Here is a 144179-nt window from a genome sequence, read left to right on the forward strand (position 1 = left end):
GTGACAGAAGATAGCAACGGCATACTAAGTGTGATATTTGCTTATTAGTCATTGACCCATTCAGAAGAACATCACAAGGGCCATTAGGTGCAGTGGCACCATAGTTTGTCATAAACTGAAGACCAAACCTAATTTCTCTCCAATAGAGTTCAATTGTCCTTGAAACCTGGGCGGCTACTGTGACATATTCCTACTTTGATACAAAAGATGTCTCATAGAGGAAAGTCATAAAAAAATAAAATAAAAAAAAAGCAACAGACTTAAAGATTCTGATGTGCTACACATAAGGTCCAAAATGAATGAATGAATGAATGTCAGAGTCGAACGAAGTGAGAAAATATACAGGTCATACTTATTCATCTCCACATCATTTTTATAAAAGTATATATATATATATATATATATATATATATATATATATATATATATATATATATATATATATATATATATATATATATATATATACTTTTGTTGATATGTCAATTATTTAACATTATTTTTTTAATCCCCTTATATCTTACTGGATAATGTTTTTATAACACTTTGGCTAAACTTGAATGGACAGTGGTTCTACATGATGTAAAATATTATCTCTACTCAGATATTTCATGTAGGATGAACTAAAGCAAACTGAGTAAACTGAACTAAAAGTAGACATGTCCTCATAACTTGATTTATTCATGTCCAAATAACATGGTACAAACATGTGGAACCACTGTCCATGAAAGAATCATGTTCAGCCAAAGAGTCATTTTTTTTGACTGAAGGGCACCTGTGGCAAAAATTTTGAGATTTTATTAGTTTATATATATATATATATATATATATATATATATATATATATATATATATATATATATATATATATATATATTAGTGCTGTCAATCGATTAAAAAAAATTAACTAATTAATCGCACAATTTTTTACAATTAATCGCGATTAATCGCGATTAATCGCAATTAAAAGACTGAAACTTTTTGGATATGTAAATGTAAAATGTAAATAATTAATGTAAACTCAAGACAAAGAAACTATTTAAATTCAAAATATGATTGTTTATTGGAATTTTTGTTTAACTTGTAACACAGATTTTCTCATGTAAACAACATACCTGCAATAAACCATCAATATCCTCCAAATTAACTGTTGGCTTGAAAGCCATATTTATTACAGAAATAAAAACACAGGCATGTAAGTACTATTTGAATTTCAAAACAATCAATGCCAATAATAGACAAAAATGATTTCCATGTTGAATTCTAAGTGGACTGCAAAAAATTCCAAAGTATAGTCATTGCCAGTGCTTTAAGTGGGCTGGTATGCACCGGTACCGCCACTTCCAAATATAGCTCTTGAGCGTACCGCCACCTCTCCGTGCGCCCAGAACGTGCTTGTAGCGTACCGGTACGCTCATTTGGACATCTGTTTTAATAGAGGTTTTAATCTTTCACCTGCACTGCCGATTTTCAGAGCGCCCTTCACAATGCAAGCTTCCTAATTCATCCCACCCAGAGCAGAAACTACATTACCCATTCACCCTTAAGTTATACAAGTGAATAGCGCATGTGTCGCTTTTCCCGCTGTTAAGTGTCAACAACTCAACGTGGCCGGAGAAGGTGTGTGAAACTCGTTGTGAGTTATACTAAAGCAAAATCTTGAGTATTTATTGTCTGATAAACATTAAAAACTGTCTGCGGAGGTTGAGTCGTCCTGCAGCCCCCGCTGGCTGCTCATTGGCTGCAGCATCTTTTTTCTAAGTTCTAAAAAAATACCGTAGACGGCAAGGCACAAATTTAGATATTCATTTATCTAATTAATCTATAGCCTATGCACAAAAACAATATGATCTTTTTGTCCCCTTTTTGTTTTAAAGCTTGATGAAGAGAGAGAGCGCAAGTTGCTGCAGCTGTGAGGAGGACAGTGATGCGCGCGCACAGGAGTGATTGACAGTTCGCGGCACTGTGTACAAAAAATACTCCGCTACACAATTATTTCGTTTATTTTCGTTTAAGCTTATTAACGTTAGCGTTACAGAAAGGTCTGATTTACGCACTGTTACAGTCATTGTTTTTTTTTTTTTTTTTTTTTTAAACAATGACATTTGAGTTCATGATTTTAATGTTGCTGTTTCTTGTGGCAGACTGAATGAAGAGTAATGTTTCTTGTGGCAGACTGAAGAGTAATCCGGCAGAGTTTTATACTGAAACTTTCCGTCTAAAAGTCCTTCCTTGGTCTTATCCATATTTCTTTGCACGTTGAACACACATAGGCCACAACTGGAAATAAAAAAAACTGCACCCGCTTTAATTGCGTTATTTTTTTTTAACGCGTTAAATATTTCAAATTAATCGAATGCGTTAACGCGCTAATTTTGACAGCACTAATATATATATATATATATATATATATATATATATATATATATATATATATATATATATATATATATATATATATATATATATAAAAACTGAAAAGTTTAGATGTCTTTGACCCTCTTCTCAAGCCCTTACTCAGATATAGTGTGTGCTGGAAGAACGATCAGGAAACTATGTTAATAGATCAAGTGAAAAGGCGGCGAGGAATATGATGAGATGTGCAATTACCTGTATAATTCAATCAGCTCAAGATGCATAATTCTCATTTTATTGTGGGAAATATTTAAGATTCTATTGAATGAAGAAGTCACATAAAGGCATCATCAATGCATTTGTCACACATTTAGATGGGTTTTATCTCTGTGCATAAAGACTTCTCTTAATAATGGGATCAAGGTCCTCAACTTTACCATTAGAAACATATCTGAGATCCTCCTGATGTGTGGGGGTTCAAATTCAAATCTAAAGCCTTTTAACTGGTCATAACATGCAAGCCTTTATGACCCAATAAAGAAAAAGCCACTGAGGTCCTCGCAGAGCGATTATCGGAACAATGACAAAATAAAAATGATAAAATAATAAACAAAGTAAATAACAAATAATAAATCTGTGCTAGTAAATCTAGAATAACCTTCTCAAGCCTTTCAGTGCCAGTGCTGGCTTTTGTGGCGTTCTATATGGGGGTCTTCTGCCAGAAGCATTTATCATTTTCTTTTCTTTTCCTTTTCATGCTGATGTAACATTGACAAATCCTTTTAATAAATTAATCATGAATGCCGTGTTGTGATGATCTGCCCCAAGCATTTTTTTTTTGTGTGTGAAAACGAAGTCATTTGCTCACTAACATATGTGAGAATCAAAACGTCCATAAAAACACTCAACTAATCCATTACCCATAATACATTCATGAGTGTCTTTATATAGTCCTACTGTGTGAGTCGGATATAAAGGAAGTCATATTATCATTCAGAACATATTCTCACACACACACATGCTACATATTACCACCTCATTCTTTACAAGCATAGCCACTGGCGACATTCACACCTTGCTGAGATATTTGTATCGTAAGCCATAACAGCAGTAAATTCAGATATAATGGGACTTTTATGAAATCGCTTGGATTCATAAAACCTTTGCCAAGTGAAGATGAAGCATTGCCCCCCAGCATGTCTAAAGGCAGCTATGCAATATATACAAGGTCTAGTAAGTTAGATATAATCAGATTGAGGTCTCTAACTGATACATGGCACACGTAACGGTGCATTGGATGTGGTGAGATTATCAGTCTGTAACTTGTGATTGTCTGTAATAATAATTGTAACACAACACATGGTTTAAGAGATGGTTTAATTTCATCAATTTGATCTGAAAGGAACATTTATCACAAAGTACGAGACGGGTGTGTTGCCACCATTTGACTTTAAAGAGAGCCCGAGGGGTAATTTCCATGACACTCGTTCAGCACATTGTTTTGAGGAATTTGAACGAATATAAGTTACTCTATAACTTCCATAACTAATTTGACAAAAATAGCTAATTATCACTTTTATCGTTAACGTTCTGCAACGCTCCGCTCTCAGACATATGGCTTTTTCGTTTAGCCATTCTTGTGGCTTTAATTGTGTGTTCTTTATAAACTAGCTGATTCAACTTTAATTACAGTGAGACCTTAGACAACAAAAGCCTCATGGACAATTTCTACATCCTTAATGAGCATTTTGTTGTCCTTTCTTATGATACCCATGTCACATTCACTTTTTCCCGCCTAATAATTATAAACTACATTCTGACACAAAAAAAAGAAAAAAAAAAAGATTTGCCATAATTTATAGCTGGAATCAAATTAATTGCTGGTGTGACAGGTGATAGGGAACTGCATTGACGATAAGGTCATTAAGTTGTGCTTATGCAGTAATGAGGCAGAAGGGAGAAAGGGAGAGGAGCGAGCGCTAGTTGAAAAGCATTGTTTACCGAGCCATGAGGGGTCGCCTGGTGTGATGTGACCAATGCTTACGAAAGAGAATTCTTTGTTTGGGGAGAAAATGGAGAGGAAGAAAAAGAAGATGAAGAAGAAGAAAAAAGAGCAAATGAAGGCTGAGTAAGAGAGAGTGTGAGAGAGAGAGAGAGAGGCTGAGACTGTGCTTGCTTGTCTGGGCAAATGCCACTGGATGTGACACTTTTAAAAAGTCTCAACATGTAAATCAAAAGTAGTTTGGCCTTAATGGATGTGTTTTAGCAGATGTATCCAAGGCAGCCAGGTCCGACGCCACGGCAACTGCCAGCAATGTCGGCGGGGATGATGTTTACAATAATGGGGAGAGGCAGTCCAATTTCACGAAACACGAAGGCGCAAAAGCCACCTCTCTTCCCCAGCCTGTCGCCACATTGGAAAAGGAGATGAGGTAGAAAACAACACTAACTTCATGTACACGGCCTTTGGAAGAGGGAAGCATCTCAAAAGCACATCAGAAACAATTTCACCTTGGCAGAGCGCTTGTCAAAATCAAAAAAATACCATACGGTGGCCTCTTTCCACCCTTGTTTTGTATAACTCTATTTGTAGCCTCAGGATGTCAGTCACATGCAGCCGCACACACACACACACACATACACACACAAACAAACACTGGCTAACATGCAAGACCCAAATAGACTGTTCGTGTTGTGTGACAGCGCTGAGATGGAGTGAGTACACACCTACAGACAGTGAAAGACACAACAAGGACCCGAGGGAACACTTTATAGACTCGGATATATTTCCTGAATGACAGCAGTTGCACCCGGGCTCTTCTTTTTCAATGCTACTCTTTGTGACAATGACAAGACCACTGGGACTTTCTTCCAGACAAGTCTCTGTTCGTTAGATTATTCTTGGTGCTTTTTAATTTAACCTCACCTTTTCCAAAGCGAACATGGTTTTATGTCACCAAGCAAATGAACAAACATTATATTTTCTAATGGATAAACTGTTTAAGTTAAATGGAGCCACACTGATATGTCACCATGTGCATGGGACTAATAGTCTTAATTTGCTTTTTTATTTTTACACCACGTACATTTAACACCCAGAGATGAAATGTCTGTGAGCTAAATAAGTACAGAAACCATTTTCTGTGGTGTGTAATCAGTGTGCATTTGTCTTTTGAGGACTAATGAGAACTTATTTAGCTTCACACTTTTAAAGTGAGAGTGGCAATGTGGCTTTCTGTCTAATGGCGGTGATCTTTGAGGTGAGGACATAACATTGAGCCTCTTGATGCTACAGATCAAGTGACATTGGCGTCACAAGCGTGCAGGTGCAAGAGGGCCAATTTTAGCCTCACTGCCACCTCCACCCCTCTCCATTCTCTTCATCTGAACTTTACACCCTTCCTCTCAAAAGCTAACGCTAGCCTGGGGTCCTTCACTGTAGTGATTACAGTAATGGTCATGAAAAGAGCTGCAAGTAGGCAAAATGAAGGACTGGAGAGCTGAAAACCTCAGTGAGTGACTAGAACATGTTGGATTGTGGATAAGAGATGACCAAGGGGTCGTAGGCCCTCACTGTGATCGGAATCTCACACAGTTTGCTGCCAAGAGAAGTACATTTCATAAAAAGCCACGGAAAATTGTGCTGACGGTGGTAGTTTGAAAAGGTTAATTGGTCCATTATCTGCCTGTAGAGTTTGAGGGATTTATGGACGGCCGGGATACGTCTCTGCCTCTCACAGAGCCTCGTCATCTGCATTTCTAATATTATCTGATTAGAGAACATGTTGGGCTCTAAATATTAAAACATGTTAAATACATTTTCTTTTCTGCTTAAATGCAAAGAATGCTTCCATTCTGAGCCTGTGGTTTCTTAATAACCATATAACTGGAACAGTTTCACATTATTTAGCATTACATATACTATACCTTGGAACTATATATATATATATATATATATATATATATATATATATATATATATATATATATATATATATATATTCCTTCAAAAAGATTCCAATATGCTCATTTGGTGTTAAAAAAAAATATTGAAAAAAAAAATAATAATGTTCTTCTTTTTTTTTCAGAATTAGTTGAATAGAAAGCTCAACTGAACAGCCTTTACTTAAGAGGAAATGTAGACGTGTCCTTCACCTAACCTAGTCATGTGCTGATCTTATCTGTGGTGTTAAATGGCCATCTTATCAGTGGCTTGATGATTGTGCTCTATTCCTTAAATCATGATTGTTCTAATCTGTCGGTTGCTGTCTGCTGACCCTGCGCAAATGACTGAAGAGAACTATTAAATAAATGCATCCATAAATTTTAAGTTAAGGCTTTGAGATGGCCACTCAGAGTGGACCTTAACATATTACCTCTGTGTGTCTCATGCACTGTGTTTTGTGATTTCCAGTCTTACAGGAAATCTACACGAGCACATTGTACAAGCTAACATAGTGGTTCATATTCACAAGTGAAACATTGTTTAATGTCAGTCATGGAGAGCATCTCCGGGCATCAACATTCTCACCAACTCTCTTCATCTCCCACTCTCTCTCTTGTCTCCGTCAGACACGAACGCTCTCACACACTTCCACCCGAGAGAGTAGCCTCTGATTACCAACCACTCATTTGTTATACTCTCTGGCAAATCAGTGGCGATTCAGATGACAAACAAGAGGAAGAAAAAAAAAAACAGCTGCTGTCAGGGTGTGATGTGTTAATTTCTTGACAGTCTCAGCACTGAAACCAATTACTGATTTAAGAGCAGGGAGATAGAGGCACTCAGCAACGGCTAATTAGGCTCCTTCAAGAAAAAAATGAATAAAAGAAAACAAGGGAAGGATGGGGAAGCAGGCAGGTACTGTAGTAACTAGAGTTCTGGAAAGAGAGTGTTTCCGGCTGTCTTTCTCTTTCTGTCAATCTCAGTTGCTCATTTTGTTTTCATGGTCTAATATGTTAAGGTAGGACTCTCTTTCTTTTCCTCTCCCAAGAGGGAGTCAGTTGTAAGTTAAACCCTTGGGTTTGTTTAACTCTGGCTCAGGGATAATTTCATATACATTTATTCGCTTTAATGCATGACCCCTCTGAGATCAGGTCCCTCAGTGCAGTAATTGGGAAGGGTTCATCGCTCATCAGGGCCTCCGTCATCCACCTTTTCATTGTAAACCCCAGTTTTGCAGCTTTGTGGGAGCTTGCCCCCATCATGTTTTGCCTAATCGGCTAATGATACCATTGTCCAACGGTGCCAATGTCTATAAAGCAAGAGACATTGTAAGGGATCGGACCGTCGTGGGGACATTATGAACGCAGCAGGTCAGGTGGTGTCTGAATTGTAGATGTGTCAACCTAGTGAGTGTGTGTGTGTGTGTTTTCTGGAAGGTCAAGAGTTTGTTTTCATTGCAGGCCTTTGTAATTGGATCAAAATAATTTACTGAAGCAAATACATCTGCATTTATTTCTACACAACCACGATATAACTGTGAAGCATATACTCTCGCTATCCTTTGTAGTTAGATGCACATCTGACTAGCACAATACAGAGCACATATCAAAATATATGATTTCACGAAAGTATCATTAGAGCAAATTACAACTGATTAATTTTCTCTGTGCCAGAAATGAGCACAAACATCAAAGACAAAAACTGAATATAACTGTGTTTATAAATATATAATTAGTTTTAATTTCTTCAGATCAAATGCAGATATGGCCTCTAGAGAGAACTATGGAAATCCAGTCTGTGCTGTTAGTTTGATTGCTTTGTCCATAAACTGTCTAGCATAAAAAAAGTAAAAAAAAAAAAAAAACTCTAATATATTTTATGTTAATGATATTGTTTGAAGTCTAAGAGACATTTCCTTTTTCTTTTTCTTTCCAAAATGAGCATGTGAAATGAGTCACAAGTTTCATTTCCAAACTGAAGTCTCTTCACTCCTAGACCAGCACGAGAAAGATGAATGTGTTTCATAAGCGATAGAAGATTGCTGTCGTTCACTGTTCTATACAAATGTGAAAGTTGAACAACCTGTTGTTCTCTTGCTGTCTTGTTTTCTTACTTTGTCTCTCTCTCTTCAATTTTACATGCAGTGTTTAGTTCAGAGGGGGAAAGTGCGGTCATTACATTGAGGAGTGATTTCTGCTTGATCTGAGCCAATACAATGGCTTTTCTTAGTTCAATCTAATATGCTTTTAGTAAATATAATTTTTCTTACTTTGAATACTAAATGTTAATTTAAAATTTACCACAGGAAGCACATTTTCTAAGCTACCTGACAAAACATGTCTTACATTATATTTGATTAAATAATAATATCAAATAGATATTTAGTAGACTACAATGGTTACCGCTTAAGAAAATGAAGTTTAAAATATCTTCATCAAACAGACAGTAACAGACAGTAAACACTATGCAAGTAAAACATAATTATGCCTGCAATTTTAATTGGCACATAGGCTGCCCAAACAAAATGACAATCACCAAAAAATAGAGGATTAAGTGACAGGAAAGTCAACAGCCAATTTTAATGATTATATGTGTTAAGTCTTACTCATATTACCAAAAAAGACACAAAATTACATAATTAGGTTAATGTCCTGAAGGTGTCAAACAGGAAATGCAAGGCCTTGCGGTGATTTACAGGTTCAGCGTTCAGCTTGTTTCAGACTTATGTACAATTCTAAATCTAATTACACTGAATCTGCAGTGTTGCACATTTTAGTCCATATTAAATGCTATTCTCTGTGGTGAACAGTTAGAATGATTTTTCTCCTGATGTGGTTCACTGGGTGAGAGGGTCTGCTATTGACTTGGAGTTCTGGGTCGCTAGATCTCTGCCATCAGTATTGGTGTCAAAGTAGAAAGAGCACAAGAGTCATTAATCCACCGGCTGGCCTGGTCATCAGGGAAACGCCAGATTCAGCTCAGTTTTAAATATCCATAAACAACATTAGCAGCATTCAGTGCGTAAACTTGCACACTTACCAAGTATGCTGCTAATAAGCGGAGGAGCCACTTTCCAGTTCTTTCCTGGCTCTTCTCGTCTCTCTTCTCCCGCTAATGCATGCGGCTATGCGAGGAGCCGCTCTGCATCTCAGACAGGCCGATCATCGCTTGATTTATGGCACTGACCATTGCCTGCATCTCTCAAGCTAATGACACATACACTAAAGTCATTGATTTGTATGAATGCCCTCCGCTCTTCATCTATCACAATTTAATGTAAGGGGCTTTGCAATGCAGAGGTGGAGAGGCAGAGAGAAGAATAAAGAGGTGAGAGGGATGGGGCCACCGAGTCATTTGATGCTACTTTAAAATATAGACTCCTCCATTTATGTAAATGGCTGTGGAAATGGAGTGCTATGTTCAATAAAGCAGGTAATAGCAACAACAGGGACCACTCGGCAGAATTCCCAACACACCCACTGCTTTCAAAAGGTAGGTGTTGTATCTATGGTATACTGCAATAAATTAGTTGGCAAACCTGAATTAAATCACTCACTCTGTAACTCATACAGTAGTCTTTGCTTTCACTTTCAACAGCACTATGCCCCCACTGAACTTGCTGTTGTCATACAGTATGTGAAATTCAGGGTCAGTGAAATTATTATGAATGATAAAAAAAAAAAAAAAATATATATATATATATATATATATATATATATATATATAGATAGATAGATAGATAGATAGATAGATAGATAGATAGATAGATAGATAGATAGATAGATAGATAGATAGATAGATAGATAGATAGATAGATAGATAGATAAAGAAAGAAAGAAAGAAAGAAAGAAAGAAAAAAAAGAGAAAGAAAATGAAAGGTGTCATTATCTAAGCAAAATTATGACAATACATTAAATAATACGGAATGTTTGGAGTCAATATTCTATTGCTTGTCAGATGCTGACTGAAGTTCGTTTGATATGAATGGTTCGCTCTTTGTTGGTCTGATGAAAGGATCTGAATATTTAAACAAATTTGGATTACTTTTATTCACCATTTGAAACTAACACATTACAACAAGCACAACACAACACAGATACACAATTTAAATACATATGATGGCCCTTCTGGCTTCCTCTCAGACAGTTAAATTAGCAGAAAGAGGCGGGATTCATTCAGGTCTCCTGCTCGGTGGGGCAAATATCAGCACCTCACAAGAAGAGTCGGCACATTTTAAAGCATCTGAAGTGTCTAAAGTAAAGTATTATCTAAAGTATCACCACATTTTTTTCTTCTATGCAATTTTTATACACAGTGGTTCTTGAGCAAAATAGTATGTGAAAATAGTCGACACGAATTGACAAAATTGACCCTATTTAATCCCTTATTAGGTGTCCATTGTCTTAATGTACACTTAATGCACATCAGTCAAAAGTGTTTTAAAAAATGCTTTACTCTCCTATTGGCCAATACCACAAACCTATCTGACTTTATCCAACCACCTGTCTCAGACAAGGCCCACTTTTCAAACACAGTTATTTAACAGATAAAATCAAGCACTAGTAATCATTCCCAATAAGATATCACACTTTGTCATTCATTAAAATAAACAAGCACACAATGAGAGAAAACATTCCAATCTTTATTTTGTCAGTTCTATGATCAGAATACAGCTGCTAATTATTTTGGATCCATCTAGTACTGAGCTGGAATGTGACTGTCCCTAAGACCATGAGGTTGCCAGGTCCTCTGCACCATCAAACACTCCACCAGCTAATGATGGCAGCAAACAAACACAGGACACTCGCCATGAATCTGTCCACCTCAGTATTTCCCTTTAGGTTACTCCTCTAAACTGAACATGATTTTATCTACTCCTTTGCTATATTGTTGCATAATATACAAATTATGTGTAAATAGATACAGATATAAATAGAAAAATCAATTTTACAGCCTAAAATCAAGGACCTATAATTTTACAAGTTCATTTAAGGTTATTTACATTTTAATTTATTTACATTATCTCAGTAACTCACTAACTTTTTGGTTCATTGTCAGTCATTGAGTTGTGAAAGATTACAGGTTTTTTTTTTTTTTTTTTTTTTTACTCATTTTGGTAAATTAGATCTTAACTCTTTAACACACTGTGTGTGGTATTCAAGACATTTAATTTGTGAATAAATAGCAAAGGCATTCATCTTCTCTTATACCCTGCATGGATTGTATAAGGGAAATACAATCTGTGAGCATATATGGAGAAAGTCACACAGTTCTGTTGCAGTAGGGTGGCACTTCCATGGAAAAGTTCACAACAGGTGGTTCTTTATAAAGTGGAATTCATCACTGCAAAACTCTTTCCAGTACACAAGTGAAAATCTGACTCTTGTAATGAAGGTTTTTACTTGATTACCCTGGATCCAAACAAAGTGACAAGCTAATCAGAGGAATCTTGGATGTTATAAACAAAAACAGGCCAAAGGGAAGTCATCTGTGTTTGGAATGTCCGTGTTGAGCCTGAGCATCTCAAAACAAATGCGTAACTCTAACCTGTTTTGAAGGGGGTAAAAATAAAAAAGACTTCTGTCTGTGGTTACTCAGATTGCTCCAGTTATTGGATATCCTCATCTTGCTTTAACAATTCACATAGTACATCTTGGCAAAGTTACAGCGAAGTGGTTTTCAAGTAATTGAACTCCAATTAATCATAAACTGACTGTTTATTTATGTTAAACCTATTCTAAACTAAGCATCTCCTTCATTTTAAATGGAGTCAGACATCCTGAAGAGAGGTGATTTCTTACTCCATTCAAGGAAATGGTTCAGTACTGTTAGGAGCAGCTTGATTGCCAGAGCCTTCCAAATCATCTGCTGGACCAATAAAGAGATGTCATTCTTTTAAACGGTCATGTTTCCCAGAGAGGTGGAACATTTGTCATTTACAAAAGCTTTCAGTGAAGCATCTGTCAGCACCAGCTCCAATTATGCAGTCGGGCCATCTCTAACAAGGTGCGGAGGAGAGGATTTCTAGACAAACAATGTCCGTCCATAATGAGAGACCTTAATTTGAGTGTCTTCTCGCTCTCAGGGATCGATTCCACTGCAAACTATAAGGCGAGATGTTTGCCTTCGCTCAAGACCATCACTTAAAGTAGAAAACCGGGAATTAATAATAATAACAACAGTTGTTTGCACCAGTGTTGCTTACTCTTGAGGGTCTGCACTGCAAACTTAGCTTCCCCACTCAAAACTTTTGTCTGTGTGATTATAAATCATGGCAGGAACAGTGTCAATATGGAGGCAAAAAAAAAGGGGCAAGAGACAGGGTTCGCGAGGAAGATGGTACAGAATGTATTCTTTGGAGGCTCATTTTGCCCTATTCACACGCATAGCCAAACAAGACATAGAATGTCAATGGAGTGGGAGTCGTGATCAATGCTCCGGGGCCCGCTGGATCCACATTGATTTCTGTACTCTCAGATTTTCGAGCAGGCTCTTCATCAACACAAGCACTTTGTTCTTCTTAAATAATCAGATCGAATGGCGGGGTCCGGCGTCCCAACAGACTGGCGTGTCTGTGATGTCGCTTGAGGTTGAGACCTGGCCAAGGTGGAGAACATGAGGAGGCAGACACGGAACTTGAATTGTTAAAGGTAAAGACAGTTCAGCAGTCGCCGGGAGCATAAAACCAAATGACTTTGCACTTCAGATGCTGCAGCTTTACAAGTCTATATGTTATCAAACGTGGCCACATCTATTTTTTTAACCTTTGTCTTCAGGTCTGGTAAAATGGTCTCCTAGGTTTAATTTTTGATTTGCTTTATGATAAATGTTCTGAAACATTTTACGGAGAGACAGGTAATCCTGAAAATTGACCTTCATTTGAATTTTTCATAAAAAGAGAGGGAAAATAGGAATAAATCTGTGTCTACTTTTGTTCCAAAAAATGCATTAATCTGAGCGTTTCATCCCCCCACCTCCGAGTGAGACTACGCTCTATCAAACCTCCCCTGTTGCACACGCAGAAACCAAAATTTAATTCCTCTTCCTGAATGTGTTTCTGTCAATATAAGAGATATAAATAGCTGTGGGAGACAGTGACCATTCATAAATCTAGCTGAATATTTAAAGAGGGTCTTTGGGCAAGATAGAGAGGGAGAAAGTAAGGGAGAGAGAGGGCAGGGTCGCTCAACTTGCTCCTCAATTTGATCAATCGTCTTAGTCTTACCTCTGCACTCGGAAAATTACAAATTGGAATCATGGAATCAGGGGCAGTTTATCATCTCATTGGAACAGGCCCGTGAGCTCATGTTCTACAGGAGAGTGAGGTTCATGTGTTTGTGCCCAATGAAACTTTGACGTTTCGGAATCTTTAAATAATACATGTCTGTTTCGCATGTTGAAACTGAACCAAAAATAAATAAGTGTTATATTCCATGAAGTAGTATCCCATGTTAACTATGGATACGACACTATTGTTAACGATTTTTTTTTTTTTTTTTTTTTTAGGTGAATATGTAATTATACAGAAGAATAATTTAACACTGGTCTAATGAAGACATATTTGTTGTTTGAGCAATTCACAGATTTTGGTCATATTTTGCAGGTTATCAGAAAATACAAATGCCTTGTGAAAGATGAGATGAAATCATATCATCAAAATGTGATGTAATGGGTGATCCATACACAGACACTGTTCGATTCTCTCTCTTTACTTTTTTTTCTCTCTCTAGGGAAGAAAGAGGCCAGCAAAAGAGGAGACACTGAGAGAGCATCGTAGCTCATTAAAGGACTACTTTAATAAACTGACTCCAGGCTTGACAGGAATTTAGATACCAAGTCCTCCATGCTTTAATTGTGATAATTAGTTGATGTAATTGGCCCACCTTATTGTATCACTGGAGTGATGGTAATATGTCAGTTACAGTCACAGAAATGATTCTCTCCATGTCCTCAGCTCAGCGTGGATATGCTTTGCAAATTGATTCATGCTTGTGGAACATGCTGTTTAGTTAAAGAGCAGATACAGATTAAAATCTGCCACTGGTAGCCCATTTTACATAATTTTGTAGTCTTCCAGATGTATCATGACTGAGAAATCATATGGGTGCAGGTTATTATTATTATCGAGTCAGCTTTGTAAACAAATCATTTAGCCCCGTTTTGCCAAATGATTCTAGATCCAACTTAAAAGAATGATTCATCAGACTTCTCTCATGAGCTCTTATGGATGTGCCAAGGTGGATGTAAAGATTTTTGGAGAATAACAACAAAATATTGGCCTTAAAATGTAGTCTTATGGACCATATTTATTAGACATTTATGGTGTAACTGTGTCCTTATGGAAAGTCATCATTCATAGTAACTGCATGCCAAAGAAATGATAGAAATCTTCAGAATTTATATTTTTATGTTCCAGGTTCGGAACGACATGAGGGCGAGTAAATGAGTTTTTATTTTTGTGTGAAATATCCCTTTCATTAATTGAATTTTCTGTTCAAAACCTATTTATATCATAATCGGTAGCACTTTATTTTACAGTCCTGTTCCCCATGTACATACTATGTACTTATTATAGTAATTACAATAACTATGTGATAACTGGGTACTAACCCTGAACCTACCCCTAAACCTAACCCAACCCCATGTAGTTACCTTGTATTACCAGAAATTTCTTAGATAAATACGCTGTAAGTACACTATAAGTACATGTAAGTACACACACTGTAAAATAAAGTGCAAACGCATAATCATTTTAGACACAAGTAATTGGTATGCATCAGCGAAGGCTTAAAATAAACAGTAAATTAACCTTTTATTTATTTATTTTTTCATTGCAGATTTGAGTACCAGACACATCTGCAGAGAGAGGTTTACAAGATCTTCTGTACGCCTCCCCTGCTTTTATTTCAGCAATTAATACCCCACACATGAGCTTTCTGACATTTGTCTATCAAATGCACTCGGAGTCACAACCATTAATTAGTGTCAGAAAAGAGAAAGAGAATGCAGACCGATAGTCTAGCCTTACCCTCCAGTGCTGTTTAATGATCAAACCCAGAGGGCTTGTCATGAGTGACAGGGACAGAATATGGGCAAACATCACATTAGAGGAAGTACTCACACATTAGCCCCCCAGCCTCTAATCCAATAGGAACCCAAGGCATGTGATTCTCCCACGTCAGTGCCAGAAATTCATAGACCCGCAGAGAGTACGAGACCCATCTTAAAGAACATGCCATTGATTTAATTCTGTATTATGCCTGATACTCAAAGCTCTTTGCTGATCATTTAATTATGTCCCACTGTGTAACATGAAGTCAACCAATCGTCCTCCTTTTTTATGTATCTTTTGGGTTCCTTCTCTTTCCCTGGGGTGAGTACAAATTGTTTTCTAGCATTCTAATCTGTTTGTGACCTCTTCTCTGCTCCTCTGCACTGTAAAAAATAATTCAGTGGCTTAGTAAATTTCACAAAAATAAAGAGCTATATTTACTTAATAAAATCTTTTGAAATCATTTAAGTGATATTTTGAGTGGGTCAGGTTAAAAATAATAATTAAAAATCCAACAAATAATTTCTCTAAAATTAACATATATTATTTAAGTTTATGTAATGAAAATAAATAAGTATTTAACTAACTAATTATATTTTTAATATACCCTCAATATTTCTGGTGAATTCTAATATAAATATTTGATAATTATTTACTTGTACTGATCTGTTTTAGAAACTAAAATTATTAAGTATTTCCTACCAATTTTCCTAAATAAAGTTCCAGCTTAATAAAAAACGGTTTAAATAAATTAAGTAAATTTCGCGGCTAAAGTGATCACGTGTGCAGCTCCGCAGGAAAAAAAAAATCTGCTTTCCTCAGCAGAGACGTCGACTAGCCATATTCCTCACAACTCTTGGTAAATAACGTTAGTCAGCTAATCCTACTTACGTTTGTAACACTTTATTATAAAGTTAATAATTATTAAGCATTTCCTAACAATTGTCTTTGTATTTTACGTCATCTTCAACAAGTTTCGTAACTTAATCGAGGTCACCTGAAGGACGGCGTTCCTGAGTTTCCTCAGCAACGGCAAGACCCGCACTCCTCTCATATCGTGGTACGTTATGTAATTTAGCCAGCTAAAACTAAATATGTTTGTGATGTTTAATTCAGAAGTTAATTATTAAGGATTTCCTAACAATTGTGTTTGTATTTTGCGACATCTTAAGAAGTTTAACGAGTTTCGCGGCTCAAGCAAGAGGCACCTGTCACTGAAGGACTGCTTTTCTCAGCAACGACGTGAACAGCATTACTCGAATTTCCTGTAAGTAGTCATTTTATAACGATGTATATTTGCAATACTTTATTCAAAAGTTGATTAAACATTGACCGTGTGTACGTGTACATAACAGTGTAGTTTTCTAAGTTAGTTAGTGGGGCAGCGATATGTATGTTAGGGTTTTTTTTTTTTTGGAGTGGATTAACTTTCGTACTATTTGGATCACCGTTTAACCGCCATTTGAAAGTCTAACGATAAGTGTACCGTGGTCCAGCAACTATAACTATACATGCCCAATGGAAAACGATTTTGTACAGGTTCCCCTTTGGGGTCAGTGGCTTGTCAAAAGGGAACACATCATTTATGAACTTTCAAATGACATTCTGTCTTGTAAAAAGCTGTCACGTTGTTGTAAAACATCATAATTACTACATGAACTCAAGTATGAGCTCTTAAATAACCACTACAAATACGCCATGCAAAAGTATTTAAAATGGCGTGGACATAACATAGACTGGTGCGTTTTAATCAGCTCCCACTATAGGGAGTCAGCCAGTTTAAGGCCTGCTCCGTTGTAAAATCATTCTAGTGCACTGAAACCTAGATCACATACAATATCGGTCAAAAGTTTGAAAACAGTAAGCTTTTTAATGTTTCTAAAATAAGTTTCTTAAGCTCATTAAGCTTGCATTTATTTAAAAAAAAAATAATGCAGAAAAAACAACCGTCTATTATCTCCACCTACCCTCTATGGCTATTTGGCTGGTAATTTTTTTAGGGTTACTCGCCAGACTGATATAATATTTATATACACATACATACATACATATATACATTAAAGCCGAATTTTCATTCCATTACTCCAGTCACCGCAGCTGTTTCAAAACAAATCCAGACCTGGTGGGTATTGAAGGACAGCGGAGGCTGGGGGAGGGGTACATTGTTTTAATTTTAATTAAAGTAATATTTTTGTTCCCTGAAACAGATCAGTTTAATTTTGCATCCTTAAATAGTTTGATAGAAATTTCACAAATATATTATGTGTATTATAAATAAACAATTTGTTAGTCAAATACTAAATTGTTTTAGTGGAAAAAAAAGATAAAATATAACTGTACATTTTATTAACTGTACATAAAAATTAACTGTTGTATTTTTAGTCAATTATTATGTTTACATTTATGTATTTGGCAGACGCTTTTATCCAAAGCAACTACATTGCATTTCAAGGTACACATTTACAATCTTATAATATTCAGAGATTTTATTAAGTTCATAAAGTTAAATATTATTGTAAAATTTACTAAGCCACATAATTATTTAGAGGGTTAAGGGTTGAGTGTGAGGGTTAATGCAATGCATATTTTTTTTTCAAGTAGTGCAATTAAACAAGCTTTTTTGTTTCAAAACCATTAGTCATTTTACTTAAATATTAAACATGTTTATAAAGAAATTGGTTGAAATAATGCGGACCTCAATAAAAGCCTATAGCATTGATTTAAAGCATAGAAGCTCACAGTTAGTCTCTTTTCATTTTTCTTTTAGGTTTATTGTTAAAAATAAATGTCCCTATGTAGAAAATTAACCTGTCCTGTTGTTAAGAAGAATGCTGTTAATTTTTGCAACTCCTCCCCCTAGTAAACTTTGTTTGAGATTTTACCTATCATACGGTCCAACAGAATGTTTGCTTCTTCAGGTGCTATTTGTTTTGTGTATTTATCGCTTTCTTGTAACATTCAGGTTTGAATGTTAGCTCTAACCAGTTATCTTTAAAATTTGCCTGTAGGGTTCAGCTGATCTACCCGTCTTCGTACACGCAGAGTTGGCAGAGGAGGTCATACAAATCTACATCCTTCGGGACAATGATGGGGCAGTCAGCGATGTAGGAGTTGTGATTGAGGGCATCACTGTCCTCCGCAGTCTTGGGAATCTCAGCAGAGCCTGCTGCTATCTTTTGGGAGTCACGTATGCATTCAGTCCACTGCTTCCGCAGGTCCCCCAAGGTCTGGAATTGGTCCTTCTCCACAATCTTCCTCAGGGTCCGGTCACCTCTTCTCGTTGTGCAGCGTTTTTTGCCACACTTTTTCCTTCCCACAAACTTCCCACTGTGGTGCCTTGATACAGCACTCTGAGAACAGCCTATTCATTCAGAAATTTCTTTCTGTGTCTTACCCTCTCGCTTGAGGGTGTCAATGATGGCCTTCTCAGGTTGGCAGTCTTACCCATGATTGCTATTTTGAGTAATGAACCAGGCTGGGAGTTTTTAAAAGCCTCAGGAATCTTTTGCAGGTGTTTAGAGTTAATTAGTTGATTCAGATGATTAGGTTAATAGCTCGTTTAGAGAACCTTTTCATGATATACTCATTTTTTGAGATAGGAATTTTGGGTTTTAATGAGCTATATGCCCAAATCATCACTATTAAAACAATAAAAGACCTTAAATATTTCAGTTGTTGTGCAATGAATCAAAAATATATGAAAGTTTAATTGTTATCAATACATTATGGAAAATAATGAACTTTTATCATAATATACAATTTTTTTGAGAAGGACCTGTACTCACTTGAGTTGTTCCAAAAACTGTTTCTTGAGCTGGATCCTCCAAAACTCTCTGTTAATGTTCAGAGGTTAAAAAATTATCTTCTTGCACAGTAGTGGTTCATGATCATCCCACAGAATGGGTATTCCTGATGGAAGTGTTTCTGTTATCTGATTAATTCTGTTGAAGGGATAGTTCACTCAAAAAGATGATGTTGTCATAATTTACTCTCCCTCAATTTGTCCCAAACCTGTACTAGTTTCTTTCTTCTGTTGAACACAAAAGATATTTTAAGTGAAGTGACGTGACATTCAGCCAAGTATTAAAGAGTGTTGGTTAATGCATTTAAAGGTTGCCATTGACTTTGCATAGTAGCCTTTTTTTTTTTTTTCTACCATGGAAGTCAATGGCAACTTTCAACTGTCTGTTAACCAACATTCATTAAAATATATTTTGTGTTCAACAGAAGAAAGAAACTCTACAGGTTTGGGACAACTTGAGGGCGAGTACATTATGACAACATCATCTTTTTGGGTGAACTATCCCTTTAATATTGATGTAAGTGTTGCTTTTTTTTTATGGTTTAATGAGTGGTAATGAGTGTGACTGCAAATGGCTGGTATGCACCAGGAACAAAGTAAGATGTCATTTCTCTTACGGCTATCATATTTTACATGTAATCTACTTGAATACTAAGATGGATGAAATGTTTCATAAGGTTTAATCATTTCCCTTATGGCTGCTTTACAGTTTTTAATTTTTGCAATCTACTGGAATATTAAAATGGATAAAATGTTTCAAAGGTTGATTTTAGACTTTGTCTGATGTTTAATTGATACATAAATGTTTAATAAAAAATGTGTTTCTTTCTTTATTTGGTTTTATTATATTAATTGTAAAGGGTAAATGGTGTAAAAAAAAGTGAATGCAACATTTTGATCATTTATAGTCCAATATTAAGTTAAATTCACTTTTACATGTAGTAAACATAGCACATTTGTTTGGTTAAATTTCATCCAATATTTCAATTATATCTACTCAATATTTTTTGTTTATTTTACATAGAATTACAGTTGTGGTGTTTTATAATTTTGATTATATCTAATTAATTTTATTTCTCATATAAAGTTATTCAGTTATTCAGATTTACTTAATTTTTTTACTTACAATTACTCAATTTAAACAGTACATTTCATTGATTTCACAGCTTTAAAATTTACTCAATTTTTTTGAGTGTAAAAATGTTTCACCAAAAAAATTGAGTAAATAATAGTTAAACTTTTTACAGTGTGATGGCCTGGGTATTAGAAGATGATCGTCACTTCCCAAGCAGCCTATAGTACACAGCATGCAGTGGAGAGATAGCGAGTGAATTTTCATTTTATTTTATTTTTTGTGCTGGAAGACAAAAACCAAGAGAAGAAAGAAGGAAATCAACCTTCTGAATCTGCCTATTTATCTTCAGATATCCAACTGACCTGGCCAGTGATGTGATATTCGTGAAAAATATTTGTGAATTTCGCATGGATTCCTCAGTTATCATTTTAAGCTGTCTTGCACGTTCTATTCTCCATATAATCACCTCACCTTCTTATTTCTTTCTTCTTTTACCTCCCTTTCTTTTCTCCTTCCCTTTTTTCTCCATACCCACTCTTCTTCTGACAAGCCATGGGTTTTCAGCGAAGAAAGCGAGCATTAATTAAGACAGTGCCAGCTGTAATTTTCTTGGGAAGTAAATTTCCGCACAACTAAAGGTTACGGGGACCTTTTCACTGTCAGAATTTACTACAGCCTGTGAATGTTAATGCAGCTAATGAAGACATGCTCTCAGTTTCTGAACTTAAAAAGTACCACTGCAGAGAGAGAGAGAGAGATAGAGAGAGGGGGTGGCAGAGGATGAGAAAGAGAGAGAGAATGAGATAAGAGACAAGGAAGGAAAAAAAGACAAAAATTAAAATCCATTTTGACGAATGCAGCCAGATCAACCATATTAATCTGATGCGACAGCTTGATTTATCTGCAACATTTGGAGGCTTTGTTTGATTCCTAAGCAGGATCATCATTACTAGTCAACATATGTTCTGATAAACACACAGAATACAGGCTATTAGCTGGACATTGTGCAAAGTGCTCACTATATGGAAATCTGTTTCAGCTTTTGTTTGTAATGAATGTACTATAATAAAGCAAGAAGCCCTGCTTCGCGTCGTGCTTAACAAAGCCCCTTAGCTGTTATATAGCTGTTTTTTTATAATTTAATTGTAATGTGTCTTGGGCAAGTTATATGATTACCTATATATAGCCTGGCAATGCACAAACAAAACACACAAGTATGCTGTCCTGGTCAGGGATATTATTTGATGTTGCAGATACAAAATAGGTCTGTTTCAGCTCGGCCTTGAATTTTCACATGCTCAACACTTAGCCTGCAGATGGGACAAAGAGATGATGATCAGAAAACAAACAATAACCTCCCCGCAGAAGCGGAGGCTTTCACAAGATGGCACTGAAAGCTACAATCAATGACAAGGTCATATAAAAAGCGAGACGGCACGGCAACGAATTCCTGAAAAAAGTAATATTTAACCTGAGGCTAGAGAATAATTTGACTTTCTCTTGATCAGTTTAAAAAATCTCCTCTGTCAGTGGCGGCAGCTTCATACAAATTAATGGCCTTTAGTGAAAATCTCCCGCGCTTGGGTTATTAATTGTTAAAGTGCATACATTAAACAAAATGAGTAAAAAGTAATTTTAATAAATTATCCTCTCCCAAAACCTGCTCGGAATGGAGCGCAGAACACAGCACGATATATTAAGCAGTGTGTGATCCTTCAAAGTAATGTGGCATAAATAAGAAAGAAAAACAAATGTGGTGTCCACTAGTATCTCATTAGGCTCGAAGCTTTCAGCACAATTAGCTCAACCCCCTGAAAGCACTTCCTCAAAGAGACCTCAAAGTCCTGGATTAGTCTCTGTGTTGCTTCTGAAGCCTCCTCGGGCTGCTTGGATGGCGAGCAGATGCGTGGGCCCTTTTGCATGTTTGTTAGTGCTGCAGCAGAGGTTAACTTCAGTTCCTTTCGACAGGGTGAGCAGCCATTTAATTATAGGACTTTCTGGTCAACTGAACACACTGCTGTCAAGTGGACAGGCTAATGTCTGCTTGTTTTCTTGCCTGTGCTCTAACTTGCATCAAACACACATGCATGTGCTGGTGGATGAGAGGGCATCTCTTTGTTTTTTATATGTGTTGTGAAGAAAGAATTGGTCTGCTTAAAAACTTTGAATCTGTCTGCTTGGAAACAGATTTGTATTTATTATTATTATTATTATTATTATTATTATTATTATTATTATTATTATTATTATTAATAATAATAATAATAATAATAATAATAATAATAATGCATTATTATTATTATTATTATTATTATTTATTTTATTTTTTTTAGATATTGGCTATATTTTAAATAAGATATTTAAAAACAGTGTTCACCAATACAATACCAAATTTAAGAGAATGTACAATGAATGCCAAATGCAGAAAACAATCATTGAAGACAAATATTCAGCTCTAAAATATTTTATATAAAAAGATTCTGGTCACACTTTATTTTAAGGTCCAATTCTCACTTTTAATAAACTATTAACTTTGACTTCTGCCTCAGTAAACTCCTAATTTTCTGCTAATTAATAGTTAAGATAGTTGTTAAGTTTAGGTATTGGGTAGGATTAGGGATGTAGAATATAGTCGTATATTTCCAGGTGAATAAATAGTTTGCATTTACATTTATTCTTTTAGCATATGTTTTTATCCAGTGACTTACAAATGAGAATAAAAGAGGCAGAAGCATTTAATTCACAATACTTGTAATGCTAAACCATAAGTTATGTTAAAGCAGTGCAGCATTTATCTATTGGTGTAATTATTTATTTCAGTTAAATTGAGTTAGAGAGTAAAATCACTCACCAAAATAATTAAAAATAGTAATTTGACAGCTTTTCTCTGTATCTTGCCCTCATTTTCTCTTTCTAAAGATGTGACAATCGTCAAAAAGATGATGCATTTGTCTGAGGGCCAGATGTTGATGATTTCCCTTACATCTCAATGTTAATGGTGCTACTCTGAATAGGTCCGTCCTTAATAATAATAATAATAATAATAATAATAATAATAATAATAACTTAAATTCTCTTTTGAGTTTCATTATCTTGCAGGTTTCTGATATGTTTCTACTAAAATATGGAATTACATTTGTTTCAATTATAGTGAACGAAACTTTATGAAACTGAATGTAACTTTTTCAGAAACTATCAAAAATATGCCATTACAAAAGAAGACAAACACTATGAAAATGAAAAAAATTAACTCAGTCACACAAATTTAACAGGCTCTTCAAATTTGCTCCATTCTTTGTTAATGTTTTTCAAAGATTAGTTTTCGCTAATCTTGGATTCTTAATTCATTGCCACAGATTTCGCTTACGTTTTGCAGTTTTTCGTTTGGTGTTTTGACAAAAACCTCTCGTGGGGGCGGGCTTGACAGTGATCTACTCTGATTGGATAGTGAGCTTTTGATGGACAGGTGCTCTCTGACGGGGAAGTACAGACGTCACTCAGTGGCGCACATATTGGAAAGCTCTCGCGGTGATTTTTATTACTAAATATGTAAATAATATTTGACTTTTGATCATCTCAGTCTCTAAAGATGAGCTCTTGTCCTTCAAGGCAGCTTGAAGTAAGCTTGTGTTACTGAATGACAATAATAACCTGCAACAAACTGTTGCACACTGTAACATGAAAAACTTGTATCAATGTTACTTCAGTAAGGCAAGCTTACTTCTAGCTGCCTTGAAGGACAAGAGGAGGAGGAAGATGACACCACTCTGTGTCTCTCCTGAGAGCTCATCTTTACAGACTGAGACGATTGAAGGTCAAATATTATTTACATATTTGGTAATACAAGGCACAACGTATTTCATACAAATCTTCTTCGTCTTTTATTAATGCAGAGAACAAAAACATACAAAAGTATAAACATGCATCACATAATATCAACCCAATTTTTTTTTTACATTTCTTTCAGGAAAACAGAGAAGACTGGAGAATTTGGAGAATTTGCATTTGTGAATGTGAAATTTGTTTAGGAAAAAAAATAACTAATAACAAAACTCTTGTTTTCATTTGTGGGGTCAGAGTCATAATACCCAAATATAATGTTTTTCATATGTACTGAGAGGCCTGGCAAAATCTTACACTTGACAAACACACCAATGTCATCCCAAGGTTTCTGAGTGTAGCGACATGACCAAAGTTAGTGAACAGTTTCTTCAGAACTCGAACAAAAAGAGCATGTAAGATCAATGTCTTAAATCTTCTTTACAGGGTAGAACCTGTGTATGAGCTTAAAATAAATGTCTTTCACTTTGTCTGTGAATTTTTTTTATTTATTTATTTTTTTGCGGTAGAGACCAGATTTAATCACCACGAGAGCTTTCCAATATGTGCGCCACTGAGTGACGTCTGTACTTCCCCGTCAGAGAGCACCTGTCCATCAAAAGCTCACTATCCAATCAGAGTAGATCACTGTCAAGCCCGCCCCCACGAGAGGTTTGTTTCAAAACACCAAATGAAAAACTGCGAAACGTAAGCGAAATCTGTGGCAATGAATTCAGAATACACGATTAGCGAAAACGAATCTTTGAAAAACATTAACAAAGAATGGAGCATATTTGAAAAGACTGTTAAATTTGTGTGACTGAGTTCATTTTTTTTTTTTCATTTTCATAGTGTTTTTCTTCTTTTGTAATGGCATATTTTTGATAGTTTCTGAAAAAGTTACGTTCGGTTTTATAAAGTTTTGTTCATTATTATTGAAACTAATGTAATTCCATACTAAAAGCAAGTTCAAGCTCAGTTTTTGCTTCTGCCTGCTTCTTAATCTCACAAATCACATTTCCTTAAAGGAGTCAAGAATCTCATCTTAAAAAAAATATTTAATGTTTCAAGTGTTACCTCCTGCAACCCTTAGATGACAAGTAATTCAGGAGATGTAACAGCCTTTATAATATATGTAAAACTGCTCAAACCGAATTAGCTAATGCAGTCATGTTATAATGATTTTGCTCTGTTCCTAACTCAAAGAGCAGTTTAAAGCTCTACACTTAATTGAGGAAGAGATTATAATAATAATAATAATAATAAAATAATAATAAAATAATAATAATAATAATAATAATAATAATAATAATAATAATAATAATAATAATAATAATAATAATATAATAATAATAATAATAATAATAATAATAATAATAAATACACTTGCTAAAAATGCATTGCATAATGGCCTTTTACTCACTCTTGGATTCCTTTCAGTGTATGCTGTATCTTTCACTTTAAATCTTCTAAACTGGTTTTACAAATAGTTGTGTTACATAACAGTTGCTGAAAATCAACAATGGCAGTATTTTTAAACGTTGAAGAGATTATTGGCTGGTAAATTACCATCAGCTGAATACCTGACTACAGTAAATTATTATTATTAGTTAGAATGCTTTTATAAATCTTTGTTTGAAGAACATGGCTTTAGCTGTCAGGTATGGCTTTATGAATTTAAATTAATAAATGTGTGAATTTTGTTAATATTAAAGTAAAGTAAAATTCATGCCAAGTCTATGCTAATAATATTCAAATATGGTTAGTGTTGTAATTTTGCTGTATGTGTGTGTAGGTGTAGCCTAATCAACCTAATCAACCATATTTAATTTCTATTGCTAACATACAAGTGTGCTAACCATCATGCTATATAAGGGATTGCATTCAAGAGCTTGAGGGTCATTTGATGGCTCTACGTGCATTTTAACCTTTTGTTAACATCAACCCATTCAGACTGTACAGATTAACACATTAAACCCACACTAGCTAAGACAAGTTTTTATAAATTACATGTGAATGTATGTTAATCTGATGTGCCTGCAGTAACACACTGGCACTGCCATCACTTCACTTAATGGGTCGTCAGATTCCCATCATTGTCCTTGATACGAGTAAAAACAAGAGGAAAATGTTTATTTGTGAGGGTTGGATACAGTGCATTTGGTGCATCCTGCTTTAGTAATGAAAATCGCAGGGGCGTGAAGCACTAATGAAATGTGTGAGTTGTAATGGCAGAGGGTGTAGTTCACTGCATACAACAGTGGGCAATAGCAGGGAATAGATGTAACCACATTAGCTAAAATAATTACTCCATATTACAGTAATGTGACATAAAGCCTGTGCTATCCATTCCGTATTTAACACTACTGCTAGATCCTTGCAGACCAGTATGATCTCTACTCCATAATGCTATGAGAACAGCTAACAAAAATTTATATTTCATTAAACTGATGCTGAAAGTGGTTCAGGCAATGGCTTACAGGAGGAATGGGGATTTAAAAAAGGTTATAGTTCAGGCCAGTATCTGTGGTTTAATATCAAGGGGAAAGTGGAAATTTTACTCTCAAAAAGGTAAAACATGTGCTTACTCTCGAAGGCCACCCATTAACTAGATGGGGAGAAAAGATGTGGAGAGGTTGGGGAGGGGTGAATCTCTTTAAATCTGTGGCGTTCCAGTACTCCAGGGTTAAATATCTGCCATCATTTCCATGTATTTGCATCTGATTAGCATAGAAATGCTCATTTGGGACTAAAGCAAAGCCATACAGACAGGGGGAGCCTGTAATTTCATTAGGTCACATATCTAAGTGTTTAACTTGGACCCCATGATAATGTATTCATTGTTGTCGTACTGCCATGGAAATAGGCCAGCGATAACTATCTATTTGCTCACACTGGAAAACAGTCTATTTGAGGTAGAATAGAATTGGTTTTACTCCAAAAAGGTTAACCTTTAACCCTTTACATTTCAAATGTAACCTCTTCTGTAAAGTGAACAGTTACATGCAATTCAGCAACCATTTTTGGATATTAGTTTGTGGCTCTGTTGTGCTAGCATCCCAGTTTAGATTGCTATCTAGCATAGCATTCAAGGATGTGGCTTGAATGGCGTTAGCTGAGGCAGTCGGATTTCCCCGCAGTGTGTTAGAGCAGATATTAAACCGCTGTGAGCTAGTTCCCACTTGAATGCTCTTGGAAAAAAAGCCACCATCAGGGCACATGCTCCGGAGAGATCGCGGTATATTATCGAGAGGAAAAATAGAGGGAGGAAAAAAAAAACAACAGCAATAAAATGAAGGAAATATGTGTCTCTAAGAACCACTAACCTGATCTGTTTCATAAATCATTCTAATGCAGGAATAAAAATGGTGCATATTTTAATGAGGGAGAGGGAGGCAGCAAATCTGTGACTGAGTTAGTCACACATACCTGAAAAAAGGCTTTAAAACTATTTTCACTCAGAAATGGCTAGTACATTTCCCAAATAATTGCAAAGAAATAGCAATTAATGCATTGAATTGAACTTAAATTAACTTTTAAAGTGGAAAGGCTGAAATAATATTTTATTGTAAAATGTGCTCCAGTAATCTGTTTTATTTACAGTGAAAGGGGAAAAAGTGATACATTTAAAAATGCTTAATCATTCACACTTACCACAAATGCTTTTTTTTTTCCACACAATTTTGGCGCAAATTGTATGTTAGTGTGTTTGAAGCACAAACAAACAGGATGTGAATCTGGTGTGATTGCTTGCAGTTCTCTGGGACGGAGTGTGTGGCGTCAGGGACATTTGTCAATGATATACATGCTGTGCCCTTAAGAAAATGATGGCTCTGTCAGCAGGCAGATGGGCCCTACAACACTTTGGACATAAATCCACTTAGGAAATAAAGAAAGTACATGATAAATTAATCGGTGTGTATAAATTCTTAAGAGTCTCCATTTTAATGCCGGTCATTATTCAACAAATTTTTCTAAGAAATGCCACATAGGCAGGAACAAGTAATTAGGGGGAGAAAAGTGAAACTGTCACCATTAATGGTTTACTCCAGTGCCTCATCTTCTACCACATAGAGTTGAACAGGGCCAAAAAGGGGGTGGGGGTACAGGGTCTGCGAAGGGCAACAAATGACCATTACAGCACCACCAAAGTGTTTGCTAAAAAAGGGGAAGCGTTTGATCCAAGAGGATCTTTAAACGCCTTCAATTGGCCCAGGGTGGAGTTGTTTTGGTCTGTGTGGCCACCCGTGTCACCCCCTCATCCTCTCTGTGATAGCCACAACCCTCAATAAATCTGAAGTCACAAGGGATATTGTTAGTGTTGGGAAAAGTACTATTAAAATGAAAGGGAAATTTATGGATGACACTTTTTTTACAATTAATCTGGATGTTGATAAACAAAGTTGGTTGGATATTCTCTTGAAACCTGGGAGGGTCTGAGAATTGTCAGACTTATCATTGTATTCATTATTTTTGATTAATGCGCCTGGATACTGTGCATATAAGAGCAGAAGAAAAAAAAAAGTAAATAAATAAAATTCTAAGCAAAATCATAAATAGTGAATGAGCATGTGTACACTTAACCTTGACCGTGGCAAAGAGATCTCAGGGAAGGAAAAATAATGTGCATATTCAGCAAATAAATGACTACAGGGATTTAAAAAAAAAAGAGAGAATTGGGGGGAGTTTGAGGAACATCACCTCTCCAGACCTGTCCATCTTCCACCAATGTTAGTGATTAATTAGTTTGTTTAGACACTCAATTAGCCCAGCCAAGCAGAGAGATAGAGAGAGGGAGGGAGAAGGAATGAGAGAGGGTGAACAAACAGACTATTAAAGACAATGGTGGAAAACAAACGTGGGACTGATAAAACTTAAAAATTTATAAAAAATAAATAAATAATGGAAACATAGAGATTTTATATACTTTAAATATGCATTAATCCATCAAGCCAAATTGTGTCGAAGTAATAATCCAGACAACATGCATTATATTCTAATTTATCTGAAGTGATACAATAGCTTTTGGTGATTGCAGGTTTGAACTTTGCCCCATTATGTTAAAAATAGAGTAATGCTGTTTGTTGTCTCAATGAGGATTTTTTTTTTTTTTTTTTTATCCAAATGCGAGTGCCAATTAGGTTTATTGAGTAACACCACCCCAGACAGAGATGCAAGATGAACGCACAGACCCCGGGACCAGTGGATTAATGGCTGAATGAAAAACTGGCTTTAATTTGGATACATGAAACACCAGATGAATTCTCATGTATGCCGGAGGAAGTCTGTGGTGGACTGTCACCGGACTAATAATTTTGGGTTACAGTAAATGGGCCATAAATTTTGGAGCAAGCTTATTGCTGACAGATCAGAGAGGAATATTCTTAGATGAAAGCCACACTTTTTTTTTTTGCCCCCACCTAGAGGAGGGTCAGTCTGGACAAATGCGCGGACAGAGGGGACCGCAACTTTGGACTCCTTACTCGGAAAAAGTGGTGGCCGGTACCCTAAACTGCACTCAAAAGGTAATAGGTCGATAGCTAATGTGTGTACTCAACTAGTGAGAGCTGCTGGGTCCAAGAAGAGGGTTTCTGAGAAGCCACACATCACAACATTTGTTATAAATCTTAGTCGGTCCTCTCCTTCTGACCATTACTCTGGGGATGAAACCCAGAAGAAAGACCAATAGTCACCCCCAATAATTTACAAAACTCTCTCCAAAATGTGGAGAAAAATGTCCATCATGAGGCAATGTATGCAAAAAACATTGTTGATGACAGCAACCGCTGTTTCTTTGGCAGACAGTAATTTAGGCAGAGGAATTAAATGAGTTTCCTTCTAGAACCGGTCCACCATAGTCAAAACCACCATATTTCTAACGAAATGTGGGACCAGGGTCTGCAATGAACTAACAATGGCTGAAGGAGTCCAGCTGGGTCAATTGGAAGACTGAGCATGCCAAAACAAAAAGATTAATGTCATGAGCCATGGCTGGCCACCAAAACCGTTGTTTAACAAGAAACTTGGTATGATTAACCCCAGGATGGAAAGCTACCTTGGAATAAATACCCCATTGGATAACTTTGGAACTTAAACACTCTGGCACAAAGAAACATTTTGGGCAGGGGCATTACCCCTTGAGAGGCCGTGCGGACCTGCGACTCGATCTCCTGCATGACCGCAGAAATAAAAACCTTCTGCGGCACAATGGGCTCAAAAAAAAAAAAAAAAAAAAACACTGCACTCTTATTGATCAAATATATGGGATAACACATCTGGTTTTATATTTTTAGAACCTGGAAAGTAAGAAATAGAAAATTCTAAACAACCGAAAAAAAAAAAAAAAAAAAAGAGCCCATTGGCTTTCCTAGTTTCATCTTTTGGCGGACTTGATGTATTCAAAAAGTGAAAGTGACATGACATTCAGCCAAGTATGGTGACCCATACTCAGAATTTGTGCTCTGCATTTAACCCATCCGAAGTGCACACACACAGAGCAGTGAACACACACACACATACTGTGAACACACCCCCGGAGCAGTGGGCAGCCATTTATGCTGCGGCGCCCGGGGAGCAGTTGGGGGTTCGATGCCTTGCTCAAGGGCACTTAAGTGTCATGGTATTGAAGGTGGAGAGAGAACTGTACATGCACTCCCCCCACCTACAATTCCTGCCATAGACCACGACTTCCCCTCAATATTCAATATTCTTGTGGTCAGTCAGAATGACAAAAGGAACCCCTGAACCCTCTAACCAATGACGCCACTCTTCCAAGGCAAACTTGACTGCCAACAACTCAGTTAACAATGTCATAATTACACTCGGCAGGAGAGAAACGGTGAGAAAAAAAAAAATAAGTCAAGTCACCTTTGTTTATATAGCGCTTTAAACAAAATACATTTCGTCAAAGCCACTGAATAACATTCAGTAGGACAACAGTGTGTCAATAATGCAAAATGACAGTTAAAGGCAGTTCATCATTGAATTCAGTGATGTCATCTATGTTCAGTTTAAATAGTGTCTGTGCATCCATTTGCAATCAAGTCAGTGATATCGCTGTAAATGTAGTGACCCCAACAAAGCAAACCAGAGGTGACAAGGAACCAAAACTCAATTGGTGACAGAATGGAAAAGAAAACCTTAGGAGAAACCAGGCTCAGTTGGGGGGCCAGTTCTCCTCTGAACATACGAAACCAGCAGTTCAATTCTAGGCTGCAGTCAGATTGTGCAGAAGAGTCATCGGTTTCCTGTGGTCTTGTCCTGGTGGTCGTCTGAGACAAGGTCTTTACAGGGGATCTGTGTCTGGGGCTCCAGTTATCTCGGTCTCTACGGTCTTTCACGGCTGTAGAGGTCCTTTCTAGGTGCTGATCCACCATCTGGTCTGGATATGTACTGGATCCGGGTGACTGCAGTGACCCTCTGATCTGGATACAGACTGGATCTGGTGGCTATGGTGACCTCGGAATAAGGGAGAAACAGACTAATATTAGCGTAGATGCCATTATTCTAATGATGTAACAAGTACATTGGGTGTTATTGGAAGTGTTCCCAGTTCCGGTTTACCTAATTAATGCAGCCCAAAAATCCTTTAACAGATTTGGATATTAGAAGCCTATTAGTGTGTTAGGTGTAACCTAGGTTAAAGAGATGGGTCTTTAATCTAGATTTAAGCTGCAAGAGTGTGTCTGCCTCCCGAACAATGTAAGGTAGGTTATTCCAGAGTTTAGGCGACAAATAGGAAAAGGATCTGCCACCCGCGCTTGATTTGGATATTGTAGGTATGATCAAATTGCCTGAGTTTTGAGAACGCAGCGGACGTGGAGGATTATAATGTAACAAGACCTCATTCAAATTCTGAGGTGCTAAACCATTCAAGGCTTTATAAGTAATAAGCAATATTTTAAAATCTATATGATATTTGATAGTGCAAGGACCCACCTTGCCATCTGTGAGGAAACACTGGGATAGGACCACAGCAACCCCCAACTCTGACACTTCAACCTCAACCACAAACTGCTGGGACGGATCAGGGGCAAAGAGTATGGGAGCTGAAACAAAGCAGCTTCTGAGTCTGGAAAATGCTGCATCTGCTGCATTGGACCACCTGAAAGCAATAAAAAAAAAAGCAAAAAAAAATTACAACTCTCGATGGAAGACCATGCAGACAACAAGCAGGAAGCATGACAATAATCACTCCAAGCTAAAGCAGCATTCTTTCCCCAGTTTATATGGGGATTATGGAGCACCAGCCAGCGATGCCCCAGAATCACAGGAGCAGTGGGAGTGTCAGTCAAAAGAAAGGCAATGATCTTTGAGTGTTGTCCTTAATGAGACAGTGGCATGCATGATAGAGGGTAAAGGCTTACCATTCAGCGCAACCACAGAGATGGGCTGAGAGAGCACCACCACGGTTATATTGAGACTGTGACCAAGGCTAATGTCTAAAAAAGTACCCTCTGCTCCCAAGTCCACTAAACCCTCACAATCATAAGTCAATGAATGATTTCTCAGCCTCAGCAGAAGATGATTGGCTGAAAATAGGATTTGTTCAGAGTAATCCCACCCATCAGTAACCTCTTACCTACTGGCGGGCACTGGTTTTTACTGAACACTGCAGGGTAATGTGACCTGCGGCTCCACAGTACCAGCACAGCCCCTTCTCCATGCATCTCTACGGTTCCTGCTGTGAACAATGGGACCTGCCCATCTTCATGGGCTCAGGATCTGGAATAGAAAACACAGTTTTACCAGTGTTTGATGAAAAGTGGCACTGTGGAGTGACTGGCAGTCCCTGGAGTGTCTGCTGGCCGTGCCACTGCAATCTGGTATCCACCCGAATGGCCAGATCTATGAGCTTATCCACGCTGGGTAAATGGGTAAATCTGATGATTAAGTCTTGTCCTTGATGGAATCAGAAAGCCCGTATAAAAACGTGACGTTGTGCCTCCAAATTCCAACCACACTCTGCAGCCAAGTATGAAACTCAATTGAATAGTCAATTACGATGCATTACCATTACCGCAGTTCTGCAAGAAATCATGCTGCTTCTGGCATAGAACACTTTTTTGAGTTCCTCAGAAAATGACTGGAAAGAACAGCAGCAAGGAAACCTTTAGATTCCTCAGTGGGAAATGATGATGGTTGGAGAGAAATGTACAAGAATGAGCGACATAACTGGGGTTTCCCGGAATAAAAGGCCGGGGGGTGGTAGACGAGGTTCAGCAGAGCAAATAATCTGATCCACAGCAAAAGGTGGATTGGGCGTGGCTGAGCCGAAGCTGTCTCCACCTTTAACCGCTGAAACTGGTAGTTAGCTCAGAGACCTGAGCAAACAGGGCCTGGACAGCACGACCCGTGGCCATTATTTGTTCCTCCTGGTGTTCCATGCAAGTGTTGTTACTAGACAGAAAGTCTTTCAGTTCCACCGTACTGGCTGGATCCATTCAGGTCGATTCTCTCTATCACAATGAGGAATCTCAAGATCCAAGTGCGAGTGACAATTAGGTTTATTGAGAAACAACAAGCAATGTGAAGAGCTGTAAGATGACCACAATCATGAACCTCAGCGTATATCAGTCAGCACGCTCTTGATAAGAGAAGAATCTCCAACACAGTGCAGGTGAGTCAAAGGTTTGTGTGGAAAAATCAAAAACAGGCTGGACGAGCTCTGGAACAACGGAGAGCTGACAAAGAGACAGGACATAAATTAACGAACCAACAACACACACTGAAAATGCCAGCCAATATAAAGGCAGCGCAATGAGCTGCAGCTGGGATACTCTGATTAGACCACCAGCTGCGGTTAATTGGAATAGACGCGCACACACACACCAGATAGAGATGAACACACAGACCTATGAACCGTGACAGTTTGTTAGAGTCGTGTGAGTCTAGATGCTAGTGTACTCCAAAATGTTGACACAATTCATTTTATATACACAGTATTTTTCGTCCTTAACCCAAAATATGGATGACTTTTTTTAAATATATGAAAATATTAATGAAGGTATTCATTAAGGGTGTCCCCAACTAAGGATTTTCATAGTCGAATCGGAATTTTCGAATCTTGCCGATATTCGTCTGATAGTCAAATCATATGTTTGGGGGCAGGGCAAAATACTTTAACAAGAGTCAAGTCAGACATTCGTTGTTAACACACAGGGAAAATGTGTAAAGAACACGGATATAAACAGGGTAAATAATGTTTTATGTTTTGATTAACAGATAGCTAAAACTTAACGCCGGCGAAACCATAACAATTAACAATGTTATTATTATTATTATTATTTTTTTATTATTATTAGATATTTTTTACAATAGTGCTCTCATTATAACATTACCCAAAAACGTTAGAAGTTAATGTTCTGCATTTTTGTTTTGAGCTGCGCGCGCTGAAGATGACCAGTAGAGTGACACATTTGATAGCAAGTTTTTAATCAATGGGATTAAAATCATAATTTCATATTGAATATGCTTTGTTATTTATACAACATAACGTTAATGTTACGACTTAAAAAGAAACACGGCAGTTAAACTAAAAAAAAACATAACGTTTTAGTATAATGGTCTTCTCATTATAATAGTATGCATATAACAGTCAAAGTCATAGTTATTAATATTATGCATTCTAGTTTGACCTGCTCATTCTGTGCGCTGAAGAGATATCACCTAGCCTACTACAATGAAGCGCTTGACTCAAAACCAAATGCATCTTATAGCAGGTAAATAATATATCCACGATATATACAGTGTTGGGCAAGTTACTTTTAAAAAGTAATTAGTTACAGTTACTAGTTACTTCTTCCAAAAAGTAACTGAATTAGTAACTCAGTTACAAATTTTTAAAGTAACTAGTTACTTAAGAAAGTAACTATTGCGTTACTTTCAAGTAAAATTAAATTTTAAATGCTCAAACGTCACCCCACCTCTACCCCTCTTTAAAGGAACTTAAAATACATGTGCATGTTCAATTATTTATGATAAATCTGAATATTATAATGAAATGGACACTTAATACAATACATTATTAACAGAAACATGAAACATTGTACACACATCTAAAAAAAAAAGTTGCTGTGGGACAAAGTGAGACTAGCCTCCAATCAAATGGCATGTATGTAGATATTATGTTTATATAGTGGATCAATGCAAATAACACGATAGATTTTTGGGAACTTTTGATATTTCCTTTTATTGTTTCTTTAATTTCTTGAAGGAAAAAGTAATGTATATACTTCTATTTAGAGAAGGCTACTTTTGGATTATTTGGGCTCGTCGCCATACCTGTCTCTCGTTGACTGACTGGCTTGTGTTGTTCGTTGTGTGTCCTGTCCTGTCCGATGATGGGTCGTTCGCGAATGAGCGTTAGTGATGATGGATCGACTCGTTCGCGAATGAGCTTTTGATGAGTCGTTCGCGATTCGCGAATGAGCCGACTCTAAGAGCCGGCTTTTTTAGTTGAACTTCGGGAGCTGGCTCGCATATCTGAAGAGCCAACTCTATTTTTTTTTTTCAAATTTAGCCTATAGAAATTAAATAATTATGTAATAAAAATTGAAATATTATAGTCAAAGTCATTTAAAGAGCCGTTTGTGAGCCAAAGAGCCGGCTCTTTTCAGTGAGCTGAGTCAAAAGAGCCGAATTCCCATCATTACTATGCGTGCTTTCGAAAACCCGCCCAACTCTACCTCTGATTGGCTTACAATGAAATTTTACTCTACCTCAGCCAATCGTTAGCATTTATGCGCTTGTCTCGTGCTCTGCCCACTAACCAAGGAAGAACAGTAAAAAAAACAGCTTCATCATCAGTTATAGTAACGCGCCGCATTTTTTGGCAGTAACGGTAACGGCGTTATTAAGATGAGAAGAGTAATCAATTAGATTACTCGTTACTGGAAAAAGTAATGCCGTTAGTAACGCCGTTATTTATAACGCCGTTATTCCCATCACTGGATATATATACACCTGCTGAAATGTTTTGAAATCACTTGTACCCTAACTGTTCGAAAAAAATCCAGTCTCTGCCTGTGTCAGTTTGAGTCTTTGTAAAGTTTTAAATCCCTGCCGCCAAGATGCTCTTCTTTCAGTCACGGATTATGGAAAATGAAAAATAAATCTATAGGGGTGGTTGGATTTATTCACACACTTTAAAATATTAATTTGAAATAAGCTTCTTTCTTTTCAGATTCTTACAGCTTTATCATAATAGGCTCTATATTAACTTATTGGGATAAAACCGGTAGTTTTATGTGAAATCAGACATTTGAGCTCCCCCATATAGTCAAAATGGCATAATCAATAACACCCTGTGAATATTCGACTGTTAGATTGGAGGTCGAATCAGGCTCCTTGAATCAAAGCATCGATTTGTCAACTATTCGGGTGTCACCCCTAGTGTAAATAAATGACTAATAACTCATTTAAAACTACATTATAAATCATACAAAGAGAGATTTTGAGGGAATTCCTGCAAAATAGTGAGACATTTTTGACTTACATGTTATAAATGCTTAGTAATTATATTTATTCATACTTATTTTACTCAGAACAAGAATTTACATGTACAGTTTGTCTGTCTCTCTGATTCTGTCTGCGTTTGTGTTGATGTATTTCCTAATGAAACAGGGAGCTACAGCTACAACATATAGGCACAAACTATGAATTTGTACTTTGTACCTGTGTCAGTTCCAGGTGGTATAAAGAGGAAAGACATTTTCATTGACAAGGTTCCCTTATTAAAGGATTAACAAAGGTGCTTATAAATCAGTTATAAACTTATATGATATAAATGCTTAATAACTATATTTATTAATACTTTTTTCACTCAAAACCAGATTCTTGATTTATTTCATGATGCAGCAAAAATAGACTAGCGAGACTCAAGGGCATTGTATTTACGGTTTTCTTCTTTCTGCATGACTTATTTTTTTTATTTTTATTTTTTATATTGCTTATCAGAAGTCTTACCAATGACATGATCCCTATCCACAGCACTGATTACAAATTTATATATTTTATTTATCGGATGAAAATAATTATCAAACTTTATTTTGGGGTAAATACGGCGCACCACATTAGCTAAAGTCTATTTACACTGGACATGACAAAGCAACCATAAAAAAAATAAAAAAAATAAAAATAATAATAATAATCATTTTAATTTTGAGTCAGTACATCATAGATAGAGCGAGGTAGCATTTTACTGTTAGGGATTTGTTGTGTCATGCTTCAACCATTGTAGACAGCAACACAGAACATAATGGGTTCCATAGTACAACCTGTCCTCCAACCAATCTGTAACCTCTTACATTTACAAAGTAACCTTCCCAACACTGGTGAAATTAAAGTTTTGATACAGAGCACACTGGAACAGTTCTAACACTGTGTCTTTTTTTTCTTGGAAAGTGTCTTATGACACTTTATATAGGATGACCAATAATGCGAATTACAGGCATTTTGGGGACATGCAGGAAACTGCATACACACAGGCTTTAGTCATGTGAACCTTTTTATTTCTAAAATTTTACAATGTATAAGAAACAAGACACAAAAAAAAGACACATTTGCACATCAGAAATTATCAAACAAAATAATTTAAATGAACTTTCACAGGTTTCTAAAATTGATAATCTCCATATTATTATAATATGTAATACATAATGTATTACTTTAATATTGTCACATTTTGGTTTGTGTTTGTCTGATTAAGGATTCTTATTTTAATTTTATTGCATTCTGTTGTATTTGTATTCTGTATATCTATTCTGTTCAGTTTCCTTTTCCTTTGGTTCTTGTATATTATAGCCCTGATTTTTAGTCTTTGGTTGTCTGTTTTTGTTTTTATGTGGATAGTTTGTTTTCGTACATTTCCCTGCGTTCAGTTAGCATCTAAAAAAAAAAAAAAATTGGTAGTGCTGGCTGCATCTGAATCTTGCATTCTCACTGCCCTTCACAACAATCCAATACAAATATGTATATGTAAAATGCAATGTATTATTATTTATTAATAGTAGTAGTAGTACCTATACTACTACTGTCAAGAGAATTCTTGCTGTTTTGCAAGGTTCTCAGTGTGCAGGACTGTCCCACTTTAAAAAGACAGCCCACAACAGGAAAAAATTCTGGATTTAACTGAAAAAGGTGAAAAACCTTTAAACCCAAATCAAAACACCACTTTAAGTCAAATACAAAACAGGATTTAGCGCACACATTTAGATACTTGATTTTAAATTACCATAAAGAAGATTGTGTAAGTAGGCAGAAGATATTTATTAAATGTTTAAACATTTATTAAAGTTTTTAAATATATATTTTTTAATTATTGTTTTCTTTAATGAAAACTAAAACAAAAATTGCTAAAATTAAGACCCACAGCAAATACCATATTTATCATAAATGAGCTGTGTGACTAAACAATACAATCACAACAAAAATTCAGCCCATACATTTTCAAATAATGACTAATAAAATAAAACAAGATACACCCTTAGAATTATATAATGTGCAATAAACATAAATCCAATTTTGTGTTATAGAAAAGTATGAAAGCTCATCGGCTACTTCTTCATTGATTGTAATAGGTGGCTTAATTATGCACAAAATAGTTTTTCTTCAGTCCAATTAATGGCAAGTTTGCAGTGCTGCTTTCACATACTGTAATACTGAGTCTGTGTCTGCCCTGCTAATTAACAGATCAACTTCACCTGGTGCATGCTAGCTGGTGCATTTTGCCTGGGAGGGGCGCAGCCAGCAGTTTGCTGCATCACCTCCCACTCGATCTTCCCATAGAAACAGCTGGAAAGATCGCAAAACTCCATGGCAAACCTTGGTGGAAGTTGGTGCCTGGATTAGACCAAATCATTGCCTTCTCTTGCCCTCACCATCATTTGATTTTTGATGCTCTGTGTAGTACTCTTTCCATCCTAGTTTTGTCCTGGGCGGTTGTGTGACCGAACCAGACAAGCATGGAAAAAGTGAGCACGGTTTCAATAGTTGACCTACAAAAGTGGGTCATGGCAACTCCGCTTACTCTAAACTTTTTGAGCTGCCGCAGAAAGTGGAGTCGCTGGTGAGCTTTGCTGATCTTAAAATTAGTGTTGTATGGAGCCAAAAGAGTCTCAATAAAGATAAATGCACACACTACATTCACATATGCACACACAGGATTCATACATGCACACACATGATTCATAAATACACACACAGGATACACAAATGTGCACAAAATTTACAAATGCACACACAAAATTTAAAAAGCACAGAAGATTCACAAATGCATACAAATTTCAGAAATACACACACAATTCAGAAATGCAAACAACATTTACAAATGCACTCAAGATTCACAAATGCACAGAACAAGATTTAGAAATGTATTTCTGATGCACACACACATATATCTTGATTTACAAACTGCTTGCGGTCTGTGAACTTCACTGCATTTGTGTGTGAATTGTGAGACTCCTCTGACTTGGCTCCATAGTGTTGAGCTCCCATGATAAGGATTCCTGCATTGTGGTCCCCAACTCGGATGTTCAGTAGGTAATGCTTTTGTTTTGACAAGGACTTACATTCCTCCAACACCATGGACAATGAGCAAGATGTTTTCACTTCTGAGGTTAAATCAATCAGCTACTTCATGGCGGATGTAATTGGAGGCTGAAGCTATGACAATCAGAGTATTAATCTTCCACCTAGTGTTGGCTGTGACTTCCAGGAGCATCATTATAATAGGCCACTACACTAAGCCAATTTCATGCCAGATGGCCTGATTGACGTTTTTTTTTTTTGTTTTTTTTTTTTGCATGGGAGGTCCTGGACACAGTGTTGCAGAAAACATCAAACATTGTTGAGCTACTTAATGTGAGAAAATAAAGTTACAAGATTGCTGTGGATAGTATATATATATATATATATATATATATATATATATATTTTTTTTTTTATTCCCATCATGGACTGCACTGTGACTGCAGTGGAGTCATTCAGGTTCCTGGGCACCACTATCACCACTATCTCTCCCCTAGAAGTGGGACATTGACATTGGCATTGTAAAAAAATCCCTGCAGAGGTTGTACTTCCTATGCCACATATATATATATATATATATATATATATATATATATATATATATATATATATATATATATATATAAAAAGCATTTATAATATATGGCTCCTTGTTAACTGTAGAAAAACAAAATTCTAAATTATTTTTAAAGACCGCTCAAAATAGCTTTAAACCTATTCTGTTCATACTTATATTTTAGGGGCAGAGCAAATCCATATATCTTTCCCTGTTTTGCCTAATTTTTTATTGTTTTAAAATACAAAAAGTGTAAAATAAATAAATAAATGAAAACACAAAAGCCATATTACGTATTATACATTGAATACATCTGCTATAGCCCCACTGATGGAACATGCTGTATGGTGGCATGTGATTACATAAAACAAGAGAACATGAAATCAGATTAGCATGGTGAGCATAATGAAAATGGTATGCCATTTTCTGTCAACATCCGCTGCTCTTTATTAGGACAAGATGCTTGGCCACGTCATGCAGAAATAGCCAACACCAGACATGGCCTATTCCATGAGGGGTTGGACAGGAGAGACAGCTGAGTCCAGTAAGATCCTCATGCTGAACATTTCATGACAAATATGAAACATCAATCTTTATCTTGACATGAGACATGAGATTTAGCTTATGTTTGACTGTTTATCAATCACATCAGTAAAAAGCAGTAAAAGCATTAGTATATATATTTATATATATATATATATATTAGTGCTGTCAATCTATAAAAAAAAATAACTAATTAATCGCACAATTTGTTAAAATTAATCGCGATTAATCGCGATTAATCGCAATTAAAAGACTGAAACTTTTTGGATATGTAAATGTAAAATGTAAATAATTAATGTAAATTCAAGACAAATTAACTATTTAAATTCAAAATATGATTGTTTATTGGAATTTTTGTTTAACTTGTAACACAGATTTTCTCATGTAAACAACATACCTGCAATAAACCATCAATATCCTCCAAATTAACTGTTGGCTTGAAAGCCATATTTATTACAGAAATAAAAACACAGGCATGTAAGTACCATTTGAATTTCAAAACAATCAATGCCAATAAAAAAACAAAAATGATTTCCATGTTGAATTCTAAGTGGACTGCAAAAAAATTCCAAAGTATAGTCATTGCCAGTGCTTTAAGTGGGCCGGTATGCACTCAGTACCGCCACTTCCAAATATAGCTCTTGAGCGTACCGCCACCTCTCCGTGCGCCCAGAACGTGCTTGTAGCGTACCGGTACGCTCATTTGGACATCTGTTTTAATAGAGGTTTTAATCTTTTACCTGCACTGCCGATTTTCAGAGCGCCCTTCACAATGCAAGCTTCCTAATTCATCCCACCCAGAGCAGAAACTACATTACCCATTCACCCTTAAGTTATACAAGTGAATAGCGCATGTGTCGCTTTTCCCACTATTAAGTGTCAACAACTCAACGTGGCCGGAGAAGGTGTGTGAAACTCGTTGTGAGTTATACTAAAGCAAAATCTTGAGTATTTATTGTCTGATAAACATTAAAAACTGTCTGCGGAGGTTGAGTCGTCCTGCAGCCCCCGCTGGCTGCTCATTGGCTGCAGCATCTTTTTTCTAAGTTCTAAAAAAATACCGTAGACGGCAAGGCACAAATTTAGATATTCATTTATCTAATTAATCTATAGCCTATGCACAAAGACAATATGATCTTTTTGTCCCCTTTTTGTTTTAAAGCTTGATGAAGAGAGAGAGCGCAAGTTGCTGCAGCTGTGAGGAGGACAGTGATGCGCGCGCACAGGAGTGATTGACAGTTCGTGGCACTGTGTACAAAAAATACTCCGCTACACAATTATTTCGTTATTTTCGTTTAAGCTTATTAACGTTAGCGTTACAGAAAGGTCTGATTTACGCACTGTTACAGTCAATGTTTTTTTTGTTTTTGTTTTTTTTAAACAATGACATTTGAGTTCATGATTTTAATGTTGCTGTTTCTTGTGGCAGACTGAATGAAGAGTAATGTTTCTTGTGGCAGACTGAAGAGTAATCCGGCAGAGTTTTATACTGAAACTTTCCGTCTAAAAGTCCTTCCTTGGTCTTATCCATATTTATATATATATATATATATATATATATATATATATATATATATATATATAGTGTTGAAATTCATTTTTTTGTTGTTTTAATGTTAATTGTAAGTTTTTTTTCAGACATTAAAATAGTTTATATATTATATAACATTTAACAAAAACAACATAAGAAAAATATCACTTTCAATGTTCATAATAAATTATTGTTGTGCTTTAGTTATTTATTGTCTGTATTCACAATGAAACTTACAAATTGACTAGCATACATCTTTGCCATGTCTTGTTCACTTGTGTATTCGTGCAATTTTGTGAGGATGTAAATTTTTATTATTTATGTGATAATCTGATTAATCTCAAATAGCTTGTTTGAGTGACCCCTGTTTGCCAATGTTCATCTTAAGTGCACTTCTTAATTAACAAACATGTTTGTCTGTAATTTTGTAGACAATAGTAATGCTAAAAATATGTACTACTATGCAAAATGCAAACGATGGTTTTGACTTAAACACCCCCAAGGGTAGACAGGTCTGTGGCATGAGGAGAAATAAGAGGTAAATTTGTAGAGATTGCTTTGCTGTGGGATTAGATGTATCAGTGTCCCTAAAGGTCCAGATATTTGAAGCATGGCATAATTCCAAACAAATCGGTTCAGACTGGTAATAAAGATTCTCCCAATTCCCCTTGGACCGCAAACACTTGTAACGTTGCTGCTACGCACTTTGGGCCATCCTTCAAAAAACCCTAACCAGGAGGGACTTGTTTGCTGTCTTGCTTTCCAGCCCCCACTCACATGCTTACATGCTCACCCGCTTCAGCCCGAGTGGACTGAATTATTCATGCTGAACTTCAAATGTGTTCATCATGTTTCACAAGTCAAATGGGGAGTTTTGTGAGAGAGGCAGGCAGAGAAAGAGAGAGCAAGGGATATATGTTTATGAAAATGTAAAGAGACAAAACAGATTTTTTTTTTTTTCAACCAAATGCTTATTTGATTGAGTGTTCTAACGAGAAGTCATGTCAACGATGAGCTTCAGAGGCAAATCTCGATATGCTAGATCACAATATCTGTGCTAAACGTTTATCTATAACCTGATAAGATGTTAATATAATAGTGTGATCATAAATTAACCTTGAACAGCAATAGTGGTTTAGCTTGAAACAAAGACTTTCAAAACAAAAACAAAGCTTCACAAGAGAACGTGTCCATGGTTACTTTGGCTTAACTGTTAGGAGTTTTGGTAGGCCAAACTGACATGCACACAAACCATTTCTGATGTTGAACATTTCACAAGACAGGCTTTTAGGCCTGGCAGCATGACAGTTGAGGGAATAGGCTGTGCAGGAATGAGGGGGGGGGGGGGGGGGGGGTTGAGGGGTAACCATGCAACTTTAAATAGACAACACAATGTAAGAACAGTTTGTTTTCTGAGAGACATAGAGAAACAGACAGGCAAAAGAAAGTGAGTGAGAAAGACATTCCATTTTCTTTTCACATTTACAAGCCATGCGATGAGGCCACTTTGACATTCTCCAACCAAGATCTGTATCTCTTCGTTAAAACCCTTTTTTTTTGTTCATGCTTTTTACAATTTAAGATACTGTGGAAACATTATGTGCTAAGTTTAAAAGCTTAATTACAGTTGGGATGAATTAAATCGAAACATCAAGTGCAATCATATATTAGTGAATATTAGGCATTGTGGCGAGTGGGACGGGGCCGGGAGGCGTGGGAACGAGGAGTGAGTCCAGGTGTAGTGATTGGAGATGAGCTACACCTGCCCCCCACCGCCGGTATCGAGTCCCACGTAGGAGATGGAAGGATATAAAACTGGAGCGACTATAGTGAAGGACGAGAGAGGACCAGGCCTGGGATCTTAGTTTATGTTTTGGTTTTTATTTCTGCGCACCAGTCGTCCGTGAGGGGCTGGTGCGCTGTTTTGTGTTTATTTTGAATATTAAAGTGATGTTTGATTGTGCGCCGGTTCCCGCCTCCTTCTTCCGGATGAATATGAGTTTTTATTATTACAAGCATAAGTCCAGGAAACACATTTATCTTAATGTTAGTGTATGGTTATCATTTGGTTATTGTTATTTTTATACAGGAATAATAAAAGCTCCCTTTTTTAGGAACACTTTTTTTTAAACCTTTAACTAATGTTTCCAGAACATTCTGGAAACCCCCAAAAATGTTTATTAGGAAAGCTGCTTTTACACTATCTACAACATCCGGATTTGCCACCTAGTGGCTGTCATAATGAACATTCAGTGTGCTTGTGAAGTCGCTGTGTTTTTGTTTCATCGCCAGTGAAGGAATGCCACAGCAAAAGCATTTTCCCAGCTTAGTGAATATGGTGGGTTGAATGAAAAATGAATGAATTGTAACCAATGTAGGAAAAGTGACCACCGATACTTATAGGATGCCCAAGTTTACAGTGTTAAATAACAATAACTTCTGTCTTTTCTATTCATATCTGTTAATTCTACAAAAGTAGTATGTGTTTAGAACAACCTCTATGTGTTTCCTGTGGAAATAACAACTTCATCATGCTTTATCATGGGATTTTTTCACAACAGAATTAATTATTTTTATGCTACAAAGTGAATAATGTCATTAAACTGTCAAAAGAATAGAAGCGTAATAAAATGAACATCTCTGATATGTTAACTGCGATGTGACGGTCCTCTAACGGCAATTCGGATTGCTGACTTTGAAAGGACCCGGTCGAGTTCTTTCCAGCTGCTCTAGCAACAACAGAAAAGGCAATAAAAAGCATTCATCAAAGACCCTCAGTGAGTGGGGCAATTCATTCAGAGGCCAGGGAAGAGAAATATCATCAATATTTGACATTGTTTTATGGAGAAGCCACTTGACCACGAGCAATCAATTACACAGCTCAAAAATTGTGTGCATTTCTTATTTTTGGGCGGTTGGCTGTTGTTGTCATTCATTTCCCACATATTTTAGCCAGACCATGGCCATTTTGCCATAAACAACGTAGCTTGCATGCTAATCATGGCAACATTGTCAGAGCATTCGGAGCTCGGCGTAAGTGCAATACAGTGATGTTGGCTGTAACAGCAGGTTCCCGTGAGGATATGACGACTGTGATTTGTGGCTGTGGAAGACTAATGAAGTGGTCGGCATGCCACTCTGCTTCTTTTGCAAGATCAATTCAGTAGCATGTTTTATGAATGATGGAGACCTCCTTAGGCCATCCATATACCTAAGCCTCCGTGTCACTGCGGGCCCCCTCTGCACCAGGAGGCAGGGAAGTGGCCATCCTTCTTGTTTGCAACACAATACATTATTGCAAGCAGGCTGCATCAACACTAACTGCTGAGAAAGACAGAAAATACTTAATGACTTTGTGATCTCCTCCTGGAAGCGCTCAGAAGGACCTCTCGATAAATTCCAATGCACGTCGTAATGGCAGACAGGCCTTTAAGATGATAGTCATTACCTGAGTCTGGCTAGCAGCAGGTGACTGCCGTCTCTGGAGAGCGCTAGCTTTTAACGCTAAATGAATTCAAAGAAGGATTTTTAGATATTCCCTTCTCTGACCTTTGATCGCTCCGAGATGGAGATTTTTTGCATGTGTTTGTGTAATGAGATAGTTTACCATATTTAATTCAAATCTGCATTCACAAGTTTTGTGGGGTAATGGCATGTTTGTCTGGGTGATTAAGTGCTATCTCTGTCTCAGCGACACTGTTGAACTTCGCCATTAAAATAGGTTGGTTAGGAAAAAAGAAGAAGCGATTTGGATTCAATATCGTTTTTCATCTAAAAACACCCTCATTATAATTAGCTCATTTTCTGCGGGAAGAAATGTAAAGCAGTGTTTTGAAAGCGAGGAACGGCGCCCTTTGGTTTGCTCAGGAAGGCTACTCCAGCAAGCGTGTGTCAATAAGAAGAATCTGACTCCGGTGTTTTTGTGTTGCAAGATCACAGTGCACATCTGAGCCATCGATGGCATTTCGAAAGGAGAACATCGTATATAAAGTTGTCATGAATGCAGCCTCCTGCGGAGAGTTTGAAAGGGAAAACCATGAACACCATGAATACTTGCCAGACTTTCATGGAAGCAGTGCAGTTTAAAGGACTTTATTCATTTTTGCTTAGTCAGAACAAGCAAGGGACTCATGAACAATCATCAAAAAACAAAAACAAAAAAAAAAACACCTTATGGAACATCCAGGTAACCACGCACAGTATAAGAACCAAGGGTTCCCAAATTTTTGAAGAGGGTTATTTTATTAAATGCAGCTGTTTTATTTTATTTTATTTTATTTTATTTTATTTTATTTTATTTTATTTGTTGTTGTGTGGACTATATGTAATCATATTTTACGTAAAATATCTTAGTACTAAATAGAAACATAACATGCCTTTTGTATGATCTCTCTAATTTTGTCAAAATTATTTACATTTTCACAGATTCTGCAAGGGGTTCCCAAATTTTTGCATAATACTATATATATATATATATATATATATATATATATATATATATATATATATATATATATATATATATATATATATATTATATGCATTGCTTTTAACTCTGTAATTACTTTCAAGAGTTAAACATTTTTGCATCCTGTTCCGACTGTCAATGGTACTTCAAATTGATTTTGATAACTTTTTCTATCTAGATAACTTGTCTGCACTGGTTTGGACTAGTTTGCAAAAGTAAGTTTTGGGAAAAATTGCAAAAGTAAGTTTTGGGAAAAAGTAACAATTTTTTGAAAAAAAAAAGATTTTTTTTTATTATTATTATTATTATTATAGGACACTTGTGTCTACTACAATGGTCTAGGACTTTAGTTATTTCTTGTTTTTGATCACTATAGAGCTGTATACTCTTTGCCAGTGTCTCCCTAAATTGAGCTCTACCATCAGGCCAAATTTCAAGTCTCTAGGCCTTATGGTTTAGTCTGCATGGTCAGCTTTAGGGTATAATAATAATAATAATAATAATAATAATAATAATAATAATAATAATAATAATAATAATAATACTCCTTACAAATAGAATTGGTTTTTCAATGTTTCACACTTGAACCCCCTAAGAAGTGCAAGAAGTCAAAAGAGAACAAGAGTAAGAGAGACAGAGACAGGAGAACAATCCTTGTACTTTTAATCTGAACTTTGTGACTGATTGACTGGGGTGGTCTTTAAATCAACCCTGCTCCGACAGTAGTCTTCTTTTATTATAATCCACGTGTCATAAGTGCGCAGGTTATGGAGACAGTGAAGAGGAGAGAAGCACCTCTGCTAGCTACCAATTGAGCTGAGACACTCCTGACTCAATATGAGTTTTTTTTATTTATTTATATATATATATATATATATATATATATATATATATATATATATATATATATATATATATATATTTTTTATGTGCCTTCTCATTTCACTTCAGAATGAGACGAGAAAAAAATCTCATGAGTCGATGATTGTTTCAGATATTCAGAGAGGAAAAAGCAGACTAACTTATCAGTAACCGTAATTGAATGGGATGGTGCTGTGCCAATAGTGGCTGCCTAGACATCGTAGAGGTGTTTAATATTAGACGTTTCCCAGGTACATTCTTCTACAGAGAAGAGAGCACATCCTACACAAGTTGGATGCAGGTGACAATGTAACAAATACAGAGTATATGGATGGTAAATATCTGCATACTAATTTTATTTAACAAAAATGACATTTTGATTGCAAATTTTTTTTTTTTTTTTTTTTTTTTTTGAACATTCTCTTTAATGTTTTTTTTTTTTTTACATTGGCACAAAGAGAACAAAAAAATCCAACAAAAATCACTTTGCTAATACAATGTCCAATAATATTCTTCCATATGTAAATGATTTATGTTTGATTGATTGCTAAATTTTTGAAGTAATCTCTGAAATTATTACTTTGTATTTTTTAGCAATGAACTAATGATTTAACACATTTAACACACTTTCTTTTTATGGTTTTCAGTTTTGTTGGATTAAATAGTTTTATATTTGAAAGCGACTATTTGGGTAAAAAGTGATTTAATAAATAGAGAACTGATGCATCATTTAATAACATGGTTATTCTGATTGTGTTTACTTATATTTTACTCCAATTTATATTCCTAAAATGTATTTATTGCCATATCACAAGTAATTACATACTGTAACGATAAAAACTTCCTATTCATCGGTAAGAAGGAGGCGGGAACCGGCGCACAATCAAAAACATTTTAATATTCAAAAGTAAATACAAAACTAAAAAAAAATACTAAATGTGTATGTGTTTTAATCACAACAAACATCTATAACCCTTTCTTTTTTTTTCTTTTTTTTACATTTTTGTTGCTCCATCAATATTCAATAAAAAGCTACTAAAAAAGCTACTCCATCAATATTCAATAATACAAACTACTTTTATGATCATTACATATTTTGTAACCCAGATTTATATATATATATATATCATTATTACTTATCATATATCATTATTACTTATCATATATCTCAATATAATATATAAATCTATTACGTTTATCATTGCTGTTACCCAAGTTTCTTCACATGGTGTGCCCGCATCATTTCAGTCTGTTGTAATTCAGAATGAATTGAAATCACACCAGATTGTCTCAGTCTAGATATGTATATCCCTGCAACAATTTGGATTCATGCTTGAGTTCTCTTTCCCACCTGCAGAAAGACCATCTGTTCTTCATATAGGGTGACCTGAGCATATCAGTGCAATTGAGAGCAAAGCCTTTTGGTAAGGATACATAAATAAACTGCAATCAAACATGCATTCTCTCCCTGTGATATTGTGAACATACACACAAGACCCCATACCTACAAAGTAATTTACAGGAAATCGTTCAGTGCAGACATTCGGACACCCAAACACACACCGGCTTGGTAGCACACATGCTCGCAGACAGGCACGCACACAGCTAAAGGTAGTCTTAGGGTGAGATTGACCATGAGATAACTCTGCAAGAAAGAAGCCCTCTCTTGTTCCCTTGAGTGTTCTACATTTATTTTCCTTTATATATTATTCAAGTTAAAATAATTAATTCAGGATATTAAATCAAGATGTTGGAAATCAATCCAAACACTGTCTCGGTCTGGATTTCATTACAGTGCTGTGACTGTGACTGGTTAAGAAGGGTTTTGCTTCACAGACACGCTGGAACTGTTACGTGGCATCTGATTGGCTGTTCAAACAATGTTTTTATTCACCACTGTCAGAGCACTTAGATGTAATCTGATTGGATTGCAGAAATATTTTGGCATGAATCCAATTGGATGGTCCGAGTGTCACTTAAAATGAAACATATTGTTTTCATGAGCTAAAAACCTGTAAGTGGTTTCCAAGAGTTTATCTGTATTGCATATAGTGTAGACCAGTTGTCCTAGTTGCCACATTTGGGCATTTTTATAAGGCTGTATCTCAGGTTTTGAGGAAGTCCAGTTAAGAGAAATAAGTATTTTCTTCAGCAGTCAGGCATTTTGGATTTGAGCATATAGCTAAACAACTCTCTTAAAATTGGATTAATTTATCTGAATGTTATTGAATGTTATGTTATTAAAATTCAATAAATAAAAAATGGAAGGTTCCATTGTGACAAGATAACATGCACTAAACTGTGTGTTTGATCATGGTCAATGACAGTGGAAATATGGCTGCAAAAAAAGTATAAATAAATAAAAAATAAAATAAAAACACGCTCCGCAGAAACATTCACTGGAGTAAAAAAACTAGCCATGAACTTACATCGCTGTATAAGCTATACAGTATAAATCTATAGCATATATATATATATATATATATATATATATATATATATATATATATATATATATATATATATATATATATATATATATATATACTTAAGCATGTGATGCTATGACATAAGTTTGTGTTTCTAAAAATGAAATGAAATGTTAAATTAGTATAAACAAGCTGTCAAGGATTTCAAATCTCCAGACCTGTATATTGTATCATTTATGCATTCTCCTTCACTGTCTCCCCATGAAGACACGCCGGCTACAGGCTTTATGGGAAATCTGCAATCTATCCTGAACGTCTGCCCAAATCAATACTCTTGTGAGATGACACCACAGTGGACTTATCGTGTTTTATGTTGATGGCCAGCTAATTTTGGAATGGCGACATGTTTCTTCTCCTCCACCGACAGACATGGTATAATTTTGTGGTAAAAACGTCAATCAGGCGGCAAGACGCTTTGGGCTTAGTAGGCTGAATTCAGGGTGAATTTATTGATGCAAAATGTATCTATATACTGTTTGAGACACTCTTAACCCCAAATCTGGATATTGGTGATAATTCCCGGTTGTTAAAGTGACAGCGCGCAGTGGCCCTCCGTGAGGCCATAATGTACGAGGTCGGGTCTGGCTATTAGTGTGCAGTATTTCACACACAGACACACACATGGGGATGAGCTGAGAGAGACCTGGGTCAACACAAACACACACATACACAATAACTAAGAGTACATACAGAAACACACACACACACACACACACACACACACACACTGAAGTACAGTATAGTGATTGCCAAAGGACCTACATGAAGAATGTGGGTATATTACAGACAAACATCTTAACAGCAACCACAAAGGCTTGCTTTCTTTTCAGAGTTATGCAGTTGTGCTAAAGGTTAGCTGTATCTGAGCTATCTGTGTGGTGCAGAACATATCAATACTAGACTGCACTGGATCCGTGTCTGGTCAATTGCCTTCATCTGTTTAATTTCATAGATTTGTCCATATTCTTTAAGATAACTTTCTCAAAGCTCCTTTGAAAATGACAATCAATTCAAAGTGAAAAATTGCCCTAATTAATGCCAATTTCATATTGATAGTCTGGTCTTGAGTGCTGTGAATTGTCTGGATGCTGCTTGCTTTGTGGGTTTGCGGTTTTGCGGCAAAATGTTTTGTATGTAGAAGTGTGTGTAAATGAGATGACAGGGGTGTGTTCCCCAAAACTATAGTTTCTAACTAAGTTAAAAACTTTGTTGGTTGCAATGCGATTTCCCATTGCCAACCAATTAAGTTGCTATGGTTTTGGGAAATGCACCCCAAGTCAGTGCTTGAGAACACACTTTATCTCTCGTACACTTAAAAATACACACGAACTGAAAGCATAAGCTGGTTTTCCAATCACGTCAGTAGCAGTAGTTAAAGGCTGTGACACTGAGGGAGCTGTCAAAATGCTCTGGACTTAATTCATGCAAGGTACCCTATAGCCATTAGCTCACACTGACTTTTTCTGCAATTTCTTTCTGTCAGATTCACAACACTCTCCTTTGTAGTTCATGTGTTTGTGTGTGTGTTTGTGTATGTTTTTCATGATTGCATGTGAGATTTTCATTTCATTTGAATTCTCCACCAGTTAAAAAAAAAAAAAAAAAAAAAAAAACATACATAAAACCACATAAACATGTTTCCTGCTCTTTCCAAACATATGTGCTTACATGCCAGAATGCGCTATCGCAAACCGGATGCAAACATGCATATGTGTCTGTCTTCTAATCCTTAATAATTGGAAATTAATTCAACGACCATCCAGAGAAATCGATAAGGAATTCATGAAAAGAAATAGAGAGTCACTAAAAGCAATAAAGAGGGAGGTTATGATGACATCAATGGCAGAGAGATAGAAGGGGAGGGGGTGCTGTTTTTAACTGCTTTAATAATTAATTATAACAGTTTGTATACTGTTCAGCCAGTGCTAAATTAAAATGCATTTTATTTTGTGAGACCCTAGTCCAAAAAGTCGCTGGGGTATATTTTTATATAATATTTAAATATTTTATGGGTCAGAATTATTGATTTTTCTTTTATGCCAAAAATAATTAGGATATTAAGTAAAAATCTTAACTTAATTTTTGATTACTAATAATCTAATTGCTAATTGCTAAAAATTAATTTGGATAACTTTAAAAGCTATTTTCTCAGTATTTTGAATTATTATTATTATTATTATTATTATTATTATTATTATTTTATTTTTTTTGCACCCTCAGATTTCAGATTTTCAAATTGTAGTATCAAGGCCTAATAATTTCCGATCCTAATAAATCTTACATCAATGGAAAGCTTATTTATTCAGCTTATTTCAAATCTCCATTTCAAAAAATTGTCGCATACGACTGGTTTTATGGTCCAGGTATTTATTTTATTTGATCCAAATTTATTTATTTTTTTATTTTTTTATGTCATGGTATGTGTCATTAATGCAAACAATCTCTCTGATCATGTATATTTTCAACAAATATCAAAATACTAGAATAATCAGATTTAGGCCAATATGCTGCTATACACATATTTATGATCATAATATTCTATATTTTTATGGGGTATCATTATTTAAAATGATCGTTCTATCCATGTCTGGTCAAATGCCTTAATCTTTGTGTTTGTGTGTCTGTGTGTATGTGTGTGTATAACATTTTTTATAAAACAAAATTTATTTTTTATAATAATTAGAACAATTTGTTCAATTAAATGTTAAGTATGAATACAAAATATGTAAAACAATAATAAATACATAAATAAATAAATAAATAAATAAATAAATAAATAAATACATTAATTAATTAATTAATGAAAACAATTTTCTTTAAACACATCAATACTTGAGTGTCCAGGTAGAAATCTGATCTTGAAAGGCACATATATATATATATATATATATATATATATATATATATATATATATATATATATATATATATATATATACACACACACACACACACACACACACACACACACACACACACACACACACACACACACACACAGAGTGTAATGGAAATAGTCCAGTATAGAAACTAAGCATGTAATAAAGCCATCCGCCACACAGAGAGTATCACAACCCTGATGTTCACCTACCATTCACCCGGCCCATAAAGCTGACAGACTGAGACAATACAGCTACTGGCGTCTGTGCTGGAATAATAGAGAATGGCCAGTAGCTGGCAGTAATATTGTTGGATAAATGATTATTGATTAGATAAAGGTTGAGATAATCATTATTCGTTATCCATTTCACTCAGTGTCTCTGACCTCTCTGCCTCTCCTTCTCCCTTCATCCTGGAGTTATCTGTATGGCGATATGATCATCTGTGTCACACACACACACACACACACACACACACACACACACACACACACATGGGTTTGAGAGAATGAGGAGGAGTGAGAGAATAAGAGGGTGGGAGAGCAGGAACTGACAAGTGTTTTACTGTCTGTGGGATATGTTTAATTATTTCCATTCTCTCTCCTTTCTCTCGCTGTTTCTTCCACTGATACTGCATGGGGTCCAATCTGTGATTTTTATTGATTTAATTCTTGCAATTCTAACAAAAAACATTGTTCACTTAATTACACTAGGGTCTGAATGAGGGAGAGAAAGAAGACTTGGATGCTGAAAGCACTTGACATGTACTCACCAAAGCAATCAGGTCCATGATAAATCCACTGGGGACACTATAACATCTCCTTTGTATCCAGTGCGTTTGTGAGTTTGTGTGTGTGTGAAAGACACAGAGAGAAGGAATGATGGAATGCAATGGAATTCTAATTTAAATTTAAAACATAATTTAAGCCAACATAAATACAATTGATTTCCCCCCATTTTTTAAGAAAGAGAGAAAGAAAGACACATTATGACATAAAACTGCTATTTGGCTGCACTGTTTCTTGTATACGAAAATTCTGTCTATTAAATTCAACTTTTCACTCAAATAGTTACACTTATATGGCGACATAAAAATTGCTTTCAAATGATAAATACGTGCAAAACTTTTCATTTCATTTTATGGTGTAGTTGTTACAGTTTAATTATACAATTAACATTTATTAATAACATGTAGGGTTATGTTTTCGTTAGTTGCATCCAATTGTGCATAATTTACTGTCATTATTATAACAAGTAGCCTACATATAGTGCTGTATTTGAGTGTATTTATTTTTTATTTACATTTATTGTCATGTACATATCAGGTTTTAAAAACACACAAACACAATTTATTTGTTATTAATTTTTTTCCTGTAATATACTGTTTTCCAAATCCACTTTTTTCAATTTTACACAATGGGTGGTTACCGTTATTACCGTCTATTTATTTTTAAGGGTTTGTGTGAAAAAGAAGTGTGTGGGAACACTCAGACTGTATTATAACACATTAGACTATAGTTCCTATGGCGGCTTTATTTATTGAATTACTCTGAATTTCCCTCTTAATAGCCGGTTAAGCAGCAACAGACCCTGGCTAACATCTGGCTGCAATCAGCAGAGGAAATCCGCTTCTTTGCCTTTTGTTCTATTTATTCACAAACACATGCTGGAATTGCAATGTTTATTTAAAGTAATACTGAAAGTACAACTACTGTACAGAGAGACACATATTTTTTTTTACATAGAATTACATTTCCTAAACAAAAGTGTCTGACTATGCCTGTGGTTATGATACATTGTGGAGTAGTGACTTCAATATTTTGGATGAACAGAATTGTAACTGGGCTGCAACTTCCGCCGTTCTGCAGAAAGTGTATTAGAGACATTTCTCCCAAAGAAATGCTCTTCATCATTTACCTCATCGGACACAGGAGCGTTTGTGGAGGATTGAAAGACACATTTTACCAAGTACTTTAGTTTGTGACTTTCCATTTGCTTTGTTGCTGTTATTTGTTGAGGTAGACAATATATATATTATTATTATTATTATATCTGATCCAAAATATAGCGTTCCCATGACAAAAATCTTGCTTATACAATTACTATAACTATAGCACCAAAGTATCATGTTTTGAAAAACATTAATTCCTAAAAACATTCAATCATTCCCCAAAAGAAATTAATAATAAGAAGAAGAAGACACAGTACTAAAATGCCAAATGTGTTTTAGCTTTTATTAACACTTTTAAAGTACAACAGTGACTCAGTGAAGGAAAACATGCTGATCCAGAACATTATGGAATATAATTTCCCACAGACGCAACACATATGAGTGTTTCTGACAGACAGGCCAGAGCCTGGGCCGCATGCAAACATAACCAGTTCAAACGTTTCTTCATGGTGATAAAAACCACATGGATGTCAGTTACACAGCTTAAATAAGCATTTGCACAACTCGCAGGCCAGCTCGGCTCACCCGGCTGACTATGAAAATAATTATTGCGTGAGCTGGAGCCCTTGTGGTAGCTAAGCTCACAGCTAACAACCCCCTGAAGAGCTTCTGTGCGAGTCCCCCTCAAGCTCTGTGTGTATGGAGAGTCTAGAGGGACAAACAAAACTCTGGCTTTTCAACAATGCACTTTCTCCCTCTGCTGCAACGTTTACTTTTAGCGATAATAAAATAAATTGTTTAGAAAAAGAGGTAAATATGTGATGACCTCATGATAATTGTGTTTAATAGCTTTGCATTTGCTTAAAGGAGAGAGAAATATAGTAATGTCTATTAAAGGGTGCTGTATGTAGGACTGACACCAAGTGGGTGAACGAGTCCAAATTCTAAATATTGGAGAGGGTTTTTTTCACCTGGCTCCCCTTCCTCAGACTTGATGCACAGACAGGTTGCCAGATTTAAGACAACAACATGAACGAGCACACTTGACGATGAATGAAATTAAATACGCTGTGTTTTCCACCAACTGGCAACCGAGTGCCGAAATACAACTGGGTAAACTTATCTGGCATTGGGCGGGTTTCACAAACCAAAACAGAGACCGACGTTCTGGCATGGATTGCACATTTTCAAAAGATATTAACTGACTGCAGCATTGTTTTTCAGATAAACAAATATGTTACCTTAGCACATTTCTTAAATGTCTGCAAACATATCATAGTATTTTTATGCTTTACCAAAGTCAACAACTTACAGCAAGGGTTAATTAAATTATAATGGGTATAATGGTTTCTACAAAGTTTTATTAGAATGATTTCTGAAAGATCATGTTTGTTACACAGAAGACTAATGGCTGCTGAAAATTCAGACACTGTATTATATATATATATATATATATATATATATATCACTTTTATTCAATCAATCTGCTTTTTTCCCCATCCTTCAGCTTTGTAAATATTTCAGAAGGTAATCTCTCTCTCTGTGTGTGTGTGTGTGTGTGGTGTGAAATGGCATTTAGTCAGGTAGGCCACTGTTGTAAAGTGCAGCAGGACAGACTGTTAGAGGTGAAGAAGAGTGAGGGAGCAGATGGAAGAGTGTAACTCTAATGGGATGTGAAAGGGAGAGACCGATATCTAATGTGCTTCTTGTGTTCTCCCCTCTTACTTGTCATCTTTCCATCTTTCACTCAGAAAGAGCATCTCTCCATTCCTGGATATGCACGAGTGTGCATGTCCAGTGATGGTGATATGTGTGAGATGATGAAGATGATGATGATGTGTCTACTTGTGTGTGAAAGAGTAAAAAAAGAGAGCGAGAAGGATGATGAGGAGAAGGAAATGAGAGGTGACTGAGAGGTTCACTTAGCTGACAGAATGATATTAACATGGACACATCTTTCTATGTGTATCATGCAAGCATGCAGTGCTTTTGAATGTGTGTCAGCGTTTCTGTGCATATGGTCCTTCTCGTGTATAGTTTCTCTTAATGTCTTTGATGAGCTTGTCATTTATGCAAAAGTTACTGGGTGAACGTCTGACTAGACAGATTTTTGTCTTTGGTTTGGCGTAGGTGGATGAATGTGAATAATGCATGAATGTGAACAGTATGACAGACGCACTGACCTGAATTCAAGACATCACATCATAAGTGTTATCCATTTCAATACTGAGGATGCCCACTTCTCTGAGAGAAAAGAGAGAAGAAATAAAAGAGAACAGTTAAAAGTAACTTAAAAAATAATTCAGTTTGTGTTTTGATTCACAGTGCTATCAAGCAAAAAAGAAAAAAAATGGCTGAATTTTCTGCAGCCATTACTCCAATCTTCAGTATCACATTATTAAAAAAAAAATAATAATTATTATTATTATTATATAATAATTTATTAAATAATTATTACTTGTGTTCAATTACAAATAATGGTCATTTATTACTACTACTACTACTACTACTACTACTGCATTAATATAAAAATAATGTTGACAGTTTTTGGTGCTTATTAGATTGTGGTAACCATGATTTATTTAAAATATAAATCTTTTGTAACATTATTAATTTCTTTACTGTCACTTTTGAGCAATTTAATGCATCCTTTATGAAGAAATGTATCAATTAATGTTGTTCTTATCACAGATTTTTGAATGGTAGTGTTTTTACAGTTTCCACAAAAGAATTACACAGTAAACCTGTTTTCACCATTGCTAATAATAAGAAATGTTTCTCGAGCACTAAATCAGCAAATTATAATAATTTCTGAAGGATCATATGACACTGAAAACTGAAATAATGGCTGCTGAATGTTAGCGTTGCTGAAACAGGAAAAATATATACATTTAAAAAAAAAAAAGAATAAATAAATTATATTTATTTATTTATTAATTATTATTATTATTATTATTATTATTGTTATTATTATTATTATTACTGTATAAATGCAGCCTTGGTGAGCATGACAAGCTTCTTTCAAAAAACTATTTTAAAATTATGGATTATTCAAATATTTTTGTAGTCATATTTATATAAAGAACACAATTTAAGAAACAAAGCAACAGAGGCAATTCAGTGTCGCTATTACAATATAAAATGTCATGTCACAGCATGCTGCACACCTACTAATCATATCATAAAAAAAGAAAAAAAACTAAAATAATCTCTCTTTCTATTTTCTCAGTGAAGGCATTAAGTGACCTCCCACTGGTTCTCCAATTATCTGCGGTAGTATAAAACTTCTCTGCTGTGTTAGAGCTGACAGCTGTTTTGCAGAAGAGTGCGGAGCTCTGTTACCTGCTCACCTGCTTTTAAAAATAGAGACAGAGCGGTCACAAAGCTGAATTACTGATATGATTGTAGTGTCCACTTAATACTGGTTACCATAGAGCTGACCACTCATGGATCATGATCCAATTCTGAGCATCTGAGACTGACATTATATCCTCGAGGCCTTTATTTGTACTTACAGACTGAAGCATTGTTATTATGGATATGAGTATTACAAACCATTCAAGGGCTGATTCTTTCCGCCTGTTTTTTATAGATATATGTTAGTATGATTACACAGTTAGTTTAAGCAAGGTTAGGTTTACATGCATGAAAATTTAGTTTTTCACGTTCAACACGTGAAATTGAGTTATTGAGTTGCAAAACGATTTCTGAGTTACTCAATGTAGATATTGCAATAATATATATGATGATCGAACAGAAAAAAATACACAGGTTAACCCCCGAAATCACAAGCTTTTCAATTTGTATTTATTTATTTATATATCTTTTACAATCATGAAAAACGACCTAATCAAAATGTAGTGCAAATCGCTTTTACAACTAAGTGCTTTTCCCCTCTCTCTCAGAAAAGCCTGGCTTCTGCCCAAGAAAAAGCTAGATTTTTATGTCCAACATTAATTTGCTCAGATCAAACCATTCTGCAGACACTTTGCATGACATTTGGCTGGGAAACACAGCACTATAGTATACAGCTGGACACAGGCCACAATGAGCCCAGGAACACCAGCAGGCTTCATTTCATTTAGTCTTTGCACACAGTGTGAGCCTATTTTTGTATTATTACTATTATATTCATGGTTTTGAATTGTTGAAAGCGTATGCGCACACATTGAAATCATGCACCACGTCTTCTGTGTAAAGTGTAATTAATGTAATCATTTAATTAGTCACCTTCCTTGTGCCACAGAAAGGACAGCTCCTCCAAATCATGTCCATATCCTCCATATACGGATCCCATTTCAAAAGGGAACACCCCCTCTGAGAACTTACACATGTTTGCATTTGGACTCATATCACCGGCAATACCAGCAAAAATAGCTAGTGTGAATGAAATGTTTAATTTGAGCATATTTTATTTTTAATTAAATACAAAGTGCCGGAATCACATCTTTATATTATATTTGCACCTTTAATTAAACTCCTTTAATATTCATCCTATGCCTGTGTATTTTAAATATGCCCTAGATAACTCTCAGAGGGCTGTAAGGAGAATAATGTGGAAGTTCCGATTCACAAAGGCAGGAATAATACAGTAGCCAGCTCTCAAGCGTCACATCTTCTAGTGTCTGGGTTTAGCCACAGCAATGTTAATCACCGAGCTGTAAAGCCGACCCTCTGGGTCTCTCATTGTAAACCAAGGCAGCATTTGCTGCTTAAGATGTTGTTGTGTTTATTCACATTGTTTCTAGATTGTCACTGCCAATGCTTGTTGAAAAAATTGTGAATGAACATGACAGTACACACATTATGACTGTACACACATTATCAGACGTCTTCAGGTTGACCACTGGCTGCCTTTGTTTACAGTGAGAGACCAAGAGGGTCACCTTTACAGCTCGATGATTAGCATTGCTGTGGCTAAACCCAGACACGTTGTATGTGTGTGTGGGTGCGTGTACTGATATGGGTATTTGAATTTGTCCTCTGATTAGATTTATATTCAAAAGATTCAAAACATAAATTCAGCTGTAATGTGACTATTGGTTCTAATGAGTGGCATCTTCTTCTTTTCTCTTTTCCACATATAGGAAGAAATATGAAAACTTGCTTTAAAACCATCAATCCAATCTTAATAATTAATAATTATAATATGCTAAGATGCTCAGTTATTAAATGGGTCATATTACTCCAGAAAAAAAAAAATAATAATAATAATATAAAAATAAAACATTATTTTGTTTATTTGGTGTAATGCGATGTGTTTATGTGGTTTAAGGTAAAAAAAAAAACAAAAAAACAAAACAAAACAAAAACGTTATTTTCCACATGCTGTATATTATTGTTTCTCCTCTATGCCCCGCCTTTCTGAAACGCATTAATTTTTACAAAGCTCATCGTTCTGAAAAGCGAGGTGTGCTCTGATTGGCCAGCTATCCAGTGCATTATGATTGGCTGAATACCTCAAGCTTGTGACAGAAATGTTACGCCTCTCACCATACTGTGATGACGATGCAATGACACAAAACTAATAAAACCCATTACAAACAAGGCATTTATTGCATCCAGTTAAGGGCATAACTACTGCATTGTGTTGCATATCGCACTGCCTAATCATAAAACCATGTCTTCATTTGTGAATGGAGAAACGACAAACAAATACTCTATACTGCTGAAAACTCGCGTTTCAATCATCAGCGACAAATACTTTGAATATGAAAAAGTACTTACAGTGTTTGAATCCGAAACGCCAAACTTTCCTTGCAAAGTTGGAATTGTCCCACTTTATAGAAATAACCTTCGTGCACAGACAGCATTGTAGGCTACTCTCCCTGGTTCAGGAAACAGTACTCCGTAAAATGCACTGACTGCACACATCTGAAAATTTGGGTTGAACTGTTCTGGAACAGTTTTGTAGATACAACTTAACCACTGATTTCTAGTTGTGTCCTGTTTTGGAAGGCCAAAAATAGTAGTTTAACTTTCACAATGAAACTTAGCGTCTCCACGACTTGGCGGCACCAGCAGCAACAACACTAAAACGAGAATCAAAGTTATTCCTTCTTACTTTTTGCGTAAACATTTAGGTGGTGTTATGCAAATCTACACAGTGACATTTTAATGAGGCGTTTTAGGAGGATGTGGACGATATATATATATATATATATATATATATATATATATATATATATATATATATATATATATATATATATATATATATATATATATATATATATAAAGAATATAAAGAATATCTCTTTGTGTTTGAGACTTTAGTCTTTGTAACTTTATGGATCTTGTCTATTTTATTTTTATATAAATCAATACAGAAGCATCCGTTTCGATAGCATACACATCTCAGCAATGAGCGCAGGCCTATTAAAAGTCATGTTCCATGTGCCCCTTTTTATACTTTGAGCACCTGCCCCTCCAAAGGTCTCAAAACGGACCTATTATAAATGCAAGATTTTTTTTTTTTGTTGTTGTGCCATATTTTTTTTTACAAACATTTATTTATTTTTTTAGGGATTCTTTGATTAAGAGAAAATTAACTGAACAGCATTTAAAGTTTAAGTTTGAGTTCAAGTTTTATTTATATATATATATAAATACGTTTTATAATATATATATATATATATATATATATATATATATATATATATATATATATATATATATATATATATATATATATATATATATATATATATATATATAACATTATGTTTAAACAATTGAATGCATTCTTTCTGAATAAAACAATTTAATGAATCCTTGCAGAATAATTTATATTTTCGTACTTATCCAAGACTTTTGATTGGGAATATAAAGCATGCTTTCCATATAAATATTAAGAAGCAACTGTTTTCTTTCTATATCAATAATGTTAGAGCAGTCCCATTTGTTAGAATAATCTTATCTCCTTCACTTATTTCTCTCCCTCTATTATTAAACTCTCCTAGAGTGTTTCGAGGTGAGGCTTCTGCTTAGAGGGCTGAAAAATAGATGAAGCAGAGCATGTCCGCATAAGACATACAGCAGCATAGTGAAGTGGCTCTCACACATCTGACAAGACAGCAGAAAGAGAGAGGGAAAAGGAAGAAAGGTTGATCTTTTAGGCCAGATGTGGCTCTGATGTGGCCGAGATGAGTTTTTGAAATTATTTTTATTTATTTTTTTCTGTCTTTGCAACTTCGTGAACCTTATTAGTTTGTTCCAGAACTTCTAATCTCCCCTCCTCCTTGTGTCACAGTCACCAGGTCTTTTGTTACAGTTTCCAGAGTCTGATTTCCAGCGTTGGGTCTTTTGACAGGTGGTTGATGGGAGTTTGTGTGTGTAATGAGGAAGGAATTCTGATATGCAGAGGCTGTATCAGCATTACATCTAATTAATATAGCAGGCCTGCACAAAATAAATAAATAAATTATAATAAAAAAATGATTGATGTATTAATGTCATCACTGGCACACAGCCGTAGCATTAATGGCCACATGGGGTAAACACACAGACACATTTTGAGGCACTTTATCGCTTTACATCACTTAATGCATTTGATTCTTTATTATAAATAGAAGAAGGGAAAACAGCCATGATAAAAAACGATGTAAGAATGCCATACACAAAAGGAGAAAAATGGCCAAGCGGAATGTAAAAAGACGGCAGTATAATGACAGCAAGTTATAAAAAGTTATGAAAACACATTTCGGATTATCTCGCTCCAACTCAGTCACAATCAGTGACTTACCCCGATCCCTGAAGCATGACACTCATTCCAATGGATATAGATTGGGCTCTCTAGGATTATCAACCTCATGGGAGAAGAATACTGGGAGAAAACCCAGTCAGGAAGCCAGAATGAGTCAAGCTCCATCTGCTCCATAAAAAACACACATATGCCTTGATTGGAACGGCTGGATTTCACTAACAATATATGGTAGCATTGTGAAGAAATGCATACTGTATTTCTTCAAAGACCCCCTCTTCCCGAAACATCCTCTGTTACACCAAGTGGTAAAAAAAATCTAACATTTTGGTCAATTAAACCTCAGCGATGCCTGAGTGTTAAATAATGACGGTCTTGTTTGATGGTCAGCTCTGTTGACCTTGTAGGGCTGCATTTCAGAGCCCACTTATATCATTATTAGTGCTAAAACAGAGCCGGGGCTATTAGTTATTCCGTTAGGAGCTGTCAGCCGGGTCTGGCCGTGTTTGTCTGGTTTTCATTGGGGTAAACATTTGTTCCAGTTGTAGATGTTGTGCGGCAGGAACATGAATCAGGGACGAGAGCCGGAAAGAGCTCTGACAGCTGCAGCTCATTACCACCACCATTACTGCTGTAGGGGGCTGCTGGGGGAAATTCCCCCTTCCAGGGAAAACGTTCCTGTTTACCATGCAGCGCTGTGGATCAGGTCCCGCACACAGAGATGCAAGGCAATCACATGCAGGCTTACACTCACAAAATGAATGAAAACGTGCCGTTTCGCGCACACACACACACACAGACATTCTCACGTCTACGGTCACAGTCAAATAGACACATGGACGGGTGTACACACAGACACACTCGCTTCCTCTCCCACACTCATCCTGCACACTCTCACACACTAACAATCAGGCTTTATTGTGAGCTGATACTAGTACCTACACCCCAAACACTCCTTCACACACACACTCATATGTTCCTTCAATCACGACTGGCTCATGCCTGCTTTACGTCATTCCGTCCAATCAGACAGAGTTTCAAGAGCCCATTAAACTGAAAGTTGTTTTCTTGGTACTGCTTTATATTTAGTGGCCTTGACTACTATGTACTTACATTTAAATTAAGCATGTGCTACAATGCACTTATTGTGTGCATACATCTTTTTACATAGTACTTATATATTTAAAAAAATTCTGCATGTAATTACATGTAATTAATGTAATTCAACTTTGTAATTACATTTTTAATTACACTGTTGTTTCGTCCCTTACACCTTAACCCACCCTTAAACCTACCCATACCACCAAACCTGTCCTAACACGTTAAGTACATTGTCCTTATTTATTTATTTTTTGTTTTTGTGTGTACATAGTAGTTAAAGCCACTTGACATAAAGTGGGACCATTTTCTTTTACTCAGTCATTCTTTCACCACTACATCAAAGTCAAACATTCAATCATATGCCGTGTTTCCACCAAAATTACCCAGAACAATTGTTCCAGGAACTTTTTTCCCCAGGAACTATTTCCCCCCAGACCTGTTGCTTTCTGCGTTTCCACCGCGGTTTAAATAATCAGGCTCTTCACCCACATTTTGCTCATTCATTTTATAATCACAGTCACCCATCATATATCTTCAGCACAAGCAGACATCGCAAATCTTTATCGCACATAGAAGTTTCAATCAATGTCCGTTTCGACAATGATAATCTGCAGAAAATACTTTCAAAATCAAAACGCTGCATGCAGTTAACACTGGAGCTACGGTGTTTGTTTGTTTTTTACACTAAAACATTAATTTACAAATTTCCTTGTGAGAAATAGGTTACTTCCTTCTTGGTTGCACCACAGGTAATTTTTTTTTGAGTCATGAAATTGAAACTTTGCACAAATATGGTATTGATTTTGAAAACCAAAGAATTTGACATGTGTTTTAAAGTTAATCAAGTTAATCAAAACATTAATAATGTTGTCATCATTTACTCACCCTGATGCTGATCCAAACCGTTATGGCATAACACACACAAAAAAAGATAGTTTGAAGAAGGTTTTACCGTATGGACGAAAAGGAGACATTTCTCAAAATAGAGAAAGTACACAAAGGACAAAAAAGAAGAAAAAAGGCTTAAAATTATTATTACTATTTTTTTTTTTTGTGAAATATCCCTTTAAACTATATATATATATATTATTATTATTATTATTTTAATATTATCATTGTGGATCCTCTTATTTGTCATTGACCCTAACATTAAAGTAATTTCTAAATTCTCCCAAACAGTCCTCTTCTTCCAATCTAACGTGCACATGATTCTTCAGTTTGGGCTTTGATGACCACAACATAAGCTACAGCTGACAGAACTGGGTAATGTTTTAATTTTTCTGCTACTCTCCTTGAAAACACGAATCAAAAGAGATGAAAAAGCACCACGTGTTTTGACTGCTCCCTCCTTCTCTGACCTATGCCAATTTTTATCTCAACATGCTTTAACTTTGTAGATCAGACTTTAATTTTGAAGTGGGTCTGTGGGAGAGTGATGAATTGGATATATCAAGCAGGGCTTAAATTACCCTCTCCCTGGTGGCAGAGGATGGGAAGGTACTGGAGAAAGAGGTATGAGTGCGGGGAGCAGGGCGCTCAATGACCTAGTAACAGGCAGAGAAAGAGGGCTGGTCAGCACTTGCCCTCTCAACCCTGCAAGCTAGCACAACCAGAGATAGAGAAGGAGTCGTGAGAGACAGAGAGACAGAAAGAGTCAAGAGAGAGAGAGAAGGAGCCAAGAGAGAGAGAGAGAGAAGAGCAGCCCCAAACACTTAAGGTTTCTCTTATGAGGAAGTAGGACATACCAGAGTATGAGACACATCAGCCGTAAGAGGCAGAGGAAATATTGTGCCTCTCAGAAGATGCCAGCAGTCCTTTTCTTTCTCTGTAAGCCAAACTAGATGCATGGGGAACCAGTTCTAAATGTGGGGTAGTTACCACATCATATACACACACTGTATATAAACATGTGTGATAAGACTTATATGATGCCCTGAGTAAGATAAGACCTGAGACACATTCTCGCAATTTAGAAAAACACATTTTATGGTGTTACAATGATAGTCCAAATTAATTATCAAAAACATTGTTTTATTTTTCATTCCAATTTTTGTATTATTATTATTATTATTTACAAATAATCAATCACTTTATGATTGTGGTACATTATTATTTAAATCTGTGAAGATTGTGTAAACTAACAGATTTTATAAAAAAATAAATAAATAAATAAAAAAAAAACTAATAATTATGATTAAAAAATACACTGAAATTATGCAGAATGAGACTAGAAATGTGTACATTTATGTTTTTTTTTTTTTTTTTTTAAATTTTACAGTTAATTTTGAATGAAAATGTTGAGCAGAACATAAAGTAAGCATAATATAAATTAAAGCTGCAAGCAGCGATGAACGGGCCCTCGCACCCGGGCTCACCGCCATCGTGTGGCTTTAGTAAAAAGGTGAACGTTGAGAAATATGCATTTAATGTCCTAAATATAAGTGGAATATATCAAAGTATATCCCATATGTGTGCCAATCTTACCGTTGCCAGCAGGTGGCGCTATCATTATAATGGAATATTGGCCTTCAGAGGTGTTCAGGCCAGGACTCTTATCAAACATGTGAAGTTTGGGGAAGATTGAACATTTTATGCTTGAGTTACAACAACTTCTCTTGCTGTGGCAAGACATCAAATTTTGTCATGGCGCCATGGAAACGCCCTTTAACAAAAACTCAAGATCTCCAAAAGTTAACATTGCACAGGCCTTTAGATTAGACTGACCACAAAATATATGTTAATCTCAAAAAAATTATAGGAGTAGTTTGTCGCAGCGTAAAACATGTCACTTCCTGTTGCCAATAGGTGGCGCTATGACTATAACTGAATGTGGGCATGTAGATCTGTTAAGGGCAGAAGTTTTATCTAACATGTGAAGTTTGGGGCAGATTGGACATTGTATGTCTGAGTTACAGCAACTTCCTTTTTCATGGCGAAACATCGAAATTTGTCAGGCCACCATGGACACGCCCTTTAACGAAATCTAAAGATCTTCGCAATTTAACATCGCAAAGGGCTTAATATTACACTGACTAGGTTTGGTGTTGATCTGACTAAATCTCTAGGAGGAGATCGTTAATGTACAACCCCTGAAAATGGCAAAAACAACGCCAATTTTGCAGAGAAAATTCTAAATAACCGACTTCCTGTTGGGATTCGGATTTCGTACCAAGAGACTTTTTTGTAGGTATTGGTGTCTTACATATGTATACCGATTTTTGTACATGTACGTGAAACATAGCACGAGGCGCACTCTGTTGAAAGTGTATAGGTGGCGCTATCGAGCCATTTTGCCACACCTGATGGAATTTTGGCCTTCAGATGTGTTCAGGCCAGGACTCTTATCACACATGTGCAGTTTGGGGAAGATCGGACATTTTATGCCTTAGTTATAACATCTTTTATTCCCATGGCGAGACATCGAACTTCGTGACGGCGCCATGGACACGCCTTTTAACGAAAACTCAAGATCTTCACAACTTAACATCGCACAGGCCTTTAGATTAGACTGACCACAAAAAATACATTGATGTCATAAAATTTCTAGGAGTAGTTCATCGCAGTGTAAAATATGTCACTTCCTGTTGCCAATAGGTGGCGCTATGACTATAACTGAATATGGGCATGTCAATCTGTTCAGGTCAGGAGTCTCATCAAACATGTGAAGCTTGGGGCAGATTGGTCATTGTATGTCTGAGTTATAGCAACTTCCTGTTTCATGGCGAATCATCGAAGTTCGCCAGGCCGCCACGGACACGCCCATTAACGAAAACTCAAAAGCTTCGCAATTTAACATCGCAAAGGCCTTCAGATTAGGCATACCAAATTTGGTGTTGATCTGAATGAATCTCTAGGAGGAGTTCGTTAAAATACAACGCATGGAAATGACAAAAATGACACAAAATTTGCTCATACTATTAGTAATAACCGACTTCCTGTTGGGTTTCGGATTTTGCTCCAAGAGACTTTTTTGTAGGTATTGGAGAGTTACATGAGTATACCGATTTTCATACATGTACATGAAACGTAGCTCGAGGCGCACACCGTTGAACGTGTATAGGTGGCGCTGTTGAGCCATTTTGCCACACCCACTTCTGAAACCCATATCAGACGTAAATTTTCGCCAGTTCTGAGGTGTGTGCAAAGTTTCATGACTTTTCGAGCATGTTTAGGCCCTCAAAAATGCGATTCATTTTGGAGAAGAAGAATAATAATAATAATAATAATAATAATAATAATAATAATAATAATAATAATAATAATAATAAACGGAGCAATTCCAAGAGGGTCCTCACACCATCGGTGCTCGGGCCCTAATTATCACCACAGATGAGTGATATATATGTCTGTTGTGGGGAGTAAATGTGTTGCCTCTCTTAAGGAGATCTCTCTGATGCCTAGCTGCTTTACACACACTACTAGGAACAAACGTGCCGTGAAGATGCACAGTGCAGAAGAGTGTTCGTCAGGAAGCAGGAAATCTCCTCTAGTTCTAATTACAACACATGCTTTTTATAGCTGGCTAGGATCTACTCTTAGCCATTGTTTTCAGAAGGTATGCCGGTAAAGACACTTGCCCTCTTCAAACCACAAAAAGAAAAAGAAAAAAAGGAGCTGGGAACCAAGCAGAACTTGTGCTGTGTGAGACTTGCCTGATCAGACCGACCCCGGCCTAGCACAGCTGGGTCTTCTAGTCTTATGGGTGGTGTCACCAGATATTAACCTTTATTCATAAGATATGTTACGTGAAACAATGAGTGCCTGCTGCTCCCCTGGGTCTAACCTGTGTATGTTGTGCTGTGTTATATAACAATGGTGCATTTTATATTGTCTCACACTGAAAATTGTGTTTAAATTTGGGAGTAACTCAGGAAAGCAAATCCTTTGTTAGAGCAGTCTTACTTGGCCAATAAACTTCAATTTTAACATTAACTCCACGTCTCCTCCTCTGACTGATGACTAATGCTCTCCACTTATATACTGATCACATACAACAACCAGCTCTGCCTCTGCTCCATATAAACCATCTCTTGTCAATATGATAACAGCATAAATAATCAACATTAGCATCAGTAACACAGGCCTCAGTAACATGTATTATCAAGGGTCCTCTTCAATGATGTATTTCTACTTGACTTGGTAAATAACAAATAATAAAGACTAAAGACTATTCATTTAAGCAATTTACTTATAGCTTAACATGGCAAATATTTTTTTTTAATTTATGCAAACACACACATACACACACACACACACACACACACACACACACACAGTGCAAATTATTTAACCTTAAGTCTTATTTGTTCATGCCTTAATCTGATACACCTGCTACTCATACTTGTAGAAACACCCAAATCTTGCAGTTCTACCTTAATGTATTAATAATTAATTAATTGTTTTTGTAACTTTAGGTTGGTCATAAATTGATTGAAGTTGTACGCTGTTAACATCTTGCAAAATTTTGCGCAAATAGAATTAAATGAAACACTGCGTAGTCTTCGCTATGCAACTTACATGCAGTTATTGCTATTGCTTAAATTAAATGTAAATCTTTCTTTTTTTTTTTCTCTAACGAAATATGTGTAGACGAATGAGGGAAAAGAAAAACGAACAGGTATTCACATGCCTGAAAAAAAAAAAAAGTGCTTGCATCGGACACTTTTGGAAACCAGACTGAATGAAATGATAGAGCTGAGGCTAAAATCTGGATTAGCATGGAGCAATTAAATTCATAAATCTCCCTTATTTAGACATATGTGTAATTAAAACAGGCTGAAAGTTCCCAATAAAGTATTAGTTTTAACTATAAAACATATAGGATAAATATACGTATAAGATTAAAGTCATGTTGGTGTAATGCTGCTAAAGCTTTATTGACTCGTCTCCACTGGGGCTATTTCAGACTTTGCTCTCAGTTTGAAGTAGAAACGAACTCTCAAATCTCTGCGATTCGTGAGAGCTCCACTAGTATGAGAAGGTAAAAAAAAAAACAAAAAAAAAAAAACACCGGTTTCCACTTGCATTAATTTGTTCATATTCGACTGGACATTTTAATGGAAAGTTTTTTTTTTTTTTTTTTTTTTTTTTTTTTTTTTTTTTTTGATGCTACTGCGGCAAATAAAACACATCAGCATTCAAATTTTCTTCAGCGAATTCGTCAATTAAAATGAGTCTCCAAATGGAATAACTCTTTGTTTATGATGCAAAAATTATTTCTCAATAAATAGTGGCAGAAATGCCTACTTTAATTATAAAACAAAATGAAACAAACATTCACAGAAATTTAGACAAGCGTATTTTTTTTCTAGTGAAGGATTCATTAAAGCATAAAGTTTACCTCCTGTTTTAAGAATGATGTCCAAGTTCATTTACAGTCTTATTAGGAACTCTGTTTGATAATGCCCCTCTCTTTTCCCTCAACAACAATAAATCACAAGCCTGAATATTCCTAAATTTGGAAGATTGTGAATTATTAATAGGCTACTACTAATAATAATTACGTTTAAAATCATAGGCTACTTTACGACTTTTTAAGCTGTAATTATTTGTTAGGCCTATTCTAGTTAAACAGATGTCTCTAGTTTTGACATTAAAAACAGTTATTTTATATTTTAAGAGTTTAACAGAAAACAGATAAAGAAAAAAAATACTATTAAACGCATAAAGGATACACACACATGGAGAAACCCACAGAAAATGAAGCAAAACGGACAGAGACGTACCTTTTCTTCTCTTTGGATAACTGAGCACAATCACGGTTAGTGCTGTAATTTCTGACAGAAATAACACTGTAAAACTTACTAAGTCTACATAATTTAAAATAGTACATTTTGGGTTGATTTTAGGATAAGCACATAAGGGGGCGGTTACAAACATCTGCGCGCTCACGTTCATATACACTCATGCAGCTGTTCTGTTCCACACACAGTGCACTCAGAAAATGATTTGAAGTTAGAATTTAAGATGTAATGTTCTCATCTCCGTTAATTGTTTATAAATTTGTTTCTATTTAACACTAATGCAAAGTGCATATTTGAGGGAGAGATTTACGTCTTTAAGTCTACGAGTTTAACAGATAGATTAAAATACATCCACATAAGCACAGTTTATTACTTTGTGCTTATTTTACTTTTGCATATAGTATAATGTTAAATAGCCTAAGTCATATGAAATTCGCGGTTCTCAAGGAACTTTGATTATGCAATTAAAGTAGTTTCGCTAGTAGTAACGTGCTTGTACACTGAGGCAATCAAAGAAATATGCTCCAGAAATAAACACCGCTTTTATATTTTCTATAGGCTATAGGCAACATATATTTTCCATACCATTATCGCGGTAACCTAAATGATAGCAAATCAAAGCAATTCACATCAGTACAAGACAAAAACATTCACTTCATTCAGACTTTACAACATGCCAAAAAAAAAAAAAAAAAAAAAAATATATATATATATATATATATATACACACATACATACATACATACATACACACACATATATATATATATATATATATATATATATATATATATATATATATATATATATATATATATAAACAACTTAAATAATAACAGGGTAATAGCCTAACAAAACAATAAAATATTTGCATCACATTTTTATGAATTATTTTGAGAAAATCTAAAAAAAATATATATTATAGGCTATTTTTTTTAAGATGCGCTGCAATTACTCGTATGTGGCTATATTAAAGAGTTGTAGCATTAGTATACACTAACTTGTGGATAACGGGGAAACATTCGTTCACTAAAGTTTGAAAATACATCGTCATGCAATACTCGGTGTAGCTTTCTGATGCACCATTATAGGTAGGCTAATTTGATAAATACTTATTCTTTTAGGATAGCCTATAACATCGAAAGCAATCCCCGCTAAACACTAATCTTGCTTCATCAGGTGTTTGATGAAGAAGAGAAGCTACCTGTAGTTAAAGCGACTCCGTGCGGCGTGTGTGTGTCTCTGTGTGTGTGACACTGATGGATGCGCCAATGGTTAGACGGACAGATGCTTGGGCGGATCTAACGGCATGCACACATGAGTGAATGAGATCGGGTAAACACATCCCGGATCCGTGAAAGACTGCTATTCCCTTTCAATCTGCAGCTGTGAGGTCGACGCGCGGACATTCAAGAGATTCTGGACATTCTGGTTTTACTGAACACTACGACTCTCAGTTGCCCCCTTCTCCGAGGGCTCGATGCGATTTCCTTTGCGGTCAAATGCGAGAGGAGACAGCAAGAGCGCGAGGCTGGGACGTGGAGTTTAGTGGAAGAGGCAGTGTCTGACAACTCACCCTCAGCTAGTAAACAGGGTTCCCATCGCCCCCTCTCATCCAATACGGACAACTTCGCACTTTGTCCACTTTACACCTGACTCCAATTTACGCTTGCCAAAAAAAAAAAAAAAAAAAAAAAAAATCTCTCTTTATAACACCCTTATGGGCTATATATTTATTTATTTTATTAGTAGGTGCCACGACATATCTGGAAAATGTTGATCTTACCGTCTTAAAAAGTCCATTCTGTGAAGAAAACGTGTGACAACGGATTTTCGAAAGTGACATTTCAGGAGAGAAATGCGTCTGCGAGCGAGAGGAAGACGCGTGTGCTTCGCCCAGTGCTGTTTTTAAATACCTGCTACGCGCCCCACAAAGAAGGCTAAAAAGTGCTATTAGCGGCCAAGAAAGTATTTGGCAACAGCTCAGTGATCCATGCTCTCGCGGCAGCAGCAGCTGAGGCGCAGCCCGAGTCCATCCCCTCCTTCTGATGTGCGTTATTACAAGCAGGAGTACCCAATCAAACACCTATCGCATCGATTCTCTCAGCGGCTTCCCAACGCGCGCGGACAAAATAAGCAAACGGCAGCGCGCGGGCGACAAGTCCGTCCATCTCCTCTTTTAAGCTTTTTGTCTTTACCCTGGTTTGTTTATTATAAAAGAGATGGACGTCTGAAAGACGGTGGGCACCTGGAGTCTTTGGGATTTTCACAGAAATCTATCGGCGACAGATGTTTTTTTTTTTTTTTTTTTTGGGCTTTTCAAATTGTATGCGGTAAACGTTACTCGGACCGGATTCCTCATGGATAACACGTTTATTCAAGCGGTCGAGTAAGTAAAGCTCTGCTCTTTGCCTTCGTGAACCATTAATGAGACGACTGCTGCCTGCCTTGCACGCGTTTTTATGCTTAAACAAAAACATTAACTCAGGTTGTTTATTTGATATACACATATGTAAGTGTCAGCCATTGCAAATCTACAGTGTTGTGTTTGTGAGCTGCTACTTTTACCATTAGAGTGCATCGGGGTTGGCTACGGTAGAGAGAGAGACACATACACACACACAGAGAGAGAGAGAGAGACATATGCCTACCCACATGACATGAGCTGGCTAACCCATTCGAGATGGAAGGAGTTAATATGACAGTGCTTGATGTTTGCCTCTGTTTGCAGACTTTGAGTGACGCGATCATTTCGTTTTCCTTTAAGCTTGCCTGTTGCAGCTTCCAGCGCGGAGTGAGTGAGGATCGCACTGAGGCACGAGCGGTTTTCCTCCCCACAGTCTCCGTCATATCCAGAAGACGCGCGGGGGGGGAGAGAAAGCGGGAAGAGACGGAAAATCCCGCTTCGTCTTCATCCTCGTCAGATCTTGCCGTCTGATTTTTTGGTTTGAAAACTGCCAATACATGTCAGGCGTGTGAAAGCGCCCCGGGTGCCGTGTATCAGAGCAGAAGCGGAGCAGCTTCTCGGGGCTCCTAAAAAAAAAAAAAAAAAACCCTGAAAGAGAAACATGCCGCGGAGGAAACAGCAAGCCCCACGGCGCTCGGCAGGTACGGCTCCTCTTTTTCACCTCTCTGTATTATTTTATTATTTTGCACTTTTTCGTAGTCAAAACGAACGTATGTGTGTGTGTGTGTGTGTGAGAGAGAGAGAGAGAGAGAGAGAGAGTGTTTGTGTGAGTGTGAGTGAATGATCTGGAATTATTCACTGCTCCATTGCGAAATGACGTGTATTAGGATTTTTTTTTTTTTTTTTTTTTTGAAAGGTAGGCTTTTGTATTAAGTTTGTCTTGCTAGTGTAGAAGATCGTTTTGAGGCCACAACGTGCCATTTCATTCAGTCACAGTAGTCGACTGGCTGAATAATAAAACTCGCGTAGTTTTTGTACTTTGGTCAGTTCCCATGCAGCTGAAAGTCTTTTGATTGTTCTCTCTTTTACACCGCTATCTTTCCTCGTAGGGCGGAGATATTGACTCCATGAATTAGAGATCTATAAAGAAGCGCATGAAAAAAAAGGGCTTGTGTTGTCAGCTGACTGTCATGACTCTCTTTGATGCTCGCCTTCGTTTTTTTTTCCATCTCCGTTTCTGGGAAAGACTCAAAGATTATTTTGTAGCCGACACACGAGGGGTCTAAGAAGAGCCTTTAATGGACAATTGCCATCTTTGATTTGACGGCTGATTGATTGCCTGTCATCCGGCTGCTCTTTGATCTATTCATTCCTGATAAACATCAATAAATCACTCGCCATGGCAACGGCACAACCCCGTGACGTCACGTCTGCTCTGACAACCGCTCATTTAAACATCTTTAATTGCTGCTTCGCTTCGCTTCTTTTTTTTTATTTTTTATTTTTTTTTTTTCACATAGGCCGGATACAAGGCCACATTTACTTCCGCTGATCAAAGACCACGAACATGGAGAAAAAAAAAAAAAAACTTTTTTTTTTTTTACTTCTAAAAATAACATGTCATGGGATAACTTATGACATTTTGATTGTTAGTTGACAAATTTGTAACACGGAAAAATTATATAGTCATAGAAACAAAAATATAAATCTGTCAGCTTAACTGTTGCTAATGCGTTTTTAGATCTTCATTGTAGCCTCTTTTTATGCAGTTACTGTTGTCATTAAAAAAAAAAAAAAACCCTAGATTACTTACATCTTGTGATTTTTGAATCCTTGCCTACACTTTACTGGGAGACACTACAAAAAGCATTTGTTTATTCGTAGATTAATTAAACACTGTTAGTTTATGATAGACAGCAAAATATTTTTGCATAAACTTTATTTTCAGTTGAAGATCTTATCTAAATTAAAATGGGCAGACTATTGACAATCACATTCAACAGTTGCAGACAGTTAAGTATTTATGCATAAAGACTGTGAATTGTCAAGAACAAATATACAGTTTGATCAACACTGAAGCTCTTGCATGCATACAAATATAATTTGAGTATGATGTACTCTTGAACAGTCCAATAACACACACACACACACTAATAACCTAATCTGGAGACAGAAGAATGGTTTGCTCCATCAGTCTGACCAGTCAAAGCAACTTTGTTTCATATTTGATTTAATTGTCTCTCCTTTGACAGCCACATTCATCAATAGCTCTAATGGTCAATCAGAAGTTGGCAGAGTGAGTGCTCTCATTTTGTCCCCCCTCTCCTCACCTCCTCTCCTCTCTTGCTCCTGCTCCTCTCCTCACCTCCTCCTCTCCTCTCCTCTCCTCTCCTCTCTTGCTCCTGCTCCTCACCTCCTCCTGATCCTCTCCTCTCTTGCTCCTGCTCCTCTCCTCACCTCCTCCTCTCCTCTCCTCTCTTGCTCCTGATCCTCTCCTCTCTTGCTCCTGCTCCTCTCCTCACCTCCTCCTCTCCTCTCCTCTCTTGCTCCTGATCCTCTCCTCTCTTGCTCCTGCTCCTCTCCTCACCTCCTCCTCTCCTCTCTTGCTCCTGCTCCTCACCTCCTCCTCTCCTCTCCTCTCCTCTCCTCTCTTGCTCCTGCTCCTCTCCTGCTCCTGCTCCTGCTCCTCTCCTCTCTTGCTCCTGCTCCTCTCCTCACCTCCTCCTCTTCTCTCCTCCTCCTCTCCTCCTCCTCTCCTCTCCTCTCCTCACCTCCTTCCTCTGCTCTCCTGCTCCTGCTCCTCTCCTACTCCTCTCCTCCTCCTCTTCTCTCCTGCTCCTCCTCCTCTCTTCCTCCTCTCCTGCTCCTGCTCCTCTCCTCCTCCTCTCCTCTCTTGCTCCTGCTCCTCTCCTCTCCTCACCTCCTCCTCTCCTCTCTTGCTCTTGCTCCTCTCCTGCTCCTCTCCTCTCCTGCTCCTGCTCCTCCTTTACTGCTCCTCTCCTCCTGCTCCTCTCCTCTCCTGCTCCTGCTTCTCCTCCTCCTATCCTCTACTCATCCTCTCCTCTTCCTCTCCTCTCCTCTTCCTCAACCTATTGCTCTTCCTCTCCTCTCCTCCTCAACTCATCTCCTCATCATCTCCTCTTCCTCTTCCTCCTCCTCTCCCAATACGATAGGCTTGTGCTTTACTTAATCAAATAGCTTTTGCCTAATGGACGTGCAGAGGTAGAGTGAAGGAGGGAGGAGGGGTGACTGAGAGGCTTCTCATTTCAGAGGAGTAAGAGAGAGAGAAAATCAGGCATTTATGCCTTTGATGAGCGGATGAAGACAAATACAAGAGCAGGCTGAGAGCCTTTTTTCTCTCTTTAGATGAGGCAACTTCCTGTGATTTTTTTTTTTTTTTTTTTTTTACTCCCTCTCTCCTTTCTTCAAACCAATGCCCCTCCCCTCCGTCTCTCCCTCTTCTTCTCACTCCATCCCTCTCCCCCCCTCCTTCCCAGCAGCCCTCACAGCTGCAAGTTATAAGGTTGACGACTGCACTGTGGCATACAAAGAGTGATGACAAATTGATTGCGCCGTCGTGATGGAAAGAGCAAAAGGAAAGATGGCAGATGATGGGCCTTGATTAGGAACTTTGGGAAATCCAGTCCCCTGCAACCTTGAGCTCTGCATGAGAAAACTTCGCCCTCCCTCACATTTTCTGTCTCTCTTTCTCTCACTCCCTCGTTCAGTCTCTACCTACCTCCCTCCTCCCACCAAGTCTGGAAGGCCCGCTCAGCCGTAGAAAAAGAAAAGTTGTTTTGCCAGCTTCATTAGTGTTCACCTAATTAGCTGTAAAGCTGATGGATTCCTGACAGGCCTAATGATTGGAGATGACAAGCTCCGCACACTGTCATCCAGCCCAATTAGGTTTGCAGCTAGTTTGATGTAATCAAGTTGATATTACACAGTCCTCCATGCCTTTAGTTAGTGCACTAACTCAATTTGCTGCTGCAGGTGACAAATGGGCCGGGGTACCTGGGTAATCATGTTGGCTGGAATAAAGCGCTTTTAATGGTCAAGAGACTTAATAGCAACGAGAGCAGCGAGGTGTCAGAATCAAAAGGCGCATAAAAATTGTGCGTCATGGGCTCATGCGCACTTTATTTTATTTTTTGGTGTCGAAAACTTGCCTGCTCTCTTTGTTCAGTCTACTTTAGCTATCTCTCTTTTTAACAGACAGACACAACACTCTCTGTCTAGCGTGGGTGATTCACCCCCCCCCCCCTCGCCCGCCAAAAAAAATAAAATAAAAAAACAAGATAAAAAATAAAAAACACCTATTCAGATGCAGGCAATGCAGAGTACACACCGTGTTTTTGTTCACAGGTTCTTTAATATCAAAGTTAGCTGCTAAAGCACACCAGTGTTGGAAACATCCACGTGCCCTCAATACCTAAGTGTTGATACTACTTACAGTATCCTTGTTATTTACAGTCTCGAGTCTCGACTCTTAGTTTGGTGAAATGTAATCTCAGTACGTGCATTTAAACTGAGCGGATTTGATGTATGAAGACAGATAATGTTGATATTGGCCATCATATGATAGTGTGCATAGTGTGTTTAAAGTTAGTTTATCTGCGTTAGAATAAATGCTAACTCTCAGCATTGTGTTTAGAGCGGCTAAATATGATTTATTAAAATATTTGGGTTGAGACGAATGTAACGGAGGCTGCACTGAGATGGATTGCAGTCGGGGAAAGGAGCTGATTTCTGTGATTTTGTGTGTGTTTGATTGATTGCAGACAGGAAGCAATGATTAATCAAACTCAAGGTGCGATCATGTGGGGAGCACCGTTGGGCTCGTAAACACAGTCACATGAACATAATCATAACCCACATGTGTGCTTTTATGAAACACGTTGCGTTAGTTATGATAACTACAGACAAAGTTTCAAAATGAATATTAAAATAGTTGGCGGTGTAGAAAAACCGCTTTATTCGGTGTATCTGGAAAGTCTTTTGATTTCCTTGCAAATTAAGAGTTGTCCACTTTGGTTCAAGGTTTTTTTTTTTTTCTTTTTTTTTTTTTTTTGCTGCAATTTAATTACCTAAATTATAATTAAACATCATGGTGACTTGATTATGTTAATTATCCGTATTAAAACCTAGTTGTGATAATCATATGTATTATTACGCAAAAAAAGAAAATTGTCATGTACACCACTGTCCAGAATTACATTTCTAATTACAGATTTTTTAAATATACAATTATTTTATTCACAAAATGACTAATCAAAAGTTTGCATACTAATGCACATCCAGACGGATAGAATTTTAACCTTGATGTTTTGCATGTAATGAGCATTAGAGTCTAACAGGAGATCTAATGAAATATCATCTGCAGCACTTTAATAGGTATTTGAGTATTTGTGTATCAGTTTTCCTAATCTGACAGCATTATGAATGAAACATTTCGTAATTACTAGATGGTCATTTTAGCAGGAGAGGGAGTGGTTTGTTAATTTGCCTTTTAGATATATTGTTACACTGAAATTATGAATTGCTGTTGTCGCAGATTTTTCCTTTCGTTTACACAGTGGCTGCACAGAGGACTGTATTTGGCCCTGTGTAGGTGTCCCTTCAGCAGTGTGTGCGTGTGTGTGTGTGAGTGTGTATGGATTATGGGGCCTGAGTGTTCGTCCTCCTCACATTGCTCTGGCCCGAACCTTGCGTTTCCAGGCAGCCAACTGACACTATGATTAGCTATGGCTGTCCTCCGCCTTTTTCACCGCAAGAAGTGAGCAACAATGAGAAGGGTTAACAGCAGAAAAGGCAGGGAAAAAGCACAAGAATGAAGAGAAAGAGAGAGAAAGAACGAAGGAAAGAGGGATGGGGGTTAAGCGAAAAAGCTGAATAACCTAACAGCCAAACAGAGTAAGAGAAATGGAGAAAGAGAAGGGAGGGAGGGCAAGTTCTCCTCCCTGTGGATCCACGCCAGGGTTGATGGTTATAAACAGAATTTTTTTCCTGTATCTTCCGTCATGGCTCCCATTAGCTTGACAGCTGTCAATTAGGGCTCCCTTGGTCTCGCGGGCTGCAGTTTATTGCAGGCAGTAGATGCTGTCATTTCCCTCCCAGTTTCGCCTTGAGCGTTATCAGGAGCGTTCACACAGTCAATAGCTGATGCATCAGCACTTATTTCTTAAATTGGCTCACAAGGCTGCATCCTTCCCTCATTTTTCCCCCTTTCTACCCCCTTACTATCTCTGACTTCTCTGTTTCTCCCTCACTTTTCTTTTCTTTTCATCCCTTCTTTTCCAGAGATTGTTTGGTGAAGATATGATGATGAACGGCGACTGCAGCAGGGTTAATGAGAGTTCAGGGCGATTCAGGGTGTTCAGGGTGTGCTTTTACACACATCCTAGGTGACAACTATTTTGTCGTATATATATATATATATATATATATATATATATATATATATATATATATATATATATATATTTTTTTTTTATTAGATTCATCGGTTGATCGGATGTTCTGCATCTTGGCCACTGCTGTCATCCAGCAGTTATGATAGACACTTTGTGCAAGAATTGTTTATAATATAAAGGTTACAGTGTAAAGTGATTTCACAGTTTGAAAGCAGCAGGAAAGTTGAAATTACCCAAAAAATATAAATAAATAAATACATAAATAAATAAAAAAGATCCTCAAAGTATCAACTGGTAAAATTATTTTTATTTAATTTTTAGCAGAAACACATTTATTCCTTTGACCGTATTGAACATAATCTTAACATAATAATGTTATTTTTCCTGTAATGAAATACGTGAATATATGGTGCATTCATTCTTTTTCAGTAATTCATGTAAAATGTACTATTAATGTTAAAAAAATGTGCTGTTATTTAATATTTAAGGCCTCACTTAAATGTACGGTTTAAAAGTGAATATTGATTTGATCCAGATAATTTCCCTCCCTTTCTTTTTCATTAAATGTGATTGACCTAAATGCAGACACACTTGTAATTTTATGCAGACGGTAATCGCTTGCCTCCTGCTTTTAGTTCAAACTGCAAAACAGAAAATGCTTGCATTGTAAGAATATAATATAAAATGTAATGTTAGTACATCGTATTGTGTTACATTGTAAGGGAGCACATTTGCAATACAATAGATTGTATGTTGTTGTTGTTTTTTTTCACTAATTTAAAGTTACTTTGTTGATGGAGGCTCTCCGTGCACAACACAAATCCTCAACTGATAACTAAAATCATTGTTTTGTTTTGTTTGTTTTTTTTATTGACCGATTATCATTCATTATAATTAATTATCATTCATTTTATGTTACAATTGTGCTTTTTCAGCTCTACATTAAAATTCAAACAATATTTTTCATTCTGTTGAAATTAGCGTTGTTAGTGACATTTTAACGAAACATTTTCAGTAGCTTATCTGGCATTTACACGTCAAAAAGGACTAGAAAAATAAACACGTCTAAATGTTTATGTTCCCCTTCTGTGTTTCTGTGTGTTTTGGTTCGATGAAAAGTTGAAATAGTTTTAGTTCAGAATGGTTATGAGCTGTAGTTTCTTGACGATTTCCTTTGTTGTTGAGAAGATTAGGACTACACGCACCGTGATAGTTTACAAAGCAGTTCCCACAGAGAGAACGTTCCGCAGCAAGTGTTGATCAGATCCGTATGCACATCTTGCAGAATATTGTTTATTTGACCAATCAATAATAAACACTGAACCCTTTCTATGCCACCCAGCATACACCTCCGAATCATTTTGTTGTTTCACGTTGGCGATTGGTCAAGATTCTCGGCCACGCTGCATGATTTTCTGCTACTGTGGCCTACACCTCTTCCGGTGGGGGAATCTGGGAGGAGACAGGAAATGAACAGGGTTTCTGGGATCTGTGTGTCTGGTTGTGGTAGATGGTTATTTTTACCCTGCCCGGTACTGTGAGGGATATTAGCTTAGCCTTGCACAGAGGTGGCTCTGAGTATCACAGTACTAATGAATCATCTGGCCCGCGCTCTTTCCATCTGCTTGAGTTGCTCCGCCTTCCTGCTCTGTCCCACTCTGAGCGATACTGTAGTTCTTTGTGTGTGTGTCCATGAGGTTGGTCCACTCTGGCAGCTACACACAACTCTGAGAGTTCCAGTGTAGTCCAATGAAATATGGGTGCGTGGAAGTAATCCCTGTCATGTCGAAGAGCGATGGGGACGTGCCGAGGGAGGCCGAGAAAATAACACAGAGGGAGAGTTAGTAGGGGGCAGGGACTAGACAGTAAAGATTTTGGCAGGGGGCTGGTTGTTGGTTTGGTTCAGAGTGTCACTTAATGGCAGGGGTCTTGCCCCACTCGTCTCGGCACCCTCCTCTTCTTTCACTTCGAGCCTGAAAACTGACAGCCATCAGTCTTGTGTCGTTTTTTTATCACAGTGTGTGTGTGTGACAAGCAGGCTGCTTTTTGATGGCTGTGCCGGTGATGAAAGGCAGAGCAGCAGAGAACGAGAGCGAGAGAGGGGCCCTAGTAATCAGGGCCAGCCTGAGCTCTGACATCCTTCTCCAGCCTGACAGGAAGCCTTCTCTCCTCACTACCCCGACGAGAGGAAAGAGAGAGGGGGCGGCCCTCAAACGCTCACAGTCTCCTGCTTTCTCATGTCCTGATCAGTCTCAGATGCTGGGAATTATCCCTCCTTCCTCCACGTTGTGTTTTTTTAATGAATGTAGAGGAAGACGAGGGGAACGCGCCGCACAGGGGCTGGGGTTATTACTAAATCTGCCGGAGTCCCTAGTGCGCTTGTTTGTCCACGTCTGGGTGCATCTGTGCAACCTCTGTGCACATATATGAGGATTAATGCACAATGATGCACATTAACCTGTGTGTAATGTAGTACCGGCATTTCCTTCCTGTGCGTTCTCAAGTTTGAATGTGTTTGAATGCATCGCCTGCTTGGGTTCGTTGCTTCAGTTCTTGGCAGAGGCAGGCAGGTGTGAGGGGCAGAGTAAGAGAGGGAGGCTAAAAGAGAGAGAGAGAGAGGAAGTCTGTTTTATTTTATACTGCGGGCCTGTTGCTAATTAATGTTTCTTGGTAGGATTCTGTCTGAGTTGAGTAATGTTTTTGATCTTTATGCCTGATAACTGCATACCTAATGAGATTTCAAAGCTTCTCGAGATGTGTGTGCGCTGCTCCCTGCAATTATTGACAGATGCCTTTTCTCCACCATTGGGTTCGGCACCATAAATCCTCTGTCTGTAATGAGCTTGAGAAGTGCCACCCTGCCAGTGAGCTAATGAAAGAGAGAGAGAGAGAGGGTGGAGGGGGGTGGATCACGCTTCCTTGACACATTTTTTTCTTTAAATGCACTCTGCAGATGTCAGGCCCCCACTGCCAGTGTGTTAAAAAAGAAAAGAGCACGAGATAGAGGAAGGAAAGAGAGAAGACAATTTTTACAGTAAAGGCGGGGTGAGTTGAAACCCGTCTTTGAGGAGACACGAGAAGGGATGAGGAGAGAGTTTCGGTCGGCGGGCCGTTTCGGGTTTCGTTCCTGTGCTCAGTTCGTTCATCTGCCATGTGTAGTTTTTATTTGAAATAGTAGTCGCATTGTTGCCGAAGTTGACTTTGATTGATACCCTTGCCCTGTTGCACTACTCGGAGCCAGGGTTTTTTTAGGACTTGTCTGTTTTCTTTCTCATACATATTTTTTCACCTTTTTTTCCTCCTTTTGCCTGTTTCCTTTTCCTTTTTTTCTTTAAAAGACAGTATGAGGGAAAGAAAGTGAGATGAAGCTATAGAGAGGGAAAAAAGAAAAGAAAAGCTGGCCTGTTTTCTGGCTCCCACACACAAAGATACAATACTTTGGCCTTTTTGGTGCCGTCCTGAACCCGGAAAGTGGGACTGAGAGAATGAAAGAGAGAGAGAGAGAGGTGCTCCATGCCAAACAGTCGATTTCCCCGGCTCCTCAGCAGGGTCATACATCATGGACCCACCCTTCTCTCCTGACAGAATGACATGTGTCATTTATCAAACAGGCCCTTGCCAAGGAGCCCAGTGTTAGGGGCTGTCCCCCCCTCGGAGGATTGCCACTGCCTCTATACGCCACCAATGGTTCTCCACAGCCAGGGGAAGGGATGGCGGATGAGGGGGAGACATGGTTCCAGTAGGTCCACTAACAATGCCACTCAAATCTTTCCCCAGATGTTTATGTTTGTGCATTTTTTTATATATATACACTTACAGAAGTTTGAATTTACTGAGGTCACAGGAAGCTTTATAAGTTGGCCTACATGTGTCCGACTCGTGAAGAGCATGTACATGCAGACTTCTGACTGTCAGGTATCAGTCAGAACCCAAATCCACCGTCCCCTACCCTCCCTCTTCCCTCCTCATGCCCCTCCTTCTGCCTCTCCAGGGGCCTGCATGAGTGCATCGGAGCTCTTTCGCTTTCCCATGATTCAAAGGAGCATTACTGAAGATGGATGCTCCTTAAAAAAAAGAAATTGATGATGGATACGAGGCTGGCCATGTCATTCATCATTTTGAATATTATTTAGACTGGCCGTGTAAAGCTGTAACCTGAGCAGAGCTCAGAGAGAGAGAGAGAGAGAGAGAGAGAGAGGGAACAAGAGAGAGCTCGGAGCAGGACGTGGGCTTCCTCTGATGGATGGGCTGAGCTCTTGCACTGTTCGTTACCAGATACCAGAGGAGCCGAACTCCTTTGCTCACTCATTCACCCACTCACTACCCTGAAACGCCTGAAAGGGCAAAAATAAAACGAGAGGCGGCGGCGCTCGCAAACAAAACTCAGAGTGTTTTTGTTTGTCATCACTGTGGCCCTGTAACCTAGCTTTTTGTTTTCCTCCCCCCACACTGAAACTTTGTTTTTCAACTAGGTCGTAAAGTTTTGTCGACAGCCCCTCAGGAACGAGGTGACCATTGTCGGCATGAACGCGGAAAGATTGATAACAGCTGGGCTTCATTAGCAGGAAACGAAGCCGACCTTTAACGAAAGCAGAAAAAGAAACGCATATCTGAGCGCTGGGATCGCACGTGGTCATCCGCACCCAGCCCCGCGTTAATGAAAACATTTCTTTCTTGTTTTCCTCCGTCCCTTTTGTGACTGTAAGATGAGATCTCTCTGAATCATATTTTCACCGTATCTATAAGCATCTGATAATTCGGTTAACGGCGCAGTCTCGCTGAGCGCCTGCAGTTCACGGGCTGGTCAGATTCCTGTCGTCTCTGGCGGTGGCAGTTGAGTGCTCAACAATGCTTGATATATTTGTCCATTGTTGCGGTAGCAGACTACGCGACCATTAACTTGAGATGCATCACGGTCTCAGCCCCATTGAAATGGGTATGATGGATTATTTAGCTTTTCAGACACATTGTTGGACGTGGTGGATGTACTTAGATTCATTGTTCTTGAATTTTCCAGCACCTAGAACGTGTCCCAGCTCATAACAGGCTATGATGAACTCCTTGAGCGTTTGGGTTTCAGCGGTCTACATCTAGGGGCTTCATCTGTCCCTGCAAACCCCACTTTTGAGCTGCACCCATCTCAGAGAGGTTGAAAGCTTGGGTCAAACTGTTAAGAGAGCTTCAAACCCATTCCAGCGAGAGAGAGAGCGCATGCGATAAACATAGGGGCATGAGGGAGAGCAAGAACAGGATGGAGAGAATAGGTTGTTTTGTTTTTGTATGCTCTATTTCTTCCCCTTCCCAGTACCCCTCTCTCTCTCCCTCTCTCTCTCTTTTTTCCAGTTTTATAGCAGGAGACATGATTTATTGTGGCCATCCATCTCTGGGTCTCATCCATCACCTCCTGGTTGCTAGGCAATCATGGCAGCAGCTGTTTGCTTTGACTCAGACAGAGGCACTGTCAATCAAGACGGGCAGGTGAAAAGCATTAGAAACACGCTATTGTCAGACGGAATAATTAATCAAAGGCAAGAGAGATAATTAAAAAGATATGACCCTTGCTAGCACTTGCTCAGGGTTGCCTGAGAAGAGAGTGAAGAGGGGAAAAACGAGGGGAAGGAAGAGAGTGGAGAAGGAGGAAAGCACTGGCGTGTGGCATGTCCTCTCTCTCTCTCTCTCTCTCTCTCTCTCTGTCTCTCTCTCTTTAACTCAGTCTCACTCACTCGAAACTGTAAGGGAGTGGAGCAGAGGAAGATAAAGCGTACTCTCTCCGTCACTACACCAGGTTGTAATTAATTAAAAAGAGATCAGAGGAGAAAGAGAGAGGGGAGAGAAATAACAAAAGGGCTGGCGGAGATGAGAGTGTGAGAGAGAGAGAGAGAGAGAGAGAGAGAGAGAGAGAGAGAGGAACCACATGAAAGGGTTGAGTACCTCGCTCTGATACGAGCAAATGCTACAAACGCGTACTTAAAAGTGTTCCTCTTCAAATCCATGTCGCTCGCTCGCCTGTGTGCCTCTGAGTGTGTGTCTGTGTGTCTGTGTGTGTGTGTGTGTGTGTGTATGTGATGCGACTTTCCCACAAAGCCTCAGGCCTACACGGTGAGCCTTCTTTAACTCTAGCTTAAGATGTCTCTGTTGAAATGCATGTGCACACACACTTATAGTCAGCTAATGTTATTCAAATGCAATGAGAGACAGACAACCCTGCAGTTCCGAATAATGAGTGACCGCGTGTTTTTGTTCCTCAGGACAGCTTTATCGACACCTTACGCAGGGTCAGTCACTCGTATACTAAAGAAAACGTTTGTATATATATATATATATATATATATATATATATATATATATGTTTTTTTTATTATTATTAATGACTATGATGTGAACACATGCAATTAAGGTGTATGTAGAATGTTATCCTTTTTAACTGGTGGTTAAATGTATTTTTTTTTTTTTTTTTTTGGACCAGATTATTTTCTCTTTCTTATCATTTTAATGTTGTAAATGTCTGTTGGTTGTGTGGTGTAAGCTGGTATATTGTAGAGACAGACGGTCAATTATACAGTGTAGCTGTCATTATCCCAAAATATCTGACCACAGACGTCCTGCACTGACTGATCTGAATCAAGTTTTCTGGAGAGCCGTGTAATAATGTGCAGTAAGCTGTAAGCTGGTGTGTGGAGTGTTTGTGCCTGTGTCTCTGTTCACTTGGTTAGACAGCAGTGTCTCCTGCACCTACATGTCTCTGAGGTAATGTGAGGTCATGTTGCCTCTAGCAGCAGCTCTCCCATGGGCCTGTCTTTTTGTCTCTGTCTCGCCTGCTTTCTTCGTCATTTCTGTACATAGATAAGACCCAGAACAATGCGCTCACATCCTAAACCAATGCATTCTCCCAAATATTGCGTTCATCTTAAAGTTTATTGTAGATTTCAGAATTCACACAGCAGTTGTCCTGCATATCATTTTAATGTTTTGGCTCAGAATGGTAATAAAGGGTTTTTAAAACACTAATATGGCATGCTAGTTGAAACATGATGGAGCGTCGGTGCTGTATGTTGGAAGTAGTGTTTGGTTAGTCATTATCAGATAAAAGAGTCACTCTGATCTTCTCATACAGGTGCAGACTGAGAGTCCAGTCAAAACACTGTAAACCCACTCATAGACATCACAATTGAAATGGTTTGCCCTTTGTGTAAGTGGAGAGAAAATAGCTTTGCTGCGCCGGCCTGTACCACAAATATGCCTCAGATAGACATGACTACTCTCACACATCCTCAACATACCTTTCTGATCAAATTATAGAGATGAAAATGTCAAGGCTTTTAACTCAGTGTCTGTGAGAGTGTTAGAGGTTTTTTTTTTTTTTTTTTTTTTGCTGAAAAGGTGTTGTTCAGGCTATATCTGATTAGTGTTAATAGTGAAACTATTGCTCTGCTGACTAATATGATGAGCCTTGCTTTCGATATTATAAAAATGTGTCAATGGCTAGATATTTTGCTGTATCAGATTTACTCCGGAATGTTATATGTGTGTCCCTTTCAGTGGGCATCCCACATTAGTTACATGAGAACGACACAAAACAAAAAGAGAAGAAACAGAGCTGGACATGTCCCGAAGATTTTAAATGAAGAATAACTTAAGGCATTGTGTCACAAAACAGGGTTTAATGGAAACGGTACAGAACTGATGACTTTTGTTTTCTACTCAAGTGTTGCACAATGCAGAGTTGTTTTTTTCCCTGGTGCGAGACATTCCGTTCTTTGGTTACTTTTTATGTTTGGATCCAAAATAACAAGAGAAAATAATCAATTATTTTAAGCACCTTTCAGTTATAAATTATTGGATACAACATGTTATCCAAAAAAAGCCATTGACCCATGGCTATTAAAATAAACTGTTTTTCTTCAATTGATTTCCAATAAAAAGAACTATATTTTGGTCTTTGTGATATGGATTAACTCATTCCATAGTAAACTTATTCATTATTCATAATACACCCCTACATATTATATATATATATATATATATATATATATATATATATATATATATATATATATATATATATATATATATATATATAATTTTTTTTTTTTTTTTTTTTTTTTTTTCACAGAACGAAGCATGTCAGAGTGTTTCAAATGTTTTCCTAGTATCCGTGCTCTTCTCTTGGTACATTATCAATCGTAAGTTCAGTAAATGTGTAGCTAAATGGCTTATCAGCGTAATCTCTCTTCGCAGTTGCACTTGTGTCAAACATGGGTTTAAGTGATTTATTGAGTCGCTGTGAGGTTATATATTGACCTGGTCCTGGGTCAGTCCCTAAAGCTGCTAGTTACGCACTGAAGTCAAACATTACATTAACTCTCACGACTGATTGCTGATGCAAGTTTTGTCCGCTCCAATACAGAGACCTAATTTGAAAGGGGCCCGTAAATGTTAAAAATAAATGCCTCTGAAACCAAATGGTTAAAATAGCTCCAGTGTGGTTAGGCATGTACAGCTGGATTGTTTATATATATATATATATATATATATATATATATATATATATAAAGAAATTGCTTTGGGGGCTGCTGCGGTATTTTAAGTATTATTGGCTTGCATACATCTAGACATGGCCTTGAAGTCCCCTGCCATCACATCTGTGAGCTACAGATAAAAAAAAGAAAGAGCAAAAAAAGAAAAATAATAATTCTAAGTGATTTAAAATGAAAACGTAACTAATACTAAAATATATTACTTATTTTTAAATTGTTGCACTAAAATGATTAGTTTTATTATTAAACAACTTTTATTTGTAACATACATGAATGCATATTTTATTTACTTAGTTACTTTGAGTATCTAATTGCATTCATTCTTGCTCTTCTTTAACATCCTTATATTGTTTTATTTAAGAAAACATGACGAAATTAATGAGTGTAATTCACTCCTTCCCTCTCCTGCGGCTGTCTGTGGCGCTTTTTGATGACACGGTCCGCATAACATCTGCTGTGCGCTTGAGAGGATGTCCCTCTCCCGGCTGATAAGGCCCCCACTGTTTATGAATTCCTCCGGCTCGATCTAGTCACCCAACCCTGGAATTCAATAGGGGGAAAGTTTGTATGTCTCTGTGCTTCCAGCTGTACGCATAAAACCACAAATGTTGTAACGCTGACAATCTTGACCGCTTATCTTTACCGTAACATGTTAAGTACACATGCATGTCTGAGCGAGAGGAACTTTACTGACTCAAAGTAATATTTGGCTGTGTAATTGAATTGCATACATGCTGCACATGGACACATGGACCCACTGTGTGACCGCACACACTTCCAGCAGCCATTACAAATGACTTCACTGTAATAAAGAATACACACTTTATAAACCAGACATATTGATTCAGTTTTAGAGCTGCTCTCAGTTTTTCACTATTCCTCCGTTAGTAGTGTTTCTATTGTAGGCTGAGGGAGAAAACAATCTGTTATACCTCTGGCTATGTTTTGAGTTTGTGTGTGTGTGTGTTTGGAGTGTTTGGGACTGCTGTGTGTTTGCTTATCTCTCCATCGTGACACAGGGAACTGCGCTACATTAATACCTGCGATAGGGACTGTCTGCCTCACACCTCTCTACAATGCAGATAAGCTTCAGCTCTGGAGGATTATCAACAGAGCCCGTGCTCACACACACACACACACACACACACACATGCTTTATTTATTGTTTGGAGGTGCTGCAAGAAAGGAGAGAGTGTAGAAGTGGTAGTGGAAAAACAAACAAACATGGGACTAGGGAGAAGATGGTATCAAGCAAAAATTGGCAAACTTTAGAGTCTTTTTTTTGTGTGTTTATCTTCCCTGATGCACACACATACTCACACACAGATTTGTTCAGGAAGAAGGGAGTGTTCATGCTGTCTGTCTTTGTCTCGCAGGTTTTTTATTCCATTGGAGTGAAGGGTGGTGACGTGTTTTGAAAGTTGTCATAATAATGATGCATTATGTGATCTTGCCCACTGGATTTATTACAACGAAAAATACAATCAAATACATACATTTAATCCAAACATCAAAGAATTAAAAGAAAGCACACATGTTCTGACTTCTCAAGCTGAGACGTTCTCACGCAGGCAACTCCGGTTCGATTCCGGCATGTGTGATGCTGATCCTGCACTTTCTATCCTCCCTCTGCAGTCATATACATTATGAAAAAGATAAATTCAAATGAATAAAAATTACTAAAGTGCTCTTAATTCTTAAAACTGTCCTTAAGCTAAACAGTCTGGATTCTCATTGTTTTTTTGTTGTTGTTTTTTTTTCTTGTAAGTTTCTTTCAAAGCAGGTGTTTCAGAACATCTGTGAGATTTAGAGTAGCTCATCCTCTCGGGTGGCGAGGAAGGAGGTGTATGTACAGTTTGTTCCTCAGACAAGTGCAGTATTCACTGAATTTATGATTGTGTTTATAAGGTGACGCTGCAGTTCTTCGTAGCTTTTCATAGTGTGTAGCAGCGTCTGTGCTGCAGGTTATTGCAGGAACCTTGTTTTTTTGTTTGTAGCCGTGAGTTGTGTGCAGAGAGTATGTGGTATTGATTGTACTGTTGTGTTATTGTGAGGTTCATGGCCATGGCGTGGTTCTCCGAGCTCCCCTGTGGAGTTCCATCCTGCAAACACAATGCTAGGTGGTAACTCTTCCTCATCCTTATTGCATTCACAACAGACACGCTGATTAGCTTTTGTGTGTGCGTGCACGTTTTTATCCACAGTGTGATTAATATACAAAACATCAAGAACACTCAGAGGAAAGGATGCAATATTTTCACACACATATGGAAGCAAACATTTACTCTCACACACTCACTCGCTCGCACAGACTCTCACTTTAATTGGGTATGGAGAGGTTAATGATCTTCCCCAACATAAGCCCTGAGGGGGTGTGAGTGTGTGTGTGTGTGTGTGTGTGTGTGTGTTTAAATGGCAGTTTAAAAGAGCTTGTGCATCTAGACATCTAAATACAAGCCTTTAGTTCTTTGAGCTTTGACACACTTTCTCAAATATACATTCACAAAGGGCCGGTTTTAACACTCTTAGTTTCACGGATCACTTTTTGGCCTATTTCATTTATGTTTGTTAGTCGTTGTGTGATTATGAGATAATTAAATGTGGCATCTCTCATCCTGTTATATTTCATCCACCCTCCCCTTTGGAGCTGTAGAATAGACCAAGCCTTTGAAATGGATACTCTATCAGTTCCCAGCCCAGATCAGCGGCCCCGAGGACTCAACGGGGAGGGGAGGAGAGGGCCCTGTGGCACTCGACCAATCAGAGCGCAGCCCCCACTAAGAGGTGTTGATGGGTATGGAGCACTAGCTATCCATCATTCACTGTGATTTTAGGAATAACTTGTCTGTAATGCAATATCGAAGTAAACGAAGGACCCTTTAGAACGAATGCCATTTTAAAAGTTCTAGAGTTGCATTTTAATTTCAGTTGTGCAATAAATCATAGAAAGGCAAACAGAATAATCAAAGTTTTATTCCAAATAAGAGCTCAGGTTTTGAAATATCAAATTAAGCAGAAAGTATGCAGGATGCAATCTGACACAGATGGGAACAAACCGAAAATTGATTGATATGCAGCACTTTGGTTTCTCGTCACTTAAATAGAACCCAGAATTTATTACAGCATTTTAAATAATAATAACAAGAACGAAACATATTATATTTTATATATATATATATATATATATATATATATATATATATATATATATATATATATATATATATATATATATAATATAAAATATAATACATTTTGTATTTTGTCAAATCAGCTAGATGTTTGACTGAAAATACCTAAACATACACACTAAACATACCCCTCCAAAAAAAATAAAAAAAGTAAAAAATTATAATTTGTTTAAAAGTGAAATTCTGAGAAATAAATAACTTTGTATTAATGAAAAGCAGTAATTGGCTGATTTAAAAGCAATAATATTGCAATGCCTTTATTATAAGAAATTATTATTATTATTTATTTTTGTATTTATTGTAAAAGCATGCAATTCTGCTTTTAGGGGAAAAAAATACATACTTATGCTTCCTCTAGAACAGGATAAGACTGATAAAAACTTTTTATTTCATTTGATGATGTAAATATCACTATTTAAAATAACTTTCTATATTTCATTATGCATGTTTATCTGTATCTGTGTGTGTGTGTGTGTGTGTGTGTGTGTGTGTGTTATGCAGCAGCACAACTGTCTGGATTGGTGGTGTCTTAATTGCACATCCTGTTTACATCCTATTGTGTTTCATTTCAGCACGTAGCACGCAAGCGAGTTTCCTCCACCCTGTACTTGCTTCTATACGTGTATAAAATAGATTTTCTGTAGATCTGTACATATATAGAATTGCCACACATTTAAGAGAGAGAAAGGCAGGAGATAAAGATAGTGAAATAATGGCTCTGTAGCATCACAGTGACCTGGCGTAGCTGGGTGACATTTTTAAACGTCTCAAAGCAAAGGTCCGAAACAGTGCCGAGACAGCTATAACGAGAACCGTTCTCTCGTTAAAAGTGGAAGCCTGTAAAGAGAGCGAACAGGGTCCTCTGCCCTGGGCCCCTGTTTTATGAGCTGAGAGAATGTACTGCCAGAGCCGTGTCTGCTTATCCGGACAAAAAGAAGCCAGTTTTATGACGGGCACACACATACATTCTCCATTCACATACATATATTCTTGCTTTCACACACATACATTCTCCATTCACATATATATATTCTTGCTTTCACACACATACATTCTCCATTCACATATATATATTCTTGCTTTCACACACATACATTCTCCATTCACATACATATATTCTTGCTTTCACACACATACATTCTCCATTCACATACATATATTCTTGCTTTCACACACATACATTCTCCATTCACATACATATATTCTTGCTTTCACACACATACATTCTCCATTCACATACATATATTCTTGCTTTCACACACATACATTCTCCATTCACATACATATATTCTTGCTTTCACACACATACATTCTCCATTCACATACATATATTCTTGCTTTCACACACTTACATTCTTCTTACACATGCATACATTTCTACTCTTACACACACTTACATTCTCCTTTCATATGCATATATTTTTGCTTTCACACACACATACATTCTCCTTACAAATACATATATTTCTACTCTCACACACATACATTCTCCTTTCACATACATATACACACATACATATATAGAATGTATGTATGTAAGAGAAGAATGTATGTATGTGCGAAAGAGAGTATGTATGTATGTGCGAGAGAGAGTTTAGTGGAAACGGAAGGCGTTTAGTTGAAACGGAAGGCGTGTAGTGGAAACGGAAGGCAGGTTAGGTGCGATCAGACTCACAGTGACAGGTCTTGATTAGGATGGCTGAGGTAGATGATGCAGCCGCAGAAGTATTTCAGCGAGCTATATCTGGGTTTTAAAAAATACATAAATATTATCATCATGAAAAGGTTGCATGGCCTCGTCATATGAGCGAGTTGTGATTGAGGACGCCAGCTTAGCCTCAGTCATGTTGCCAGATAGACGTATTATAAGCGTCCAAGGATTTTTTTTTTTTTTTTTTTTTTTTTTTTTAATTTAGGAAGTGAATTAAGTGGGAGGCAGCAAGTTAGGGACAGCAATATCTTTATATTATTTAAATAACCCAGGACTCATTGCGGTTTATTTATTTTTAGATTTTTATTTACTTATTTATTCAATTGCACAGCTCTGCTTGCAGCAATTACTCAGTGCTAGACTAGTGTTCTATAAGCACCACCTGCTGTCAGAGATTGAATTAGCATTTTCATCAGAATCAGAAAGCGCTTTATTGCCAAGTGTTTACACACAGAAGAAATTTCGTTAGGAGCTTCCAGTACAGAAAGTACAAACATAGTGAAGACACACACACATATAATTAAGGAAATAAAACTAATTATAATAAATAGTAATAATAAAATATTAATTCAGCACATCTGATGTTTTTGTTTTGTGCACTTGCTTCATGTTGCATATAGTGTTTGTTTGTTTGCTCAAGGTTAGTTTGGCCTGTAACAGAGCAAAATAAACATTTAATAAATGTAAAAACGAAAAATAAAGAGAGAAAAAGAATAAGAACGAAATAAATTGGCAATGAGAATGGGAATCGGCTCATTTGATTGTAAAATAAATAAAATCCCGATCAGTGCATCCTTAACGGGAATAGTTAGGCCTGAAAAAGAATGGTTTATTTTAGTTTTATCTTTGAACTGTTGTACCTATTTGTGCAAAATGGTTATTATTTATTACAATACAATGTTACAATCAACAATTAAATAAGTCTTATTGATTGATTGATTGACTGATTGTGGCAAGTCCTGTGAACATTTTTCCAGGGCAAGTAAAAATTAAACCACTGGCCAAACCGGACCAGTAGAAAACTTATTTAGCATTAAGTCCTGTTAATACAATCAAAATCAGTGTCTTAACACTTGTACACAGATCTGGTAAAACACATAGGTTGCATAATGATATGCTCAAGTTAAAAACTTAAAATATGTACTTGAAAAGAAAAAAGGATGACTTTGAATAGCATAACTGTAAAATTGTGATGAAGAGCTGATCAGGTCTTGCACATGTATTTCCTGGTCTGAAAATGACTTCCTGCTTAAACAGGAAGTAATGGATACCAAAAAAGATAGAAGTAAATGTATGTGAAAGAAGAATGTATGTGTGTGAGAAAGAGTAGAAATGTATGTATGTGAAAGGAAAATGTATGTGTGTGAGAGTAGAAATATATGTATGTGAAAGGAGAATGTATGTGCGTGAGAGAGAGTAGAAATGTATGTATGTGTAAGGAGAATGTAAGTGTGTGAAAGCAAGAATATATGTATGTGAATGGAGAATGTATGTGTGTGAAAGCAAGAATATATGTATGTGAATGGAGAATGCATGTGTGTGAAAGCCAGAATATATGTATGTGAATGGAGAATGTATGTGTGTGAAAGCAAGAATATATATATGTGAATGGAGAATGTATGTGTGTGAAAGCAAGAATATATATATGTGAATGGAGAATGTATGTGTGTGAAAGCAAGAATATATATATGTGAATGGAGAATGTATGTGTGTGAAAGCAAGAATATATGTATGTGAATGGATAATGTATGTGTGTGAGAGTGCCAGAATGAATTATGGCTGTACGGCCCCTCATACAGTTTCAAGCCTCACTTTCACACATGCTGTAGAAATGTGCTATTTACAATATTATAAGTCATCGATTCAGCGTTCTGTATCTTATCTCTGGGTTTCTGTTGTTGTTCTCTGGCTATTCTCTGATATTTCTGAGAATTTAATGAAAATGAAATTAAATACTTCTCTGGTAGACCACCAACATATTTCCCCACCCTTATAAAGTATGTGATATTAAGATCTTAAATCTGTTGTCGGGTGTGTGTGTGTGTGTGTGTGTGTCTCTGCGGAGGGGCTGCGATGGCTTGTTTTCTTATTGCATCATTAGTTGAGGGGGTTGTGTGTTTACCAGGGCAGGCTGAACATTGTGGACATTAATGTGTCCTCCTGTGGTTTATGAGCCATTCAGAACACGTGCACCCCCCCACACACACATGTGCGATCGACAGTTCACGTGACGATATACTGTAAAGTCTGCACATGAACTATACTGTACCCTAAAGCCACATCTTTTATGTTCAGTGAAAAATTGTGGAACGTGTTGTATGGGTTCTTTGCTCTGCTTCCACACACACACACACACACACACAAACACACATCTGCCCTCATATAGGCCTAAAATTAAAACAAGGCATATGTGACTCACAGGGTTAAATGCTCATTAGGTGGCCGGGCCTGTTGTTGGCACAGTTTTAATATTATTTACGAGCCTCCTGCAGAAAAGCATCATTCCTGTCCTCTGCTTTTCATTAATAATCACAAAAAATATCCAGAGCAGAACATTAGCCCAAAGCAGCTGCGACAAGATGACACATACATACTCAGAATGAACAAACCCAAGACGAAATGTCATTTTTCTCTGTCGAAACTCAAGAGAGCATCCTTCACTTCCTCTGAATATGCATTTCTGCAACTTTCTGGTCAACGGGGATAAACAAATAGTGTGTTAACTTCGCAAGAATCAAACTACTGTTAATTTTCCCTTTCATGCATCGGTAGTTGAAGAGCGGTACTGCACTAGTCTATTTCTTTGGATATATAAAAAAAAAATGAAGCTGTTCATGTTTTGTCTTGGGGTAAAACAGATCTCTGATCAGTTTTCTAACTACAGCTCCAGAACGATAAACCTGACCACAGCCACAGACCAAGGGCGGCGCGGCTGAAATCGTCTACACGGTGTAAGCAGAGAGTCTCTCGATGGCTGTTTTCACAGGGGGGTGGGGGTGTCGAAGGGGGAAGGAGGGGGGGGGGGGGGCTGGGTGCACATCACTTTTTATTAGCTTAATAAATCACCTTTGTTGTCAATCAAGGCACAGAGAATAATTGGATATGGTTGAAGCCTTGCGAGATGGATTATAAATCATTCCAGATTAAATTAAAAGATAATGCACAAACTTAATGGTTTGTGTTTTGCAGTCTAAATTGCCTCGGAGCAGTGTTGTTTTCTCGCTTTATTGTGTGCCGTTTTTCTTGCTTCTAAAACCCTGCATGTTCGCCTGCCTCTTACCGTCCTGCCTCCACAGAGGCTAATCGCGTGTGTGTGTGTGTGTGTGTCTTCTCGTGTGGCATTGTGTGTAATTGTCTTCATCTTCTATGATGTGTCCATGCGCCGGCGTGTTGTTTCTATGTCTGGTTTTGTTTAGATTATGTGTCTGTTTTCACGTCTGCCCGATTGCGGACTCTCGAACATGAGCAATATCATAGCCAATCAGTCCCCTCCCAGCTCATCTACACCCTCTGCCCTGTCTGCCTCCAAATCAGAATAAGGCAGATCTCTTTCTATCTGAAAGCTCATGCTCACAGATTAACCCTGACATCTTCAACAAGTAGGGCTTGGTTCTCAGGTGCCATCCAATGAGAGAGAGGGAAAAGTCGACACAATAAGGAGAGGAGCAGGAACTAAAGTGGCGGAGACAGAGAGGTTATATCCTGCGCATTAGCACCACCGCTGCCCTGTCCGTTTACATGCTGACAGATCCACTATTATCATAATCGTCCAGAGAACATGACGGGACGCTGAAGCGATGATGTCGTTTTATTTACAGGAGAGGCAGCCCCCTCCCTGCCCCGCACTCAAAGACCACGTACCCCAGCGGGCCGGCACAAGCGGGCGAGTAGGTCAAATGACATCTTTTGATCAGAGCTGTCCAAAGAGATCAGAGGAGAGTGGCAGGTAATGGCTACCCAGTGACACGCTGAATGGAGAGAGCCAGCGACTAGATGACTGCATGTCTCCCATTAGGAGCATCTCACGCTCTCTTTCTCACTCGTCTTTGCTTTGCAGGCCTATTCTCTCTGTGTATCTACACCCCCTTCCTTCAGGCTCTCTCTCTCTCTCTCCCAAGGCCTTCAGATTGACGTCTCGACATAGTACCTAAATCAGTAGACTGCCACTGGCTAACACTCTGCATTATGGGATGGAAAATGCCTGTTATTTTGCTGCCTAATGTATCTGGCAAGTTCAGGGCTTGTGTACATGGGAGAAACTCAGTGACTTTTTTTTTTTTCAAATGCGAGATCTTATCTATTTTCTGTCTTTGTGTGTTCGTGGGAGGGTTGGGTCATGGTTGTCACTTGTTGAATGACTTGTCCGTGAGGTTGAGATAGATATACATATACATATGATGTTTTAAGTGTGATGCTTTAATTAGTATGCTAGGAGCATATTTTAGCTGGCACATTAAACCAGCACCGCTACAGTTACACATTCAGAAGGAATGGTCTTTTGCCAAGCGTCATGTCTTGTGCTGAGCGTCATGGCATGTCAAATTAAAAGTAGTCAAACTATTAAAAATGCAAGTACATGTATTATGTAAATGCCCTCTAAAAACATGTTGCTTAAAAGGATAGTTCAAGCAAAAATGAAATTTTTTTTCATCAATCACTAACCGTCATGTTGTCCCCAACCTGTGTGACTTACTTCCTTCTGTTGAACTTAAAATATATTTTGAAGAATGGAAACCATACCATTTCGGTTACCATTGACTGGTGTAGAGACTTTTCTTCAAATATTTTTTCACAGAAGAAAGTAAAATATTACAGAATGTTCTTTTTTTTGGCGAACTGTCTAGCCAACTAGTCATTCGGGATGCCACTGTCCACTGTCATATTCGTCTTTTTTTTTTACATATTTTTCTTCTTTGTGCACATATATAACCATGTTTAGATTGTGGTGTTAATATACGTTTAATGTGTGTGTGGTAGCCAAGCTGAGTGAGGCCCTGGGGATCACAGCAAGGCAGATCTGTTCTCTCCCATTACCCAGCATCCCTCTCTAATGGGAGACTGACACACTCCTGTGATTCTGAGTGGGACAGGGGGAAGAGAGAGAGGGAGGGAAAGACACGTTATGGGAGGGATTACTAAAAGAGGAAAAGGAACACCACAAGTCACCGAGCAAAACTGAGCGTATCTCAGTAAGGCACACATGTAAACTCATTCGAAGACAATCACCCCTCCTTCTCTCCCACTCTCTTTCAGCCTTTTGGGATTTCCCAGTGTTTGTGTAGATGTGTCTGACCTCTGGTTGCCCCGTACTTTAGGAATGTGAGTGGAGCGCATCTGAATAAGAAAGGCAGGTGGGTGGATCATTTGCTGGAGATCATCTTCCCCCTGCTTTATAATTGTTTATGGTGTCTGTTTGAGAGCTGATTCAGACAACAGAGCCACACACACACACACACACACACACACACACACACACACACTAGACTGATTATTAACTAGCTACAGTTCATATCTGGGCCCATTTTTTAGGGCCCTATGATTTCAGTGATGCGGAAAACGTGGACAGAATCACGGAATCCAGTCATACAAATGGAATTCAAAGTTTAACACGGAATGTCATGGAATTTGTCACATTTTTAGACATGCTTTGTGATCAATACAATTTTAATAAACTATTAAAAACGAGTCAAGAAAAATAAAAGGCTGCACAGGTGAGCTGTAAGTTCATTCATCCCGCTGTAGTCACAGATTTCTGTCTGTCCTCGAGAACATTCGCTCATTGTTCAAACGGCAGCCTCAGTCACTGCTGATTTCCAATGTGACATACTGAAATACAGATCATATTAGTGATGGAGTCAATTGTAGTTACACAAGCTTGGCTTGGTTATATTAATAATATTATTATTATTATTATTATTATTATTATTATTATTGTTATTTTTATTTTGTAATGGCTGCTGATTTTTTTGGAGTTTTGAATATTAAATGCATCCTTAGTAAGCATGAGAGACTTCTTTCAAAAATATTTAAAAAATCTGACTGACCCCAAACTTTTGAATCGTAGGGACAGAACATAAAGTAACGCTTTAGTGCATAATGAGATTTCTAAAAATATCACTAAATTCACGGTAAAAATCAGGAATGACAGTATCTTCAATCCACACACTTTTAGTTCTACAGATAGTCCTGTACAGAATAGCTGAGCGATGATTAGTATTCAAATCTTATCTAGATATTTCTTTCATAAAAGGACCGTCTCTTTTTAACAGAGCATGGTACTCACTGCAGTTTGTTGCAGCACATTGTAATTCGAAGTCCTAGCTAGTGATATGAATTAATATTATTATTATTTTATTTTATTTTTTTACGTAAAATGTATTTAAAAAAATGTATATTGATCAATGTATTCACTTGTCTGGTGTGTGTCTAATACTAGAATATTTATTTATTTATTATTATTACATTTTTTTTTTTTTTCAGGAAAGTATTTGTCTCGTGTCTATTTAAGTAGAGGACGTGGGAATGGTCGTCTGGTAGGACAGATGGCCTCATTATGTGATCCTTCTTAGGAGCAAATATGGTCAAACCTTCAGAAGAAGTGTTGGCTAGAATCGTTGGGGACATTCAGGCCAGACATTGCTGTTCATTAGAGCCTAATAACATTTTGAAAGAGGTGGAATGTGTTTTTACTCCTGAGAACATCCATGCTGTGCTGTTTTAAACTCTTAGTTCAAATATATGAAGGACTAGATCCAAAAAGCACATGTAAGGTTTTTATTTGGGATGTCTCGGGAGGATGCGGCTCCAGAACAATTTTGTCAACAGAACTGTATTAGGTCACAGAGCGATACATCATTGAAGTCGATGAATAAACAATATTTCAGTTGAGCAGTTACTTTTATTTTAGAAATAAGCAGTGCTAAAATGCTCATCAGAGGCTGAAGACCCCCTCTATGTTTCCTTAGCAAGGGGTTTCTAAACGCCTGCATCAGCACCGAGCCTGCTCTTGAATTTAAATCCACTTTTTGTTTGCACGTTATTGTGCTGCACACAGGATCATTTGTATGACTGAGCGCTCATGTGTGTGTTGGAGGCTGTCGAATCTTGATGTCGTGTAGGAGTGTTAACTCCAGTGGAGGTGCTATGGCAGCAGGGGGAAGTTCTGTTCTCCAGCGTGGTTACCGGTTGCTGTGCACATGCAGTGGGGGAGAGTGGGGGTGTGTAAACATACACACACACACACATACACACACTGTCAGGGGCACTCCTGCTGAGTGGCATGAGCGGGCGATTAGCTGTGCTAGCGTCTGTGTTTACCAGCTCTCTCTCTCTCAGTTCTGCCAGCGCTGATGCACCTCCAGCCCTGTTTCTTTGCTTTAATCCACACCAGCTTGTTCTGTCTCTCGCTCTCTCTTTCTCTCTCACACTCTTGCACCACCTCATATTTTCACATTATTATAACAAAAGATGAGAGTATGTTTAAAGATGTTAAGTAGGCTACCTGTGATATTCTTTTTGTTTAGGGTTTTTCATAGCAGAGTAGCTGATCCTGAAATCAATAAAATGGACCAGAAATAATTTAATATTTTTGGTTTTATTGGGAATGATTCATGGTACACGGCACACTTTGACTTTCTGTTTTCGCTGACATCATTGATATCTATCAAACTATCATTCAGTCTAGCTCCATTACAGTGTGTAACAAGCTTTTCACAATTCAATCAGTTATTGATAGATAAAATCAAATCACGTCCTAAATTTTGGAATATTTTAAGAATATTATTTATATTTGAAGTGTGTGTGTACTAAATCTGTGACATGCTGTTAGTTACTGCAGACAATGATTTAAACGAACACAAAATGCTTATAGTGCACTGGCAGTATAAGCCAGATGCCACAGATGCTGTCCATAGACATTCAAGTTATAAATAACCCAGAATATTCCTTTAATGTTTTCATGAATTAAAATTTCTTCATCTGGCTGCAGAGACAATGCATGGAAACAAAACTTGTCACAGTTAAAGCCATGGTAACCATCACTTGGTAACTTGCATGCATTCAATAAACAAAACATAAATGGTTCCATAGGTAGAACCCTCTAATCTGTCTCGATCATTTTCTTTCTTGTTTGCTTTCCGCGTAATGCTCCTCCATCCATCCAATCCATCTCAATGTCCCGTCTGTAGGCAGGGCAGGTCAGGCTGGCGAAAGTGGTCTCAGTGAGCGCTCTCTCCTTCTCTCCAGCTAGCCTTGGAGCAGGGCCTCCATCAGTCAGTGGGCCTGGTCGATGGGGCGTCTCTCTGGAATCGATGGCACGCCTGTCTGCTTCGTCCATCCTTCTCTCTCTGCCTCCGCTGTCCAGTTGTGCCCTCTTGCCCACCCCGGTGCTAGACAAACACACACAAACACACACGGACACATTTCCTTTAACTTACACATTCGTACATACATGTCTGGCCTCCCCACCAATTTGTCTGTGCATGTCAGATTGCAATAATTAAGCATTATTGATCTCAAATTCAATTAACTTAATTAAAGCAAGTCTTGATAGCCGAGGAGAGATGGAGAGGACGTGAGGAAAGGAGTAAGGGCATAGAATGAGAGGAAAGAGGAGAAGAGAAGGGGATTGGTGCTATCTCATATTCTCCAGCCGCACACAGACAGCCTGTCTGCTTAAGGCTACAAACCATTTTCCTCCTAATGATATCACATTGCAGATAGTGGCATATTAGAGAGAGATACCTCCCATTATAAATGTGGGCTTTAGGGGCTATATATAGCAGCTTTAATTACCAACTACTTACTCTTTCACTCTCTTCAGCTCATCTGCACACCCAGAAGTATTGGACAGGGCTACCGGCTACCACTGCTGTCTGTGTAAGTGAGACCGATTGCAAACAAGAACAAATGGCAGCAGCTTGAGGGGTGTTAACTTGGTTCACATGTACGGTATATAGTTCTACATTGTCCACGTACTGTATATGAAGAAACACACACCAAAAATACATGACAGCTGAAGGCTGAGAAATGTGTGCTGTTCTTTGCTTATATGCATTTTTAAATGTCAAATCCTTTAAAAAGGAATCACAATATCAATAAAAAAATTAACTGTTTAACAGTTGTAATAATGAAATAATATGTCCAACTCTAAACTTTCCATACACACATCTGACACAATATTATGATAATTTTCAACATCATATACCTTATATCAGGTTTTTATTTATTTATTTATTTTCATTAGTCAAATATTTTAGAAATTTAGCTTTGTCAGTGGATACAATTTTAGTGACTTTATATACAATAGCTTTTTTATGCAACTTCATGCTTTTGTACATTTAATTTATCACTTAGTTTATCATTATGTATATGTTATTTATATATATTCAGTCATTTTGACTTATGATTGACAGGCGCATTTTTTATTAAAAAGTGCACCTTAGTTCTTGCAATCATTCAAATAATATAATAACAAATGGTTTAGTTGTACTTGCATAACTTAGTTAACATTCAGTCGTGTTTGCTTGATGAAAGGGCTTGAGGATTAGATTTATCACTGTGATCTGCATTTAGATTTCTACATACCCTGATATATTTGAAGATGGTCTGTGCTCTAATACCCCAGTCTAAGTCTGCAAGGTTACGCTCTCCACTGCTTAGAAAACCGCATTCTCTGCTGGTTATCTCCCTGGATGTCTGAGTGTAAATTAGATCAAGCTCTTCTTCCAAGCTAATGCCAAATCATTGGGAGGTCGTTCTCATTTTACCCCCACCCTACCAGTCTTGGATCCAAGCATTCTGTTTTCTAATTAAAACAGCACCTGTGTGGTGGGTAGAACTGGACTGGCGCACTGGTTTCAGAAGGTCCAGGGATGAAATCTCAATATTGTTCCCAGCCAGAACACACAGATTCTAGATGCATTGGGGGCTTGGGAACCTGGAATACAGACAGGACATGAACCAACACTTGGTACGTGTAAATGTGTGTTGCAGATTGTCGGATATCTGTCTTGTTAGCCCCTGCCCCTGCTTTCTTCTCGTCTTTCTCCACCCCTCTCAGGTTACATTGGGGCTTATGAGCGATTGTTGTGTTGTCAAGCAGTGCTAATCCTGTGTTTGGTGTCGGAAAATGAATTTTGAACAAAACACACACGTACAAAGAAACATGTACACACATCTCCCTCAGATTTGCTGTAGGATATACGCCTACTCGCTGGCAATACTTACTCTGTGTTCTCCATACACTCAAGTTTAGGTCAAGGTTACAGTGAGACAGGTTTGCTTGTACTTGAAGTGAAGAGCAAATGTTCTATCTCTCACAATTTAATTCAATATGTGCTTTATTGGCATGACAGTTGTAACAATGTATTGACAAATTTATTTTACATTTATTATCTCTCTCTCTCTTGCTCGCTCACTCTTTAGTTTTTTGCCCATTTGGCACCCTCACCTTCCTTTTAACTTTAATTACCAACTAATCATTTTGTGTAATTATGTTCAAGGTTGACCTTACATTTTACATGTAGTGGTTTAGCAGGAACTAAAAATGTCATGCTAAAAACTCCACCTTGTGTGTGTGTGTGTGTGTGTGTTGTAGTCATTGTGAACAGGTTTAAAGTGTATGAATTTGAAGGAACCAGGTTTTTACATTGCTATTTGGCCTTGATGTAAAGCTCGGCTTCTTACTGCTTCCTGAACGAAGGCATTGTTCTCTTAAACAGCTGTCGTTTTGGCTGATTCAGAACAGATGGCTGTGTGTGAGCGTGTGCATGTGAGTTTGTGTGTGCAGCACGATCACAGTTGGTTGTGATTTGTGTAGGGGGCGATTTGATTTCACAGACTGGCTGTGATGTGTGTGAGAAGATGGATCCTAATAATAATGCTGTAAAAAATCTCTCTTGAATTGTCTTTTTTTTCTTTGTTTTGAGACATCGGTAGTTGCTTAATTTTGCCCCCTTAATTTCAGCTTAAAACTAACATTCTTACACACATACAGCATAGTGGTCGACCAATATATCGCCGAATATATCCCATATATCGCCGAATAAGTTTTCCTGCTTGGCCGATGTGTTCAAGACGGGACTTATTTCGACAGCGTTCCGGGCACTGAGGGCAGCAGTGCCTGAGTGCAAGCAGTGCTCACACTCTCCCTCTTGTTTACTGTCGTTGTTAACAGTTCTGTCTAATACATATAAAAGTCTGTCTAATAATCAAATATATATATTAGGGGTGGCACGGTTTGCTGAAAAAAAACAGAACCGTTTGGTTCACCTCACACGGTTCGGCACACGCTGGGACCGCGGTTCACCTTAAAAAGGGTTTTGAAAAAATACCCTTAGAAAAAGAGCTACTGCATTACTTCGTTAGCTTGCATCTGACCTGCAGAGATATCATTCTGGCTTGGTGGGGTGTCAGCCAGCGAGATATCTTATTCTGGACGTGTTCTTTTAGTACTCAGAGTCTGGAACCAGGAGAGCATATTAAGTGTTGTTCACTGTATTTGTATTTTTAACGAGCCGAGTGTACGCATTTCACACACCCTCTCCGGCCACGTTGAGTTGTTGACACTGACAACGGCAAAAGCGAAGCATGCCCTTTTCACTTGTAAAACTCAAGGGTGTATGGGTAATGTAGTCTGTTCTCTCGGTAGGATGAAATAGGAAGCTTGCACTGTGAAGGGCACTCTGAAAAGCGGCAGTGCAGGATTAAAACCTCTATGAAAACAGATGTCCAAATGAGTGTTCCGGTACGCTCAAGAGCTATATTTGGAAGTGGTGGTACTGAGTACCGGTGTGTACCAGCCCACTTAAAGCACTGATATATATATATATATATATATATATATATATATATATATATATATATATATATATATATATATATATATATAATTCTACTAATAAGAACAGTAAAAAATACACTAAGGATGAATGAGCTGCTGGATTTATGAATATTAATCAGATTGTGGCTGTTTGCGGGAACTAATTTGCTGAAATCAAAACAGGAACGATAATAAGTGAGCACCAGCCAATGAGATTTGTGCATTAGTTCCGCCCACTTCATGGATGTGAGAGAAAAGGACACGAGTCGTGCACCTTCACACTAGAGTTTAAGGTACGCCAAATACACAAACACAAGTGTGCTGCGTGTCCATTGAGATGAACTGGGAAATATCACAGATCAATTGTATGACAGAGAGTGAAAATCTGAAGCACTCAGTCAGAGAGTGTTCGGCGAGTGAAAATATTTCTGTGCCAAACTTATACGTAAATTACTTAAGTAGTAAATTACTTCCTTTTTAATTATATGTTTATTAAATATTTATTTATTTGTGAAAAATACTGTGTCATCTAAAGTGTAAGTATGTTTATTTTACAAATGCATTTTTTAATCCATTATCAAATTATGTAAAATTTCTTAGATATTAATAAAAAATAAAAAAAACATATAAATATATATATATATATATATATATATATATATATATATATATATATATATATATATATGTATGTATGTATGTATGTATGTATGTATGTATATATATATATATATATATATATATATATATATATATATATATTGGCTTTGTATCGGCTATCAGTCCCCTGCTTTCCAAGATATTGACATCAGCTGTCAAAAAAAAAATAATAATAATAATATCAGTGGACAACTAATACATACAAAATTTTGAAAATAAAATAGCTACATTCTATCACACTCTTTTATTAATTAATTTATATGCAATCTGTTAATTAATAATGTTGATAAACATACTAACAATTAATAATTAGTCGATTGTAAATTAATTATAAGAAATAATTTGACTCCATAAAAAAGGAAATTCAATGAGTTTATTGAAACAGCACATAATGCCTGAAGCCATGATGCATGCACATTACAACTGCAAACTAAAAAGGGTTCTGCACCTTTGTCAGTCCCTTGGCATCATTCTTCCAAGGGCTACAAAATGACTGTCCTCGTGTTGATGGCATTCTTTTTTTCTTTGTTGTATTTCCACAGCCATTATTGTTGCATCACACCAGTGCTGTTTTGTTAAGCTAAAATTAAATCTCTAACTTAAAAAGATTGGGGCTGGGGGGAGGGAGCGGCCTCGAGTAAGATGGCGGCTTAGCTTGTTAGCTCCGTGCCAGTTCCCTTTCTTTTTAAAGTTTTCTATGTTTCATTTGGTCAATATTCGACGTATCTAGTCCTAAAAACATTAAACAATGTCCGAGAGTAAAGAAGCACGGGAGTTTCCACTGTTTAATTCCCGTTCATCCAGAAATACAAAGAAAAAGCACGCTGAGGCGGAGCAGGAGACCTCGTCTGATCAGGCCGACATTATGCTGATGGAAATCCGTTCGTTGGGATCCAGTTTGGCCAATATCGAAGGTAGACTAAGTGCGATCGATAATCGTTTGGACAATATTTCTACCTCGGTTACTTCAATTCAAGAAACGATTTCCAATTTGTCTGGTAGAGTGGACTCGAACGAAACGCGTTTAACTGAGGCTGAGCGCAGAATCTCCGATGTCGAAGATAGCATGCCGGCTCGTGATAGTAAAATTGCATCTCTGGACAAAGAACTGACATCATTAAGAGCTAAAGTAGATGACCTGGAGAATCGAAGCAGACGTAAAAACCTGAGAATCGTCGGTCTCCCTGAGAAAACTGAAGGCTCTGAACCCATGGCACAGTTCCTTTCGAAGAGGCTCCCGGAGTGGCTGGACCTTGCACCCGATTCACGTTTCGAGATCGAGAGAGCTCACAGATCTCTCGGCCCGGTCCCGGGAGCAAATCGCCCCCCGCGAAGCGTCCTGGTCCGTTTTCTACGATACACGGATAAGGAATTCATCCTGCAGGCAGCGCGGAGAAAACGCAGCATCAGTCACGACGGGAGTCAACTGCGCTTCTTCCAGGACGTGTCCGCTGAGGTGCTGAAGAAACGCCGAGAGTTCGATGATGTCAGGAAAATACTTTCCGGCCGTAACATGTTTAGAGGCTTCGTTTACCCTGCAAAAATCAGATGCCTTCACGAAACGGAGATGCACGTCTTTTCCACTCCAGCGGCTGCCACAGAGTTTTTAAAGACTCTGAAAGATAAGTAACTATAAAGGACATAAAGGACATGAATGCATCACAAGTGGTTATTCTTAAAACTTTGAGGGCCTTACACTGTTAACTTTACAGAAAACTCTGAGGTAAATTTAATTTCAAATACATGGCCGGTTATCTTAGGTTGTCTTTTTCTTACACATAAATTATTTTTATATTATAATATCCTCACTACGGATTATCCTGTTGTGACCACTTTATAGAGGTAAATCTACTTCCAATTTATTTATTTTACTTTTGTTAGACATATGGCCGGCTATTTTAAGTTAATATATTAGCATAATTTTTACTGATTATTTTGTTGTGGCTACGGTAGTGTATCAACCTCGGATGCTTGACCAAAAAGGGGGACTGGCTGGTTACAAAGGTGTGCCTCCCTATGGGTATAATTCTGTACTACCATTTGGTATGGGTTGTCTTGTCTTTAGGGGTAATACCAATCGGGTACAGTAACCTGAGTTTCTCTCTAGGGTTGGCTCGTCGTTTGGGGACGAGACTGAGGGAGGGGGGGTGGGAGGGTTTTTTTTTTTCTCGTTATATCATGTTTTCGTTGTTAAAATGCAAAAAATATTTGTGTCAGTTTTGCTACTTTGTCAGACATGCCTCAGTCTTAAATCGAATTCTCTTTCGTTTCCATTTTTCTGTAACTGATGACAATGGACAATTCGGTTAGGCTTATTACATGGAATGTTAAAGGGTTAGGCAATGTGATCAAAAGGAAAAAAATTCTAACTCACCTTAAAAAACAGAGAGCTAACATAGCTATGCTTCAAGAGACACACCTGTCTGACTCTGAGCACTTGAAATTAAAGCGAGATTGGGTAGGGCAATTATTTTTCTCAACTTGTAAAGCAAACACAAGGAAAAGAGGTACTGTTATTTTAATTCATAAACACTTTCCTTTTGTTTTAGAGGATCAAATTAGTGACCCGGATGGAAGATATATCTTAATTACTGGTACAGTTTATGGGGAACCTTTTACCATAATTAATATATACGCTCCAAACGAAGACTCCCCTAAATTTATATCTAAAGTAATTCTTCTGTTTAGTCAATACTGTAAAGGTATGGGGGTCTGTGCCGGAGATTTTAACTGTGTCATGGACCAAAAAATGGACAAATCCCCTTCTGATACATTTACTAATCCTAGATCCTCTCTTGTTCTTAAAAAACTCTGTAACGAGGCCGGTATCGTTGATGCTTGGAGGGAATTTAATAAGGGTAGCAAGGAGTATACATTTTATTCCAATCCTCATTGCTCTTATTCTAGAATAGATTATATCTTTACCCCAGCTCATTGCCTCCATACTGTATCCTCCAGTGAAATTGGTTCAATTGTTCTGTCTGATCATGCCCCAGTTCAGTTAGACATGATTATAAACAACCGCAGGGCCACCAGGATCTGGAGATTCAACTCTTCCATGCTAAATGATTCAGCATTTTGTGACTTAGTCCGAGAAGGTTTTAAGAATTATTGGTCAGATAATAGAAATTCACCAGTCTCTTCAGCAACTATTTGGGACGCTGCTAAAGCCACAATTCGGGGACATATTATATCATACTCCTCAGCACGCAAAAAGGCTTGGTCAAAAAAAAGGCAAGAATTAGAACGAGAAGTAAAAAGATTGGAATGTTTACATAGTAAAGCCCCTAATCAAACAAATTGGGCCCAATTATGCCAAGCTAGAGCTGAACTTAATTTGGATCACACAAATCACATTAAAAAACTACTCTTTTTCTCCAAACAAAAATATTATGAATATGCTAACAAATCAGATAAATTATTGGCACATCAGATAAAAAAAAAATTAAATGAGAGAACAATTAAATCATTAAAAACTCCAGATGGCTCGGTCACGTATAATCTTGATTTGATTAATAACCTATTTAAAAATTTTTATAAAGAACTATATAAATCTCAAATCACTGCTGAACAATCGGATATCATTGAATTTTTAGATAAACTTCCACTTACAGCCATCTCTGAAGAAGACAAGATATTTTTAGATTCGCCTTTGTCACCAGAAGAAGTCTTTAATGCTATTCAATCCATGCCTTCTAACAAATCTCCAGGTCCGGACGGTTTTCCCTGCGAGTTTTATAAGTCATTTTGGCCAGAAATTTCTCATATTCTAATGCCTGCCCTTCAAAATTTATTAGATAATGGAGTAGCCCCTGAATCATGGAGAACAGCATCAATTTGTTTAATACCCAAAAAAGACAAAGATCCCCAGGAGTGTGCTTCCTATCGGCCAATAAGTCTTCTGAATACAGATTACAAAATTCTTGCTAAAATTCTTGCTCGTAGACTTGAAACTGTTTTACCACATATTATTAAACCAGACCAGACGGGATTCATAAAAGCACGCTTTGGTACAGATAACATACGTCGGCTCCTAAATTTGATAAATGTAACTCAAGAACATAAACTCCCCGCCCTTATTATTTCCCTGGACGCAGAAAAAGCGTTTGACAGGGTGGAATGGAAATTTCTATTTGCCACCCTTAAGAAATTCAATTTGGGCTCAAAATTGATCAAATTAATAAAATTACTTTACTCTAATCCCCAAGCTACAGTGACTACAAATGGTTTGATTTCAAAACCTTTTGATATTCAAAGAGGTACGAGGCAGGGTTGTCCCCTTTCACCCCTGCTCTTTGCCCTCATAATTGAACCTCTTGCTGAATCTGTTAGACAGTGCCAAAACTTTTTTGGAATAAAAGTGGGAAATGATGAACATCGCATATCCCTGTATGCAGACGATGTATTGCTGTATTCTTCAGAACCTGAAAAATCAATCCCTGCATTATTAAAATGTATTTCAGATTACAGCATGTTATCTGGATACAAGATTAATCTTACCAAATCCGTGGCGCTCCCTATTAATATTTCTAATATCTCTGACCTTTTGCCTCTTTCACCTTTCAAAATAACAACATCTGGTTTTAAATACCTAGGTATTTTCATTTCACCAAAATTGGATGAATTATTTAATATAAACTATACGCCTCTTGTTGGCAGAATTAAAAAAGATCTTATTACTTGGCATTCTCTCCCTATATCCTTCTTAGGCAGAATAAATGTAATTAGAATGAATATTCTTCCAAAGTTTTTATATTTATTTCAGTCCCTCCCCTGTTACTTAGCTAATCCTTTTTTCAAAGACATTAACAAACACTTATCTAAATTCATTTGGAACAATAAAATGCCCCGTATTAATTTTAATAAGTTGACAAAACCAAAAGAGAAGGGAGGCATCGCTTTACCAAATTTACAATTTTATTATTGGTCAGCACAAGTGAAACATATGGTCAGTTGGTATAATGAACGGACTGACTCCATGTGGGTTAATATAGAAGCAACGGTTTGTGCCCCCCTTCCAATAAAATTTCTGCCTTTTATTAAAAATTTTAGAAAAATCAAAAACATTTCAACAAACCCTATTATTCTAAACACTCTTTTGGTATGGAGAGATGTCAGAACATATCTTAAAATTCCAGCCAACCTTTCTTTGCTTTCCCCTATTGCCTATAATCCAGATTTTCCTATTTCATTACATAATATAGGTCTTTCAGACTGGTCTAAATTAGGGATCTCAACTATATCTTGCCTTTTTTTAGAGAATACATTAAAATCTTTCCAACAACTTTCATGTCAATATAATATACCACAAGCAAACTTTTTCAAATATCTCCAGTTGCGTCACTTTATAAAACCTTTATCAGATAATTGTAAACTAAGACTCAAACTTACTGCCATTGAACAAATTGTGACAAACAATTTTTCCAAGGGAATAATCTCAGTGATATATGATGCCCTTTCTGATACATGCACTTCCTCATTAGATAGTTTAAAGAACGTTTGGGAAAAGGACTTAGGTCATGAAATTGACAATGATGATTGGATCGCCCTAATTAACAACTTATACTTTAAATGTAATTCATTGGGAGTTCACGAACTTAACTACAAATTCATCAATAGAATTTATCTCACACCATTACGTTTAAAGAAAATCTATAGAAATTCGACTGGCCTATGTTTTAATTGCAAAAAACATAAGGGAACATTTCTTCACTGTTTTTGGTACTGTAGCAGAATCATCCCTTTTTGGAACAAAATACATAACTTTTTACAAGAACTCTTTGGGTTACAGTTTTGTTTCTCCTTGGAATTGTACATGCTATCTGTTGGAGTTGAGACAGTGTTTGATTCTCATGTGAAACATATGTTCTTAATTTTGGTGTATCTGGCAAAGAAATGCATACTACTATTATGGTCATCTCCTCAGGTTCCTTCTTTCAAAATGTGGATGTCTAAAATATCTATATTACTCCCGCTTGAGAAACTTACATATGACGTGCACCGAAAATCTGATGACTTTTGGCGGATATGGTCACCTCTTTGGCATTATATAAAGAACCTTCCTTGACTCTCTAATTTGTGATTCCCTGTACTTGTAATGTATTTTATCATTTGACCTTTTTTTTTTTTTTTCTTCTTCCTTTCCATTGTATTTTGCTTTGTTCTTATTTTGTATGTCTGACACTGTATCTGTGTACTTCTGATCATTGAACTGACAATAAAAAAAAAAAAAAAAAAAAAAAAAAAAAAAAAAAGATTGGGGCTGATACAAATTCATAAAATTCTAATTCTTTACAGTCTTCGTTGAGGAAATCATGGAATGTTCCTTGCATACAAATTGACATATTGTATTTAGAATTAAATTAATATTCTGTGTGTTGAAGTTGTTGCATAAGTAGTTTGACGTTTGTGGTATTTAGACATGATAGAATGTGTTCACAGAAAACCAGTGTATCCAATGGATGTCCTCTCCCACCATTGTTTACATACCTGTTCAAAAGCATGATTAACTGACACAGTCAGGAATGCAAATAATTATTTCAATGCATTACATGTATCTGTGTCTCTTTCTCTCTTTCTGCCTTTCTCTTTTTGCATGACTTCTACTGGAAGTTAAAAAGAATATATTTTGGTTGCTTATTTCTTCAGGCTAGCTCAAACATGTCAAACATGTTTTTCATGAGCGTTTGCATTCTCCAGGCTAAATTTTAAATTAGGGGTCGACCGATATCGGTTTGCCAATGCCGATATTTATATATATAAGAAATTTGAAATCATTTGACATTGGATTAAAAAAAATGGTAAAATAAACATAAGTACACTGTAGATTAAGTATTGTTCACAAATAAGTAACCAACAGGGCACTCATTATTCTGGGAAGTTTGTGTGCATTGGGAATCATATTTTTCAAATAAAGCCAAGGTAACACTCATTTTACATATAGCACACAGTGAAAATGACATAAATGTGACAGTGGGTGAATGCATAAAGCACAGCATAATTTGAAATCACATTTAAAGTATAAAGCATTCAATTCACACTAACCTACCAATCCGGTGCAGACCCATCGGCAAAGCAGAAAAACTTAATGGGCGATATCGATATTTGAAAAATCGGCATTGGCGATATATCGGTCGAGCATTACTGTAAATAATAACTGTCTAATCTTTCATAATTGACACAAATGTGTTTGGTGCAGGGATTTTTGTGTCGGAAATGTACATACAATAATTTTTATTTACAAGCAGGCAAGCCTTTGCTGGGTAATGAGTGAGAATGCTTTCTTAATTTAAATGGCGAGTGTGTCTGTTTGGGAATGCATTATGGGCTGCTGAAGCAGCGTAAGACACATTAATTGACAGACAAGAACTGCTGTCTCTGAGGTTGATACAAGTAATTTATTACTTCAGAAACGAATGCCACCTCCAGAATGTGCTTCATTAATTTCACATTTAGTTTTAATTTCAAGCTGTTGCCTCTTGAGAAGAATAAGGTGGCAACTTCGGTTTGAAGAGTAATTTTTTTCTGTTATTTTATACCCCCACCCCCTGCCATTTTTTTTTTATTTTTTTTCAGAACAGAGGAGGAGAGAACCATAACTTCATTCCATGTGTCAATGTAATACAGTTGGAAAGCAGAGAAGGAATTACTGCAACACTTTATATTATAAACAAATTTTGATTTTTTTTTTTTTTTTTTTTTTTTTAACTGCTGAAAAAAAAACAAAAAAAACACCGATGCCTGATATTTCTATCAGCTGTCTATACACCATGCAAAGCATTGTAGGAATGCAATGTGTCAAATCTTCATCACTGGACAATGTAACAACGTGTTTTTTTTTATCTCTGTTTTACCTGCAGCATATGTGCCAGAGGAGCTAAAGGAGGCTGCCTTACTAGATGAAGATGTTGAAGGAGAGGATTCAGCTGTGGAGGAGGAACCTGCAATGAAGTATGTGTGCCAGGACAAGGACTTACTCCTTAAAGACAGGCAAGGCTTCCATGATTCTCCACCGGCGGATTTCTCTAGCCATGAAATGGACAGCGAATCACACCTGAGTGAGTCCAGTGACCGCATGTCAGACTTTGAGAGTGCCTCAGTAAAGAATGAAGAAGATATTTCAGCCAAGGAGCCCCTCACATCTCTTTCATCAACTTCATCTGTGATGATGACGACAACAGCCACGCCAAGCAGTGAGGAGACAACAACTTTAGGCCCAGACAGCCTGGAGCAGATGAAAGCTATCTACACTAGCTTCCTGACCAACTCTTACTGGTCATCGCTGAATTTGAATATGCCTCAGCAAACAGCAGAAAAGCCCCCACGTAGTCACAGTAGTAGCAGCAGCAGTAGCAGCAGCAGCAGTAGCTGTGGTAGTGGTGGTTACGACTGGCACCAGACAGCAGTGGCTAAGACCTTGCATAATGTTTCACAGAACCAGAGTAGACTGCTGCACCCAGCATCTGAGCCAAACCTCTTCAGTACTGTACAGCTTTATCGGCAGAGCACCAAACTCTATGGTTCCATCTTCACTGGTGCAAGCAAGTTCCGCTGCAAAGACTGCAGTGCTGCCTATGACACTTTGGTTGAGCTCACTGTGCACATGAATGAGACGGGCCATTACAGAGATGATAACCATGAGACAGACAGTGAAGGTACCAAGCGCTGGTCGAAGCCTCGCAAGCGTTCCCTGATGGAGATGGAAGGAAAAGAGGATGCCCAGAAAGTTCTTAAGTGCATGTACTGTGGCCATTCATTTGAGTCACTGCAGGACCTTAGTGTTCACATGATAAAGACAAAACACTACCAAAAAGTGCCTCTTAAGGAACCAGTAACTCCTGTGGCAGCCAAGATTATCTCTTCAGCTCGTAAAAGAGCCCCCATTGAACTAGAATTCCCCAGCTCACCAGATTCCAATGGTGGCACCCCCAAGCCTTCTTTGTCTGACCCCAATGACTTTCTTCAAAAGACCCCCAATCCCTACATCACATCTAACAATCGGTATGGACACCAGAATGGTGCTAGTTATGCATGGCAGTTTGAGTCACGGAAATCCCAGATTCTGAAGTGCATGGAGTGTGGAAGCTCACATGACACACTACAGGAGCTGACAGCCCATATGATGGTCACAGGACACTTCATCAAGGTTACTAATTCTGCCATCAAGAAAGGCAAACCTATCATGGAGTCAATGTCCACAACGGCTCCTAACACCATAACTACTAATGAAGAAAAGGTACAGTCAGTGCCACTGGCTGCCACCGCATTTTCCCCACCACCACCTGCACCTCCTCCCCCTTGTATCTCCCCTGCCATCACACCCATGGAGATTAAAAAGGAGGAGAAGGAAGTGGAATGTACCAAGGAGATAAATGATAGCAAAGACAAGAAGGCAACAGACAGTGAGACAGACGAGAAGTTTGAAGTCTCATCAAAATATCCATATTTGACAGAGGAAGATCTTGAAGAAAACCCTAAGGGGGGGTTTGACATTCTCAAGTCTCTCGAGAATACAGTAACATCTGCCATTAACAAAGCACAGAATGGCACACCCAGCTGGGGAGGCTACCCCAGTATTCACGCGGCCTACCAGCTTCCAAACATTATGAAACTGTCCCTGCGCAGCTCAGGGAAAAGTTCTCCTCTGAAATATATGTTTTCAGGAGAAGAGATCCTGTCTTCTATCAAAAGCCAGCCTCTAATTTCTCCACCTAGTTGCCAAACATCCCCTTTGCCCAAAAACAACTTCCACGCCATGGAGGAGCTAGTCAAAAAAGTCACAGAAAAAGTGGCCAAAGTAGAGGAGAAGATGAGGGATCCTGGAGCTAGATCTTCCCCACTTAGACGTACTACACCCTCCCCTTGCAGTAGCGATGCAGGGGAATCTGCCAGAGCGGAGTCCCCAAAGGAAAGAAGAGGAGCCAAAACCCCTGAGACTAATGGGGGTGGAAACACTCACAAAGATTCAAATGGTGATGCGCTTACAAAAGAGTTTCCGGAGAATGGTACTGACCATGTTGTCAAAACCCCTGTGTCTAACTTATGCAGCAGCACTGCAATTATAACCGACCATCCTCCAGAGCAGCCATTTGTCAACCCTTTAAGTGCGCTTCAGTCCGTCATGAATGTTCACCTAGGAAAAGCTGCCAAACCTGCCCTGCCATCCCTTGACCCCATGAGCATGCTCTTCAAGATGAGCAACAGCCTGGCAGAAAAGGCAGCTATAGCTGCCTCCACTCCATCTCAGACCAAAAAAAACAACGATCATCTAGACCGTTACTTCTACCACGTCAACAATGACCAGCCTATTGACCTGACCAAAGGCAAGAGTGATAAGAGCAACTCCCTGAGATCTGCTGCCCTGTCCTCCTCTACCTCCACTCCCACCTCAATTTCACCATCATCAGCCATCACCATGGCAAAAGCCTCATCTGCTGTGGCTTCCTTCATGTCCAGCTCGCCTCTGCGCGAAAATGCCCTGTCCGACATCTCAGATATGCTACGCAACCTCACAGAGAATCATGCTTCCAAGTCCTCCACGCCAACGAGTCTTTCAGAGCGCTCAGATATAGACGGATCGACGGCAGAGGAAGCAGAGGAGATCTCTCCCGCTCAGAAACGAAAGGGTCGGCAGTCCAACTGGAATCCTCAGCATCTACTTATCTTGCAGGCACAGTTTGCCTCCAGTTTGCGGCAAACAGGTGATGGCAAGTACATTATGTCAGACCTTAGTCCACAGGAGCGCATGCATATTTCCCGCTTCACTGGCCTCTCAATGACAACCATCAGCCACTGGCTGGCCAACGTCAAATACCAGCTGAGGCGGACAGGTGGCACAAAGTTCTTGAAAAATCTAGACTCTGGCCACCCTGTCTTCTTCTGCAGTGACTGTGCATCACAGATTCGTTCCCCCTCTACCTACATCAGCCATCTTGAGTCACATCTGGGCTTTCGGCTTAGGGACCTGGCTAAGTTGTCTGGAGAGCATCTTGTTACCCAGATCTCACGCCATAACAAGGGGCTTTGTGAGAAACTGCTTTCAACCCAAGCACATTCAATCCCCAACCCCAGCCCTCACTCACATTCCCCCTCCCCTTCCCCAGATGAGGAGGCAAATGGCACCTCATATCAGTGTAAACTGTGTAACCGGACTTTTGCCAGCAAGCACGCTGTCAAGCTCCATCTTAGTAAGACCCATGGTAAATCCCCTGAGGACCATCTTATGTATGTTAGTGAACTTGAGAGACCTTAGCGATGGCCAAGGACAGGAAAGTAATTAATGAAGAACTAACTTCACAGCAAACTACTGTTTAGTTTTGGCACAGCATTTGGAGTTTTTCTCTGGGGAACACTTATTTGGCCCTAGAGACATTACTTTTCTGCTTTTTTATTTCACAATGAAAAACAAAGAAAATTATAACAAATGATTTTCTAACTGTGCAGTGCTGAGTGAAGAGGTCACTGGTAAAATATGAAGGTAAATAAAAATACTTAAAATGAAGTTGTATGTATTTGAAAGTTGTGTAAATTGATTTTTCTTTTTTTTATTATTATTATTTTGCATCCTTGAGATGCAATAAGCTGCATGCATTATTGAACTGGTTTAGTTCAATATTTGTTAACTAAATCTGAGCTTTTCTTTATCTCTCTCTTTACTTCTCTCTTATTTTTACACCCCCCACCACCCCCCTTTTTATGTGACCTAAGTATGCTGGTATCAGCAGAATAATTTAACCCTCTGAGTACGCCTTAATGTTTCTATATTTACAACCCCCCCACCCCCCACCTCCAAAAACTTAACTAAAAAATATATATGCATAAAAAGAGAGAAATTAAGAGATTTGATATCACCAAGTTTACATGTATTTGAGTGGGTTAAATTCAAGGGTATTTTAGCTATCCACTAAAAATTGCATTGTCTGATAGATCACCCCTTACACAGCTTGCAGTGAAGAAATATATGTGAATCCAAAATAGCAGTTTTTAGTTTGCTCAAATCAGGGGCCTTTATGAATTCAGGTCAGTGTAAAAATATGTAAATAAACAAACAAACAAACAAAAAACGTAAACTAATTTCTGTCTAAATTATGCATCATTTTATATTTTTTAATTTAAGATGAGTATGACTATCTACTGGTGCACAATATATGAAGACATTAATGAAATTGTTTTGCACAATAGTTTTATACATATATTATTTAATCAGAAGATATGAAAATGAGAAGAACAAAAATCACCCTAAAGTTTTATTTCCACCTTGTGCTCAAAGGGTTAAACGTATTGACAGTACTTTTTACCATCATTTCACTTAAAAAAAAAAAGATGCTACTTTATAATGTAAGGAGGAATTCCACAATGTCATCTTTTTATTTATAAACACTCTTGGTTGTTGTTTCACATTGTAGAATGCCTTTCGATTGAAATCTTTTATTTTGTTGTTCTGTCTAATTATTCCTCCATAAAGCCACAATTCAGCTTCATCATTTTGGGGAATATGAATGGTAACCATGGTTACCTTACCTCCAATTGACAGTTCTGTTATGTTTTGGCAGTTAATTTAGTAAAGTAACTGAGAGCTGCCAGTGAATGGAAATCTTATATGTAAAATATTGGCATGTTAACAGCACAGGCACTGTTATGCATTCTGTGCCATGTTTCTTTTGTTTATTTTTTATTATTGTTGTTGTTGATAATGAAGAACACATTATATGACTTCATATAACCTTTTTCTACTGCAGCATTAAATTGAAATTGTTTTGGTTTTTAGCAATAACTTGATGTGTCATGGCTCACAAGTCTGTCGGGCACCGGGGAATAAGAGATGAGCAGATTAAAGAGAACTGCTGTCAGTTAAATAGCGGTCGACAAGTGTAAATAAACGTTTGTATGGCAATAGGGGTAGACCACCGGATCTCTTGACAGGTATGTGCATATTCAAATCCACCAGGTGGTGTGTGTGTGTGTGTGTGTGCGTGCGTGTGTGCGTACGTACGTGTGTGTGTGTTTGTGCGTGTGTGTGTGTGTGCAGTAGCATAGACTTCTGCTACTGGTCTGAAAAATATTGAGTGTTTATCTCTTATGCGGCAGACTTTAGTGGTGTCATATATTTTTGGCAGATCTATCCCATCACTCCTCTCATCTAATTCCCTGCCTGGTGACACATCGACTCACAACGTCTCCTAATATGGTTTAACTAGGGAAGCATCAGGCGGAGTGAAGAGCAATGCGCCTTTCCCTCTCTACAAAGGAATGTAGCAGATAATTGCTGTGGCATTAACTGTCTCTTTTTCAACATCTTCATTGTTGCAATTAGCTCAGGTCCACATTTTGCAGGGACAATTTTGTTTGGGCCTCATCCAGGATGACAACAGAATCGCATTTAGAGTATGACTACCAAATTCTGCTTTGGCATAGACTGCACTCAGAGAAAATGTAAATGACAAACTGTATATGCTGATCCCCAGCTTGGTGTTTGTGTGAGCGAGAAAGAGAGAGAGAGGGAGGGAGAAAACTGATCTGAACTGATCAGTGGAAGTAGGGGCATATGTAAGATACATCTCATAATGGTGGGACACTCTCCAAAATGGTTTATTTTGTTTAGTTACCAAATATGTTCCTTGTCAGATCTGTCGTAGAGCATTTAGCATGCACACACACACAAACACACACACACTCAAAGACATCAGGAGCCAGCCAGGTAGAGGGGACATTATGTGGTGACGAGGTGCTGCTGTATGTGAAAATGTCAGCCTTCACAGGCATCCCTGAAGTCTGGCAGCATATTTAAGGTGCTCATTAGTCGCAAAGAAAATGTGCGTGAAATTGAAGTGTAAGAAACCCAATTTTCGCATCTCTCCTATCCTGGTGAGCCACCAAACTAGGGGTTAATAAGGTTGGAAAACAACTATACATGGAGACATTTAACTATCAAGAAATGCCTACACTCTCCCACACATGCAAAAAATAAATAAAAATATTCCACTCCTCCCTGATGCTAATGACATCTTTTTAAAGCTACTCGAACTTTAAATGATATCTGCATGCAGGACGGCGTGTCTTGAGATTGTGTTGTTTTTGAATTTGACCCATTTCAGGTGCACACATGCACAGCCAAAGTTACGTTTGTGTAGAAAAGCCTACATAATTGCTTTGTGTCTAAATACCTCAACAATGAGTATATTTCCCAGGATTTGAGGAGCGTAATTGGTCCGTACACATAATCTGCTCAGAATGAGAGGTTTATGTGTGCAGAAGTGAATGGAGACTTCTCCATCACGCTGTTACAAAAGACCAGTGTCTAAAGCTCAGGGGAACTCTGGAAGCAGCCCTCTCCAACACAGACGAACGCTGTGTTGTAATGCTATTGAACTACTGAAGGACTTTATGTATTGCTGGACTTTTTAGATAAACAAATTTGTGGATTACGCACGCCAGACATTTCTGTTTCACAAACAAACACGCGCAGAGAATTTTCAGTAGGCCTTTACAATCATCGAGCACTGGCACATCCCACCATAGCAAATTACAATGATGCAGGCGACGCACATCCACTCCTCAACAATCAAGCCTGATGGATTCACTGCTGCACTGACCCAAGGCTTCACTTTGTCTGTGGACCCTTTGAGGCGAGCTGTCTCTCTTAACCTGTGTAATTTGCATGCACTGTAATTCACTCACCATCTGCAGTCTCGGAAGCACTCCCATTACAAATGCTAATTTAGAGCACCTTATAAATTATCTTAATCACACGCTCATGCGTGGATAATCTACACACACATGGATAAGGAAAAAGTGTATATCATAAAAAAAAAAAAAAACTTTAAATCATGGGCTTGTCCCAGTGACCTCAACATTACCCCAAGGAGGAATGGAGAGATATAACGGGATGCATCCAGTGGCGGCTCCAGACAATTTTGATTGGGGGGGCAATGGGGGGGTCCTGGTCTTTTCAAGGGGGGTCTCATGAAACCAACAAAAAATACAGTGGACATGGCTAATAACTGCATATTTCTGCTACTAAACAACAAAAACACCTTTGCAATGTAAACAAATGACAGGCTATATTTGTTATTCATATCCTTCACACTGCACTTTCATGTCAGGTATATTATGCATTTTTATTGACATTGATATTTTTACATTTATTTCCAGATAGATATTATTGAGTTTACAGGCTAAAGTGGTCTTGCTGTTGTAAACACTGTTGCTATTGTAGAAAAATATTTGCATCACATTTAAAATATAATTATATTTTAATTCATTTCTGAATTGTTTTTATTTTTATAATGATAATTCAGAGAATGAGAAAATCTGTATAAGCCTTACCAGTGTTGTGATAATTATTTTTACGTGTTAAAAATAAATAAGTACTGTAATATAATAAAAGTTTATTCAAATAACATAAAAAAGACCAGACCCCTCGATGCATGTGAAACTTTTCTCCCTCAAACAGCACGCTAGTGTTACTTCTACACTACAGCAAAGAGTATAGAAGTTACTTCTATACTCTTTGACTACAGGCTACACACTGCAATATAAACAACGTATCTGCATGTTCTCACATCACATCGTTCTTGTAAAATAAACACCAAAGTAAATAAACACCAAAATCATTTCGCTGAGAATGAAACACCACTTACCAGATGCCACGATTTTGAAAATATCCTCTAGCAATTAAAAAATGCGCGTGCAGCATGAGGTATCTTCCTGGTTCGATGAGGTCGTAGTCAGGTGAACGGTCATCATGTTGGTCATTTTATTTACGGCTAAATTATTATTAATAAATTGTACTAATATGATGATTGGGCGTGGGCAGGCATTTACAAAAGTTTATGTTATTACAAAAAAAAATGAGGAAATTTTGCTTTGACAAAAGGGCACTTAAGGGGCAAAGGAGCAGGTGCTCAAGTGAACCGGTTCTTTCGGACAATTCGATCAAATAAACCAGCTGAAAAAAAAAATGGTTCACCGGTTCTTTTGCGCTCGATGTAATGCCGTCATTGGCGATGATTGCCCTTCATTCAAGCCTTTGGTTTACCCCCGCTTATAACATTAGCACAGAATCAGTTCAGAATCAATCACCAAAAGAATCAGTTCGGTTCAGATGCGCTCTGTGTCAGTCTGCTTCACGCTGAATCACGCATGCGCAGTTATCATCAGCTCATCGGTTCTCGAATCGGACGCGTCCGACAGAAACGGTTCTCGGTTCAGTGTATGAATAAATGTCGAAATAATTATTATTTATTATTGTTCTGCGTAGTTTGAAGAGAAACATTTTTGGGTCTTTATCCCGAATATATATATTTTTTTATCAGGAAGAGGCTGGGGGGTCAAATGGGGGGTCAAGGCATTTTTTGGCAGGGTCTTGAGACCCCCCAAGACCCCCCCTGGCGCCGCCGGTGGATGCATCGTAGCATTTTGTAATGCACCTCCTTAGATCTTCAAGATGTCGCCTTCCCAAAGTATCTTAAAATAATGCATGTGATGAATGTGCGATTTCTCTAATTTATGGGGCCTTTGGTGTGCTCCCGGCTATATGCAGGAGAGAAATCTTAAAATGGGCTTGAACGGTTCTTTGCACAACAAGAAATCAATATGCCACACGTCTTAGGGAACTAGGAGTTAGAAGGAGTGTAATGCTCACTTCAAAGCTCTAAACGCACACCTGGAGTCTCAGAATCATCACACAAACATGGTCGTGTGTGTATGTGCTTGTCATTTATACCTCTTGTCTCCGAGACCCAGTTGGCTGTCAGTGGCTCAGTAAGATGACAAAGGGCATAATGGCATTGTGCAGCAGTGTGCCACTGCAAATGTGATCACCAATCACTTGAGACACAACACACTCCACGCAGGAAGAGGTAATAAGGTCTCAGTGAGTGCACACTCGCTCCCTCCCAACCTGCTCACATTCCCACGTGTTTATGAGACAAACATACCAGGGGGAAGAATTATCTACAGAGCAAAAGCAGTTAGTTGCTACAATACAGATGCACACATATGCCTCAGTATTCATCACAAACGGCAGACGTTAAAGCCCACCAACACAGAAGAGTGAAAAAAGCCACTATAAAATGCATATAAAAGACACTGAGGGTAAATCTTTTAGCACATGTAACACAATAAAATCTGAGATGGTTGGGAGTTGCTGATGCCTGCACCATGACTTCATTTGTTCACTAATTCATTTTAATTTGCCTTCAAAACAGCATTACTTCTGTTTGTACTGCACCTATGCCCTAGAGACAAACTACAATTATGCATGTTAAAGGTTGTCATGCTCAGTACAGTGCGTTCATGGTAATAGATGCTACATATAGCTGTTAGTAAGCTAAATGTGTGAATCTGAAGAAAAAAAAAACAAAAGATTCACATACTTTACACAATGCATATTAAATTATACACCTAAGAGGTTCAGAATGAAATGAAATTAGACAGTTTAGGTCAGGCAAAATTATATAAGAAAAATCTAGCTAGATAATATATCCTTTATTTAAATGGCCAGTTTACCCTTTGATTTGTTGAAGGGTTAAATAAACATGGCCCTGACATGACTCTCTTGTCCTGTCACTCACCTCTGACCTTTAACCTGATAATAGGGGTAAATGGCAGGCTAGAAGTTTAATTTATCCACAATCTCTGCCACTCAGCTTTTCCCAAGTAAAACAGAGCAGAAAATAGTTCACTAAAATGAAAAAAAATAATAATAATAATAATTTAGAAACAGTTTTAAAATGTTAGTTTATTGCTTCACTTTTATCGTCTTTTACCACTGTGTTGTGGATGGTTGGCACGTAATTGCATAATTTAAACGTGATTAAGGAAAGGAAAGGAAAGGAAAGGAAAGGAAAGGAAAGGAAAGGAAAGGAAAGGAAAGGAAAGGAAAGGAAAGGAAAGGAAAGGAAAGGAAAGGAAAGGATCCCTCTGAGTGTTGCTTGAGGGCAGTGAGAGAAGTGATGTGTGCTGATTGTCTGTTTGGCTTGCTGATGTCTGAGGGTCTGTTGCCCTTGGGCTCAGACTGGAGAAGACCTCCTGAAAGGTCAGAGGTGAACCTTCTAAAGCGGGGTTATAAGGGAAAGTGCTAAGCACAATTTAACCTGAAAACCCCTCACACTTCTCCAAACATACACATACGCATACACATAAACACACAAATTAAATTTTATCCAGATCTCTAATAACAGAATTAAGAGGTTTAAGCATGACCAAACTATAGTGAGTGTCTTATTTTGTGAAATGGCAGGGGCTGTGATCAGCCCGGGGTGTTTTATTTATTTATTTATACTGGCCAATAGCTTGAACAGAACAATATTCATGCATACTTTTGATTTTTTTTTTTTTTGTGAAATATTTATTTTAATATATTTAGTGAAATATTTATTTTTTATGTATTTATTTATTACACATTTTAATTAAATTATTAATGAATATTCTCTTTATTTTTCTCTGAAACCTATGGGGACTTTAAAAATGACACATGCACTGTCTAGGTGTTAATTTTAAAGATGAAATTTGACTTGATCATATGCAAACTCTGAGTTAGCTAACAGGTGCACACCTAAATCCCCACACGAAAGCTGAGAACAAGTAAACATGAATCTCGTTCATGACTTCTTGATTGCTACCTGTCTGTCACTGTCCACTGTCGACTGACTGTTTTGGGTGGGTTTTTTTAGACAGTGCCACATGTCAGTGTGGACTCCAAAGACAGTTATCTTGTGTGAGATCCCACTCAAAACTCATTATCACACTCAAATTATATCCACCCACAAGGTGCTTAATTAACACGCATGTCCAGACTCATGTCAGCTCATATATATATATATATATATATATATATATATATATATATATATATATATATATATATATATATATATATATATATATATATATATATATATATATATATATATATATATATTGATTACAAAATCAGGCTCTCGTGTCTGCCAAAGCTTTGAGTAAGACAAAGAGAGAGGAATGAATAGGAGGCCAGGAGCAGGTAAGAGGAATCTATGTAATGCGCTTGCAAAGTTATCGACTCCATTTTGTTCCTTTCTCTCCTAATGAATTATGGGTAATCAAGCTAATGAATGGCGGCCCTGTGAACAATGGGGCATGTGGTAATCTCCCTTCTCGGTTACAGCAGTTGGGTAATTCTGGGTAATTTCAGGCTTGGCCTCAATCAGTGGTATTAGCCATCATCTCATACCTGAAGGGGTTAATTAGGGGCCGAAAGAAAAGCCCAAATTAATTGGCTCTCCTCAGATGAAGGGTAAAATAAAAATAAAAAGAGAGAGAGGAACAGAGAGAGATATGGGCTTTAAAATACATTAAGAGCAGTTGACTGCAGCTAATTGCCATAGACATAAATAATTACAGAAAATAAAGACAAAAATAGGCAGGAAGTAACATTAAACATCTTCCTTTTCAAGTGTTTTCTGGGGGAAAAGAGTGAAATTTAATGTCAGCAGAATGGTCAGATGTTTGGACAGGGCGTAAAATGCAAACAGCCAGACAGACACTCAGAAAGGGGTCTAGGGAAGTATATGTGTGCTAGTGTTCAAGGGAAGGAAAAAAAAGGATAGGATGGAGGGGGGATCTGTTTCGAAACAAGCCCTCAGTGTTGTGGGATATGTGTTTTCTTTCTTTCCTTTCTCTCTTTCTCTTCTCTCAGTATTTTAAGTGATGGTATGGCGACGGGCATCACGCATCAGTGAGCATGAAACGGAGTCGGCGGAAGCGCTGAAGGAGTGCTCTCCTCCTGGAAGCCTCATCAGGACTTGTCATCGCTCTAATGAATATCATTTAAATTGCTTTGTATATGAGAGTGAGTTTGGATGTCGATTTAATTTGCACATGTGTTTGAGTTCTTCTGCTTGGCTAGGCGAATAGAGACAGATAGAGAACGGGAGGGAGGCTAAGAGAGAGAGAGAGTGAGGGAGGCAGACTAATGAAAAGCGAGCTGGGGTGACAGCGTGATGAGACTTGACCCGATCAGACGAGTTTGAAAGGAAATTCTGACAGGGCTGGAGAATAAAAAATGCGCACTCGTGCACATACACACTCAGGCGCGCAGAGACGCCAACTACACACATGCTGCATCTCAGGAAGTGGCTGCAAAGTGCTTTACGTTATCAAGTCTACTGTTGAATCGTAGTTCGCTAGAGGGAGGGGCACACATGGACTCATTTGCCGATATCCGCTGTCGTATAGGGTTGCTAATGACAGCTGTGGAAGCGTCTGCAGGCTTTGGGTATATGTAAAATAAATAAACATGCTCGCCCTCCATGCGCACAGGAGCCTCCTCGGCTTTTAAGCGTGGCCTTATCAAAATAAAATTACAATATATGCTGATACTGTATTTCAACCCTCCCCCTCGTCCCCCTCCAGCACTCATTCTGAACGCCCGCACAGTACTAAGTCGCACTCTGTGCTGTGTGCCGTGAAATATTACAACCTTTCCTGAAGCAAAAGATATAAATCCGCATTGAGGAATTGCAAAAACAGCACAAAGCATTCCCGGCCCGGCGCTATCTAGTGAGGCGCTGATGATTTAGCATTGCAGGTGCATCAGGACCCCAAGCTCTGCAGACAAAGCCCAACCCTGCAAGCTTTTTGGTTTCTCTCTCTCTCGCCTGCTTGCTCTTTTTCTTTTTTGATGATGATAATAAATTCATCATTTGTAATTCATTTCAATTACTCAGGCCTTTTAATTGAGTCGGATCCAATTATGCCCTGGCAATTAGTATAATCAATTACGCTTTGATTACACAGGTTTTCATGCTTGTCACTGCAGGATTCGGCACAGATGGGGGAAGTGCAGTGTGATTTCAGCCCATCATCATCGCTATCTCTGTCCCGGTGGTGGAGACAGGCCAGGTAGATATCAGTATGTTTTTCAACTGCGCCTCTGATGCTGGATCTGGAGAGACGTGCTGATATGCTTGTCAAAGTCAGCATTCTTACTGCCACAATTCATCTGCAAGTTCCACGCACATCACTTTAAGCAGCACCTATCTGCCATTCTTGGGATTTATTGTGAGCGATACAATTTGAGCTGTGAGAAGATGGGTTTCAGCATCATTACAGAGAGCACTTTTAGAGGAAAGTGCGCCAAACGCTTTACACAGAGCTGTGAGGCCTTTAAAAACCTCATATAGCGTCTGGAGGGTGGGCACATTTGAGCCATTATCACGTTATTCCAGCAATATCAACAAAGCATGCTGTGGGATTTATATCCTTGATCTCATGAAGGGGATAAACACATATTTGAAATAGTGAGCTCATCATAGTGTGAGATAGTTTACATTCTTGATTCAACTTCTGCAATCTTTTTTGCGGTGTTATGCCGCGTTCCAGGCAACCCATAATGAACTCGTGGAGAAGTCATGGCCTAATGGTTAGAGAGTCGGACTCCCAATCGAAAGGTTGTGAGTTCGAGGCCCGGCCCGGCAGGAATTGTAGGTGGGGGGAGTGCATGTACAGTTCTCTCTCCACCTGCAATACCAATGTCCTTGAGCAAGGCATCAAACCCCCAACTGCTCCCCGGGCTCCGCAGCATAAATGGCTGCCCACTGCTCTGGGTGTGTGTTCACAGTGTGTGTGTGTGTGTGTGTGTGTGTTCACTGCTCTGTGTGTGTGCACTTCGGATGGGTTAAATGCAGAGCACAAATTCTTAGTATGGGTCACCATACTTGGCTGAATGTCACGTCACTATTTATTTATTTTTTATTTATTTTTTAGATCGATGTACTCCCAGTTATGACGTCACATAACCCGGGAAACAACAATGGCAGCCCCTACAGATAATATTACCTATGGATGCGGTGTTTATGCAAGTGGTACACAGTGAGAAATAGACTTTAGGACAACGTGACGTTGCAATAAAATTAATAATCTAGCTACAATTCCTAGCGCTCAAGTAGTTTGTCGTGACTAGTCTGGAACTCTACAAAGTCCTGAGTTGTGGTTTGAAGTTGTGACTTTCGAGCTCAAAAAACCTGCCTTGAACGCAGCATCATTTTCCTTATGGTGTGGTGTTGCCTTCTGTACTTTGATTGAAGTTAAGTGTTGTACAACACTGAACCAAGTGCTATTATTTCATTAGTTTATATTGTTTCAGTGTTCCAGTGGCTCAACATCAGTTTGATTCCCAGGCAACAGACATACTGAAATAAATGGGACCTGGATGCAGTCAGTTTCTTTGGATAAAAGCATCTCCCAAAAGTGTTACTACTTCAAAACTACAATAATGCATGATACTACAACAACTTTAATATCAGAAATTTAAAGTCATCCAAACTATTGTAGGCAAGAGAGCAAATTATTAGACACAATTTGGACCCTTTCTGGTTTCAGATGTCGTGTATAGAACATGCCTATGAGTAATCTTATAAACAATGGAAGATGAACATAAGTTAATACATCCACTTGTGTGTGAGGGGAGGGGGTGAGGGTACTGTGCATTTATTAATTTAGTTGACACTTCTGTCTAAAGCTATTTACAACTGAAAATAACACAAACATAAGGATGCAACCCAAGCTCGAACTTCCCCTCTGAGCTATTTAATTAATAATGTTGAGTGAAAAGTTCATTGAAAGAAAGTTGGATTAGTGGTTGTGGAGGGATGCCAAAAGAGATGTTACAGGAGTGAGGTAAGAGATCAGTTATTTTCAGTCCCTTTGTGTTGCGATAGGACTGGATGGATTGTTTGTGCTCCTCCTGTGAACACCACTGTGAAGCCTATATATTATACATGTCAAATTGCATTAATACACAGATACACAATTTTTTACTTCAAATATATTTACTTAATTACATTTTAATTACATATGTAAAGAGGAATTTGCTTAATTGTCCTTTAAAAACTTAATGAGAACATGTCGGTCTGTAGGAAGATTGTTGTCCCCAGTTGCTAGAAGACCTCCATAAGATTCCATACTCGGTTAGAATTAACCTTTCTGACGCACAGTGGGAGTAAAACAGACACATAATGGGATATTAAACTTCTACCCAGTATTCATTCCAGTCATCTGGGAAAGAAATGTCCAACATTGCATGCTTACAATTTCATTTGTATCACATTAGAAAGGTGGAATGTCTTTCTGTTTAAAAGTGTATCTATGACACACACTAAAAAAGTTGTTCCTCTCTCACTCTGGCTGTTCTCCATCTCTCGATCTTTAAGCTCTCTCTCATTCTGACTCCATGGCACACATCTTCATTTGAAAGGCTTCGGTTCATGCCAGGTTAGAACTTTTATAGGTTGGGCTCTGTTTTCCCTAGAGGGCTATAAACTGTTGCACGGAAATAAAAAAAGAAATGCCAGATCCCTCTTAATACTGAGAGTGATTTTATTACATGAGTGTTGAACAGAATTGGAGTTGTGGAATTGCACGACTTGCCAGCCAAAAATGGCACAGTTAGAAAAGAGTATGTCAGAAGGGTAAGTGTCTCTTGACTTTCATGACCTCACAGTGCCATTTCTCAGCATTTAGTGAACTTAAGTGCATAGCACGTTGTCATTTTCAGTTTATTTCAGCACGAATGTATAAACATTCATTATACACACTACTGTATGATATGCTATACAAAACAAAACCAATAAATAAATAAGTTAAAATAAATCCCATCCCTGTGTTCTCTCATCCTGTATATCCTGCTAACCATGTAGCAATCAAATTTTCTCCCACTCATGGATCTTCCCACTTCCGACCCTGAGCAAGGGAGAAGGAAAAAAAAAAAAACTGTCGGCATTAGTGTAGATGAAATTGAATCTAATTTTCGAGGATCTCCTGGGTAGCTGATGTTTTGATGAGATGAGCAGTTGTCACAGCGAAGGCCAGGGCCCGGGCAACAAGGAAAGATCTCTTCTTAACTAACCTGCATCTTGACAAGGCAATCATGAGGCACAGGAGAGTAATTAAATGATAAGTTCATATTTCAGGGACAATCGAATGGCGCAGACTCTCTTGTCACAACTCCTGGCTGTCGTGACGAATACCCTTATTAGCAGCCGTGCTGCTCCCTGTCACAGGGGCAGGCCTGACAGCGGGGCCCGTGACAGGGCCCCTCGGCACACCTGCTGAAATGGCTGCAGATAGTCCTCCGTAAGGACACCTGGAGGTACATAATGTCTAACAATCACGCACACAAAAGGCTAAAATGTGGATGTGAAAGTCAACAAGGGGGATGGAGATAAGTCATGAGCGGGAAGTGCCAGGTTGAGCATGTTAATAACTGGAGTCTGAGCAGGTATCAAGAGAAAATGGGAAAAAAGAAACTGCACGACTGACTGCCTTGATGCTCTGTAAATGAAGGTGGCAGTCACTTCACTGCTGACTATGAGATACAATGTTTGATTGGATGTGTCTCACTGATCTCCAGTGCACACTTTGGTTCAATCATGAGGTGGGAGGAAAGAACAAGAGCCCCGTATGGTATTTATACAACACGGCACACTTCCCTCAAAGCTTTATTCAGCTTAAGCATTTGGGTCACCACTAGGAGTGAAGCAAGCATCTCCTGAGCTCCGCTTGTGATGCATCCGATTGCAGTGGATCCCCACGCCCCATCTGAAGTGCTTTAAGTCTCACTTGCTGTAATCCCACGTTGTGTGCCACTGGCTCGGCAGGATGCCATTGTGATCCTCTTCCCATTGTGTCGGCGACATAAAGCATCCTCTGTTGTCTCGCCAACTTCCTCCCTCAAACACAGCTTGTGTTTTCAATGCTTACATCCCCCATGCAAAGGAAAATAAACCTGGGCCCTTTGGCTAGATCTATAACGCTGTTGTGTGAATATAGAGGGTGGGGAGTGTGTGTGAGAGAGAAAGTGAGAAGATGTGAGAGGCTGAGGTGAGTGAGCATTTGTAGAGGTTACCCTCTGCCAAAGAAAACCATGGGTGAGAACCTGTAGATATGAGTCACTGCGATGATTGCATTTCAATATATATGCCAAGTACTTTTCCCTTTTAAACTGACGTTGTCGGCACTTATGGCCGCGTTTGAGTTTAGGGATCGGTATAAAGAAATAATGAAATAATAATATGGTAATATCGAGAGCTTGAAATGGCAAAAGGTCCCCGTAGGTCCTGTGGCAGATCACGGGGGCAATAAAGTAGGCTCCACTTCAGATTTCATGTTAATAAATCTGAACTCCAGAGAGGCTGCTTAAATTGCACCTTTATATAACTTCTAAGTAAAGGTCACTCTTCTTTTTAAGAGAATTTAAAGATCAAAACGGCTTCTGTCAGTGTTTCCATATTATACACCTCCATCTTGCTCGCACCCTTAAGCAGCATGAGGTGATATTTTTTAATAATTTGTTCACTATGTGAATATATCCAGCTGAATATTTTTTCTCCAAACTGGGCTGAATCCAGATGTACAAAAAAAGAATGTCATATTTTCCATCTCACGCTGGTTTTAGTTTAACACCATAACTCAGAGACCAGCTAATCATTGTATGGCTGTTGCCATATGTAGAAATTGTAGATCTACAGGTAATTAGAGAGAAGGTCTGATGTGTATAAAAGCTATCAGGGGGGAGTAAGATGCTCACAGGGTTACTTTCTTCATGCAGTCAATTCTGTGAAGACAACAACAGCAGGAAAACTAAAGTTGTTTTGCAATAGTGATAACATAATCAATAGAATCAATATAATCAACATAAATAATTTCTCAATGAGAGGATAGTGACAAATGATGAACATCATTACAGGACAAGTTCACTCTAAAAAAAAAAATAATAATAATTGGTCAGATAAATAAATAGTAACACCCCCAAACACATGCCACTGACCAATGTTTTCAGGGAATGGAACTACAAATGACTTAATTATAGGGTGTACTTATAAAATGTCTTATAGTAATAAGACATTTTAAATAAAATAATATTATAAAGTTGGTGTCAGAAGGTGTTAAAAATAAGAACAAAGAACCTTGAACTGCACGTTGATCATCTGGATGATTCATTTTAGATTGTCAAACTGGAAAGAGTTTAAAAATAAAATCCTTCTCACACAATCTCACTTCCTCATAATCAAAAGCAATACTATAAAAAGGCCTGCTGCTGAAATCCTCCCTTCGTGCTCATCTCTCCCTCCCTGTCTCACTGCTCTTAGCCCCATGGAGAGAGCCGTCAGAAGCAGTTTGTCCTGACGGCTGATGGATCGGCCAAAGACACTTGTCTCTGGGCACTTCTCTATATATCGTTAATTTAATGCATGATGACGTGGCCAATTACAGGGCGGCTGCACGCTCAAATAGCATGTCAAAACCTGTGTATCAATCTATTAGATACTGTCTCTTCATGGCATGAGTAGGCACCTTAAAGCAGTGGTGAGACACAGGGGAAGAGAGAAAAGTGCTGACCTCATGAGGATCCTGCCTCTGATCTCACACAGAATATCTACATAAAATCTATCTAAAATCGATATATTTGGTCATTTATAAGTCATCCCCTTAGAATTATAAGGTTCTATCTGACATTTTTGTCAAAATTGAGTTTTTCACATTCTTATCCTGTGACAAATTATTTACATTATGTGATTTTTTTTTTTTTTAAGTTGTATACATTTTGAGACTTTTTTATTGAAAAAAACCAAAAAGGTTCTATCTACAGAAGTCTATGGAACACAAAAACTTTTAAGCTCAATATCTCAAAACTACTCAGAACGCAGATAGAACCTTATAATTCCAAGGGGACGAAGTGATATATAATTGTCCATGAAGGATGGAAGTGAAAAACTACTTATATCCAGGTGTGCATAATCATTAGGCAGGTTTTCTTTTCAGAAATTAGTAATTGCCCATGAGAAGGATGCACTAATGCAATACTAGAATTTACAAAGTTAAGGCATGACCATTGGACAGCAAAATGCTCACTGGGTCAGCAGGGTCAGACAAAAAGAGGTGGAGAAGAAAAGAGACATGTTAACTGCAAAATAATTAAGGTTAAGAATTAGGTATGAAACCATCAGGAACCATTAAATCTCCAGCGCCAGCAATTTCCAAAAATAGAACCTACCTGGAATCTCCAGAAGTGCAATGTGTCAGGTTCTCAGAGACCCTCACTTAATAAGAATAACATGCTGAAGTGTTGTGAAACACATGAAGACTGATTTTTATTTTTATTTTTATTTTTGTGTAGGTTTTATGGACAGATAAGTTGAGAATTAGCCAGCATCACATCCTCTTGTACCACTCTTTCAAAAATGTGTCTTCCAGAATCTGGCAGTAAGTTTTGGGAGTTCATTTTTAGTCCATCTCTTATCCTGAAAAGTCTGTCTTGCAGAGGCGAACTAAAAATGAACTCCCAAAACTTACTGCCAGATTCTTGAAAATAAAAACTACTGTGCACAATTCTCAAAAAAAAAAATAAAAAAATAAATAAAAGGCTTTAATCGAGTTGTTTCTATTTTATGCTGTACCGTGTCAATTGGAAATAACCGTTTACATTTACAAACATTGCTTTAGCCATTAATTGTAATAATCCAGTGAGATTTTTGTATGCAGAAGACACCTGACAGTAGACAGTGCTCCACACAGAGATCTGATCTCACCACCATCGAGTCTGTCTGGAATGACATGAATAAACTCACAAAAAACTCAGACAGACTAAATCCATGTCTCAAGAAAGGCTTGAAGAAACCTTCCTGCAAAGCTACAGTACTGTGAACAGTTTCAGGCACTTGTGTAATATGGTCCTGACTGCATGTGCAAATTAAGCTCGTTTCACACAGCACATTGATCCCAGAGTGCCCTCTTTGTGAATGCAAACATGTCCCTGGATTGATCCCGGAATGCGCTGAAGCTGAGATCGTTAGCAAGCTTAGAGAAATGGTATGCGTGACATTACACATCATATCCTAATGTCACATGTCTTTACTGGATCTTTACGGGATGTGTGTGAACGCACTCACAGATTCCAGAAAATCACTGGCTGTGACTGAACCAAAATCAAACAATCCTGGGACAAATCATGGGACACATTTTCTATATATTTTCCAGAATCTCTGTGTGAAAGAGGCTTTCGGGAGTCTATTCCCCCAATAACCCTCAAGCTCTTTTCTTGTTCACTCTCTCTTTAGTCTTCCTTTCCGCCCTATCTCTTGGGATTTTGTATCTGATGGAGAGGCTATAAAGTTTGTCTGCTTTAGCTCACTTACTCTTTGATGCTGTCAAATGTGATTGGCTCAGAAAATTCTGGCCCATCAATTGCTTGCAAATTAGAAACCCTTGGAGTAACAATTGTGCAGCCAAAAGCATCTTCATCCCCACCACAAAGCAGCAGTAATACTTTGGCTTCCCAAACTAAATTCAGGCCCCAGTTTGTTGTGACACTCACCTAGACTGGAATTGACCAAGAAAAGGAACTGAACAAGGTGATGATTAGAATAAGATGGTCAATAAATGTAATGGCTAGTAAAATGCTTTTGGTTGCTGGTCCCCAAATATGATGTTCTAACAAGGCTTCTTTTTTTTTCTTTTTCAGTCTTCTTTTTTGACTAGCTTAACCAGCAACACTTGCTGCACTGAAGTTTATGTTGGTATTAGGAGGATTGTGCACAATTAAAAATTTAATTAAGAATGCCAGCATAATATGATTCGAGTTAGCAACTTAGACTTGTCATTCAAATTTAAATAAAATAAATTAAAATTAATATGAATTCAAATTCATATAACTTTTAAATTCATTAAAATTTGTCTAGATAATCTTTCAATGTTGGGCTGACAACTTAAAAATAATAACCAAAACAAACAAAAACAAACAAACACTTGTTTGATGGTTATATACAGATTAATTATTCCAGTCATTCCTCTGGTGTGACCAGTTCAATACAATTGTCCATCCAGTTCGATTCAAGTTCAAGTCAGTTATTTTTCAATTCTGAAATGAATACAAGCCATGGTTATAAGCTGGACTAGACATTCAAGAAATGTATATGCTAGATGTTCTAAAAATGTATACATATGTTAGAAATGTATAAATATTGAGAAATGATGCATAACTGGCAGTCTACTCCACACTAAGATGGCTGGAGATCTTGTTCTAAATATGTGACATTTGAAAAAACACATGATTGCAGAGCATGTAGGGCAAATTGCAGTCAAGATCCACAAAACCTTCAAATCGTCCTAAGCTTCCACTTGTTTTAGATCTACAGTGAGACTTCTGTCTTTTTCTCCAGTCCCAGAAGCCTGTTTGCATACAGTGCTTGTAGCAGTGGCTCTTTTCCTCAATCTTGTTGCATTAGCATATGCTTGTGACAGCTCTGGATGCCAGTGGGTGGATCTCTGCACCTCTCGTGTGAGGTAGAGGGTATTGCTCATGTAGCACTGTGTCTCTTATGTAAACTGTAGGCTTTAGATGGAGCTCAGCTGATGAGAGCTTGGCTTGGAGTGGACCGGACAGGCCCTGATCGCCCGAATGACAAAACTAATCTCCAGACCCGGTGCCATGCTCCGAACTGTGCTCTGATCAGCTCCCATTAGAACTATACACTTTGAATGATTTGTAATGAAATCAAAATCAATTTGTGCAGCCCTCTATTCCCAGCCGTCCCCATGGGCAATGGGTCTTGTCACATTCTGGCGTGCTGAAATTGACGTTTTGACACATGCATACAGGGGAAAAAGGCACAAGAGTAAGCGAGTGGGGGGTAGACGAATGAGTGAAGATGAGAAAAGGCGAAGCCCGATGGAGACGAGGCGCTGGTAGTTTAGGAGTACTCCAACGTGTCACTGCTGAGGAAGGACTATCATGAGCTGTCAGTCAACTCATTTGCAAGACTGGAAGCCTTTAGCTTGGCGGAGAGTCTCCCTGACTCGTGGCGTTTGTGCCCAAGCTCTTGTCTGACCTATGCTTTAGCTCAGTAGGCTGAGATTGACAGAGTGAGAGGAGACAGGTAACTATATGGACAGGTCTGTGATGCAAGGTTTGAATGACAGGATTTGTCACAAGTTTGGACATGGTGAAATGTGATTGGCATGCCTGCTTTTGCCTGGGAATACAATTTTTTTTCTTCCCCCTGCCTGTGACATTGTACATCTGCCAGAGACATGCACGTCTAGGCAACAAGATGGGGAAGAGAGACAGAACGAGAGATCAGTTGTGTGTGTCTCAGCGTATCTGCATGAGATGTGCGCCTGTGTTTGTATACGCTCACGTTAGAGCATATTTTTGCAAGTGTGTGCGTGTGTACATCGAATCAGGTCACTGTGAGGTGAGTGCCCTTATCAGGCATGCACAGAAGATGTCGTCCATCTGCAGTGACACAGGCTCCGATATCAGGACTCTGCTTGCAGGGAAGATGTACTCTTTGTCGTTTTGACAGTTTTGGGTAGGCTCAGTGCATTTCACAGCACACACAGTGTGAACTTTGCTGATGAACCGTCAGTCTCTCGCTGTCTTGTGGGGATTTCAATCCTAAACAAAACAGGGAGAGCGTAAAAGAGTGTGCATGTCACAAACAGGATCCTTTAATCAGTCCTAGTACTGTATTAGAGTAAAAAGCAGTTTTTTTTTTCTGTATTGGAGATGTTATTACTACAGAAATGTTTAAAATAACTTCATAGATTGCTGGGAAATTAATTGAAGCCGGCACCCACGTGCAGACATGCCGTTAGCTGCCACCTCCATTGTTTTGTTAGAACACAAACATATGGATCCACCTTGGTGTAATGAAATAATTTTTGGTTGACTTTACTTAATGATATAATTAGTCTTTGTTGTAATTATAATTAATTACTCCATTATTAAAGGTCCATCAATGGACATTAATTTAAAATGTTGGCTAATTAATCTTTTTTTTTTTTTTTTTTTTTTTGACGATTGCACCTGTATATATGTTTTGCCTTAAGCAGATGTGCAGCTCATGCAGCCAGAGCAGAAACATCTGGAGCAACTTCACATATGAGATGATGCTTTCACTGGTCAGTAGCCAAGTGTGGATAGGACACTCCTGCTAAAACAGCAAATCAGAAATGTCAGTTCATTGTATACTCACTGACATTGAGGGCTAGGCTTGCTGGTTTGGTGGTCTGCATGTCACTTTTGACCCTTTGGAGATGCAAGGCCTTCACTGTGATTAGTCATGGATTCACGCATGACTTTAACATCCACTGAGAGGCGGAAATGTTGCTCTGCCTGATCGAAGTTGTCGGATACTGTGGAACATCTTTAGCAATTGCACAGCAGCCAAGAAGAACCAGAAGTTTACAGTTTAATGAAAGGTTCAGATGCTAATGTCAGCCACTGGTTCAGAAGTTTTTTTTTATTTTTTATTATTATTTTTATTTTGTTCTCTACATTTATATATAGAAAACCAGGGGAGAACCTACAAGCCAATATTTAAGCATGGTATGTAATATTGTCATATATCTATCTATATGCATTACACATTATCCTAGCACATTACAAAACTATTCAACTTCAAATACATACAAATCCAAACACTGGTGTCAGAAAATCACTATGCACAGAGAGTTAAACTGAAGTACAGTCATAGCAGTGTTGCTGACATACATAGCTTTCCAGAATAGCTGAAAACACTGTAAAAGATAAAGATACTGAAAACACACACACACACACAAACACACACACACACACACACACAAACACACACACACACACACACCATCAATTTGTAGCAGTGAATGAAGACGTATCATATCGATCACAAGTGCATTATGGAGTACCTCAAGGCTCAGTACTAGGGCCCCTAATCTTCACGCTTTTTATGTTACCCTTGGGAGATATCATCAGGAAACATGGTGTTAGCTTTCACTGTTATGCTGATGATACTCAGTTCTATATTTCTTCGCGGCCCGATGAAACACACCAATTTGAAAAACTAATGGAATGAATAGTCAATATAAAAAACTGGATGACAAGTAATTTCTTACTGCTAAATTAAAAAAAAAACCATAGTGTTAATTATAGGACCTAAAATCTCTGCATGTATTAACATAGAACACTGTCTAAGACTTGATGGCTGCTCTGTCAATGGCGCCTAAACTCTGGAATAACCTACCTAACATTGTTCGGGAGGCAGACACACTCTTGCAGTTTAAATCTAGATTAAAGAACCATCTCTTTAACCTGGCTTACACATAACATACTACTAATATGGATTTTTAGGCTGCATTAATTATATAAAATAACACCCGATGTACTTGCTACATCATTAGAAGAATGACATCTACGCTAATATTAGTCCTTTTTTTTTCTCTTATTCCGAGGTAATCGTAGCCACCGGATGCAGTCTGTATCCAGATCAGAGGGTCACTGCAGTCACCCGGATCCAGTATGTATCCAGACCATATGGTGGATCGGCACCTAGAAAGGACCTCTACAGCCATGAAAGACAACGGAGACCAGGACAACTAGAGCCCCAGATACAGATGCCCTGTAAAGACCTTGTCTCAGAGGACCACCAGGACAAGACCACAAGAAACAAATGATTCTTCTGCACAATCTGACTTTGCTGCAGCCTGGAATTGAACTGCTCCATCTGTTTCGTTTGGTCAGAGGAGAACTGGCCCCCCGACTGAGCCTGGTTTCTCCCAAGGTTTTTTTCTCCATTCAGTCACTGATGGAGTTTTGGTTCCTTGCCACTGTCGCCACTGGCTTGCTTAGTTGGGGTCACTTCATCTGCAGCGATATTGTTGACTTGATTGCAAATGAATGCACAGACACTATTTAAACTGAACAGAGATGACATCACTGAATTCAATGATGAGCTGCCTTTAACTGTCATTTGGCGTTATTGACACACTGTTTTCCTAATTAACATTGTTCAGTTGCTTTGACGCAATGTATTTTGTTTAAAGCGCTATATAAATAAAGGTGACTTGACACACACACACACACACACACACACACACACACACATATATATATATATATATATATATATATATATATATATATATATATATATATATATATATATATATATAAACACATCTTTGATGTGTACCTCAAAATGAAATGAGATGTTCAGCAACAATGGGCAGGTGATTAGACAGAATGGGGAACAGTGGCAGCGGAGATCCCTCTCTCTCACTCTCATCGCTAATGACGAGTCACATGCATGCAGCTCTCCATCTTTGACAGACACAGTGTCAATCATCACCACGGAAACAGACCCCATGATGTCCCCAGCTGGCCCTGCTCGACAGCTGATGGGCATCAGAGACAGAGTTGATTCCATTCCTGTGCTCTGATTGGCTGGATTATTCTGCTGCAATGCTAATGACTATGGTGCAAAATGGCTGTAATCTCATTATGGCAAAAAAATTTAAATAAACAACAACAACGGATTTATTCCTCTCACATGTACACACTCTAGTATGTGTTTTATTTTATTTTTTAATATGGTTATTTATTTCATGATTTCTCATGCAATTTAATTTCAAGTATTTTCCCCTCGGTTGTATTATTCGTTACATATGTCTTGTTCTCCTTTGCCCCTCACATTTCAATCTTGTGGGTAAAACTACAGAAAGACATCCACACAGAAAACACAAAGGCACACCATCCTACACAAATGTATAATTCTTAGATTATAAACAATTTAGCTGACAAGTGCTGCTGAATGTCAGGAGGCTGTAGTCAAGCAGAGAGGAGGAGGAGGAGAGGGGTGAAGGGTGTACAGTAAATAGACTGCACACTCTCATGGGTGTAATCTTGCTTTGTTTATGCTACCAGAGTATTATTTTAGCTGTCTGTTTGGGCCACAGCGAGAGTGACGATATGGATACACTATCTGAGAGAAGGCTGGCTGCACAACTTTACTGTCTGTGCTAATGAATGAACACAGATTTTACACAAAAAAGACACAATTATCTGTTTACATTATCATATATGATCATTATACTATGAAAGTAGAGTTCTTTCCCTTACAAAAATAGAATGGTGGTAAAGTGGTGTACATTTGCACACATACATATAAATCGGCATAGTTCCACTATATTACACAAACAACTGCTTGGATTGTTGAACAAGGTTTATAGTTTCAGTCCCGTCTTAATATAAACATGCACATCCACTCATATTGTTGGTTTGACCATTGTTGAAGCCCATACAGCATGCCTTTTTCAGATGTGTAAAAGTAAGCTTTGGTGTAACATAATGGATTGTGTAAATTGCACAGAATTGTTGCAGGATTACACAATGCAAATACAACATTACAGGTCTCCGCTTGCGATAGCATCAGTGTAACTGAAGGCACGCTGCAGTGTGATCTGAAGGCAGGGATTTGTATATAGCCACTCTCATTCCTGTGTGGGAACCAGGACTAATATAATATATTAGAAGATTATATTTAACAAAGTGTCCATCTCAAATAAGGTCCATTTTTCATGTGACAGCCGTTCCAAGGAGGCCCAGAGAGGAAGAGAGGGAGGAAAATATGGCTGTCTGAAAAAGCTGCTTTGAGATTGGCTTGGTATTCATTAAAGTGTGGAGCATGGTGCATATTTTCATTATTCACACAAAGGTACGTGTCAGCTAATCACAGAGAAATCGCAAGCGTTTAAAAAGCCAACAGACATACTCCATCTATTACGTCAATTATGAATTAGCACCTTTCCGCCATTTCACTGCACGGAAATGTCTAGTGCTGTCTTAATTAGCCAAACACAGGGCATCAATTCCTCCCAGCCAATGCTGTCTCCGCCTGCACGCGCACGTATGCACACTGAGCCGAGATTTGAAATGGCGCATGGGGACATTTAATGAGACAAGCGCTCGTGTTTGTCATGCTTTGACGATACATTGCTGATCTGATATCCTCGCCCGTTTCAAGTGTAAAATACATCAGCTGAACGTGTCCTGAGCCAGATTTCAGAGGAAAACTTAACAGCCAGACAAAATATATCATATTAATGCATGCACCTGCTGCAGTCACATTCTTCTTAACTGTAATAAAAAAATTATAAAAAAAATTATAATAATAAAAAAAAAAGAAACCCAGTATTTGTCTCCCAGTATACCTCACTATGATGAATCAAGTGCAAAGCAAATGCGTGTATGGGCTCTCTCTGTTGTCCAGCTTCAACCGTCTTACTGTCTCTTTAAAGTAGCCCCTCCCTCTCGCTCCTGCTGCCACGGCTACAGCCAACGAGCATTGTGAAGTGTGACATGATCATGCTCACTTTCCGTAGTTAAGCCCTCGCCGGGGGTCGGCCTCTCCAGCTGCTCAGTGAGTCATTTGATTGTCATCCACCTAGTGCACTCACAGAGAGAGTAGAGAAAGAGAGGCAGACAGTGACCAAGAGGGAGGGAGGGGGGAGAGAGAGGGAGATATGGAGGGAGGGAGACAGTGGTGGCAATAGGAGAGAATGAGAGGAAAGGAGGGGAGTGAGAAAGAGGAAGAAAGACAGAAGTCAGTTTGAGAGAGGGAAAGCGAAAAGGGGCCCGGAGCATCTTCTGCCGAGGATGACAAGCAGTCACAGAGTCTAAACCCCCGTGCAGAAATAAGTGAGTTAGAACAGGGCTTCTGGCTCTGTAATAAACCGTTTAATGGACAGACAGCCTCTCCTTTCCTTCCTCGGGGTAACACTAAATCCCTCTTTATTGTAGTTTGTACAGATGTTAGTGAGTTATCCATTTCTCTAATCACACTGGATGTTGGCACATCCATCTTGAGGTGAAAAATAACCCCTCGCCTTTTCTCCCACAAACATCCCGCAATTCCTCTCTCATGCTCCGTCTCTCTCCCCCTTTAATGTCGGCAGTGAGTCATATAAGGGTCAGTTGCACCAATACAAATAGAATTCAAACAATATTGTGTACTATTTCAAGGCTTCATGCAATTAGGTACAGCCCGCGGTCAGGTTTGTTTTATAGGTTATGGTGCCGCTTCAGGGGTGCAGCATCTGGACATGATATTGGCGAGCGTCTCGTCATAAAGGCAGACGTTGTCCCGAGGCCTTCGTTGCAATAACGTGATTCGCCACCATAGAGCAGAGACAACAATGTCAGATTGTTTTTGAACTGTACAATTTCATAATGGCCTCACAGTCTCAGCCAACAGCGGCAAACACAATTAAGTCATTGATAAACAACAAAGTGTGCTGGGAAAGTAAGTTTGGATTACAGGAGTCTATGTGAAGATAAAACGATAAGCGAGGGCATATTCGATTTCACCTGATGCAATCGCGTTTATTGAAAATCGACGCAGCATGGAAAGGACAGTCATATCTTTAACAGAAAATATATGGTGTGTTTTCTGTGTCTTACTATGGTCTTCGGCTATTCTGACCTCTGTCGTTTTAGGTGATTTCAACCGACACAATATCTACCCTTCATCAGGCTGTTGTCAGAGACAGACTGTCTCTGCTGCTGACCCTGTGTGATATTAAAAAAGAAAGAAGGAAGGAAAGAAGGAAGGCAGAGAGAGAGAAAAAAAAAGAGAGAAGCGAGACCGATTCGGCATTCATCGAAACGTAGACGGGTTAAATCTGGAACCGTGACAAAAATGTGTCCAGCCTAATGATGTCAACTAGTGTTCTCTTTGCAGAATGTGCCTTCCTGCTTTCTCTTTCCTTCTCATTCTCCTAACTGCTGAGAAAAGCAAAGTTCCGACACAAACACACTGTCATGTAAACACATCCACTCTCCTTCCAACTATAACTGTAATCTCACTATCAAACACAGACATGAAAATAAACCACTTTTCCGAGAGACGAGACGAGAGTATGCCGAACGAATCAAGCCACACTGACATGTTGTGTCTTTAAGCTCTAACTAGGTGCCAAGGACTGTAAGTTCTGGAGAGGAGCATGAGAGAAAGGTCACATGGAGTTCAGAGTGAGCGGATGAATGATGGCCGTGGAGTGAGGGGCTCCGTTGCCGGGTCTTGTACTTTTCTGTGGTGGCTGATGGGCCTCACAGCAGAAGCCTGAGTCTTGATGGATTGGCAGGCAGTGAAAGGAAATGTCCCCTCCTCTTTTTTTAACACACACACACACACATACACACACATACTCTCTCTCTCTCTCTCTCTCTCTCCACCTCCCACCGCTTGAGTGAAAGATTTGCCCTCATCTTCGTCTCCCTCCTCCCACCTCCCGGGCTAAAGAGTTTAGGGAGCCGGACATGTTATGACCAGGTCAGAGGAGGAGCACCAGCCCACAATGGCAGCCTGACTGGCTGGGGCTGAGCTTGAGCTTGTTGTACCTGGCTGGACACAAAAGGACCTGGAACAGCAGGGGTGGGCTAAAATAAACATCAAAGGAGTGGAGGGGATGCGTAACGGACCCTTTTGTTGCCTGGAAATAGAGGGCTCCCCTGGGGGGTGTCGTTGCTAAATGAGATGGTCTGTGTCGGGCACGCTTCCTGGTGAAATAAGTTTTATGAATAAATCACAGAACCTTCAGTATGTTAACCGCTTAGCAACCAACAAGCCACGAAATAATCAGAATTTTTTTTTTTTTTTTTGGCCCCGTCTCTATCCCGCTATTGGAACCTGCTGTGTCATTTGAATAATGACTTGCGGTGTCTGCTTCCTTTATAAAGCATCATACACAATCGGACTGTGTTTCACCTATTGTTTGCTGAGCTCGCTCCCCTGAAAATAACAAATCCATTCTGATGTGTGTCTCTGCCATGTCAAAACAGAGCCTGATAATGACATGAACCTAAACCTCTGGAGGTGTCTCTAGGGCTCCAGTGCTCTGCCAGCTATTAGGATTTGTTTGCTTGTTTGTTTTCTGTGTGTAGGGTCCCCATGGATGTGTCTAATTGCTCGACTTGATTGTGTAATATATTCACAGTCAAGGAGAATGGGACGGGGTATAATGTGTGCATGTCTGTGTGTGTGTGTGTGTGTGTGTCTTGAGTTCCTCTGTGAGCAGTGTCTCATTTGTACCTTGTGTTCTAATAAATGTTAATCTGTCAAATAATGTGTTTTGCCACAATACGCACCATGGACCTTGTGCAAAAGTAGTAGTGACACTCTACAAACCCTCAGCAACAATAAGACAAAGCCACTCAATGAGATTTGTGTATTACCAAATGACTTTTTCCACAAATGTTGAGTGTTTGTGTGCGTGCATCTGCATGTGTGCACTGTACCGACTAAAACTGCTTTGCTAGCAAATGATCATGAGCTTGAGATGTGTGTGTGTGCATCTTTGTATGCGTGCGTGCACTCAAGCGGTTGAGATGGTGGCAGTGAAGGGAGGGCTTCTGGGGAAGAAATGATTATGCCCATCTGTGGTGGATGCCAGGTGTGTACTCCCCACCCCCACCTCTTCACTTCCCATTCCTCCCCTTCATCCCAGTGACGCTCCACTCCACTCATCACCCTCCATCAGCGTGCTCCAGCTGCCACCCACCATCCTAACTAGTACCGAGGGGTGCTACCGTGCCTTCAAAGATGGCACTTACTGGTGAAACCGGAGCAACCCTGCAGTCTATAAAAGTACAACTGGATGAGACGTTGTCCAACAGGGCCTGACACCTGCTGCTGTCATGGAGTTCCTTTTGGCACGGCTCTGTGAAAACTCATAAAAGCAAGCCAAAGCCTCTAATGCACTGATACTGACTGCCACACCATATTTTGTTGCTGTTGATTGCTTGTTGCTTTCTGGTCAATTTAGATTCTCCTCACCTCCAGAAACCGCAGTTTCTGTGTTTGGTTACAAGGGTAATTGTGATAATTCGCTTGATTTGCAGCAGTACCCTGTTTCTGTTCTGTCACCCATATAGTCACACGCACACTTACACCACGGGGCCACCCCACACAGAGAGGACGCGCCTCATAAAACATCCTGTGATGGGCTAGATTGATCCCCTGGTGAAAACAGGCAATATTCCCACTGCATCGATATCAATAAAGCGTCTCAGGCTGGAGGGTGTGCAGGCCTCCTTTTTGTTTCCCTTCTGTGGTGGGTAGAGTGAGGAAAAAATCCATAGACAATTGATGGTGTCTGGAAGAAAGGCTCTATTGGAGTATATCAAATCAGGGTATCGAAGAAAGGAAAGTTTGCCCCGTAAATTAGACTGTTTGCTCCAAGTTCAGTGATAAAGACAATAGAGTAGGAATGTCCTTTTTTGGCTATACCAAATGGTGAATGGT

General features: G+C 38.1%; 1 protein-coding gene and 3 long non-coding RNA genes across 5 annotated transcripts; 2 read left to right on the forward strand and 2 right to left on the reverse strand.

Annotated features, from left to right (window-relative positions):
* Positions 1-16235: 16235 nt before the first annotated feature.
* On the forward strand, positions 16236-18653 carry LOC128016304 (uncharacterized). The gene is made up of 3 exons (XR_008184135.1): positions 16236-16413; positions 16526-16620; positions 18362-18653. It is a non-coding gene; the product is annotated as an uncharacterized LOC128016304 (long non-coding RNA).
* A 36466-nt stretch (positions 18654-55119) lies between these two features.
* Positions 55120-72337, reverse strand: LOC128016673 (uncharacterized). The gene is made up of 2 exons (XR_008184237.1): positions 72128-72337; positions 55120-57039 (listed from the first exon to the last, which is right to left on the reverse strand). It is a non-coding gene; the product is annotated as an uncharacterized LOC128016673 (long non-coding RNA).
* Positions 72324-117853, forward strand: LOC128016671 (teashirt homolog 3). 2 transcript variants are annotated; one of them, XM_052601363.1, is made up of 3 exons: positions 72324-72730; positions 73109-73449; positions 112941-117853. In XM_052601363.1, the coding sequence occupies exons 2-3, from the start codon at positions 73410-73412 to the stop codon at positions 116330-116332; spliced, it is 3432 nt and encodes a 1143-aa protein (XP_052457323.1). In that variant the 5' UTR covers positions 72324-72730; positions 73109-73409; the 3' UTR covers positions 116333-117853. The 2 variants fall into 2 exon arrangements, with proteins under 2 accessions (XP_052457323.1, XP_052457324.1); XM_052601364.1 differs by lacking the exons at positions 72324-72730; positions 73109-73449 and adding an exon at positions 101423-101477.
* LOC128016672 (uncharacterized) lies at positions 100151-102833 on the reverse strand. Its single transcript, XR_008184236.1, has 3 exons — positions 102422-102833; positions 101405-101473; positions 100151-100987 (listed from the first exon to the last, which is right to left on the reverse strand). It is a non-coding gene; the product is annotated as an uncharacterized LOC128016672 (long non-coding RNA).
* Positions 117854-144179: the final 26326 nt, after the last annotated feature.

Source organism: Carassius gibelio, chromosome A7, assembly GCF_023724105.1.
Source record: "Carassius gibelio isolate Cgi1373 ecotype wild population from Czech Republic chromosome A7, carGib1.2-hapl.c, whole genome shotgun sequence".
Classification (NCBI taxonomy): Eukaryota; Metazoa; Chordata; class Actinopteri; order Cypriniformes; family Cyprinidae; genus Carassius; species Carassius gibelio.

What these genes read in the sequence shown, in the direction of transcription:
- LOC128016671 (XM_052601363.1), top strand. Translation starts at nt 73,410, where the DNA reads ATGCCGCGGAGGAAACAGCAAGCCCCACGGCGCTCGGCAG. An exon ending in AGCCCCACGGCGCTCGGCAG is followed by an intron (nt 73,450 to 112,940) that starts GTACGGCTCCTC and finishes TTTTACCTGCAG; the next exon opens with CATATGTGCCAGAGGAGCTA.